At 40.0% G+C, this 144,179-nt stretch overlaps 1 protein-coding gene and 1 pseudogene across 3 annotated transcripts; one reads left to right on the top strand and one right to left on the bottom strand.

Annotated features, from left to right (window-relative positions):
• Positions 1–19,939: 19,939 nt before the first annotated feature.
• On the bottom strand, positions 19,940–25,645 carry LOC134296592 (uncharacterized; annotated as a pseudogene).
• An 11,074-nt stretch (positions 25,646–36,719) lies between these two features.
• On the top strand, positions 36,720–143,312 carry dennd4c (DENN domain containing 4C). Of its 3 annotated transcripts, XM_008103485.3 has the most exons (33): positions 36,720–36,897; positions 64,637–64,949; positions 66,981–67,233; positions 69,562–69,631; positions 71,180–71,349; positions 72,478–72,719; positions 82,500–82,566; positions 85,193–85,251; positions 87,154–87,298; positions 88,117–88,292; positions 99,354–99,454; positions 101,445–101,663; positions 105,414–105,559; positions 106,671–106,706; positions 107,165–107,295; positions 107,526–107,658; positions 108,026–108,232; positions 111,132–111,260; positions 115,138–115,282; positions 115,545–115,691; positions 117,716–117,841; positions 120,086–120,232; positions 121,777–122,942; positions 126,294–126,474; positions 128,125–128,234; positions 128,431–128,606; positions 129,629–129,808; positions 130,552–130,747; positions 131,386–131,631; positions 132,427–132,544; positions 136,196–136,349; positions 137,371–137,435; positions 139,317–143,312. In XM_008103485.3, exons 2-33 carry the CDS (start codon positions 64,645–64,647, stop codon positions 139,451–139,453), a joined length of 5,883 nt encoding a protein of 1,960 aa, XP_008101692.2. In that variant the 5' UTR covers positions 36,720–36,897; positions 64,637–64,644; the 3' UTR covers positions 139,454–143,312. The 3 variants fall into 3 exon arrangements, with proteins under 3 accessions (XP_008101692.2, XP_008101693.2, XP_062827952.1); XM_008103486.3 differs by lacking the exon at positions 115,545–115,691; XM_062971882.1 differs by lacking the exons at positions 36,720–36,897; positions 64,637–64,949; positions 66,981–67,233; ... (4 more) ...; positions 85,193–85,251; positions 88,117–88,292 and having other exon boundaries at positions 87,159–87,298.
• The last annotated feature ends 867 nt before the right edge of the window (positions 143,313–144,179 follow it).

Genomic DNA, 144,179 nt, shown 5'->3' with positions numbered 1-144,179 from the left:
ATATGCAGAATTGTTTGTTCTGCTCAACAGTCACACAAGGTGGAGGATTCCTCCAGGTAGTGCCACCATGCCAAGTTGTCTTTTGATCTGCCCACTCCACTTCTGAGTCTGTTTAAGGACTTCCAAGTTGCCCATTCTTGGTTTGTCCCTGAAGGCAGACCCTCATGGGGGTCCATCCAGTTGGAATTGCCCGGTTTAGCTGCCCAGAGGGACACCCTTGCTGTTGCTGGAGGAACATCAAGAGGAGTGGTGGTTCTCATGAAGCCCTTCCTTGATTTGAGTCTGGTGAGAGGAGCCTGATAGTCATGCAGTGGATGGCTTTCACAATGTTCGACCTTATTTCTCTCACAGTTAACAGCAACTTCCTGTTGCACATCAGGGGGAGCAAAGTAAGTTAACTTGTAGAGTTTATCAACAGGTGTAGGTTTAAGGTATCCTGTGATTATTCTGCAAAAAAAAAAAGATAGGAGAGATGTTCCCCTTAGACCAGGGATGATGAACCTTTTAGAGACTGAGTGCCCAAATCGAGGGTGAGGTGTGAGTGGGGCAGGTGAGCGAGGTCATGCCCCTTCTTGTACACATGCCATAGGCTTGCCACCACTGACTTAGACCCTTCTAAAGCTCTCAATACATTTCATAATTCTAGAGCTGAGGGTGCATTTACATTGTAGAGTTAACACAGTTTGACACTACTTTAACTGTTATGGCTCAATACTATGGAATTGGGGGAGCCATAATTTTACAAGGTTATTAACCTTTTCTGTTAAGTAATGGTGATGTCTCACCAAACTACAAAGTCGAGAAGTCTCCAGCATTGTGCCATAGCAATCAGAGCAATGTCTAAATGCATTAACTCTATAGTGTTGCTATGCTCTGAGGGCCCTTCCAGACAGGCTCTATATCTCAGGATCTGATCACAGGTTTTCTGCTTTTAACTGGATTATATGAATCCTCACTGCCAGATAATCTGGGATACACAGAAAACCTGGGATCAGATCTTGGGATAATAGGGCCTGTCTGAGTGTGTTTCCAGATGCTAAGCTTCCCATACTAGCAGTTGGAAGGCCTAAAGTAACTTACCTTTTCCATGGTAAGAAAAAGGTAAAACAACTGGTGGAAAACAAGAGGGGGTATATGGAGGAGGATGTCATCAAGACCTGAGACAGGCCTAATGTGGGCCAAAGGTTGACCTGGGGCTATTCGGCCTTGAAAAAATGGTTTTTCATTAGCTTCGCTCCAGCATTAATTGCTTATATCAGAAGGTTATGTTTGCCATGTTTCAATGCTCAAACATGAAAAGATACAGATGATGATGAGGTATCTCTTAAAGAGTAACTGTTCTCTGCAAATCCTTTCAAGCTAAAGGACAATGCTTTACCAGAACCTTTAGATTCAGAAGATTTGCTCCTACGCTATTCATGATATGCTGTAGTAACCAAAGACTGCAGAGCAAAATAGTGGCCAGTTAAGATAAGAGGAATCTGTGACCTCCCAGGTGTTGAATCTCAGTTTTCATCATGTAAGCTGATAGGTTTGGAGTCCAGCAACAGCTGGAGAGCCATAGTTCTCCTTCCTCTGCTTTAAGGGCACAGGCAGCAGCTCAAAGGGATCGATACAGTAATAGGTGTAGTCTAGCCAGATTTTAGGAGGCTATACTCAGAAAGCCTGCGCAACTCACTAAAGCAGCAGTTCTTCTTCTAAGGGTGAAAACGCTCCAACTAACTTTCCCATTATCTTTAGTCCAAGATCCCGACTGTCTTATCTAAACTAGACTCTGCTGTATCTGACTTGGCCTAATCCTAACAAGATATCCTTTTGCTTTATCTTCCCTTACGTTGCCCTACTGTTCGGTGACACCGTTGCAGTCTGCTTCCCCTTTGACCTCAATACTTGGCCAGAACAAAACTGCTGCTGAATGATTTCTTCTCTGTTCCTTGACCTTTTTTTATTTGGGATCTTTGGATTCTATTTTATCTCGTAAAGCAATTTAGCATCTAGATTCTAGATTAAACTTCTAAGTGGTGTTATCCAAATGTCTGGAGGAAAACCATCAATATGGAGATGACATCCAGTTTTACTTCTTTGCATCTAGTGGAAGGAGCAGGAGGACGAAATCAATTCATAACATGGGAATGATCTAGATGACAGCTAATAAACTGAAGACCAAAGCAAGTGAAACAGAAGAACAATGAAGGGTTGTATTGCTAGTGAAGGTTCATCTGGCTAGGTAAGTGGTGGACATGGAAGGGAGAAAGTGTTCAGAAATCTGTATTTGTAAGTAGGTCCACAAGTATTTTCTGCAGCCTAGAGTGACTTTTATCAGTTTTGGCAGATACTTTAATTATCATGCTACCTAAACAGCAATGCTCTTATCTCAAGTAAGGTCTGGAAACCTAACCATATGATAGTATATTTAGCTTGAAGAAGAGAAGACTGAAAGGTGATATGACACCCATCATTAAATCTCTGCAGGGATGTCATATAGAAAGTGGAATAAACACATCTTCTGCTGCTCCAAACACCAGAACACAAAGCAACAGATTCAAACTACAAGAAAAGAGTTTCTACCTAAATATTAGGATGTTCCATCTAAATATTTAAATCTATTTTTTCTGTAAGAGATGTTCAATAGTGGAATGTAGTGCCTAGCTCTATGACTCTTTGAACAGATGTTGGATAGGCATCTTTTGTAAGTGCTTTAGTGTGTATTCCTGTATGGCAGGGAGTGGGTTCAATGGACCAGCAATAAGATTCTACAATTCTTTGAGTCTGTGATCCATGCCATAGTCCATCCAGTACAACCCCTTTCTGCCAAGAAGTAGGAAAATCGTATTCAAAGTATCCCCGACAAATGGCCATCCAGCCTCTGTTTAAAAACCTCCAAAGAAGGAGCCTCCACCACACTCCAGGGCAGAGAGTGGCACTGCTGAACAGCTCTCACAGTTAGGAAGTTCTTCCTAATATTCAGGTGGAATCTCCTTTCCTGTAGTTTGAAGCCATTGTTTTGATCTGACCATGGTGGTCCATGCCTTAGTTACCTCTAGACTGGACTATTGCAATGCGCTCTACGTGGGGCTGCCTTTGAAGATGGTCCGGAAATTACAACTAGTACAGCGTTTGGCAGCCAGGCTTCTAACCGGAGCGAATTACAGGGCACATTCAACGCCTCTATTTAAGGAGCTTCACTGGCTGCCATTTACTTTCCGGGCCCAATTCAAGGTGCAGGTTATCACCTACAAAGCCCACCTACCTTAGAGACCGTATCTCCCCCTACGAACCCTTCGCTCGTCGTGGGAGGCCCTTCTCTCGCTCCCACCACCCTCGCAGTCGCGGTTGGTGGGGACGAGAGAGAGGGCCTTCTCCGTCGTGGCCCCCCGGCTTTGGAACTCACTCCCTAGAGAGATCAGGCAGGCCCCTACCCTCCTCTCCTTCCATAGGAGCTTAAAAACCTGGCTCTTTCAAAAGGCCTTTGATACTTAAATTGGTGTCGGACTGATCTATCTGCCCATTTTATAATAGCCCCATTCTCGAGGTGTTGCCAATGCTATATTGCACTTTGTCCATTTCAACTGTGAAATTACCTTCTCCATTTCGGCCCATTTCGGCACATGTTGCACTTTGCCTGGGTTCTATGAATTAGTCTCCAGTGTTAATATTGTATGTTTTATGTTGATTTTAATTATTGTTTTTACTGTAATTGATGATTTTATTGGATAACTGTTTTATTGCTGTGTTTTGATATTTGATTGTTTTATCGGGCAAGGCCCCATGTAAGCCGCCCTGAGTCCCTTCGGGGAGATGGGGCGGGGTATAAAAATAAAGTTATTATTATTATTATTATTATTATTATTATTATTATTATTATTGTTTTGTGTCTTAGTCTTCAGGATAGCAGAAATCAAGCTTGCTCCCTCCTCCCTATAACTTCCCCTACATATGTATACATGGCTATCATGTCTCCTCTCAGCCTTCTCTTCTGCAGGCTAAACATGCCCAGCTCTTTCAGCTGCTCCTCATAGGGCTTGTTCTCCAGACCCTTGATCATTTTAGTTGCCCTCCTCTGGACACATTTCAGCTTCTTAACATCTCCCTTCAATTGCAGTGCCCAGAATTGGACACAGTGTGATTCCAGGTATGGTTTGACCAAGTCAGAATAGAGGGGTAGCAAGACTTCTCTGGATCTAGACACTGTACTGCTATTTATGCAAGCCAAAATCCCATTGGCTTTTTTAGCCACTGCATGACATTTTGGCTCATGTTTAACTTGTTGTCCACAAGGACTCCAAGATCTTTTTCACACGTTATACTATCGAGCCAGGCATCCCCTATTCTGTATGTTTGCATTTCATTTTTTCTGCCTAAGTGGAACATCTTGCATATTGATACCAACTTACATCTGCTCTCCAGTCTTCACACATTCTTTCTACCTCTGCCTGATGAAGAGGTGTGGACCTGGGTCTCTGTAACTTGCTGAATGCCTTGTTACTCTACACTGTTATATTCTCCTTTAAGAACATCCTGTGGAATTCTGGAATTTATAGTTGAGTAAGACCCAAGAGCTCTCCAGCTGAGGATTGGCAAAATCGTTCCTTAACTGGCAAATCCCCAGGATTCCATTAAATTTTGCCAACATAGTTACATGCAAGTTGTTTGTCATTATAGCCCACTTCTGCCATCTATACCCATTTACCTAGGAGTAAACCCTACTGAATTTTACTGAATTGAGAAGATTATTCTTGAGAAGACACTTAAACTATTTTTAAAACTTTAATTCAGTTTTATTAATAAAACTCTTACAACCTTATTTTCAACAGGTCTTTTATCTAGAGGTTGACTCTCTACATTTAAAATGTTTTTTGTTGTGCATTTTGAAGTCACTTCCAGCCTATGACAACCCTAAGGCAGCCCTAAGGTAAAGGTTTCCCCCTTGACATTAAGTCTACTCGTGTCTGATTCTGGGGGTTGGTGCTCATCTCCATTTCTAAGTTAAAGAGCCAGCATTGTCCATAGACACCTCCAAGGTTATGTGGCCGGCATGACTGCATGGAGCACCGTTACCTTCCCACTAGAGCAGTACCTATTGATCTACTCACATTTGAATGTTTCGAACTGCTAGGTTGGCATAAACTGGGGCTAACAGCAGGAGCTCACCCACTCCCTGGATTTGAACCACCGACCTTTTAGTCATCAAGTTCAGCAGCTCAGCAGTTTAATCTGCTGCGTCACAGGGGGCTGCCCTATCTTGACAATATTTATTCGGAAGAGGTTTGCCATTTCCTTCTTTTGAAGGGTGTAGCTTGTCCAAGGTCTCCCAGTAGGTTTCATGGATACATGGGCACCTGAACCCTGATCTCCAGAATTGTTGTCCAATGCTCAAACCACTACATCATGCCAGCTCTTTACTCAAGCTATATTCCTAGCTTTTTTTCACTACTTAAACATGCTCTTTGAAACTAAAGTGAATGGATAAAGATGAAGATAGAATTATGTCTTGAAGTACTTTTGCCACCATTACTTCACATGTACATATTTATGTTTAAGTGTTTGAAAATGCCCCATTGACTGGTTTGTACGCAAAGAATTTTGCATTACTTTAAAAAAACCTACCGAGCCTTTCAGCAGTTATAAACAAACATGTGTTGTAAGATATCTCCCTTGTGGCTTTGTCTGAAAACTGTACGTGCCTGAAAAACTGTACTTCTGAAATCCCGAGTGACCATCTCAGATAATTCCTCTATCTCTGGATACTCTTCAGAACACTTTCAGTTTCTTCTGCCACATGAAGCAGGATGTGAGTCATCTGGGAAGAGAATCAACACCACAGCAGACTTTGAACCCTGCCTTTTCATGTCCATGGACTGTTGCACAATTAAATAATGTGTCAGAAAGTGAGTGAGCCTGGTTAAGGTCCATGAAGCTTTTAATTGCACAGACCACTTTATCAGCAGCGCCTCATTAGCTGTTAGCTGAATGCTGGGCAAAGTTCAGAGGCCTGTTGAGTCAAACAACCATTGTTTGCACAGACTGTCTGGTAAAACGCACCATATGCTGATGACCATAGTCCACCAAAAGTATACTGCATCTATGTGAAAGAGTACAGATCATGTGAGACCCTTGATAGAAAAGAGTTGCGTACCCAACAGATACTTTGGAACCAATTAAATGTTAAATTGTTTTATTTATTTATTGGAAGTGCTAAAGTTTTATTTCCATTTGATCAAACTGGCGAACCTTTTCTCTGCATTACAATATCCTGTTAGCAGCACTGTGGTGCCCAGTAATGTATTACCTGAAGGTACTCAAATATGTTTGTAGTCAGAAGGCTTGATATAGTGAGAAGCATATATTTTGCTATGATTAAACAAAGATTGTGAAGTTATTTGTCTCTGAGGAAGACAGAAATCCCACTTCATGCTCAGGATTTTAGGAATGGTACTTGAGTACCATGGCAATTTGAAAAAGAGTTGTATTAAATGGAATTGAAATTCTCCTATTGCTTTCCAGAGCATCAGAAGGCAATTGTATTAAGAGAGAAACATGAACTGGTGATTCATTATTCCCTACACCCTGAAACTGTTTAACTTGTAATCATTTATGATATGCATTTAAACACATGAATGCATTATAGTGACATGTGATTATACTGAATCACTAGAATAAACCTAAAAGCCTACTTTAAATTCACCAGAAGCCGGTAATAGGCAGCAGAAACCCAGAATGTGAGTAAACACTGGGTTTCCCAACCCATGTCAAAAACCTTGATGAAACAGGAGGAGGTAAGGAGGTTAGTGCCATTCTGCTTTATTGTACCACCTTCATTTTTTCTCTTTTTGCCCATCAGGTGAACATATATGCATTTTCCCCATCCATCCCATTTAACTCCACTTTCTTTCCTCCTCATGTTTCGTTAGGAATTTCAGTGGAGTTCTGAATTGCGGTTTGTAAAGAGCAATATTATTAGTCAATGGTTACAATACTCTGTGATGCTGTAGTGGTGAAGTGTGAAATGCAGGTACTTATCATGAAATTCAGCAAGGCAGACATCCAGGACAGTCCAAAAAATGCAGCCAGCTAGACTGATCCCTGTTGATGAACATGTATACATGCCCATATATGCTAGCCTTGTTCAGATATTCATCTCAATGGTTGTGCATCTGTAGCAACAAAGCTAGAAGGAATCTCAAGTTTCATTTAGTTCAAGCTCCGGTGATGCATGAAATTAAAGCACTCTCAAGAGATGGGTTAAACCCTTGTGCTGGTAGAACTGCTAACCAAAAGTTTAGCGGTTTGAATCCGAGGAGTGGGGTGAGCTCCCTTTTGTCAGCTCTATCTCCCCATGCAGGGACATGAGAGAAGCCTCCCACAGGATGGTAAAACATCAAGCATCTGGGTGTTCCATGGTCAACGTCCTTGCAGACAAGCAATTCCCTAACACCAGAAATGACTTGCAGTTTCTCAAGTCGCTCCTAACACAAGAAAAAAAAAAGAGATGGCCACCAACTTCTGTTCTGCAACCTATTCCACTGTTGAACAGCTCTTATTGTTAAGAAGTTCTTGCTAATGTTCAGTACAAATCTCCTTTCTTGTAATATAAATCAATTAGTTCACACCCTATTCTCTGGAATGGCAAAAAAAATCTTCTGGACATAGACAGCAAAACAAACACCACAGGGATGCTAATTCCTCCCGATGCTGTCCAAAGCTTGTGTATATATGTGGTTGTATGTATGTATATGTGTGTGTGTGTATTTAGCATGACTTGCACTTAAAAATGTACCTGTTCCAACTTATATACAAATTCAACTTAAGAACAAGCCTAAATAAACCATCTTATTGGTAACCTCAGGACTAACTGTATAGCCATTCTATTATTTTTCATTGCAAAATAACATAATATATTTTTGTTGGAAAATCCTCCCTCCCCAGCTACTATGAGGATTACAACTAAGCTTCGAATGAACAAGGGAGCTGGACAGGTCAAGAAGGAGGATGAAATTGTTTCTCCTAATCAAAAAGGCTTTGACCCTGCCCTCCCTGGCTACACAACAACATGGTGCTCCATCAGTACCTTTCTATCAGTGTTATGCTCCCGTCTAAGCTAAGTTGTATACATCTCTCAAATGGTCCCCCTAAGTACCATGAATGGTGAAGTTGGTCCTCACCCAGTGCCACTCACATGGCATTCCTTCTCTCAGAATGTTGTCCTAAGGATTCATTAAGGATGGTGAAACAATGTTCTTCACTTGAGCTCCTTGGGAGAAGAGTAGAAGAAAAATGTGATGAATCAATACATAAATATAAAACTGGTGGATTTCTGTGTTGCACATTACAGTGTTCCCTCACTTATTGCGGGGGTTAGGTTCCAAGACCACCCGCAATAAGTGAAAATCTGCGAAGTAGGGACGCTATATATTTATACATTATTTTAATAGTTATATACTATTTTAAGTCTTTATTAACCAATCGTGTGTTGATAAATCACCGCCTCCTCCTCCTGTTGCCGCTTGGGCTCTTTTTCTCTCCCTTCGGCTTCTCCTTACTCCCTTCTTTAGGCTGTAAATTGTATTTTTTTATGGTTTATAGTATTCTTTTAGAGTTTATTATAAACCGCGAAACAGCGAATCTATAAAAAGCGAACCGTGAAGTAGTGAGGGAACACTGTACTTGTAAATGGGCCTGTAGTGATGATAATAAGGAAACCAACAACAGTCAGTAACATGAACAAAACCCGGCAACACTGGAATAGATGTCAAAGTGCATTAAGCTAGCACATGAAGCTACTGTTGCTTTAATTAGACTGTTGAATCAGTCTTTAGACTTTAGTCCTTTTTGGGACTTCCGTTCCTCTTCTTTAGCGCTTGCCAAAGTCCTATGGTCTCCTTACCCTTCACAGCTGCTACTCATACAGCCCTGTGGAAGATGAGATAATATGTTGGATTCCAGGTCCTTCTCAGTTATTTTTTAAAATAAATGGCTAGCTTAAACAAATAGAAAGAATGTAAGTATTCAGCTAACACAATATAATCCTTGACCTCTCTTGCATTTGGTAAATAAAAGATAGCCAACATCTATGGTCAGGACTTAGTGAAATCCATCAATATGCCTCTACCAACAGTGCTGTCTTTTGTAACCATCTATGAGTTTATAGTTTGCTGCAGAACAAACACTGCACATAGGTTCATCTGCAAACCATTCCTTTTGAAAACACTCAAGAGCTTGTTAGTGGAAAGATGCAATGCATCGGGGGCAAAAAGCAAACTTCAAGACTGAATTCGGTTCTCACCTGTAGACTAGACATTTGCTGTGATTGGTGCAAATTATGATTTACAATCTTATTGGTTCAAAAATATATTAATTTAAACTATGTAATTGGTGCACAGTATGGAGGGAAACTTAATAAAGATTTCATTGAAAGATTCTTGAGTCTGTCTCCTGTATCTGCCTGCAAGGAGACCATCAGCCCAGGATGAGATTAAATTGGGTAAACAATGTCTGCTGATTGGTATTAGCTGGCAGAGAGGAAGGTTCTTTTGTGAACATTCCAAACTAATGGGTTTAAGCTTGCAAGGGAGAGGCCCATTGTGTTGTGCATGAGATCGGGGACATCCCAGAGTGTATTTTGCCAGAGACTTTTAACCACATCCTTCTTGAAATTCATCAATTGTTAGGAAAGAAATGAAGAGTTGTGGGTATGGCTCAGCAGGAGATCGTTCTTTTGGTTTTCATAGCTGGGTGGAATAACACAGGTAATTCTTCAATCTTAGTAACTTTTGGGGTCCCCGGTTCAGATTATGGGCTGTCTTTTTCAACTTGGAATTAGCTGTCCATACATTTCATTTTTGGACTAGTCATCTGTATATTCACATATTTGAAAGAGCAGGAGCAACACAGAAGCAGAATTTGAATGCCTTTAAAACTTGGTGCCCAATTGTACTCTTGAGTCATCCAGTTCCTTTTACTTGGAAGATGGCATGCATAGGTTGGATTATGTACTATGTTCACTCTTACTTCCAATTAGATATACAGTGGGATGGATTGTGGTACATAAGATTTTGTTCCATAGTCCAGACATGGATGAATGGGATGGTATATAGCAGACATGGAAAGGAGTGGATTTTGGATGTTCTCAAACATCTTGGGTCCAAATATTGCTTTCTTGAAAATGTGGCTCTGAGACTACTGTTGTTACCTCCTGCCTTTACATATTTAGCTATGTATACATACTCTCTTATATATATATATATTTGTAATAGATAAGCAATAGTAGCAATAGTAGAAATACTAGTTAAAGTAGTAATATTCATTGTACTGTAGTGGATGCTGTCTTCCTCCCAGTGAATCACACTCATAACACTGGCCAACACATCGTTTAGTGTTTCAAATGTTAGCCCTGTCTCTGGGTATATCTGACCTGCTGATTCTAAAAATGGCACCAGTTTCCCCCGATCAGCTCTAGTTTTTGAGATACAGAACACATGCCAACTATAAGTGCCATCTGCTTACACATAGAAAACCATGACAACCATTTCGAAGAAACTAGAGTTGATGCAAAATGCCCCCGATAACCCTAGGAACAGGTCTAAATACCAAAGAACCAAGAAAAACATTTTTGGGGATTGGATTGTGTAATACTTGGTTTTCTGTGTAATGACATATGTTGCTGTAACATTAAAAGGAAGTTCAAATGACTTCCCTTTATATTCAGTTCCCTTTCTGTGACACGGGTTGATTTAAAAAATAATTCTATTGACCCCTAAAATCGGCCTTTGAAACAGTGTCCAGAGTTAGTGTGGTTGAGTAATCCTTGAAGTCTAGAACCATATTTCCAAATAGACCCTTCCAAATTAAAATTCTAAACAGTTTCCCCTGAATATTACATGTTTCTTTAAACTTTGAAGTTCATTTTGAAAATCATGCTGTTGAGTGATTTCAGCTATCCACTAAAACCACAGGTTTGGAGCCTGGTGCACTTCACTACGCTAAAGGCCAGATTAAAACGCGAACTGGGTTTTGGAGGCAACAGAGACAGAGGTTTATTTCTTTCAAGCCTAAAAGGATGTCAGGATAGAGTCTGTGCTTTCAAATATCTGAAATAACCCAATGCAAAATCCAGAACATATTTATTTACTTTTAACAGCTATTGAGAACACCCACACCAGCCTCTGATTGGCTGAAAACCAGTACCGCTAGGATTTGGGCTCTTGTTAGCTGGGGCGGTGGCACAGTGGATTAAAGTGCTGAGCTGCTGAACTTGCTGACCAAAAGGTCAGCAGTTCGAATCTGGAGAGCAGGGTGAGCTCCCACTGTTAGCCCCAACTTCGGGCAACCTAGCAGTTCAAAACATGCAAATATTAGTAGATCAATAGGTACTACTCCAGCAGGAAGGTAACGGCCTCCATGCAATCATGCTGGCCACATGACCTTGGAAGTGTCGACAGACAATGCCAGCTCTTCGGCTTAGAAATGGAGATGAGCACCAACCCCCAGAGTTGGATACAACTAAACTTAATGTCGGAGAAACCATTACCTTTACTTAACTGGCTGGGGATTCCTGCTGAGGTCATCACTGGTTTGTTTCCTCCATGGTGGGAAAAATAAATAGCTGTCATTGGTTGGTTTGAAGTTTTGAGGCCTCTGGAATGCAGTGTGGCAATATGTAAAACAGTCCATGATGAGAATAATTGCTTAATCCAGTTTATACATTGGAAGAAGTCCGGTCAACACAATAGCTATGTTGATGAAATAGTTCAATGGAAAGTATACACTAGCAAGCTGTGTGCTTACCTTCAGGGACCAATACCTCTGGATCAAATAAATAAGCCAGAAAAATCTTACACGGTGGTATTAGCTTCACAATGGGTAGGAAGCCAGGAGCATCTCAGCTACACTAGCAGGCATGTTAAATTATTCAGCAGGCTTTCCAGAACTTCACATGCAACCTGCAAAAGCTTTTTGCTTGCACTTCAGGTTTACTACTGCCATTGTTTTCTTCTGCATTGCAGCCAGCTTCCCAAGCAAAAGGTCCTCATAGCATATCCATATGTAATGGTCCAAGGCAGGGGTCCTCAAACTTTTCAAGCAGAAGTCCGGACGATAGTTTGCAAAAAAAAAAAAAAGAACAAATTCCTATGCAGTTTGAAACTTCATTATATGTTCAGTGCAGGCACATATAATGCACCCTGACTGCATTGAACTGCATTGTACGAGTGTACATCGACTGTACAATGCATCTTCAAATTGCATGATAAGGTGCTGTAGATGAGGCCTATATGACAAGCCCACACCCCTGAATATTGGATTCCTGGCATTTGTTCAGTTTATAAAAAAGGAAGGGTTTTCTAACCTTCATACCCCTGTAAAAGGTGACACCTGTCAATCCAATACGGGGTATGCCTTCCAATCCTTAAAAAGGAACATCTCTTATAATAAAAGCATATATTTAAATATTAATCTTAGTCTGCCAATCTTCATCTGTGTAACTCTGCTCCGCTGCTCCAGAAATATCCTTCTTCCAATGAAAGCTTTACAAAGTTTGCATTGACAATTGAGTTTGAAGCTCCCCCTTGTGTTCAGAAGCAAAACAAATTCTACAAGGTTCTGTAGGATCATTGTTTAGTAAAAAACCTCACTGCTATAGTAAACTGATTTATTTAATACCGAGATGAAGATTTTTTAAAAAAATAAACTATAGCAGGAGAGAAGAGTGTTGGTAGAGATGTACAGTACTTTAAAGCAGCTTCCATTTTGGGAAATTACTTAAATTAATTTGTATATTGCATTTCTTACATCATAGGATTCAAGATGGCATGCTGCATCTAAAAAAATTCTTACACACATTATACTTTACAGAAACTCCAACGTAGCAAATGGGCTGACTACTCTCAAATTTTGTTTGGCCAATAGGAATTAGAGCAGCTGATGTTGCTGAATGATTAATATTTAAATATATATGCATTCTTTTGCAGCAATAAAACTGGAATTCCACTTGAAAAGAGAACAGCATCCAAATGTATCATAGCTGAATTATATGGCTGCCTCCTAATGAATGCAAAAACTGCAATATTTGGTTTCATAAAATACACTTTTTGCAGAGGGGTTAGAAGGATAAGTTGGTGTGCTCACATGATCTTTTCTCCAGCCTTTTATGCACAAATTAAAAAGAAATTGCTTTTAACTCCCTAGACTATGAACTTGGGTGTGTCGTATTCAAACACTCAGTACAATAAAGCTATTATATTTGTGCACATTTATCTGGCTTTAATCTCCAGGGTGCCATTTACACTGAATTATACAAGAGAAGCAGTTAAATTAATCTATATTTATCTTACTCTATTCTCTACTGTTATTTACTGTAGTACTGTATTGAAACAACCACCTTTTATAACAGAAACGATGTCCATGGATGACAGAGAGAGGAAATAGACTCAGGAGTGTAACACTAGTGTTGCTTGTGCTGTGCTTGAGAAGGAGGTTGAGAAATGATCTTGTGGCAGGTTTGCTTATTGTGTCACAACAATGGAAGCGGTTGGGCATAGATCCTGGATCTGGAGCCTCATCTACACTCCCATTAAACTGCATTGTATGAGTCTATACCAGTGGTTCTCAACCTGTGGGTCCCCAGATGTTTTGGTCTTCAACTCCCAGAAAATCTAAAAACTGGTAAACTGGCTGGGATTTCTGGGAATTGTAGACCAAAACACCTGAGGACCCACAGGTTGAGAACCACCGGTCTACACTGACCATACAACACCATTTTAAACTGCATGATATGGGCCAATGTATGGACAGTTCCAGACAAGCTGGAAAATCAGTGGGGTCCTGTTGGGCAGATTTGGAGAACCTGAAAGAGCCATGTATGGGCTTTGGATGAGTGAGGAGGTGGATGTCGGTCCCAGGGGGTTGTACAAGGTGGATGGCTATCCTTGTGGGTTCCCTGCCAAAATAATGATAATTTGGTACACTTCTAAATTTGAAAAAAAAAATCTGTTCCTGGTTTGAAAGTGTTATTTCCTGTTTGATTGTGTGGTGCTTACTTTGAAAGTAGTTGTTATACTTCAGAAACTTTATTTTTGTGGCTGCCTATTTTAGGGCCATTGATAATGGAAAGCTGGTTGTGCAGTGGTAATGCGCTACCTCCTATATGCAAGACACTCTGATGACCAGCTGAGCTATAGTGAATTGACACTATTACAATACTAACTCATTTTTCATCATGGTTATTGGGTGGATTCAAACAATCAAATAAAAGAGTGAATATGATAATAAATATTGTAATATTATTAAAATATACCAAATACAGAATAACCACAGGCAATTACAGCACAACCCCTGTATCTACAGGGAATACATCCCTGAATGTTCTGTGGAAATTGGAAGCTCTGGATAATAGCAAAGCCTATTGAAATAAACAACTTCCTCCAGAAGGTCCTATAGAGTCACCCTGGAAGATCTAGAAAATTCCAAAGGAGTACACATTTTATCAGATGCAAACAGATCAAATCATAGGTTGTTGTCTCATGGGGTTGTACTGTAAATATTCCTGATAACTAACCATGTGACACAATATAGAGTAATACAAACATTATTAAACTTCATCATAATAATACAGAACACAATGATACCAAACACTGTAATTAAGCACTAGAATTGTAACTCTGAGAAGGACCACTTAAGCCAGAAAATACAGACCAACTAGAGCCTATAGGCAATGAAATATACTTTATATCATATAACACACCAAGGATGGTTGCACAGTAAACAAATGTTTGAACCTCAATGTGGAAGTCCATAATAACAATGGAATTAAAAGCATATTACAGTCCATTCCATGTTTATACATTGAAAGGCCAACTATATGCAGTCCATAATACAAGCATCACTGATAAAATATGAGGAAAAGTTCTACGGTATTTCCTAATTGATATTTTTCTTGTTTTGATACCCTCCTGTGTTTTCAGTGTAATATCTGTTCACTGCCAAGGGCTCATGTCCCCATGTCTTCCGTTTCATGTTTCTAAAACAATATTACCCTAGGGAAAACCCAAGGGAAAACCACTTTTCATGTGTGTCGGATTTATCACAAACAGGGACAGACACCTAGCAGGCTATTCTCCTAAAAATAAATAGACATGAAAAGCTAAGGCAAGCTAGAAAATATTGTTTTAGAAACACATCATTGCCTTCACGGAAAAAGCCAAATGTTTATGGAGTATATCCCAGCAATATTTTCATTATTTCATACTTTTTCACCCAAAGAATGCATTTCCATGACTGGTTATATTAATATACAAGAACTAGAGAGGATAGCCTACCCAAGCTAGATAAACAATCAGATCCCTTTGATCATAATATTACTCTTGTATCCTTGCTCTTGTTTATGTACTCCCAAAAGAGTATTTATATTACTCGTTTCTTTGACAGTGTTATATACCATAGTGTTATCTGAACACTTTCAAACTATCCTAGAATTTCACTTTGGACAATATACATTAGGATATCATATTTCTACAGAAATTTACCCATTGAGAGATATTTTCAATGTTTTTGCTCACTACTGGCTCTAGAGGTCTGGATGGGCATGCCTTATTTTTTGACAGTACAATGTTTCAAAAATCTCACTGTTCTTATTATCCAAAAACCCAAATCCAAAAGTCCAAGATCCCCAAAAAGATGGATGATTTTCCAATGCTTCCGCTTGACATCAAAAGCAGGAAACCTGCGCTTGGAAACCTAGTCTCTCTCCCCCCCCCTCGCTTTTCAGAAACATTTCAGTGGGCACAGGTCACAAGTGGGACACAGTAGGGATTTCCTTATAAGCTAGTGGGTTACCACAATCATTCAGAATGTTGGCTAGAAACCAATTGTTCAGGAACATAATAATAATCTTATGTAAAGTAATTTAAAAAACCCATCACCACAACACAGCTCCACATTGTCCCATTCAGAAAGGAGCATGAAATCCTATCACCTATCATCCCATCACCTATCTGCGCTCATCTGGATAGCCCATCAGTGACCATTTCATAGTCTAACATCCTTTTTTTCTCATCCAGAAAACCCCAGTAGGTGGAAGGGGAATGGACACACCAGTCAGCTATGAATTCAGGTTTCCCCAATAAACTTTATTAAAGTTCTACCAGTATTTAAAAAACTCTAAAATCAGGACAGTAAAGAACAACACTCAGAAAATGGGAATTCCAGACATGAAACAATCAGGGCCAGCTAACACCTCCCAACAAAGAATTCACCCAGGCAGTAATCAGTCAGGCTTTGAAACTGCAAGGCTTTTCAATGCTAATCAAGGTGATTAATTGAAATATTCACACTTGCCTCCAATAGACAAGAGTTCTTTCTCCCACCCTGGACCTTCCACAGATATATAAACCTCACTTGCCTAGTCTCCAACAAACCTCAATAACCTCAGAGAAGGCCTGCCATAGATGTGGGTGAAATGTCAGGAGAGAATGCTTCTGGAACATGGCCATAAGCGCAGAAAACTCGCAGCATCCCAGTGATTCCGGCCATAAAAGCCTTAAACAACTTTATTAAATTTCCTGCCATACACAACACACCAATCACAGCTGTAAAATATGACAACAATGAATGTACATCAAGCCAGTGAAAAACAGATTGTCACTTTGAGCCAATCAGAATACAGACCATTATTTTGCAGATCATAAAATATTGTTAGCCACGAACAAAAGGGGATGTATCACTCTGTGATACAGTGGCTCTGTCCCATCCTCAGGGCTGAAAAAAGATGCACCTGCGAGCCCACTTGGTGTTTGTACAGGAAAAAGAGCAGACATGATCTTATTCCTTGTTTCAGAGGGCAACATGTCTGGGGCAAAATGTCTTCAGCACATTTTTTGTTTCTGTTTGGTCCTACTTTTGACCTAATTGTCTGGTCCAGTTACAACATTGCTGAGTGAGCTGTGTCCAAAACATGCCTTGGTACTGACACAAAAATCTCCTGTTTTCTTTCTTTCAAATTATAGCCCAAAGAAGAGACCTAAATGGCTTGTCCATTTTGAACAGCAGTCAGGTCTAAAGAAATTGTAGAATTTGTGGCAATTCTCTCTTTTATATGCTGCCCAACAAAAGGGCAACCAAGCTTTTGATTTGTAAACTAAGGAGCCGTCCAGCAGATAATTCCACAGCAAACAAACAATACTTTAGATCTTTCAAAGCTGTCCTTGAAAATCACAGCACAGTCAGTTAGCTCACTTTATGTACTTTAGTCGGAAGAGATGAAAGGCTGAGTTATCACCATGAGAATCTGAGATTATTCTGAGCTGTGTTTGTCATTGGGATGGGAGAACAGACTCAACTTTATAGAAGTCCTATTTGTTTTTTGTTTTTCTTTTTTGCTAAAACCATTTAGTTAAAATGGAAACTTCTTCTTGAGTGCCTGTTAAATGAAGACTCAAGTTCTTCTGAACAGATGCTTGCAGCTAAACTTTCATCACCTTTATTAGGATTTCCGTGAGGAGGGGGTGCAGGGGTGGAACTGTATATAACTATACAGTTATATGACTATACATGTTTATAATAATTGCTGGATCTCAAGGCCTGGCCCTAAGACCCCATGTTTATGGGCCACTTCAAGTGGGAAATAAGGATGCAAGCTATTAAGTTTTGATAGGCTCAGCTCCGAGCAACATGAAAGCTAGAATGATCTCATGCCTGCTTTCCTTCCCGGGAAGCCTTTTTATTCAGAAAGACTTATAAAGAAGACAGTTTTGAAGACTAAGTCAGAGAGTGTTGCGTGATTTCAAATAATTTTAATGGTTTTAATTATTCGTTTGTAGATAGCTCTGTATACTGTATAGTCTTTAGGTTTTAAATTGTATATTGTATTGTTTTTAGCACTGTTCACTGATTTGAGTTTCTATAAGAAAGAAAAAGCAGCATATACACAATAATAATATACTTCCTGTGTGTAAACCTCCAGCACAGTTGTTAAAACAGCAGCTTGCTATAGTTTGCAAAGCTTAACTGATTTGTTGCTGCCACTTGCAAACACTCTCCAAAGGGTTTATGTGTTTACTTACCTTTCACTTTCCTCCTAATCATTATGGCACCCTCCATTCTGCTCTGCATCCACATTCTGGCTGGAAGCAAGTAGGATGGGATCCATCTCCCTACATAAAAGATAAATAATAACGCCTTCATTTCACTTTGCTGTGATAATAGCCCCCATAGCTAAGATTTCTGGCTTAATTTCCAAATAGGAATACATATTATCTCTGTCTCTGTGTTTCAGTGACCAGTTGTGAGCAACTGTGATTGGTACACAATGCACAACACTTCATGATCTAACCAGGGTTTTTGTCTGGAAATCTGAGGCTGGAATGATCCTAAACTGGAATGTCTTAATGTCTACTAAGAAAGGTAATTTGTCTCTCAGGTAAATTTGCATAGGATGAAAGCCTGACACCTAAATTCACTTGTTGGACATATCTAGAATAGACACAGAATCAACCCAATTTAACATGTTGATTTACCAAGCTCCCATTGTTTTATAAGTGAAAAAAATGTACCCCTCTCATATTCAGATCAAACAATGTTCTTGATTATTTGAATCTTAGTCTGTAATGTTTTATTCTTGAGGGATTAAATCCAAGTTTTGAAGACTGACCTTTTATCCTACACTTTTCTGGAAAGTCCAGGTTATTTTACATGTCAAAGTCAATTTCAAATTGAACCAGGTGATGCTGGCCTGGTAGATGGGAGATTCCCCTTCCTGCGATGAAACGTTACACATTCTTCTTTTGCTGGCAAGCAATAGCCTTTATTTATTTGTTGAAGGTGCATGTATTGTATTGATACTTTCATATCAGCATTAGTACATCTCCATCTATTATTACCATTTAAATACCAGGCACTTCTGTTTGCTTAATAGGATGGCCAATGCCCTATTAAAAGGAGGACAGCATGTACGAGGGGGAGGGAAAGCCCCTGAAGTGGCCATGTTGTTGGAAATAATGTAAAAATATAGTGCATGTGATCATCACTGGACTATCTTTTAAAACCTAGGTGAACTTGCATAGGGGATATGTATGACTTATTTATTTATTTACATCACTTTTACCCCACCTTTCTCTCCGAGGAGACTCAAAGCGGCTAGTAGTTCAGCTCTCACTTCAATATCATTCATGCAATAACTCTGAACCAAGAAAATGCAAGTTAAAGCATAACTTTTTTGTCTGTGTCTATTCTAGTTGGGATTAACAATTACATTTTATAGGAACAACTGGACCCATAATTCCAGTATTCATGGTTAAAAGTGAAAATGGTTCACTGAATACAACTCCAAAACATGCACAAGTATCAACCTTCTCTTTAAATCAATGACCTTTAATTGAGACTTTGCCAGAAAGTCCTTTTCGGGGCTTTTAAATTTATTTTTAAGTTAAGGTTTCACATACAGAATAGTTTGCCTCTGTTCAAATCTGAAAAGCTCTAGGGAAGAATGTTGTAACTTCTGAGACAGTTCCCGCAAGGACAGTGGATGACAAAATATTTGGGACATCATTGAGTACAAAGGTGGTGGAGGCTATATCCACATTTCCTGTGTTTTTATGTGGATGTTTGTTAGTTCAGACAAACCAACAGGGGTATTCTGCAGACTTTCTAGAGTTTGGGTGTCCTCATGCTGGTGGTGAGCTCTGCCAGGGCCTCAGTATTTGCCCAAGTACTCCACGCACTGGTGCCAGATCAGGATGCCAGAGAGTGTAAATAGAACTTCAGACCTAAACCCAGTTACTAGTTCCAGCTAACATGCTCTGTATGGGACTATCTTTGAAGAGTGCTCAGAAGCTTCTGCTGATCCAAAGAGCTGCCACCAGATTATTAACTACAGGAAGAACACAATCTCTTATTGCAACAGTTCCAATAGTTGTCAGCCCATTGGAGGGATTGGAGACGGACAACTGGAGTCTTTCCAAGAAAACAGTTTATTGGCAAGCGGCCGCTGGGGTTCCCCCTAGCACAACACGGTGCTTTCCCAGGGAGAACCCCCAGCGGTGGGCTGAGTAAATATTTATACACATTACAGGGTTCGGGTTATGCCCGCCCACAAGCAAATTCATTGGCTTAGAGTTGTAACGCGGCTCGACTTGTATCCAATCAGCGCTGACAAGCGGCCCGGGCGCACTCTTTCTGTGTCGTGTTCACAATCACTCAGAGCGCCTGCGTGCGCACGCGCAGTTTGTTTATCTTTAGCTTTCATTTCTTCAGAAACACGTGATTTCCCAGAAATCACATGTTTCTGTGAGCTTATGCACCCGGGTCGCTAGCCGTCGCCATCTCTGCCCATATATGGCATTTCCTGGGGTTCTTTAACCTCCCGCCTCACTCCCCCATTTTCTTTTTGCGAAGCGCGTGTACAAAAGCTGAAGCAAAGCATTATGGTTCCATCCAATCCCGCTTGGCTTGGAGTATGGCTATCTTTTCTCCAGGTAAAGATTGTGTGACACACCTAGTACACATTTGCATCATTATTGGAGTGCAGCACATAACTATGAGAACAATGAACAATCCTAAAATCCCTACCAACAATATGTCCTTCAACCATTCTACTGAGGGTAACCAGCTAGTCACCCAGGAGAAGGGAGACCAACCTCCTACCTCCTGGACATTATTGTAAATTAACTTTTGCAATGATTCGATGTCATCTTCAATAGTACTATTCAAGTTATGAAATTTCACTACACAACGCCCTCTAACCATGGCGCATAAACCCCCCCTGGCCGCCAGTAGGTAGTCAAGGGCCAGCTTATGCTGTAGGGCCATCTGGCTGATTTCTTCTACTTCAGACTGGATTTCCCGGAAAATTTTACCAGTGGCATTTATGGACTTTTCAAGACGGCAAGTCAGGCCTAGAACACTTCTACGATTAGCCTGGGCTACAATCCCTGGGTAGGCACCCAGGGTCAATAAGCCAGTGACCAAGCCTCCTCCTACACGAGAAGCTTCTGAGCCTGACAAAGCCTTATTAATAATTACTTCATCTATACATTCTGGTCCCAAAGGATCAGTTTGGATTATGTCTTGCTTACGTCTAAGTCGTGTTTTATGATAAACTCTAACGGGGAAAGTTAAGTATCCTATTCCAACACATTGATAGCCTCCTGGGTGATAGTTTGTTGCCCACTTATCAAAAAAGAACCACAAGTTGGGGTCTCTGATTAACCATGAAGGCGGCATATCAGGCAGGGTCCTAACGGGCCGTCTTACCTGACCAGTCCCCCAACTAAGATAAGGAAGGCATCCCATCTCACCATCAGTAGAATTGTCAGTTTTGAACATGTCCTCGGGGGGAATAGGTTCGGGGGGAAGATATTCGGGGTACATAGATGTCCACTCGGTATCAGCTAGATTAGGGAAGGCATATGATCTGTTATACAGACCATGTAGATAGAAACGGTCCCGGCAATAGGAGTAGTTTCCTAACCGGGAAAAGAATGCCTGTCTGGGTCCCCAATGTTTCCACATGGAATTATCAACCTCCGCCCCCCCATGGCAGAAGCACAGGCCTCTTGTGGAGGCATGATATCTGAAACGCCGGAATCGGGTGGAGTTTAACTTCCGGGATATGCTTGAAAATAGAGTGGGTGGCCACGCATTCTGGACCTTTACTAGTCCCTCTAAAACAATCTGTGGTTCATCAATCAAATCGGGAAGAAATGAAAAATCTCCTACGGTGAGGGGGTGTTCATAAATCAATGTTGCCTCTTTCCCATGTTGTTCAAACATATAATTGGCATGTTCTTTTATCCAATTCCCATGTGCTCTTTTTCCAAAAGAAAGAATAAAACTCAGCACAAATAATATACCAAAAACAGTACGCTTTCCTCCCCTCCTCATAATTTGTCTCCCACTTTTTCCTCTCAAAATGTCTAGCCACCATCTCCCGGAGAGCGCCTTTGTTGGGCCATGCTGCGACATACTTGACCACCGACGCTCCGTTGCACCCGAAGGGATCAGCTTCATGGCCTTGTTGACCCCTCAGGGAGTTGCCGGATGATCCTGAGTCTCAGGTCCTCACCAGGAACTCGCTCCGTCCGCCACTCCTCAGGTGCTAGTTTTACACGGGTGTAATGTATCCACGGCTTAATCTCCTTCACCTTCACTGCAGTGGGGGTAGACAGGAGCACAACATAGGGTCCTCGCCACTTGGGTCCCAATGGCTCAATCTTCCAATCCTTGACCAAAACCTCGTCACCTGGTGAAAAATAATGTAGAGGTGTGGTAGGGAATGGTGGGTTCAATTCAGAAATGTATTTTTCTAACTGCTGCATTTGTCTGCCCAAAGCCTGAACCTGGGCCAATGTCTGTTTCTCTCCTATGAGGTGTTGCTCAGCTCCTGTCTCTAAGGCTCCCTTCAAGTTCAAAGGGGGTCATCCATAGAGTCTTTCAAAAGGGGAGAGTCCTGTCCGTTTGTGTGGTGTACATCTGATTCCTAATAATGCCATGGGCAAAACCACCGTCCACGGCAATCCTGTCTCCTGGCAAAGTTTCCCAAGCTGAGCCTTTAATGTCCTATTCATTCTTTCCACTTTTCCAGAAGATTGGGGTCTATATGCACAATATAACTTCCATTTTATGCCCAAAATTCTACATAATCCTTGCACGGCCTGTTGAATATATGCTGGGCCATTATCTGATCCAATTTCTAAGGGTATGCCAAATCTGGGAATAACATCTTTCATTAGAGCTCTTGAAACCTCCACAGCCTTCTCAGTCTTTGTAGGGTAAGCCTCCACCCATCCTGTGTATGTGTCCACGAACACCAGTAAATATTTGTATCCTTTGTATGGGGGCATTTCTGTAAAGTCAGTGACTAAAGCTTCAAAGGGTACCCCACCCACTTGTTGGACCCCTGGTGGCTTGAGGGGTCCTTCTCTGGGGTTATTTTTGATACATGTCCAGCATCTTCGGGCTGCTGCTGCCGTTAGGCTATGTAATCCATCGATATACAACTGTCGTCCTAGCAGATTTGCCAATGCCATTTTTCCTAAATGTGTGTTTTGGTGCATGTGTTGGACTAAGTGCCATGCCAAGTCCTTAGGGACGTAGACACGGGCGTCTGGCATCACTATGAGTTCTCCTGACCACTGACCCTTCTCCTTTAAGGCCCATTCTTCTTCCTCTGGTGTATATGTAACGTTATGTTCAGTTAATTCTACCTGTAGGGCCATTACCTGATGTTCAATATGGGGCAGCCTAGCTGCCTCTTTGGCTGCCAGATCAGCTTGCCTATTTCCTTGCACTACGGGATCGTCTCCACGTTGGTGCCCTTTACAATGCATCACAGCCACCTGCCTTGGCTTCCAAACCGCCTCCAGGAGATCCACAATCTCTCTGGCATGTTTCACGCACTTTCCTCCAGATGTGAGGAGCCCGCGCTCCTTGTACAGTGCTCCGTGTGCGTGGAGGGTAGTGAAGGCATATTTTGAGTCTGTGTAGATGTTAACCCGCTTTCCGCTTGACAATTCCAACGCTCGGGTCAGGGCAATCAATTCGGCCTTCTGGGCAGAAGTCCCCGGGGGCAGTGACCCTGCTTCCAGCGTCTCTCCCCCCCACCGGACAACCGCATAACCTGAGTGTCTTTGATTATTTTCCATAAAGGAGCTTCCATCTGTGAACAGAGTGTCGTCCACCTTCGTCAGTGGCACATCCTTCAAGTCCGGTCGACTGGAGAATACCTCGTCCATCACCTGGGCACACTGATGGATCGTGGTGTCTCCTGGAGTCGGGAGCAGGGTGGCCGGATTCAGAGTGGAGCAAGTCTCCAGGGTCACCAGTGGGTTGTCACACAGCAACCCCTTGTATTTCATTAACCTCTCACTTGTGAGCCAGCGCGGTCCCTTAGTGTCTAACAGCGCCTTAACGCTATGGGGCACCTTAACTGTCAGTGGCTGTCCTAGGGTCAATTTATTCGCTTCTTTGATTAAATCTACTGATGCTGCCACAGCCCTCAGGCAAGGTGGCAATCCACGAGCCACTGTGTCCAATAGCTTTGCAAGTAGGCAACCGGCCTTTGCCATGAACCTAGTGGTTGGGTCAATACTCCAACCGCTGTTCCTTCCCGCTCTGCAGCGAACAGAGTGAATGGTTTTTCCAAATCGGGCAGTCCTAATGCTGGAGATGACATCAATGCTTCTTTTAATGCCTTAAACGCCTGTTGACATTTTTCTGTCCACCTCTCGTAGCCTGGTACAGCGGCTTAGCCAACACGGCGTAGTTGGGGATCCACTGTCTGCAATATCCTGCTGATCCCAAAAATTCCCGCACCTGTCGCCGGGTACTGGGAGAGGGAATGGCGCAAACAACTTCCTTTCTTTCAGCTCCTAACATCTTCTTTCCTTCGGTCAGATGGAACCCCAAATATTTCACCGTGGGACAGCACAACTGGGCCTTTTTCCTTGACACTTTGTAACCCTTCTCTTCCAATTCCTTGAGTAATCTCAAAGTATGCTCTCTACAGCCCCCTAGTGTCCGGCAAGCGATAAGCAGATCATCTACATATTGCAGCAAAATTCCCTCTTCTTTAGGTATCACAAATTCTTGCAAGTCTTTGGCCAGGGCTTGACCAAAAATGGTCGGGCTGTTCCGGAACCCCTGAGGAAGGCGTGTCCAAACATACTGGGTCCTTTGCCCTGACTGCTGGGATTCCCATTGGAAAGCAAAGATCGGTTGGGATACAGGGGCCAATCGAATGCGAAAGAATGCATCCTTTAAATCCAATACAGTAAACCATTTGGCAAATGCTGGTACTAGACTCATCATGATGTATGGATTAGGCACTACTGGGGTTAGGGGAACGGTGGCGTGATTCACAGCCCGCAAATCTTGAACTGGGCGATATTCTCCTTGTCCTCCAGGTTTCTTGACTGGGAGCAGGGGCGTATTCCACGGGGAACTGCATGGTACCAATATCCCATGCTGCAGAAGTCGCTCTAGATGCTTTCTGATCCCCTGCACCGCCTCTCGACTGACGGGATACTGTGGCTTACATATGGGTCCCATTCCTCTTTTCACTTCCACCACCACCGGTGGAACATATTTAGCTAATCCTGGAGGATTATCTTCTGCCCATACTAAAGGAGTCTCATGCCATGGCCACTGTATTTCTTCAGTAAAAATCCTAACTTGAAACAGTCTCCATTCCTCTTCCATGGGAAATGATATTTCCATTTGTCCATTCTTCATGAACTGGAGTTGTGCTTGTAATTTTGATAAAATGTCCCTTCCCAACAAAGGGACTGGGCAGTCTGGAAGATATAACATCTTATGCTTGACCTGATGTCCGGCCAGATTGCAGGTGCGTTCCTTGAGGAAGGGGCACTTCTGGGTCTTCCCAGACACCCCTATTACTTTCGTAGTTTCCCGAGTTGGTGGACTAATTTTTGTATTTACTACTGATTTTTCGGCACCTGTGTCCACTAAAAAGTCCAATTGTTGGTCCCCGATTTCAAGTGTGACCATCGGCTCACCGGGGTCCAACAAAACAAGAGCCTGGCTTCCTCATTCCTCTCCTCCATCCATATCTTCCCATTCTTCTTCCATCACAGCTGCTGCAGCTATCACCTCTCTCGCAGGAAAAGGTACGTAGTTTCCACGTCCTCTTCCCCTTCCTGGGTTTCTTCCTCTCTCTCTTCCTCTCGGTCCTTCCTGACTTCCTTCTTTTCCTTCTGGGCATTCACCTTTCCAGTGTCCAAACTTCTTACATTTAGCACATTGGTCTCGACCTAACCTCCGAGGGGGCCCTCTTCTTCCTCCTTGTCCCCCTCTGGCATATCCTCCTCTTCCTCTCTGTCCACTTGCACTCTGTTCCATCATGGTAACTAATGCTTGGTATTCCTGCTTCTTCTTCCTGTCCTTCTTCTCCTCTTCTACCTGGTCCCTTGCCATATAAACCTGATCTGCGAGTGCCAACAATTCATTCATAGTCTTTCCTAGAAATCCTGGTTGCTTTTGAATCTTTCTCTGGATGTCAGGAGCCGCCTGACTGATAAAAGACTGTTGAATCGCCCTCCTACCGTTTTCATCCTCCAAATTATACGGGCTATACTTTCTATATACTGCCTCCAGCCTTTCCAAAAAGGCTGTTGGTGACTCAGATTTTTCCTGTACCACTCCCTGAATTTTTATAATGTTGACGGGTCGCGGCGGGCCCCTCTTTACCGCTTCTACCAATATACGCTGGAATCCTTTCAGTCTCTGCAAATGTCCTTCTTGCTCAGTGTCCCATTGGGGATCTATTTCCACAGGAAACCTCTGTGCTCCCCACTCGGCTGCATCACCATCTTGTGGGGCCCCAACCTGGGCTATGGCTACCCCATTATTCAACACTGCTCTTCTCTCTTCTGATGTGAACAACATATTCAACAATTGTCTGCAATCTTGCCAGGTGGGATTATGGGTTGCCATAATCCCTTCCAATAGCCTAGCCATAGCTTGGGGTTCTTCACTATAAGGTGGAGTATTATTCTTCCAATTCAGAATATCACTACTACTGAAAGGCACTACCTGGTATGCTTGGACTATCTCATTCCTGTTGTTCATCACAGGCACCGTCCTCAAAGGCATCTGGAGGGCCGGGCCGGTCGGTGAATCACTAGGCCACACCGGAGCTCCATGTCTCCGAGTTTGTGCCGGAGAAGCATCACTGGGCATCCGTTGTGACTTCTTCTTTTCCTTTGTTTCCTCCTGATATTTTTCTAGGCTAGGATAGTGTTTCTTGGCCGCTTCGGTTGACTCTGGAGAGTAGGGTGGGGGTCCCGTTCCTAGTGTAGGTGCACCGGGGACTGTTCCCTGGGGTGGGGGCGGTGGCGGTAATAATTCCTGTTGTCTGGCCTGTACACTCAACTGTAAATCTGGGTAGTCCTCCTCGTTGGATTGGAAAACTTCCTTCTTTTTCCCTTCCTTCTTCACCACCATACATTTGCCATTCTTGCACTGTCGAACCCAACCTGGATCTTCTCTAACTACCCGTTCCCAGGTAGCAATATAGACCCACTGGTTCGGATGATTCACAGCACAATATTCTTCCACTGTTCGGATCAGTTTCAGATCCCACGTCCCTTCTCCTCGCCAACCTAACCCAAACTCTGGCCATTCTCCCTGACACAAGTTCCTCAGTCTATAATCTCTCAGGTCCCTTGGATTGCCTGCTACGGCTCGGGTGGCAAAAGAGCCAAAATTATCTAAGATGCATTGTAAGGGAGTGGAACTCTTTGAATTTTTCCCTCCCATCCTGCCTAATAGAGGGGACTGCCTTGGCCTGGGCACCCGGACACTCAACGGTATGCGTCAGGAATCACAAGACAGAGCCCCTTTCTACCTCCCTGGGAACCTTTGTGTGTCCCTCCCGGCGCCGGTGTTCCCTTAGTGTCTCATTTAACCACTATACTTGCCAGATTTCTGTAGACGTCGGACCAACCTTCGCCCCTGGACTTTTCCCTGGATCCTTTTTCCTCCTGGCTGATTTCTATGGAACCTCGCTGGTGTTGCAGCTCCCTCTGTCGGTTGGCGTTGGCTGTAGAGACAAACACCGCAGCCGGTCTTAGGATGTTCAGGGGCCCCTTCCTCGTCTCACGGTGGTTGTCTCCGGCCCCCGCCGCCGAGTCGGGGCTGTCCCGTCAACGGGATCCGCCTCCACCTTCCTGGCCCGTCTTACAGGAAATCACGTCGGGGTCACCAGAAAATGTAGCGGAACCTTTGTGCTACGGTCCTTGCGAGCGCAGTGGGAGGGATTGGAGACGGACAACTGGAGTCTTTCCAAGAAAACAGTTTATTGGCAAGTGGCCGCTGGGGTTCCCCCTAGCACAACATGGTGCTTTCCCAGGGAGAACCCCCAGCGGTGGGCTGAGTAAATATTTATACACATTACAGGGTTCGGGTTATGCCTGCCCACAAGCAAATTCATTGGCTTAGAGTTGTGACGCGGCTCGACTTGTATCCAATCAGCGCTGACCAGCGGCCCGGGCACACTCTTTCTGTGTCGTGTTCACAATCACTCAGAGCGCCTGCGTGCGCACGCGCAGTTTGTTTATCTTTAGCTTTCATTTCTTCAGAAACACGTGATTTCCCAGAAATCACATGTTTCTGTGAGCTTATGCACCCGGGTCGCTAGCCGTCGCCATCTCTGCCCATATAAGGCATTTCCTGGGGTTCTTTAACCTCCCGCCTCACTAGGTCTCGGTTGTCATTTACCTGAACACCCATATTCTCCCATATGAACTTGCCCATGATTGAGATATTCTAAAGAAGTCCTTCTCTCTGTCCCACTACCTTTGCAGTTGGTGAAAATATAGGGGAGGGTTTTTTTTTTCCTATTTTTCTACAGGTAGATGAAGACCTTTTGATTTGAGCAGGTTTTTAAAGATCAATTGCTTAGGTCAAACTGACCATGCATATGTGCTGGATTGTCTGGTTGCTGTTTTCTTTCCAGTGCTTTATATTTTAACTGGCTTTAAACTTTGATAGTTTAATTACATTCTTAGTTTTATGTTGTGGTTTTTAGCTATTTTTAAACTGTTGTAAGCTATCTTGAGCCCTGAACAGGGGGAAATGTGGTACCTAAGTGTATATTATTACTATAATATCAACAACTTCTATAACTACAGTAGGCTAGTGTTAAGGGTAGAGGGCTTCCATGAAAGTGAAAAAACTGTGAATAAAATAATGCTATTTTAATAAGATAGACATTTGTATGTCCCCCAGCTATCTCCTGGCCTTCCAGAGTAGAAGTGAATCTCTAGATGCTAGAGGACATAGAAACTTTTAGAGATAACATACTAATAAAATCCTCACAAATGTGAAGGGCCAACTGTACAACTAGAGTAGAGCTACTGAATCAATGGAATTTATATAAGAGTGGATTTACAAATTTTGTTATTGATTTAGTGGGCCTGTTCTAGGTAGGACTAACAATTGAATTCAGGCCTCAGTTTAAAGCTATAAAGCCTGATACAGTTCGAGTCCACATTGCATTCATAAATTTTGAGATCTGTGAATGCTAAACTGGAACTGGTAAACCAGGGTTTGAATCCCTATTCAAAACAACAGTAACAAAGTAAAACAAATAATATAGCAGGTACTAATAAATATCTAACATTTCAATAATATAATGGATTTCAAGACAAAATACCAAAATTTCTATAATATTTCTATAACAATTGACAGGAAAACATTTAAGAGAAAACACTGAGAAGTAGACAAAACCTCTATGATGCCTCCCCCATGACCTTCATTCTTACATGTTTTGCTATTGAAGGAACCAAATCTTGGGTTTCACACATTAAGCATAAAATTTTGCTAATAATGTAATCTCCGTCTCGATTGAACCATGATATGCCTTATTGCCAGACAAAGAGGGGCACTAGAGGGCAGCTAAAGGTTTATCCCAAGAATCGTGGCATGGTAATAGAGTTGACTCTGAGTGGTGTATTTTTCTATATGATAGGTATTAACTGACATATGAGATGCACAACAATTAATATGTCTCTTGTTTTCTATTACAGCGCCTGTGGAGTCCATGACATCTCTGCCACAACTTAGCAACTAATGAATCAACAATGAAAAGAAAAACAAATCTGCTTGACATGATGTCCATACACAGCACTCTTTTCTTTCAGCACTCTGTCTCACCATGTGTTGGCTTGAGTTTTTCTATAAAACTTTGTGTTTCAGAAACTGAAATAAGTTGTCACTTATCACATCAGTGACAAATGGTCTTTAAACAATGAGTGGCAAAATTCCAGTGCAGATGAAGGAAACGCTTGAATGGATAGCATCATAGGTAGCAGCTTTACTAATTTTTCCAGACAGTAGTCACAGCATGATGCTTTTGTAGTACAGTTCCAACATTTAATGCCAAGACTTTTAAACAGCATTCCAAAAGAATTACCTTTTGGAAAGAGTATGTTACATTCTGCTTTAAAGAGATTCAAAAAGAATGAGCTTTCAAAATGGCCAAGTCCTCAAATTATGCTGGCTCAAAAAGGTTAGGATTACCACTGAATTCCTTTTTATTAAATGCATGCCCATTAGGAACTGAAAAACAAATACAGATTATAGGAAATGTCAGGATTTCTAATAAACCCCTGGACTGTTCAAGGCCCAGTCCTTGTGATATGCTTCCACAGTATGGTCTCCCCAAATTTAGGGGAGAAAACCTAGGGGTTGTTTAAAATCCCCCAAAAATCATACCTTGTTGCCACTGCTATCTGAATACATAATGTTCTTGACAATTCACTTGCAATGTGGTTCTTTGGGTTTCAAAGCGGAGAGGAATTACTGGTGCGTGGAACAAGGTTTTGGGGAGGTGCTCTGTGCCAGGTGGTAGCCTGATTTAATAATATTCAGGCTGATGATTCCTTACAAGAAGTGGTTCTTTCCTGATGTAAATTTTAATTTTTCTGGCAATTTGGTAATTTTTTTTAAAGAAGGTATGTGTGTATACAGGCACTCCCAAAGTTACAAACATGAAACTTAGAAACAATTCATAGTTAAGAATGGAGCTGAGACAACAGAAAGTGAGATAAATCTACTAGGAAGGGAATTTAACTCCTGGATGAGTCATCATGGGGAAAAGGTGTCTCAACTGAAGCTTTATCGCCAATCCTTGTTTCTACAAGAAGCCAATTTTTTCATAAGCTAATGATTATAGGGACAGAAATGCAGTGAAATCTTCTAAACAGGGGCACAGACAGCAAAACAAACACCACGGATCTGTTAAGCCTTCCCTATGCGATCCAAAAATGTACCTGTCCTAACTTACATACAAATTCAACTCAAGAACAAACGTACAGAATCTATCTCGTTTGTAACTTGGGAACTACATGAACTAGTATATCAATATTAGGACCCTCCTGCTTCAAAGGAAAAATGTATATTTACATGGATGATGGGGTAGAGAGAGAAGCAAAGCAGCCCAAAAGAATGTGAAGAATTGAAGGTGTGGACTTTTCCCTTACATCAAGGTGATTTTCCCAGATGTTTTCATGAATGTAGTCATTCATAACCTCAGCAATGTTTATATTCAAACAACCACAAGACATCTGATGCATTAACAATATGTCAGCAATCATGGGAACTGAATCATTAAGCATCTCATATGGCTCAGAAAGAATACTGTACCAGTAAGAAGACAACAATTGTGAGTTTCTCAAAGAAAGGCCTACATGTACTTTAGTGGGGAAACTGCTTGGGTGAATTATGTAATAGGGAATGGAAGTCAAGGATTCTTGATAACAAGCCAAGGACTTGCAAATTAGGTAGATACTTGTGTTGATTTATGTGCAAAGTAGTATATTATGCTTGAGTAAAGTGGACATTTCATTTCCCTTGCCTGTTCGGCACTCCAGTTACCTGTGTGTAACCTAATTACATCCACTGGAACAGAATTAAATTTGCAGACTGTTGTTGCTTTCCCTTTGACGCAGTTTAAATTATGTAGTATTAAAAACACAATTAAGGCCACATCTACACTGCCATATAATGCAGTTTGAAACTGCATTATATAGCCAGTGTAGGCTCATATAAGGCAGTTCAACTGCATTGTATGAATCCGAGTATCAAACTGAGTTATAAAGCAGTATAGATAGAGCCTTAATATTATTTTTAACAGCATTTACACATCACCGTGAGATTTTTCTGGAAAGTTTTAGGATTGTCTCTGCGCATTGTTATGACTTAATTTTGCTGTCTTCATTTGTTGGGAATGAATAAAACAGTATAGATTCATTGGAGGGTATGCAATTTACTGCGTATTTCTCATCTACTGTTTGACTGCTTGAGAAGTTATTGTAGCTTATTGAAACCCTCTATTTCTGTTAATTACACTATGTAACACAATTTTTGTTCCTGGATTATAAATGTCATTTCCTAATTGATTCTATTATTTAAAAAATGGAAAAGGTTTATTAAACTGCAAAAAATGTTTTTGCCAGACATCCTGCAGCATATTTTGTTCTAGATTTTCAGTGAATATCTTATAGAGTCTCAACCAATTCAACATAGTTTGTGGCAGCCACAAAAACAAAGTTTGTGGTGTATAACAACTACTGTACTTTCAAAGAAAGTACCACACTTATGGCACTTATTTCCCATGCCAGTAAGGTAATGCTCAAGATCCTGCAAGGCAGACTTCAGCAATACATGCAGCGAGAGTTGCCAGATGTCCAAGCTGGGTTCAGGAAAGGCAGAGGAACGAGAAACCAAATTGCCAGTATCCACTGGATAATGGAGGAAGCCAGGGAGTTTCAGAAAAACATCTACTTCTGCTTTATTGACTATTCTAAAGCCTTCGACTGTGTGGATCATAATAAACTGTGGCATGTTCTTGGTGGTATGGGGATACCAAGTCACCTTGTCTGTCTCCTGAGAAATCTGTATAAAGACCAAGTAGCCACAGTAAGAACAGATCACGGAAAAACAGACTGGTTCAAGATTGGAAAAGGAGTGCGGCAGGGCTGCATACTTTCACCCTACCTATTCAGTTTGTACACAGAACACATCATGCGACATACGGGGCTTGAGGAATCCAAGGCCGGAGTTAAAATTGCTGGAAGAAACATTAACAACCTTAGTATGCAGATGATACCACTCTGATGGCCGAAAGCGAGGAGGAGCTGAGGAGCCTTATCACCAAGTGCAAAAGATGGGTTGCAGTTAAACGTCAAGAAAACCAAGATCATGGCAACTACACCTATTGATAACTAGCAAATAGAGGGAGAAAACGTGGAGGCAGTGACAGACTTTATATTTCTAGGCGCGAAGATCACTGCAGATGCAGACTGCAGCCAGGAAATCAGAAGACGTTTACTTCTTGGGAGGAGAGCAATGGCCAACCTTGACAAAATAGTGAAGAGCAGAGACATCACACTGGCCACGAAGGTCCGCATAGTCAAAGCAATGGTATTCCCCATATTAACCTATGGATGCGAGAGCTGGACCATAAGGAAGGCTGAGCGAAGGAAGATAGACGCTTTTGAACTCTGGTGCTGGAGGAAAATCCTGAGAGTGCCTTGGACCGCAAGAAGATCCAACCAGTCCATGCTCCAGGAAATAATGCCCGACTGCTCACTGGAGGAAAGGATATTAGAGGCAAAGTATTTTGGCCACATCATGAGGAGACAGGAAAGCTTGGAAAAGATCACGATGCTGGGGAAAATGGAAGGAAAAAGGAAGAGAAGCCGACCAAGGGCAAGATGGATGGACAGTATCCTTGAAGTGACTGGGTTGACCTTGAAGGAACTGGGGGCGGTGATGGATGACAGGGAGCTCTGGCGTGGACTGGTCCATGAGGTCACGAAGAGTTGGAGACGACTAAACGACTGAGCAGCAGACTGAGCAGCAGCACCACACAATTAAACAGGAAATAACACTTTCAAACCAGGAACAGAAAAAAAATTCAAATTTTGTCACACAATATTATCCTCAAGATCTGAGGCTCACAGAATGGTCCCAACCGACTGTTTTTAAGACATGACTTTGATTGTTTTAATACTGGGAACAAAAATGCCTTTCTTTTGTAGTCACCAAACTGCCCTTTCTAAAATGTTGTCTTCCTGAGTTTAACACATCCATTGATTAATTGCTTAAACAAAGGTTTCATTTCTTGTGAAATGACATTTTAGTCACCAAACTGTCATTTCCAAAAGGTTGTTGTCCTGAGTCTATGACATCCATCATTTGATTGCTTAAGAGGAGATTTTGTTGTCTGTGAAATAAAATTTTAGTGCACTCACCAAACTATTATTTCAAAAATGCTGGGTGTAATACATCAATTGGCTGATTGCTCAAGCAAAAGGAATCTTGTGAAATAAAAACATAAGATTCAGCAAGTTATCATTTCTAAATGTTGACAGTAATACAGTCATTGATTGATTGCTTAGGGGATGATTTCATTGTTGGTGAAATAAAATGTAAGATTTGTCACCAAACCCCCATTTCTAAAATACTGAGAGTAATACATCCATGGATTAATTGCTGAGGTGGAATTTTTATTTCTTGCAAAATAAAATCTGAGTCTCCAAACTTAGCATTTCTAAAATGTTGGCAACATCCATAGACTGCCCAGGTGAATAATTTTTATTATGCATTTAAGGATTCTATTTTATGTAAATTTATTACCGCGATGGGATTCCTTCTTTTCAAATATCGTACATGAATCTGTATCCCATATCCCTTTTTCAGTTTTGTAGGATGCACTAGAGTTGAAAAGAGAAGAAACACAGAATAATGACTTCATTGTTCTTCTTTTTTCTGTTATGCCCCATCTGAGCCATGAATATTCACAAATGGAGAAAATGATTGTGACAAATTTACCTTCAATGACAAATTAGACATTAAGACAGTAAAACAATAATATCCTGCACTAGCTGTGCCCGCCATGCATTGCTGTGGCGTCAGCCTAAGTGGGTTTCTGTTTGTGGAGGCAAGTATGAATGTTTTAATTAGTCACCATGATTAGCATTGAATGGGCTAATTATAGTAATATATTATATTATTACAATATACAGTTTTATATTTATAATCATGTATTATGTGCTTAGGAATGGATTATATGGCAGTGAGGACTCAAGATAATCTAGTTCAAAGCAGATACTATGGATTATCTGCCTTGGCATTCTGGATTATATAGGTGTGGCCTTGAGTCTACACTGCCATATAATCCAGTTCAAATCAGATAATCTGTATTTTATAGGCAGTATGGAAGAGGCCTAAGTGAACCCTGCCTATCCCCTGGTTGCCATTGCAGCTGAGGACATGAAGTGGGAGGGGCCCAACGGGACGAGGACTACCCTTCTGACTGGCAGCAGGGGTGGAACAGCTCTTCCTCGTCCTCTCCCCTCCCCCCACATTTTAATTGGAGGTCTATGTGTTCCTGTGCGTGCGAGGAGGGAGGGAAGCCCCTCCAAGAACAGCTGGTTTGGGGGGTGGGGGGGGTTGAGTGGACATACTTTGGATGTGTTGGTGTATTATGGCCAAATTTGGGGGCATTTGGGGCAGTGGTTTTATCATTAACTCAGTCCTACAAGTGGACAGAACATGTTTATATTATACTGTATGTATGATCAGCTAATTCAGAACTGCAGAGATTACTTGCGGGCAGCTTAATAGAGGTAATATAGAAGTAACAGTAATTACAGGCATAAGATTAAGCATATTTGTTTAATATAGTTGATATTTGTTTAATTTCATATGAAAAATAAAGCTGCGAGGCAGAAAAATGTTTTAAAAGGATTTTTTGTGAAATTACATTTTTCACATATTTTATGAAAAAAAGATTTGTGAAATAAAATTTAAATCACCAATCACTTCTAAACCTTTGAGAGCAACCCATCAATTTCATTACTCATGGAAAGATTTATTTATTGCGAAATAAAAATGTGAGAATTGCTAAACGATTGCTTGTAACACATCTGTTGATGGGATTGCCAAGGTGAAAGCTTAAAATCTTGTGTCAGAAGTGACTTGAAAACATACTGAAAATCACTTATGGTGTGAGTGAATTGGCCATCTACAAAGATATTGCCCAGGGGACACCTGGATGTGTTACCATCCTGTTGGGAGGTTTCTCTCATGTCCCCACAAGCTAGAGCTGACAGACAGGAGCTCTCCCAGTTTCGCAGATTTGAACCGGCAGCCTTCAGGTCAGCAGTCCAGCCGGCACATGGGTTTAACCAATTGTGCCACCGCACCTCGAGAAATAAAATTTATGAGTCACCAAGTGTATTGCATCCCTTGATTCTACATCCACCCCTTTTAATATTTCTCCAGCAACAGCAAGAATATCCCTATGGGAGCAAGATCTGGTCATTCCAACAGGATGGCCCCCCATGAGGATCTTCTTTCAGGGACAAACCAAGAATGGGCAACGTGGAAGTCCCTGAACAGACTCTGAAGTGGAGTTGGTGGATAAAAAGACAACCTGGCAAAATGGCACTACTAGAAGAATCATCTACCTTGTGTAACTGTGGAACAGAACAAATAACACAGGGCCCTTCCACACAACCATATAATCCAGAATATCATGGCAGAAAATCCCACAATATCTGCTTTGAATTGGGTTATCTGAGTCCACACTGCCATATATTCCAGTTCAAAGCAGAAAATGTGGGCTTTTATTTAGCTCTGTGGAAGGGGCCTAAGCCACCCTTGCCTGCCAGGCTGGAAACACAAACAGAGGCCAAGTTTTTCCTTCTAAAATGGCGCCTGGGTGAGAAGGCAAAGGGGCGGCTGAAAGCCAGGATAGAGATACCGCCCCGTTTCGCTATTCGCCTTGAGATTTAGATTCCTGACTGTTGAAGCAGCCACACTGCGGGATGAATGCGCTTCGACACCACTTTAGCCTCCACGTCTCAATGGGTGCTGCAGCTCGGCGAGGCAGCGAAGGCGAAAGGCGGTGTGGCAAGCTTGGGCCCTCCAGGGGTTTTGGACTTCAACTCCCACAATTCCTAACAGCCGATACCGGCTGTTAGGAATTGTGGGAGTTGAAGTCCAAAACCCCTGGAGGGCCCAAGCTTGCCACACCGCCTTTCGCTTAGCATTGGCGTCGATATAGACCTTGCGCCTCCAACTCCCAGAATTCCTGCCCCTTGAACAAGCTGGCCGGGGCTTCTGGGAGATGGAGGCCCCAAGCGGGGGGCCAATCGCATTGCGCGCTTTTTCCACAGCGGAGCGACCCCTAGCGGGTATTACTCCTGGTGGCGTCCTCCTCCTCCCTCACAGCCTGCAACATGGTGGCCGCTTCCTCCCCTCAGGCGGCCAGCGAAGACGGCTCCGAGTGTTGCTGAGGGGGGCAGCCCTGGGTCTGAAGAGGCGAAGGAGGAAGGAAGGAGCCTCCCTGCGTTTCCAGTGCTGCTTCTGCTGCTTTAGGTAAGTCCTGACAGGCGCCCCGAATTGAGGGAGGCAAGGAAGGCTACTCAGGAAACAAACACAGCGTAGTGCAGGCACGGGCAAACTTGTGCCCTCCGGGTGTTTTGGACTTCAACTTCCACAATTCCTAACAGCCGCGAGGCTGTTAGGAATTGTGGGAGTTGAAGTCCAAAACACCCGGAGGGCCTAAGTTTGACCCTGCCTGTCGTAGGGTGACTGACTTCCCCCTCAGCAGTATGTGATTCTGGAAGTTTTATATATATTCTTGGCAGTGCTATTGCTTTCCCCTTCCCCCTTAAAATTGCATACACCCTTAACAGTTTATGTGTTGAAGTTTCAAGAGGAGGGCTGGTTGGTTGCTTCCTAAATAAAGTTAGTTATCCGCTTCCCGATGTCTGTATGCAATTTTAAGGGGGAAGGGGAAAGCAATAGCTTATATATATATAAGAATATATATAAAACTTCCAGAATCACATACTACTGAGGGGGAAGTCAGTCACCCTACGACAGGCAGGGTCAAACTTAGGCCCGCCGGGTGTTTTGGACTTCAACTCCCACAAATGCAATGAGCATTTAACATATGACATCTCAACAGTTTATGGAATTATTATATATTTTCTTTGGCGATATTTTCTCTCTCTCCAAAAACTGCATAGACCTTTAACAGTTTATGATTCTGGAATTATTATATATATATTTTCCTTGGCAATATTTTTTCTCCTCCAAAATAATGCATACACCTTTAATAGTTTATGATCCTGGAATTATTATATCAATTTTCTTCGGTGATATTTTTCTTTCTCCAAAAAATTGCATACACGTTTAACAGTGTATGAGTTTAAAACACAAGGGGAGGGCTAGTTGCTTCTTAAGTAAGGTTAGTTATCCTCCTTCCCATGTATACACTCTCAACAGTTTTATGATTTTGAAATTAAATAAGGTAAAAAGTAAAGGTTTTCCCCTGACATTAAGTCCAGTCGTGTCCGACTCTGGAGGGTTGGTGCTTCTCCATTTCTAAGCCGAAGAGCCGTAGACACCTCCAAGGTCATGTGGCCGGCATGACTACATGGAGCGCTGTTACCTTCCCGCTGGAGTGGTACCTATTGATCTACTCACATTTGCATGTTTTTGAACTGCTAGGTCGGCAGAAGCTTGGGCTAACAGCGGGTGCTCACTCCACTCCACAGATTAGAACCTGCGACCTTTCGGTCCACAAGTTTAGCAGCTCAGCACTTTAACACGCTGTGCCACAGGGGGCTGCTATATATATGTGTGTGTGTGTGTATTCTTTGGCAACATTTTTTCTCTCTCCAAAGTTGCATACACCTTTAACAATGTATGAGTTGAAAACATACCGTAGGAGGAGGGCTGGTTGCTTCCTAAGTAAAGGTAGTTATTGTCCTCCCCAGGTGTACACTGTCAACAGTTTATGAGTCTGGAATTATGATTGATATATATATATATATATTCTTTGGCAGTATTTTTTCTCTCTCCAAAAATTGCATACACCTTTAATAGTTTATTATTCTGGAATTATATTTTTTCCTTTGGCAATATTTATTTTTTCTCCAAAAAATGCATACACCTCTAACAGTTGTTATTCTGGAATTATTTTCTTTTCAAGACAAGTTGAAGACACAGAAAGCGGGATGGTTGCTTCCTAAGTATATGCGTCCTCCCATGTACACAATTTTTTTTTGTTACTGGGTTATAAATGTCATTTCCTAATTGGTTCTGTCATAAAAACATGGGGAACGTCTATTAAACTGCAAAAACCTTGTTTTTGTGGGACATCTTGCAGTACATTTAGCCATCATTTTTCAGTGAATATCTCACATATAGTCTCAAGTAATTTAACATAGTTTGTGTCAGCCACAAAAACAAAGTTTCTGGAGTAGAACAACATCTTTCAAAGTACCACACAATTAAAACGGGAAACAACGCTTTGAAACCAGGAACAGAATTTGTTTTCAAATTTTGTTTTATAGTGTTGTTTTTAAAGACAGGCTAATGAGAACTATGAGGCTGGTTATTTAGTAAATAAATATAGGGCAACCCCCCCCCCCTCCGAAATGTATAAATGCTTAACAATTTTTGATTCTGGAATTGCTTATTTTTCAAGACAACTTAAAGAGACGGGCAAAGGTGGTAGTTTCCTAAATAAATACAAGGTTCAATCCCCAGTATACACTCTTGACAGTTTTTCAAGACAGGGGAAAGGGAAGGGATAGGGCTGGTTACTTAGTAAGTAAATATAGGGTAACTCCCCCCCCCCCCCAATGTATACATACTTAACAGTTTATGGTTCTGGAATTATTACTACTTTTGTAACCCCACTCCCCCAAAGATGTATATGCTCTTGATTATTTAACATTCTGCAATTATTATTTTTTCAGCCAAATTGGAAAGATGGGATAAGGCGGGTTACTGTGTAAATAAATACAGGGTGTGACTCCCAACAATGCAGACACCTGTAACACCTTACAATTTTGGAAAAATTATCATTTTTCAAGCCAAGTGGAAAAGAGGGGCTGGGGCTAGTTACTTAGTACGTAAATAGAGGGTAATCCTCCAATGTATACACCCCTAAGGTCTTATAATTCTGGAATTAGGATTTTATTCAAATTGAAGACATGGTGACAGTAAATAAATGCAGGGTGTCCTCCCCATGTATGTACTGTTAACAGTTTATAATTCTGTGATTATTTTTTACAGTCCTCTCCCCAAATGTACATATCTTTAGCAGGATTAAACATTCAAATAGTAGAGAAATGTGGTAAAATGATCTTTAAATGAGGTTTGCAACTCTGGTACAGCAGTGCAAGCCGTGTGCATTGCAGTGCAGGGATGACAATTTGAACATCTAATATAAAATTGTAATTTAAGATTGAACTGGCCACTGTTTAAATCGCTATTATAGAGTTTTCAATATAAATGTATTTACATAGCCTGTTAAAAAGTTGATACATTTTGCGGGACACCCTGTACATGTTTGATTTCTCCTCCAGCTTCCCTCCCTTTCCCCCCCAGTCCACATTCTTCTGGCCTCCACATTGAGCTTGGAAGAGTAATGAAGCAAAAGAGAAATGTCTTGCGCCAAAGGAATTCAAGGTTGCCTCTTTCTCTCAGGGGTAGCCCAGGCTTTTTCCAGGAGGCAGAAGTGTTAGGAACTGGAGGATAGCCTTTTAAAAAAAGGAAAAGAAAAGAGGAGGGATCTGGAATAATGATATGAGAAAGCAGCAGAGGCGGGGAGGGTTTAATCTTCTGTTTCCTCCTCCATGTAGCTTTAATCTCCTCCCCATGCATGTCCTCACCTGCCCAAGTTTGCTGAACAGAGTTCACCTACGTGTTACAGCTGGGAAGACATGTGGCGCTGAGAAGGCCTACTGTGCATTTCTTCTTGCTTTCATTATTCATCAGATGTACTGGGGTTTTGCCAAACAATGACTCCTAGAATTGATTTGATGTAGGGTTTTATTCTAAACCCACTTAACTGAAAGTGAGCATTGTTGAAGTCCATGGGGTGGCTTTTGATCAGACCAGGTGTACATGGGTTGGGCTGTTAAGTAGCTTTGAACAGTCTGAAGCTGAGAGACTGTGTTTTGTCCAGGGAACACTTTCTGTGATAGTAACCACAGAGTACATTCTTGAATGGATTATATACAATGGGCTCTTGGTATTCATTCAGTTTGACTTCCAGGACCCTTTTGTGGTTGACATTCAAGTCACATTATATACAGTGGCATAGTAAAAAGACATTCCTTATGTAAAATTGTAAGATCAGGGTTTGCTTTTTATGTGTGTCCTTGTTTTTTTATATATATATATATATTTTCAAACTGTGGTTTAGTTGAATCCATGGATGCAGAATATGTTGATATGGGGGGCATCCATGTTAGCCTTCCTTATTAATAGCCTTTTGAGCAAAAGTTCTGCTTTTCATCTGACTGGAGAAAAGCCTTTTCAGCTGAATCTGTAGTAAAACTCTTGCTTATTATTATCTCAGTTGGTTTCCTCACAGTCCCCTTCTCTTCCTCCCCCTTGCTTTGCTAGCTATCCTCTGTGCCCAGCAGATGAAGGATTAGTTAGTTCAAAGAACCCCCCTTTGAATGCCAATACAAAGGAGACAGGCCAGGTGTTGAGGTAAGATTCTGGGCACCTTCTACTTCATCTGTTTTCTTTTTGCTTCCCAGACTCCTCCCTTTGAGTTCAGTGAGATTTGACTTAACTCTTGCAGGAAATTGTGCAAGAAATCCTAAACACGATTGCCCAGGAAACGGGGAAACAGACCATTTAATATTCTGAGTGTCACAGTATTTGTTGCTTTGTGATCAAAAACAGTATAGCATTTTTGCCAAATAAGGACTGAAATCACATTAAATAGAGTTGCTTTTTAATGTAGTCTTGAGTGACTGTTTACACATGTGTTACATGAGCTCATATTATCCAGTGTATTTACGGGTACCTTTCAGTCTCACTGTTGACATTGCGAAACAATTACATTTTCTGTTGAACATGCTGGGTGTTGTTTTTATGTTATATCTAGCTGATGAGAGGGTTGGCTATCCTCTCATGTATAATGTTCTGTTGCAATGATTTTTGATTGATTGTTTTGCTGTCTTTGTAGGTTGACAGTGAATCATTAATTGTGTATGATCTGTAACCCAGTTATACTGTTGTTGCTCAGCTAGTAAACCATGTCTGCATGGCACTGTTCATTGACAATTCCTGGATCTTGCGTAGTGTATTTTGACCTCCATAACTTTACCACTCTGAAATTCTTTTTGTACATCTGTGTGTGTTGGGATGGGTGGGGGAGAGGAATGAGCACAGCAGTTAATATTGATTTTTTTGTTTGTTTGTGGTTTGTAATACTTCAGTACACATTAAACTTATTGTGTGTGCCTTTGAGTCATTTCCGAAGTATGGCGACCCTGAAGTGATCCTATCAAGGAGGTTTTTTTTGGCAAGATATATTCAGGGGAGGGTTGCCATTGCCTTCCTCTGAGGCTGAGAGGGTGTGACTTGTCCAAGCGATTTCGGTGGCCAGATGGGGATTTGAACCTTGATTTGAAGAGGTGTAGTCTGACGCTACGCTGTGCAGGATGTCACACATTAAATTTGGTCTATATAGTTTGCAGGCTGAACCTTGTCCATTAATCGTCCTTTTAAATTTAATATTCTGTCTTTTTCACAGTCCTGGGACTCATGGTAGTTTGCACTAGTTAAAACATATACAACTAAAGAGAACACATCATAGAAAGATTAAAATATAATTAAATTATCAGCAGAATTAAACCAATTGTAAACATTTCCATTAACACTGAGCAGATAGACAATACAGCAAATTAAAGACCACTTCCTTATGGGCAGTTGTTCTTCAAAGGCTGTCCAAAACAAACAAAAAGTCTTCAGGTCTTCATGTGTCTATGCAAAGATAGCAAGGAATGCATCAGTCTAAGAACTCTAACCCCCCAGGAAACAAGTTCCAGAGCCTGGAAACATCTACCAAAAAAACTGTTTCCACGAGGTGCACTTGATATGCCTTCCGGGAAGATCCCAAAAACTCAGTCAGGCTCATAGGTCATATTGCTAGGATAGAAATGTCATTTAATCTTGGATTCACTTTTCAAATTTTAGCCGAGATATAGTTAACATCTGCTATGATTGTGTTACATTTGCACATTTGATACTTTGAAAAACAATTTGTTAATGTGTTTTTGACATTTACTGGTACTGGCATGGTGTTGGTTAATCCCAACTCAAGTAGACACATGGAATTCTTGAATAGTGAGTCACCTGTGAATTAATTCAGGGTAAATACCATTGGGTCAATAAGTTTATTCTAATCAAGACTAACAAAAATATATAGACCTGCAGTTTCACCTCCATGTGTACTTTGGTCAGGCAAAACATTATTATTGATTCTGACTCAGTTTGCTTTTCTTTTTTATCCTCTTGTCACAGTTTGAACACATGCTGTATGGATACACATGTTACACATCTGAAGCTCTCATTGTTCATCATCATCATCATTTAATTACTTATTAATCGCCCTCCATCCAAGATGCTCTAGGCGTTGTTGTGAGATGAAAACCTTGTGCTCTTATCCATCAGAGGTTGAAAGCTTCAGACTCCAGATTTGCATTTGAAAAATAATTTCCTAAATGAAGAAATTAACTATTGATGATTTAACCTATAGTGACTGGTGTTATGAAACTAATTTTCTTCAGTAGTCACACTATGATTTTAAGCAGAAATACAGCATCCACTATCTGGAGTAGACACATGGTAGAGAAACATAAATGGTGGTCTATTTGAGAATGTAACTTAAGTGGGCTGTTAACGACAAAGCACAAATGGTGGGTTAGAAGTGATCATATCTGTGATTTGAAACTATTCTGTGTTGAATCACAGTAAAATGACTGGTTTGTAGGGTCATTTTTAATAATAAAAATTTTGTAAGAGGTGGGAATTTTCTGTTGCTTGGGCTTCTTGAGGAGGGGATTGTAGGGTGAAAAGTGATAGGTGTATGTGGGTTCTTTTTTTCTCATCATGTATTTCCCTGTTAAAAACCATAACTTTAAGTTCCCTCTCATGGTTATTATTAGGGCAGAATGCATTTGCCATATTGCTTCATCCTAATTTTAGTCTTTTGGGGAATATTATTTATAGATATTGTGGTAAAGAGTCTGTTTATAAATATTGTAATAGATTTGTAAAAACACAAGGGCTCTAAGGTTTTATGTGATCCTAAAACCTTACAACTTGCAATGAAATGTGGGTTTTCATCTTGCAAATTTAACATTTTACAGCAAATAAAACACATGAAATAGTATTGATCCACATACCGATGTACGTCAGAGTAGTCAGCCAGTTATTTAGCCAAAAAAATGGAACAAGTCTGAATACTTTTGGCCAACTAACCATTGCTACGCCAAGAAAATGATGGCTTTGACTTCTTTTCTTAGGAAAAGTAAATGTATAATGGAACATTGCTGAAATGGAAACTAAAGAAATTTATGTATGATTCTATTGTCTTGCAAGCAGAATTATTTTTTTCCTTGCCTAATCCTGTGATCAACTTATGATTTAATTGCAGCAGGAAAATCTATCATGAACAAGTTAGCTTTGCCTTGAATGTCTTGAGAAAACTGGACACTCCTGCACCTACAGTTTTTTCAGGATTTCCTTGCAGTCAGATTTGTATGGACAACCTAATGTCATACCTTTTATTGTCTGTGTGGGAGAAACAAGTGTGATGGTCTGACATGCTGTACAAGTACTGCAGCTATGTAATGACAAAAAGAGATGGGAACATATCCACTGTTCCTCTCATTAGAACTTGTCTAACCCCACTCTTTAATTCTTTATGATGTCTGAAGAGTAGCTTCAGTGGGTTTTAGAATTGCATGGGAGCAGCAGTGAGGAGGACCCTGTCCATATTCTGTTCAGTACTATTTTCCTGCCAGTGGAATGCCACAATTAGATTCTGATATTAATACATTATCCATCATCCAAATTGCTTGGGACTAGAAGTGGAATTTGTTCAGATTTTGAAATTTTTACATATACAGTCCTCCACATTTGTGATTTTGACTTTTACGAATTTGATAATTCGTGGCTTTGATTAAAATGTTCTCTCTAGGAATTTCTAGCTCCTCCAGTGTGACACTATAGTCAACATCCTCTAGTCGTGCAGGAAGATCCAGAGATTTCTAGTGAGAACACGTAGCTAGGACTCTCTAGAATCCTCTAGTGCATTTCTGTAGTCATTTTTCAACAGATGTCAACCATATAGTTTTGGTGGAAGTCTTAGAAGTTCCTAAAGAGGTGTTTTTGAGTAAAAAAAATGAAATGTCTTTATTTGCACTTTTTCACTCTCATAAAGGGCCTGTGCCCCTAAACTTAGCAAATGTGGAGGGCTGACTGTACATAATGAAATGTCTTAGAACAAGTCTAAACAAGAAATTTATTTGTGTGTCACATGCACCTTATACACATACCACAGCCTGATTTTATACATAATATTAATGATTTTGTACGTTGAACTATCAGAAAGCAAAGGTTTCACTATTTCGTCCACCCATGTTTTTGGAGCATTTCAGATTGCTGAACAAGCGAAACTCAACCTGTATTGTAACTGATTGGTAGCTAACTAGCCTTTACTTGAAGTCTAGTGTGGTGGATCCCCTCTCCAACCTGGTCCCATGGTCCCAATCCTTCAGTTCCTGCCATTCACTTTGTCCCTTGCGTATCAGGATCCCTTCTTGGTCCAGGTACAAGGTAATTTATGTAGGCCAGTGGATGTGTTGTTCTGCAGGTTCACTGTGATAAATATGACTAGACTCTATCAAAACTTAACAGGAATGGCCAGACACAGTTATAAAAAGAATAAATAAGAAGCTCATTAATATACAGTTAGATCACACATTAATCCCTGAACTATTTAATCATCCACAGCTTCCCAAAACCCTTTTCAGTTCTCCTCCCTCCATCCTGACTCACTGCCCTATCTTTATTACACTCTGATTCCTTATCTGTATGCCATTTTCCCTACCTTTTTTTCGGAGACAGGCCTCAGTTTTGTATCCTTTTTCTTCTTTGAGACTCTTTTCACTGCTTTCTTTGAACTGAGGTTGGCTGGTTCTAACCAGGCTGGCCCAGCTCCTCCCTTCATAGCTTGTCATAGAATCATAAAATAATAGAGTTGGAAGACATGGGCCATCTAGTCCAACTCCCTGCCACGCAGGAAAAGCACAATCAAAGTACCCCTGACAGATGGCCATCCAGCCTCTGTTTAAAAGCTTTCAAGGAAGGAACTTCCACCATCATTATTGTCTGCTTCAAGTCATATCTGAGTTATGGCAACCTTCAGGAGTATCTGAAGGTTGCCATAGGGATATCTTAGCAAGATTAGTTCAGAAAGGATTTACCACTGCCTTCCTCTGAGGCTGAGAAAGTGTGAATTGCCGAAGTCTCCCCAGAAGGTTTGAGATTTAAACCCTGGTCTTGACTTGTAGTCATATATTCAAACCATGCTGGCTAATCTCCCCCTTCAAAACCAGTAATAGCTTTCATAGTGATTTCGCACTGATGAGTGATGCATAGAAAGCATAACATTGACAAATGGGAAATTTGTTTTTCATTTCTGGTCTTTGTAGACCAGCTTGGTGATATACTTTTACAGAAAATTAAGTGCTGTATTAAAAATGGCTTTAGCATTCAAGATTCATGGAGAACAGTGGAATCTCACTTATTAAAATCGCTTGATGAATTATGATTCATTTTTCTCTCTCATCTTTCCTTTTTAAAAATTAAGATCTGAATCGGTGTTCAGAATGAAGCAATACACTGTCATTAAGAGAGTCTGTTATGGTATATCTGGACATGTTTAGGGGAGCTTTGACTGACCTAATTGTCCTTGTCTTTTTTTTCAGTTCTGTCTAATGTTAGAAACATTTTTGTTGAATTTCTCAGTGGCCTTTCTTGCTTTAGAAAGCAGTTTCCAGTAATTTAATTCCTATGTCTGTTTTCCTTCCTACTAATTCTAGGGCCAATGTTGTCTGGGGAAAAGTAGAGTTGTTGTCAACTAGTCAGGAGGATATCTCACTAGGGTTGGATGATTTAAAGCACTATTTCTTAAGCTATCTCATGTGGAAAAATTACAGTCTTTTCCTTCAATGTGGTAGGGATTGGCACAATATTTGTGCCTATTGACAACAACTGTTTCTTTCTGGGAAACATACTGTGGATCAGCAGTCAATGGACCCACAGACCAACACCAGTTTGTAGACCACCATTTTGAGTAGCACTGCTCTCGTAAATAAACTTTTCATTACCACTTCTATCACAAAAAGGTTGTAGCAAGATATGCTCTAATACTTGATGGTTTTAGTGTAGTTGGTAATTTCAGCCCATTGAATCAATGTACCCTATCAAACTGATTTGGTAAGTCAGCATTTACCAAGTTTATTTGGGACTAATATCTGAGTTTAAATCTACAGCCCAAACTATCACTTTTGTGTTTTCTTATGGCCTCAAATTTATAACACAATAGATGTGCTAGGAACTGATCTTATATTTGGGAAGTTATATAATTGATATCTGATCTTCTGGCATGATTTTTTGCCTAAAATCTAGTGGCATGGTTTTTTTAAAGACTGGAACAGGAACTGACCAAAGAGGCCCTTTCACCCTTAGCACTATTTAGAAGCACTATTGCTTCTAATTATATTTTAATTAATATTAATTTTAATTAATATTTGGTTCTATGAAAGGTAGCCGCCATAATTACATGACTAAATATGTTTTGTATGCCACAAACTAGGGGTTTGTTGCTTATACACTACTTTGCATTCCTTGCAGAATTCCAGTAATTCCTTTATTTTTTATCATGTATGTGTATTTAAAGATTGCAGAATTTGCCAATCATTGTATGATGGGGTATATGATGAGAATAGGTATACTTGAAATTTGTTTGGGCTTCTGGGAGATTTTTAATACATTGCTTTGTTTTCTTGAGTGCCATTTGGTTACTTTCATCCAGTATTGGGACTAAATGGAATCTTGGAGAAGACTTAGTGTGTGGCCACATGTGTTACCGGAATGAATGTTGGGATACATGGTAACTTGAAGGAATCAGATGTAAGATACAAACTAATTTGTTGTCTTAAGTGTCACTTTAGATGGCGATAGTATTGAGGAACTACTGAATTCCCTGCTACTGAAAATTTACGTGTCTTTCTAACTCAAGCCAGTAAATCTTGTCTCCATTATCTAAAAACCAGATTACAGGCATTATTGCAGTGTGCTCTATTATGAGTTAGGGATTAATCAGTGATGAAAACTGTTTTGTATTCATCAAGTTATAGTGTCTGTACAATTATATTGAGAGTCAATTGCAATAATAAAATAGTCACTGAATAGACTTGCGTGATTTTTGTTGTGGTAATCTCTGAGCGATTAGACTCAATTTAACCCTCTCTGGGGGAGATTCCACCAAAAATCAGCAGAGTAGCAAAAGCAAAAGCTTTCAAATGCAACAGTTACTTACATGGGCGAGCAAGAGAAGCCTTTGTCTATTTAGGATTGCAATGGACCGCAGAGTCTCAATAAAAATTCAAAAAGTAATTATCCAGATAAAAAGAACTCCATTGTAGATAGAAAGGCTTGGGAGCTGTCTAGTCTACTCTAAACTGGTTTCTAAGGAAAAATAAGAAAGGAAAAATAACAAACATCTAAATAGTTACATCTTGCCAAGGAGGGATGGCGAGACGTGTTGTTAGCTAGAAGAACTAAGGGAGAAGAGACTGAACCAAAATGGTTCCAACCTCATGGTCCAGTTTATTGGGGCCATAAAAGACATTCTGACCAATGGGAAGTTAGTGTCCCTAAAGATTCACATTTCTGCTAACTTCAAAGTAAGGGATGTGACGTACATAGGATAGAGTGAAACACAGTAAAGCCTGTCTAGGCATACTTTGGAAATGGGGAAAGGATTCCCTCAATCTATCATCTATCTAACTACATTTAGACTTGAGTAGTCCAGGGTGATTCCCAACAATTTTGACAGCAGCATTGTTTTAATTGGCCACAAGTAACATTGATGGAGCCTTATCATGTTTTTAATAAATTGTTTAAATAGTCTTGTCTTGTTTGCTTCAATCTTTGAAAGATGGAAATAGTACAAAAACCAGAAACGGTTTTTCCCTCTCTTGCTTTTGTTTTTATCTCTTAGAGAAATGTTATCTTTTTCTACTGTTTCCTTTTAGACCAGGCAGGGAGATCATTTTAGCCCTTCAGATGCAACTTTCAGCATTCATCACCATTGCCTATCTGGCTGGGGCTTCTGGCATTTGCTGTCTAAAGAACATCTGGAGGGTCACATGTTTCTTTCCCCTGATTTTAAACATGATTATTGCTGACTGCTGTGTTCATTGTTTGGCCCCCACCCTTCCTACAGACAGCAAACCAGATGTTTTGTTTATGGTTAGTGAAGGCAAGCCCTTCTATAACATGTATATCATGACTTCTGAAAAATCTGCTCTTTCCTGTGTATATACACTATATGTATATCAGAAATATTGCAACAATTTCTTTTTTATGTCTAGTCCAAATCATCTGTCATAGCAGAAAGGCCATTGAGCAGCCAGAAACACATAAAATAAATGTTTGTTTTAATCTAAAGCACCACAAGATCTGCCTGCTCATTTTTTCTCCAGTTTGCTGTTTTGGCCATTTCTTCTACTTCTCACAGATTGCATCCCTTCATTGGATGCAATGGGCTTGGAATAGTAACTAAAACAAAAGTATAATTGGAGAAGGAAATGCCATTGTATGTGGAGAAGGTTGCAAAGTGGGACTTGAATCATTCTTAGTTATGTGTGACATGTAAATAAAATTTGCATTTAAACGAATTTTTAAAAATATCAGCTTTTTCAGTAGCTGTGCTGACCAACTTGCTTTCATAGAATCATAGAATCATAGAATCATAGAATAGTAGAGTTGGAAGAGACCACATGGGCCATCTAGTCCAACCCCCTGCTAAGAAGCAGGAAATCGCATTCAAAGCACCCCCGACAGATGGCCATCCAGCCTCTGCTTAAAAGCCTCCAAGGAAGGAGCCTCCACCACGGCCCCGGGGAGAGAGTTCCACTGTCGAACAGCTCTCACAGTGAGGAAGTTCTTCCTGATGTTCAGGTGGAATCTCCTTTCCTGTAGTTTGAAGCCATTGTTCCGTGTCCTAGTCTGCAGGGCAGCAGAAAACAAGCTTGCTCCCTCTTCCCTATGACTTCCCTTCACATATTTGTACATGGCTATCATGTCTCCTCTCAGCCTTCTCTTCTGCAGGCTAAACATGCCCAGCTCTTTAAGCCGCTCCTCATAGGGCTTGTTCTCCAGACCCTTAATCATTTTAGTCGCCCTCCTCTGGACGCTTTCCAGCTTGTCAACATCTCCCTTCAACTGTGGTGCCCAGAATTGGACACAGTATTCCAGGTGTGGTCTGACCAAGGCAGAATAGAGGGGGAGCATAACTTCCCTGGATCTAGACGCTATTCCCCTATTGATGCAGGCCAGAATCTCATTGGCTTTTTTAGCAGCCGCATCACATTGTTGGCTCATGTTTAACTTGTTGTCCACGAGGACTCCAAGGTCTTTTTCGCACACACTGCTGTCAAGCCAGGCGTCCCCCATTCTGTATCTTTGATTTCCATTTTTTCTGCCAAAGTGAAGTATCTTGCATTTGTCCCTGTTGAACTTCATTTTGTTAGTTTTGGCCCATCTCTCTAGTCTGTCAAGATCGTTTTGAATTCTGCTCCTGTCTTCTGGAGTGTTAGCTATCCCTCCCAGTTTTGTGTCGTCTGCAAACTTGATGATCGTGCCTTCTAACCCTTCGTCTAAGTCGTTAATAAAGATGTTGAACAGAACCGGGCCCAGGACGGAGCCCTGCGGCACTCCACTTGTCACTTCTTTCCATGATGAAGACGACGCATTGGTGAGCACCCTTTGGGTTCGTTCGCTTAGCCAATTACAGATCCACCTAACCGTAGTTTTGTCTAGCCCACATTTTACTAGTTTGTTTGCCAGAAGGTCGTGGGGGACTTTGTTGAAGGCCTTACTGAAATCCAGGTACGCTACATCCACAGCATTCCCTGTATCGACCCAACTCGTAACTCTATCGAAAAAAGAGATCAGATTAGTCTGGCATGCCTTGTTTTTGGTAAATCCGTGTTGACTATTAGCAATGACCCCATTTGTTTCTAAGTGTTCGCAGACCACTTCCTTAATGATCTTTTCCAGAATTTTGCCTGGTATTGATGTGAGGCTGACCGGACGGTAATTGTTTGGGTCGTTCTTTTTTCCCTTCTTGAAGATAGGGACCACATTCGCCCTCCTCCAATCTGCTGGGACTTCTCCCGTTCTCCAAGAACTCTCGAAGATAATTGCCAGTGGTTCTGAAATAACTTCCGCTAGTTCCTTCAGTACTCTTGGGTGTAGCTGATCTGGCCCTGGGGACTTGAATTCGTTTAGAGAGGCCAAGTGTTCCTGGACAACTTGTTTCCCTATTTGGGGTTGGATTTCCCCCAATCCTTCGTCCATTCCGTGTTGCTGAGGTTGAAGATGGCTTTCTTTTTCTGAGAAGACCGAGGCAAAGAAGGCATTAAGTAGTTCTGCCTTTTCCCTGTCCCCTGTCGCCATCACCCCATCTTCTCCTTGCAATGGCCCTATCGCCTCCTTTTTCTTCCTTTTTCTACCAACGTAAGCAAAAAAGCCTTTTTTGTTGTTTTTTATGTCCCTGGCAAGCCTGAGCTCATTTTGCGCTTTAGCCTTGCGAACCTTTTCCCTACAGGTGTTGGCTATACGTTTGAATTCTTCTTTGGTGATTTCTCCCCTTTTCCACTTCTTGTGCATGTCACTTTTGAGCTTTATCTCAGTTAGAAGTTCTTTGGACATCCATTCTGGCTTCTTTGCACTTGTCTTATTTTTCTTCTTTGTTGGCACTGTTTGCATTTGCGCCTTGAGTATTTCACTTTTGAAAAACTCCCATCCATCCTTAACTCCTTTGTTTTTTAATATCGGCGTCCATGGAATGCCGCTCAGTAATTCCTTCATTTTTTGGAAGTCAGCTCTCTTAAAGTCCAGAATGCGTGTTTGACTTGTCTTAGTTTCAGCATTCCTTTGTATTGCAAACTGCAGGAGCACATGGTCACTTGCCCCTAAGGATCCAACCACTTCAACTGTATTGATCAGGTCTTCCACATTTGTTAAGATTAGATCAAGAGTTGCTGATCCCCTTGTTGCCTCTTCTACCTTCTGGACCATAAAATTATCTGCAAGGCAAGTGAGGAATTTGTTGGACTTTGTACTCTTGGCTGAGTTTGTTTTCCAGCAGATATCGGGATAATTGAAATCGCCCATGACTACTATATCTCTTCTTTGTGCCTGTTTGGTCAGCTGTTGACAGAAGGCTTCATCAAGTCCTTCATCCTGACTCGGAGGTCTGTAGTAGACACCCACGACAAGATCTTTTTGAGTCCCAGTTCCCTTGATTCTTATCCAGATGCTTTCAAGCTGGTTTCCCGGATTACAGTCTCGCATTTCTTCTGCAACGTAACTGTTTTTGACATATAAAGCTACTCCCCCTCCTCTCCCCTTTGTTCTATTTCTGTGAAAGAGGTTATAGCCCTCAATGGTTAAATTCCAGTGATGGGAGTCATCCCACCAGGTTTCAGTGATGCCTATGACATCGTATGTGTGGTGCTGTGCTAGGAGTTGGAGTTCGTCTTGCTTATTTCCCATGCTCTGAGCATTAGTGTAAAGACATGTAAGCCCCTGTGACCTCCCCTCGAACTGTTTATTTGGGATTATTGTGCTCTCTGTACTTGGTCCTTGCTGTGTTTGTGCAGCCCTCCGTTTAGCCTTTCGGCGGTTCCCTGTGGTCGTGGGTAATATAGTGTTCGCCAGGCTGTTGTTCCCCTCCCCCAGTGGATCTAGTTTAAAGTGCGCCTGATGAGGTTTGTGAGTCTGTGTGCAAAAAGATGTTTTCCTACTTGTGTGAGATGCACCCCATCGCTTGCCAGTAGTCCATCCTCTTGGAAGAGTAGACCATGGTCAAGGAAGCCAAAATGCTCCTCTTGACACCATTTTCTGAGCCAGTTATTGACCTGTACTATTTTTCCGGCCCTTGTAGAGCCGTGTCCTACAACAGGGAGGAGGGATGAAAAGATCACATGTACATTATACAGTTTTAGCTTTGTTCCCAGAGCTCGAAAATCATTTGTGATCTTTTGAAAAGTATGCCTAGCGGTGTCATTGGTACCTACATGAATCAACATAAGGTGGGGAGGGTGATGGGGCTTTAGGAGCCTGCTGAGCCTCTGAGTGATATGGTGTATTTTTGCCCCCGGGAGGCAGCATGTTTCTCGAGCCATCCCATCCGGTCTGGAAATGATGGCTTCCGTTCCTCTAAGGAGGGAGTCACCTACTACCAAGACCTGTTTCCTTTGAGGATTGACAGGGTCCCTTTTGTGCAAGACAGTGTGTATGTCCCCTGAAGAGTGTTCCTGTTGAAGTGAATCATGTAGGTGTAAAGTGTTGTCCTCCTCCTCAACATCCCCAGTGCATTCATCAATGACAATCCATTGAGATACATCCGAGAGCCCATTACTCTCCCAAGGATGTTCCTGTTGCTCCTGGTCTATGATTGGGGATGGAGCATTTGCATGATTACATAAGTGTGACTGTGGTGATGCACTGTCCCCGTCAGGGCTATCCCCTGTGCATTGATCCAGGGTGGTCCACTGAGTGGTATCTAAGAAACTGTGGTCCTCCACAAGATGTGTTTCCTGATTGTATGTTAATGATGTAAGAATTTCAAATCTGTTGTGTAAATGCAGCTGAGCAGAGGAGTTCTGCGGAGGCTGCCTGGTCCTGCGTCTCCTTCTATGGGTGACCTCCTTCCAAGCCTGAGGGTTGTCTACCTTTGAGTTGATCTCCCCATAAGGTTCCTGATCATGGTCTTGGTGGTGTTGGTGTGATGCAGGCTGCTGATCTACAGCAGCTTGTTGTGCAGTGTCCAAGAAGAGCTCGAGTGCCTGAATGTCCTTAAGGGTCTTAATACGGTGCTCGAGCTTCAATTCATTTTGTTTCTGATTCATTTTAATGTGATGAGTTTTCTCTTAATAGGAGGCTGGAGAAGGAACAGGAAAGCAGGAAATTGGCGAAACAGGTTGTTCCATAGAAATCAAACAAATGGATCTGCTTGCTGAAAGGAAACTAGAGCAGCTTAAATCCAAACATAATAAGATAGTGAGGCAGGAGGTAGTCTTTTGTTTCCCTATGTTTTGCAGGTCTAATTTCCCAAAATTAGCTTTCTCTTTCCTAATAGTTCTTGATCTATAGTCTTGAGAATTTTGATCAATATGGAAGGTCTTTTGGACTACTGTAAAGGCTACATCTTAGGTTTTTATAGCCCCTATAGAAATCAGAAGCACAATGTAAGTTAACGTCTGAAATATAAAGGGTCTAGATAATTGAAATATCCCCAAAATATAAATTGTATTCACTTTTAGAGCAGCAGTCTTCGAAACCTTTTATTGATTTAATTGGTGAATTTGACAGAAGGAAAGTTATTTTTTTTTTACTGTGAAATAAAATATTTACTCAGAGTATTGAAGATTTCATTTGCATCTAAAAATGCTGTTACGTGAAATTTATTTTCTACTTCAGTATCTCAACAAATCAGTTTTATTGGAATTTATTTCAAGTGGATTCATTCTATAGCACAGATGCACACCAAGGTTTTCGTTTCCGTTGCCGAAGCTTTGATGTCCTAACACTTTTGTTTTTAAAGAAGGAAACCTAAGCAGGCAGCAACTGTCATGCGTAGCTTTTTTGGCCAAATTACAAAGTGCACACTTTTTACCGCTTCACATTACATTCAGCAGCAAATATTTATTTATTTATTATTTATTACATGCATTTATACCCCGCCCTTCTCCCCGAGGGGACTCAGAGCGGCTTTTTTAAGTTTCAGGGTTTTGAAAATTGTGTCTATTAGGTGCGATGGCGCATTAGACTCATGTAGATACGGTACTTGGTCACCAGAGAAAAGAGAAATGGAAGGAAATATGGAAAAAACATTGCTCTGTGGGCTAGAAACAGCTGTTGTACTTATATTATTCTGATGTGAGTGTATTAAAGATGAACATTTGCAAAACTGCTGAGGCAACTTGAGGGTTTCCATGTAATGATTCAGTGGAAATAAATGTGACTCACATTGTAAGCATCTTTTAAACGACAGCATATTAAAAGGAAAAATGAGACTAGATTCCACAGCTACCATTTATGGGTGGGAAAAAGTGAATTGGTAGATTGGATATAGAATTACTCTAAATTAACTTTGAAAGTACATCTGATGGGTCTCTCCATGTATAGTACAGTTTTTGTAGGTATCCCGGTTTGCTTTGGTCCCTAGAGTTTACATCTGAACTCTAGATGCCTAAATAATATGTTCCCCACTTTCATTTAATTTGAAAGGTTTTAATAGTGTCAATTTTGTGTGTGTGAATCAAGTTGATTGTGTTATAAACACTCAAAAGTTAGAGTAGACTGACTTGCTTCATCCAAACAATCTTATACATAGCTACTCAAAAGTAAGTTCTGCTGTATTCACCGTGTTTTATTACCAGGTAAGGAGGCTGTCAATAAGTATCAGATGCTGTAGGCTATATTTCAGAGGAAGGAACTGGTAAAACCACCTCTACATATTCCTTCCCTAAGAAAACTATGGAACTCATGGGATTGTCATAAGGTGACGGACAAATTGAAAGTGCACACCCACATGGAGGAACCTCTGGAGGACCTCCCCCCCTCCCCACACACACACCCTAGTCACACATATCCAGCACATAGTTCAACTTGTACCATTGTAACTCACTCAGAATAATATCTCTCAATTTTATCCTATTGAAACATGATTAACCACCAAATTAAAGCAATTTAAAAGCCATGTTGAAATTGTTTTTTATTTTATAGTTTCCCACCAGCAGATTCAAACAACCATTAGGTGGGATGGTAATATGAAAACCTGCTGGTTATATAGTTGGGTGCATATTTTCTGTTCCTGTCTACCTCCAGCATCATGTAAATGATTGTTTGGGTGACAGTGCACTAGACGTCATGCTGGAGATCCCTTGCCAGATGCAAGATCTCGGGAATTGTGCTTTTTGCTGCCTTCTTTTTCATTCACGTGGTGAGCAGTCTTGAAACCCAGTATTGAGAGAGATACATATGCATGTTAAATATTCATGTAGCTTTGCTAGTGGGAAAATGCAGTTCTCCCAGCTAGCACTGTCTCCAGTGTGCTTTGAGTTCTAGTTAAATTCCCAGCCCTTGTGGACAGAAGGGCTCTTTTCATTTGCAGAGGGCATTGTGATCAGGGGAATATCACTGTTGTAGGAAGATCAAGGGAGTCCTTCCAATGCCACTTCCCATGCTATTCAGGATGGACAGTGACATCCCAGAGCAACCTTTTAGGCTGCAAAGGAAAGAAGGAATTAGTCGAAACCATCTCTGTACACCAGCAGAATTTTGATGAGCACATCTTTGGATCTGATTGTTTGAGGGACTGGATGAATGTGATATTTCTCCAGAGAAAGTATAGTAATAGAATCATAGAATAATAAAGTTGGAAGAGACCACGTGGAACATTAGTCCAAACCCCTGCCATGCAGGAAAAGCACAATCAAAGTATCCCTGACAGATGGCCACCCAGCGTCTGTTTAAAAGCTTCCAAGGAAGGAGCTTCCACCACACTCAGAGGCAGAGAGTTCCACTGCTGAATAACTCTTACAGTCAGGAAGTTCTTCCTAATGTTCAGGTGGAATCTCCTTTCCTGTAATTTGAACCCATTGTTCAGAGTTCTAGTTTCCAGGACAGCAAAAAACAAACCTGCTCCCTCTTCCTTATGACATCCTTTCACATATTTATACATGATTATCATGTCTCCTTCTGCGGTGCCCAGAATTGAACACAGTATTCCAGGTGACGTGTAATCAAAGCAGAATAAAGGGGCACTACAACTTTTTTTGCCACTGCATCACACTGTTGGCTCATGTTCAACTTGTTGACCATGAACACCCCTAAGATCTTTTTCACATGTACTGTTATTGAGTCAGGCATCACCCATAATGTATCTTTGCATTTCAATTTTTCTGCCTAAGTATATTATCTTACATTTGTCCTTGTTGAAATTCATTTTGTTTATTTTGGCCCAGCTCTCTAATCTGTTAGTCATTTTGAATTCTCATCCTGGCCTCTGGAGTATTAACTATCTCTCCCAATTTAGTGTCATCTGCAAACTAGTTTGCCTGCAAGAAGGTCATGGGGGACTTTGTCACAGGCCTTACTGAAATCAAGATATGCTACATCCACAGCATACCCTGCATCTACCAAGCTTGTAATTCTATTGAAAAAAGAATATTAGTCTGGCATAACTTATTTTGAGAAATCCATATTGACTTTTAGTAATCACAGCATTCCTTTCTAAGTGAGTGCAGGTCCTTAATGATTTGTTCCAAAATCTCTCCTGGTATTGATGTCAGACTGACTAGATGGTAATTGTTTGGGTCCTCCTTTTTTCCCTTCTTGAAGATACTGTTTATATATATATATATTGTAAAACACCCACAATAAACATTACAAACATATGCACATACACATACATAGACAACCCACCACCCACAATACAATTACCACCCCAGTACATCCCACCACCTTGACTCCCGACACTGGACTACGTAGAGTTTATACATAATTTTGTTTAATCCTCTGTGCTTCTGGATCAATAAATTCCCCTTGTTTTTAGCACTTAGATTCTCCCGCCAGATAGGCTAAGGCCAGCTTCCAATTTCTTTCAAAAACTTCATGACTTTCATGTTTCAGATTGCTAGAAATCTTGGCCATCTGTGCATAATCCCTCAATTTATCCTTCCTATTTATAATACTTAATGTTTTTTCACCTTTCCAATCACTGGCAGTCGTTATGCGTGCATTCGCAAAATTGTACAGGCAGATTTCTCTTTCTGGCTGCACTAGTTCATCACTGAATAACCCTAAAAGGCACATCCCTGGATTTTTTTTTACTTTGTTGTGAATCATTTTATTTGTTTCTTTTATAATTTTTTTCCAGTAGATCTGCACCAATTCATAAGACCACCATACGTGAAAGAAGGTCCCTTTCTGTGTTTTACATGTCCAACAGCATCCTGATTGTGATTTGTCTATTTTGGCTAGGAGAGCTGGGGTTGTGTACTATCTGTAAAACATTTTATATAAATAGTCTCTTATTTAGGCTGCCACTGTAAATTTAAAGCCTTTCTTCCACAGGTTCTCCCAATTATCAAAGTTTATGTTTCTTCCTAGATCTTTTGCCCATGAAATCATGGAGTTTTTACTTGATTATCTTCCAGGTTGTAACCTAGAATATATTTATAAAGTCTGGCTATTAAACCTTTTCCCCCTTTGTCTAGTATAGTTTCCAGTTCTGATTTTTTGTTGATTGATTCTTCATTGAGTCTATCTGTAATCCTCATTTACTACTGCATTCTACATGATTTCTTTTTTTAGTGAATTGTGTCTTCTCACGACACAATGTCAGGACTGTAATGTCCAAATTATTACAGTCTTAGTTTATCCATCTTGGTTTCTAGGGAGAGCAAATAGCAGATGATAAATTGCTATTGGGGAGCTGAGTTTTTAAAGAAAATCCTAAAATCGTATCTTTATTGGCTTGGGGCCCCTGAAAGGTTGAAAGGTAATACATATATTGAATAAATAATACATAAAATCTGTTGCTGGTATTTGGGGCTACATCCTTAAAGAAATCTTTGAACAAAGGAAGAAAGAAACAAACATAAACATTTCCAAGTTAGCAACTGTTGTAATATCCTTTTGGATCTAAATGTTACTGTTATATTATTCTGTTTTGAGTAAAGGAAAGTGACTTCCCCAGTTGTGTTTTTGGGTATCAGTTTAACTTGAAAACATTTGGCATCATTTTCAAGAAAGCACTGGGGGTATACACCACCTTAAAAGTTCAGCTCTGGCATGTGTTAAGTAATCTTGAGGATGAAAGGATTGTTAAGAAATACAGTAGTACAGTAGAGTCTCACTTATCCAACACTCACTTATCCAACGTTCTGGATTATCCAACGCATCTTTGTAGTCAATGTTTTCAATACATCGTGATATTTTGATGCTAAATTCGTAAATACAGTAATTACTACATAGCATTACTGCGTATTGAACTACTTTTTCTGTCAAATTTGTTGTATTACATGATGTTTTGGTGCTTAATTTGTAAAACCATAACCTAATTTGATGTGTAATAGGCTTTTCCTTAATCCCTCCTTATTATCCAACATATTCGCTTATCCAACATTCTGCCGGCCTGTTTATGTTGGATAAGTGAGACTCTACTGTATTACCATTGGTAACATAAAGATTCAAACACGATCTCATTTTCCAAAATCTCCTCCTTCAGTTGTAGGTTGAGTGGGAAGGGGGCTATAAGGATTGTGTTAAAGGTTATATTGTTTATGTCATTCATAGATAAAATGCTATTGGAAAGTCAGATTATCTGTAGCATAGCATTTGCTACAGATAGATCTGCTACATAACAGATTGAGAGAAAAAGCTAACCCGAGTTCAAATATAATCAGCCCTCCGTATCCATGAGTTCTGCACTCACTGATTCAGCGGTCCACAACATAAAACAATCCTCCACCCTCAAATTTCAAATAATCAAACCTTGATTTTGCCATTTAATATAGGGTATATCATTTACTATGCCACTGTATGTAATGGGACTTGAGCATCCACAGGATATGGTATACATGAGGGTCCATGAACCAAACCTCAGCATCCATTCTGTCTTCTTCAAGACCAAATAAAACATATTCTCAGCCTGGCAGAAATCTATATTTTTCACAGATTGGACACTGTCTGTATGAGCATCACCTTCACCCTAAGTTGGAAAGATGCAGAAAACAGATTTTAACTGCAGTAAGAAGAAGGAATATAGTTCATATATTAATTAAATAGTAGAAGCAAAGTGAAAAAAATCCAATGATAATTTTCTAGTCCATAAATGAAAATGGAACCCACTGTTATTGGGACCAAACAAAAACCCCAAAAATATGCAGAAGTAGTTTAGTGACAACTCTTCCGGTGCGATCTTCACAACTTGAAACTTATAAGCAAGCAGAAAAGGGAAACACAGTTGTTTGTTGTTTGTTTGTTGTTATATATGGCTGTAATTATGTTTGTAACCTAATAAACAGTTAATTATATAGGTGAACCACTTCATGATTTACTGCAGATGTAGCTTTAGTTCTCAACAGTAAAAACCACAACCTATTCTTTCTGAAGCAAAGCAAGCTCCTTTTTAAAACACCTTAGCTCTTATTTTTTATTCCTTTTTGAAGTGAAGTCTGTTATTCTTGAATCCTTGCCAAACCAAAATCGGTCAGACAGGTGTACTGTAAATGTTATAATGATCCTGTGCTTGAATTGCTGGCTTATAGTTGAATGGCCCAAATTGTGGGTGGAATAAAGGCATGATCTTGGAATCTAAGCAGGGTCAGTCCTGGTTTGTACTTGGACAGGAGACAACCAGTGTATACAGGTGTTATAGGGTATATTTCAGAAGAAGAAACTGACAAAACCATTTCTGAGTATTCCTTGCCTAATAAAACCCTGTGAAATTCATTGGGTCACCATAAGTCAAGCGGAGGCTTGAACGCACATGCCTCATACACTCACATACATATGCATGCACATAATATTGATTTCCTGTGTGTTGGAGGGGCTGTTGTGTTCTGCAGTAGGAAGGCAGCTTGCTGCTGTTGGAAGTATCTGCAGATTGAAACCAATAGGTTTAATATCAGTCACATAAAAATTAATGAACAGTAAAATTATCTTTGTAAAATGTATTTTGTACACTTACAGGAATATAATTAATACCAATGTTGTTGTTGTTGTTGTTATGGACCATCAAGATGTTTCTGGCTTGACGAACCTAAGAGTGAAACTGTCAGGTTGTTTGTGTGTGTGTGTGTTTTTTTTTTGCAAGATTTGTTTGGGAGAAGGGTTGCCATTGTCATCTAATGAGGCTGAGAAAATGTGACTTGCCCAAGGCCACCTAGTAGGTTTCATTGTTGAGTAAGGATTTGAACCCTGATCTCCAATCATAGTCCATCATGCTGGATCTTTAGCTGAAAATATATTGGTCTTATAATATGGTAGTTGTTTTTTCTGTCAGTAGCTTCAGCAATATAGTTTTAATAAGATCAGGTGAAATAAATACCATACAAGTATTTTCTTATATGTATTTCATAGAAATATGTTTTAGTATGTTTTAATATGTGTATTTTATATAACATTTTATTGTAATATTTTAGCTATGTTGTGCCCTGCCTCGAGCCACAAGAAGAGGTGAAGAAGAAATAAAATTATTATTATTATTATTATTATTATTATTATTATTATTATTATTATTATAGTAGTAGTAGCAAAGTTTTATTTTATTGCTGAAGTGAATTTTGGCAGCTATACAGTATACATAAAAATAATTATTCATGTAGATGTCTCGATATTGTTGTTTGTACTATTTATTTCCTGCCTTCCTTGCAATAATTTGATTTAAGGTAGCTAAACGCCTATATTAAAACTTTGTGGATTAAAGCTATGCAAAACCTCAGTGAAGTATAAAAATCTATATATATAAAATGATAAAGTTGTTTGCGCAGTGACTATAACAACAAAACTAAACATCCCAGAAATACGAAATTTGGCAACACAATGCAAAAGGCTTGCCTCCAGGTTACAACAACACAACCACACCACAAAACCACAATCCGGACCCACAAAACTCACAACAACGCATCATGCGATAACAACACAACTAAACGCCCCAGAAATACAAAACTTGGCAACACAATGCAAAAGCCTTGCCTCCCAGTTGTAACAACACAACCACACCACAAAACCACACAGGACCCACAAAACTCACAACAACGCATCATGCGATAACAACACAACTAAACACCCCAGAAATACGAAACTTGGCAACACAATGCAAAAGCCTTCCCTCCAGGTTGTAACAACACAACCACACCACAAAACCACAATCCGGACCCATAAAACTCACAACAACGCATCGTGACTATAACAACACAACTAAACACCCCAGAAATACGAAACTTGGCACACAACTAAACGTCCCAGAAATACAAAACTTGACAACACAACACAAAAGCCTTTTCTCCCGGTTGTAACAACACAACTACACCACAAAACCACAATCCGGACCCACAAAACTCACAACAACGCATTGTGACTATAACAAATACATTGTGACAACACAACTCATCCACCTCCCCAATCACTACATTCACACTTGGCCTCCAAAAAAACAATTACAATAATAACAATGACAACAACAACAATAAGAATCAACACCATCACAGGCAAGAAACAGCCAGGCACTGAGGCTGAGAGGCCAGTCAGTGCTACACTGGGCCTCCAAAAAACAATACAGTAGCATCTAACTTATCCAACCTTCATAATCACTACAACAACAATAATAATAAACACCTACACAGGCAAAACAAAAAAAGACTATTGTACCACAATAAAAATATAAACCGCACTCAGCAGAATCAGACATTACAACTAACAACAAACCAAAGACAACAGGGATCTCAAGCAATTATCAATCAACACAAAAATTGAAGAAGGAAACAGACTTCAAATACTACTACTAATGTGAGTATAAAGAAGGTGGAGCTCACAGCATAAATACAACCTAATGTAGACTGACCAACCCCACCAGACTCAGACACAGCAACGCGTGGCCGGGCACAGCTAGTACAATTATATTTAACAATAAACTATTTATAAAGTTGAACACATTCGACATTAACACATTTAAATTCATTAAAAGACCACATGCAGACTTTAAAATCTGTAACACACAGCATTAAAAGCTCACTAACCATTTTCTAAAAGTCTGGTGTCATTAAAATGTTTAACCTTGCTAGTAGGAGGAATTTTCAAAGTTTGGGAGCAGCCACCAAGAAGGCCTTCTCCCTTGTTCCCATCAAACAAGATTGCAAAGATGCTGAGAGGATGAGAAGGGCCTATCTAGAAGATCTTGGATCATAAAGATACGGTCTTTCAAATAGCCTGGACCTAAGCTGTACATACCTCTTAATTCTCTGCCCCTACTGGTGTGTTGCAGTAGAAGTTAGATCATTTAATGAAAAAAAGTGGGAAGCCACTAGTTTAGCATTTTACTGACAGATAACATCTTGGTGCCAGGATTTTCCGTTGAACCTGCCTTATGACTCAGTAGTGTGTGCCTGCAGCACTGTTTAGTGGCAAAAATGTGAGTCTTCTGTGAAATTGAGAAACTGACTCTGCTGATGTGTTAAACAATCAAGATAATGAAAATTCTGCCTGTTGTCTTCATCAGCCACTTCACAGAACATTAGATTTAGCAATTTCCCTGATTTCCTAGGATACTCGTATATTGTCCTGTCACTTTCACTGTGACAGAATTGACACTGTGGAACCAGATAGATTCTATTTAACAGCCATGGAAGTAACTGTATAAACATTTGGCAACTATTGAAATTATATACCGTGTTGGGGATGCATAATGGGGATGAAATTTTAAATAAAGCATATATTGTATTACTGTGACCTTGCACGTCCATTTCTTCATAACTTAGGAGACAGCTTCCTATTTTCCCTGAGTGGGTTGTTATGGTACATTTTTACTGTAATAAATGTGTTTTGTCCCTTTCTGTCCCTGTGATAATTGGCTTGTTGTGGAAACAAGGATTGATGATAAAGCTTCAGTGGACACCCCTTTCCCCGTGATAACTCTTTCACGAGCTAATTTTCTTTCCAAGGGGTAGATTTCTCCCACTTATTGTTGTCTCACCCATGTTCTTAACTATGAGTTGTCTGTAAATCAAATGTTTGTAACTCAGAGATTATGTACTTTGCAGGGAACATTTTAATAACCACTTTTGTGTTAGAAACATATAGATTCTGTCAACAGGGATTCTGTAGATATAAAGTGATGATAAAACTGTATTGTAGCCTTTTTAATTGCATGCTAACATTGTGAGTTAATATGGCAAACTTTCTGAACACTTAAACATTTGAAGCCAATAGTTAATTAACAGAGTCAAAGAATGCCTCCAGGCAAACAACAGCCAGGCTACTTCTATGCATATGCCCCCACTGATTGAACTTGCAGCTGCAAGACTACTCAATGCTAATCAAGCTTGCTAATATCAACATTCAAACTTGCTTCAAACAAACAAGGGTTCCTTCTCCAACCCTGGACATTCCAGATATATATATATATATATACACTCCGCTGGCCTAATTTCCAACAGGCCTTAAAAATGCTCACCACAAATGCAGTCAAAAAGTCAGTAGAGAATGCTACTAGAACATGGCTATACAGATATAAAAGTAATAACTGCTCTTAGTGGATCTGTCTACTTGTTATGCTGAATGTTTGTGGGTGCATATGTGAATGTGTGTGTACATGGCCCACAACCAAATTACACAGAAATATTGTGGCTGTGTGTGAAAGGGATTGCTGTTTTGTCCATCAAGAATTTAGGAGTGGTAGCATCAAGGGAATTCTGTTGGAACTGAAGTGTTTCTCCTTAAGAAATGCTGTTATCTCCATTCAGGCAGCTTGGAGGAAGGAAACTTTATTTTGGCACAGTAATCTCCAACCATTTGTATGCTTGGGTGTGCTTGATTTTTTTCATTATAACTTGTGTTTAATTATGTTGGGTATTCTTTGGCTTTACTGATTTTTATGTGTGACAAAGCTAACCTATACCCTCAATGCATCCTTTGTGATCTTGGAAGCTAAGTGGGGTTTGCCCTGGTTAGTATGTGGATGGGAGACCACCAAGGATTACCAGGTGCTGTTAGGCTATATTTCGGAAGAAGGAATTGGTAAAGCCACCTCTTGAGTATTTCTTGCCAAGAAAACTATGAATTTCATGAAGTTGCCAAAGTTGCCATAATTCAGTGGGTGACTTGAAGGCACATACACACATAATAAACAACCAAAAGGCTGGGCTGAGTGAGCTATTAACATGATATTTATTCCTTTCTTTTGTTGCTGTTACCCCAGATACAACTATGATAGAAGATAAAGGCCCAAGAGTTGTGGACTATTTTGTAGTAGCAGGGCTCACTGATACATCAACACTTCTGGATCAAGAAATAAATCGCTCTGAAACAAAGTCCCTTGGTTCGAAGGCTCCAATCACAGATCTTGCTGTCATCATCAAGTCAGCAGGTGAAACTGTTCCTGAGGGATACACGTGTGTGGAATCAACCCCAACAGCGCTTCAGGCCAACTTGAACTATGGGAGTCTTAAAAGTCCAGAGCTTTTTCTTTGCTACAAGAGGAGTAGGGACAAGCCACCGCTTACTGACATTGGGTGAGTTGGCTTCTAATTGAGCATGGGCAGCAGTCTTGTGGTAAGATGAAAAAAGGTCTTGTTGGTGAGAGAGATTTTCAAAACATCTTAATAGTAGAATTGTCATAAGATGTAATATTGTAGGTATTTGAAAGAAATGCACATGGTGGCTTTATAAATAAAAAGAAATTGTTTCTCAGTGTTTGAGATCATGAGTACAATACTGTGTCAGTAAGTTCCAGTTATTCCTAAATAATTGCATAAGATTGCATTGAATGTGAAAGACGGTCAAAGAATAGAATTGAAGAGAATGCTCTTGTAGTTCTCCTAGTGGTTCGCATGTTCCAAATTTGCTCAGGGAGTCTTTTATGGAAAACTGTCTTAAAGAGATTGTATTATGCTTCTGATGTTGCCTGTGAGTGCTGAATTAAATATATTGATGCATGAAGTCCCATAGAATGTTCCAATAGACACACTGTGTTGCCTTAAGATAGTCTACAGCAGTGGTTCTCAACCCCAGGTGTTTTGGCCCATAACTCCCAGAAATCCCAGCCAGTTTACCAGCAGTTAGGATTTCTGGGAATTGAAGATCAAAACAGGTTGAGAACTGCTGGTCTACAGTAATTTTTCAAAAAAAATAGTATGCCTTGAGGAATAAAAACAGACTTGGCGCACTACAAGTGACATATGCAAGTACATATCCAATTTAGACTTGCATGTGTATCTTTACAGTCAGCGCTACTGGAAGAATCCGGCTCTACTGGTCACAATAATTTCTTGAGGCCTTTGCTTCGCTCTTTTTACACCAAGGCACATCCCTGATTATTTCATGGCAAGAGGATAATGAGTTGTGGCCAGGCAGTGGCTGGTTGTGCATAACATATCAGCCATTAGAAGATGATGTCACCCTAGAAGACCCCAGAGGAATCCAGAAAGCGTCTGTTGTTCTGTAGCTTGGTAAATGGTGGTCTTCCTTTTAGAATGTTGTGCATAAATGACTGTTTTTGGACCTCTGATCCTAACACAATGGTTCTGTAGCAACAGTATCAAAGCCATAGCTATCATAATAAAAATTTCACATCCATCACATTTTGTTTTAGTTTGGACTTGTTAGTCCAAATGTGATTTTTTTTTTAGCATAGTCCAGAACAGGCAAAACACCTCAAGGTGTTTTGGGCTACAACTGCTGTCAGTTCCGGTCAGAATGACTAGTGGACAGGGGGTTGTGGAAAGTGTTGTTCAAAACATTGGGAGGGTCCCAAGCTTCTAACCACAGTGTAGTAAGTAATTTGATCAGGAAAGATATTCTTGCTGTATATTGTTTTAAAAGTTTTTGAAATTGTTAATTTGTATGTTAAACTAAACTGTTAAGAGCAAAAAAGCAATATTCACATCCATTGATCTTTCATGTCTTTCACTTTTCTTATTTCTCATACATTGTTTAAAATATAATACTGAAGTGCACATGATATTTACTATAAGGTAACAGTAAATCTTTTTTAGAAAGTCTATAGATCATTTTTATGATGATTAAAATTACTGGTGTTAATTGCTCCTTCTATCTTAAACTATTGCTTTAGTTTGAGGCCCATTTACAAATGAGACCTTTTTATTATTGTTTTTATCACTTGGATATACCAATCATACCTTTTTCTTTACTTCCCCCTGTGTGGGTGTGTTTGTCGACATGAGAGAGATTGAGATAAGAGAGCAGAAGTATTATGTTGCATGCATGGAAATATTTCAAAAGTGGTCAGTGGTCTAAAGCACCTCAGACAAAAGTGGTCTCAAAAATGGGCAAAGGGACATTAGATATAAGTGTGCTTGTTTAACTGCTTTTTAAAAATCTCCTGTTTTAGATTTCCTCGAGCTTTGCAAAAATCAAACATGATTCATAGAGCAGTTAGCAGACACTTGGAATTGTTTTAACATTCCCCATTTCTAAAGTTATTGTTCTGCATTTACACAGGGAGTTATTATTGTACAGTGCATTGACCACTAACTCTGTTTATGTGTGTGTGAAATGTCCACATGTCCATTATTCCCTTCCAGAGTTTTATACGAAGGGAAGGAGCGTTTAATGCCAGGCTGTGAGGTGATCCAGGCTACTCCCTATGGACGGTGTGCTAATGTCAATAACAGTTCGGCCACATCCCAGCGGATCTTTATCACTTATCGGAGGGCTCTTCCAGTTCGATCCCAAAACTCCCTGGCTGTCACCGATATCTGTGTTATTGTAACCAGCAAAGGGGAAACCCCTCCCCATACTTTCTGCAAAGTTGATAAGAATCTAAATTGTGGCATGGTGAGAAGAATATCTTGTTGTCTGAAGCTTTCAAACAATTATGAAGTGTTGGGTTGGTCAGAAACTATTGGGGTTGGTTACTGCTCTTGAAGATCTAAATCCAATTTCAGTTGCTGAATGGAAAGTCAGTACTTTCTGTTGCTTCAGTGAGTCTTTCCAATTGGGAGTAGTACTTGGATTTAGATCTCTTTTTTAAAATGTCTACTGTGTTTCTACCCAGCATATTTAACTTTGCCTCACTTTAATTTCCACACCTCTGTATTTCTTCCTTTCTGCACTGTGGTTGCCAGAACCATATCTGTGAAATAGCCAGTTAATTAATTTTCTTTCAAAGAACAGGGTGGGAATAAAAATAAATGTTGGACTTTGGAAGGGTGAAAATGCTGCAGTGATAAACACGTCTGCCATGAAAAAAAGATGAAATTATTTAAATGAAAATGAAAATAGGTTTATTTTTTGTACTTTTTTCCTATACAATCTGGTTTTTTTTCCTTCAGCGTGGACAATAAGTCAACTGCAAAATCCACTAGTGACTTTTAAAATTCATAGAATTTGTATTACTAATCAAAGAAACCAAAATCACTCTTTTTCCAAATAAAACCATTGTGGTTGAGGTACAGAATTTGTGGTTATATAGTCATTGGCACATAGCTTGTAATAAAATACAGAATTGTAACTGTAAGGTATTTTGTGATAGTCTTGTTTTTATGCGGTTTTCTGTGGTTTCAAAAGAAGCATTAAATAATGACTTGAAAATTTAAGTGAGCCATGACAACAAAATAGACAACTACAGTAGAGTCTCACTTATCCAACATAAACGGGCTGGCAGAATGTTGGATAAGCGAATATGTTGGATAATAAGGAGGCATTAAGGAAAAGCCTATTAAACATCAAATTAGGTTATGATTTTACAAATGAAGCACCAAAACATCATGTTAGACAACAAATTTGGCAGAAAAAGTAGTTCTATGCTACATAATGCTATGTAGTAATTACTGTATTTATGAATTTAGCACCAAAATATCATGATATATTGAAAACATGGACTCCAAAAATGCGTTGGATAATCCAGAATGTTGGATAAGTGAGTGTTGGATAAGTGAGACTCTACTGTATTATGTTTTTCTGAATACATTATGGCAGTAGTCGCTCTATTTATTAGCTCCCCTTTTAAAGATCATCATCATTAGCAAATACTCATGTCCGAGTATGATTGTCTTTCAGGTGTTGTGTCCTGGTGGTGGGTCTGTAGTTGACTGTAGAGACCTATTCTTGATCCTCATGTTCTTCCACAGCGAGGACATTGATTTCCAGGTGGAATGTAGTCCCAGTCAGGGTTGGCTTGATGCACCTTCCTCTTGGCACGTTTCTTCTTTTCGCCCTCCATTTGTGCCTCTTCAAATTCCACAGCACTGTTGGTCACAGCTGACCTCCAAGTAGAACGTTCAAGGGCCATAGCTTCCCAGCCAGCATTCTGTTTTCTGTTCTTGAGCTGAGAGTAGAGCTTTGGGAGACAGTGTTCAGGCATTCAGACAATATGGCCAGTCCAGTGAAGTTGGTGGCATAGGCTCATAGCTTCAATGCTGATGGTTCTTGCTTCTTCCAGCACACTGACATTTGTCTGCTTGTCTTCCCAAGAGATTTGAAGGATTTTTCCAAGGCAGCGCTGATGTTGAGTTGAGTTGACGTCTGTAGATGGTCCATATTTCACAGGGTTGGGAGGACAATAGCTTTACAAACAAGCGTTTTGGACTCCCTACAAATGTCCTGATCAACACACTCTGCTTCATTCAGAAAATTCTGCGCTTGCAGAGCTCAAACGGTGTTGTATTTCAGTGTCAATGTTGACTCTTGTGGAGAGGCTGCCAAGGTAGCGGAAATGGTCAACGTTTTCTAACTTTCTAACTAATTTTAAAGATACTCTAAACCAGGCATGGGCAAACTTCAGCCCTCCAGGTTTTTGGACTTCAACTCCCAGGTGTTTTGTGGGAGTTGAAGTCCAAAACACCTAGAGGGCCGAAGTTTGCCCATGCCTGCTCTAAACACATCAGTGAATGAAAATAGATAAAAATGAAAAACAGAAACAATATATCTGTAAAGTTTTCACTGAGTACAACAAATCCAAAGGTTCTCCCAGTTAGTATTATTCTGATCTTATTAACCAGTTCTCCATTGAGTCAGCATTCAAATGTTGCCATTGTGTGATTATGCACATGTGAACCAAATTTTTTAGAGATACCAGTAGAACAAAATTGTAAGGCATTCTTGTATTGTGTGCAGTATTTTCTGTGTCTGACTTTAATCATGACCTAATATGTTGTCTTATAGTGGGGTTCCAGTGTATACCTGTGTTATAAGAAGTCTGTTCCAGCTTCTAACTCAATTGCATATAAAGCAGGTAAGTTATTTATTTTTATAAATTGCAGATATATGATAAGTTTCCGAGATTACAAAGCTTTTTACATTGTATTAAATGTGCTTGCTAACTTAATTGATTTTGACTTTGGAAGACTCTTACATTTCATTAAACCATGTCTTATTTGAATATACTTATTGCTTAATTCTTGTCCAAATAGTTTGGAGCAGCATACATGGTGTGTCCTCACCTTATCTTTAATTTTATACATTTTGTCTGTTGAATAGAGATTTGAGCCTGACCAGTAGACTGTTCTCGATATCACACTGATTTTCAATTCAGTCACAACAAACAGTACAGAATCTGGAAAATAATCCAACTAGAAATCCAGGCCCTATAATTCTTGAATGGACTGTGCCATCTAGAAATATTCACTCAGGTTAACCGAGTCAGATATTTAGGAATAATTGAGCAATCTATATTTGTTGACAAAAAGATACTGACTCTCTTTACTTCAGTGTCAGTTCCTCAGAAAATAGTCAATTAAACTGGATAATCAGAGTTCTTCAAAAAACAATAAACTATAGTGGGCAAATTCTGTGAGGCTGTCTGGCTTCACAGAATTTTGGTGGGATTAACAGTGAAAGCAAACTGAGTACATCTGGAGGGTAGACAGATGTATTGCAACAGAGAGTGATGTATTGTCTATCTTGACAAATGAATGAAGGGTACAGTTCTGAAATGATTGACATCAATACATAAAGTTGCTGAGTGGGTAAAGATTATGTTTTGTGGTTTATAAGTGTCAAAACAGATACTGGTGATAGCTTTGGTCGCAGAGACTGTCTCTGACCAATATCTAAATATCCACACATCTCTCTTATGGCACATGTATTCTGACCACTTAAGTCATTTTGAAACAGCAGAATGTGGCTTTGTTGTGCATATGATTAGATTGTAAACTCTGGAACCAGTTTAGGGTCCGAATGGTGATTACACACATGCAGAGAGTGGCATTGAACCTGTTCCAGGACTGTAATATTCGTCTCTTGACAGCAGAATGGAGGGGTTTTTTTTCCAACTCCCTTCTCAGGAATGCTTATGTGTGCATCAGTGGAGTGCTTTGGGTGTCTGCACAGTGATTCATGTTCTGCAGAGCCCATTTCTCTGTGTAGTTTACTGCTGGGTGTAGATTAAGGGCTTCATTTTGAACTTTCCTCCAACTTTGCTTATGTCAAATTGCTGGTGTTAAAGTGTGCTTTTACAATGTATGTAGTTAGCCGTCATGTTTTGGAGATAGCTTGAAGCTGCATTAAGTGGTCAGTGTAGATAAGATTTGAGTGTCCAGTCCTACAAACCCATGCTTTCAGATATGAAAGCCCCTGAATAGTTAGCTTCCATCAACCCTTATATGAATTCATTAATGTGAATCAAACTGAATGGATTATTTCAGATATTACTAATAAGGTTTTTTCTGAGACAATGAGGTTTTATTAATTTTCCTGTTAGTTGAACTATCCAAAAGCATATGTTGTAACTTTGATAAAGTAAGATGATAAGCATCTTCATATCTTTTACATTTTTTAAAAGGACTAATATTCAGATATCCAGAAGATGACTACGAGTCATTCCCCTTGTCAGAATCCGTACCTTTGTTTTGTCTTCCAATGGGAGCTACCATTGAATGTTGGGATTCTCAAACCAAATATCCACTACCTGTATTCTCAACATTTGTTTTGACTGGTTCATCTGCAGAAAAGGTATGTTTGAATAATGTAATAATCTATATTTACATTTAGTGTAAGAATAATTTATTGAAATGAAATGTGTCCTGAGTTTTGAAATCAAGATGTTGAATGCTGTTTAAAATACATTATATTTAATTTAGATTCAGCCATACAAAGGTAAATTTAGTGAAGTCAATGAACTGCACATGGTGATCATGGATATATTTTGTAACTGTATTTTTTTAAAAAAACATTTGAAAGTATTAGGGTTCAAAACATCTTAAAATGATTGTCCAAGAGGTTACGGGTGGTGTGAAGCGTAGCTCACAAAAGAAACATTTATCTCTTAATGAGTTTTAGTGCATTTCTATGTTTAATGCAGTTAGGTACCACTTTAATTGGCAAGGCTCAACACTATGGAATCCTGGGATTTGTAATTTTACAAGGCCTTTAGCTTTCTCTGCCAAACTCTCATGATTCCATAGCATTGAGCCATTGCAGTTAAAGTGTTGTCAAACTGCATTGATTCTACAGTGTAGAATTTGTTTGCATCCACTGTTGAATATTTTCTTGGAGTAGTAATAAAATCAAAATAAATACATTTAAGGTTAAATGCTTTGTAACTTTTTAACTAGAATGTTACATCACAAACTAAGTAAAAGATACTTCACTGCCTCTAAACGATCCTTATTTTGTTTCTGTGAACATCTTGATTAACAAAACACCAGAACTATGGAACAATTTACTGAACCTGTCTTTTTTCATGTGATTCAGGAAAGATTAATCAAATTGCACCCAAGCTGTTGAAATATCCATGAGACGTTTAACAGTACCTGTGTAATGCATTCAGACTGAGCAAAAACATTTGTTTCGGGCAGTCTTGGAAAAGGACAGAATAGAAGTTTATCCACTTTCTTCTGTTTTAACATAACAAAATAATCCTTACCTCTCTTTAAATCAAAGATGGGTGAAGTGCAGCCCTCCAAATGCTTTTGGACTGGAGCTCCAAGCTTTCCTTTCCCTTGGCTATGTTGCCTAGGACTGCTAGATTTTGCAGTCCAAATCACCCAGAAGGATGCATATTACTCACTCCTGCTCTAAATACTCGGTGTGATTATTTCTGTCTTTGCCTGTATTCTAACCCTTTCTTTGTCACTCTAGGTGTATGGGGCTGCTATCCAGTTTTACGAGCCTTACTTGCGAGAGCTACTAACGGAAAAGCAGCATATGCAGCTGGGCCTTTTGACACCAGTAGAGAGAAAAGTAGTTACTTCAAAATCCATAAATTCCAACAAATGTATATGCCTTCTATCACACTGGCCTTTCTTTGATGCCTTTAGAAAATTCCTCATGTTCATCTATAAATTGTCAGTGTCTGGACCGCATCCTCTTCCCATTGAAAAGTAAGTAAGACTCTGCCAAAGCAGCTCTCTATTTTCATGGTTGCATTTTGCAAAGTGAGAAACTCTGGTGTGGATATGTACATTCTGTATGCCTTTCTGGTAAACTGTGTTAGAAGTTATCCCTTATCCAAAATGCTGGAGACCAGAAGTGCTTTATATTTTGTATTTATTTTGGATTTTAAAATACCTACATTTGCATACATGAATGTGAGATATCTTGAAGATGGGACCCAATTTAAACACAAAATTCATTTATGTTTCATATACATCTCACGTGCATTTGCTTGAGTAATTTTATATAATACTAGCTTATATGCTTGCCATTGCCTGGGTTTGCATTTTGTAAGGGTATTCATTAACAAAAATAATTTAGTTTTATGATTGTAAGGATGGTTCCATCACCAGGCTGAATCACAAAGCAGTACTTTCTTTGTCCCTCAGGTAGTGACCCCTCCTGGCTGATATAGGTCTCCATGGCAACCTTCTGATGTTTTTGTGGTTTCAGCTGGATCTTTCCCACTCATTTCTAAGTTCTTGATCATGTTGCTCGGTTGTCTCACATTTTCACAGTAATTGTAATGTGCTTGTTTTTGGAGTGACATGTCCTTTATTTTATTTTTTTTAAAAAGGTATTCCACAGTCATCTGACTTGATTAAATAAGCAAACTTATTCACCATAATAAAACACAAGCAGTAGTTTCTCTATTCCTCAAGTACTGACCACCCCTTGTGATATAGGTATCCATGGCAATCCTCTTGTGCAGTGATTCTCAACCTGTAGGTCTCCAGGTGTTTTGGTCTACAACTCCCAGAAATCCCAGCCAGTTTACCAGCTGTTAGGATTTCTGGGAATTGAAAGCCAAAACACTTGGGAACCCACAGGTTGAGAACCACTGTTCTAGTGGCTCTACTGTCCTATTGCATTTGGTTCCGGCTGGCTGCAACTTCCGTCAGCCCCAGATTTCTCTGTTCTTCAATTCCCATCAGTCTTAGATCTGGCTGGCTATTACTCATTGCTATCCTAACTGGTTAGACGCCTCAACCTTCTTCTCGGGCTGCAACTCCCATCATCTCCAGCCTGTCTAGAAAATGGGTAAGGATGTTGGAAGATGCATTCTGAGAAATAGGCTGAACTGTCTTGAGTGGTTTCGGGGGAGAGCCACAACCTCAGTCGTGGGTGGGAATCATGCAGCTCTCTGGATGTAGGTGGACTCCAACTCCCATCATCTTCTATAATTTTCTCCCAAACCCTGCCAGTATTTTAAGTTGGTTGTGATTGATAAGTGAGCCAAGTTTGGTCCAGATCAATCATTGATAGTAATCATATGGCTCTCCAGAAATGAGTGGACTACAACTCCTATCATTTTTTCAAATCCCCCTTAACCATGCTCATATTTTGAATTGGACCATGAAGGGTATATATCCCAAGTTTAGTCTAGAGCCATCAAGCCATGTAGGAGCCTTTGTGGTTCAAATATACATACATATAAATAAACATAAATATTTTGACTTTTATGTTCCCCTATTTACTCAAGTCTAATGCACCATCGAATCTAATGTGCACCTCAATTTTCAAAACCCTGAAACCAAAAACGTATTTGCTGACGAATGTAATGCACAGCAACAAAAGGTGCATTCTTTGTAATATGGCCATTACAGTTGCTGCCTGCTTAGAATTCATTCTTTAAAAACAATTGTGTTGAAACACCAATGCTTTCAGCAATGGAAAAGAAACCTTGGGGTTCATCTATGCTGTGGAATGAATTCACTTTAACTGCCTTGGTTCAATGCTATGGAATCATGGGGGCTGTAGAGAAGGTCTTGCGCCTTCTCTGCCAAAGACTGCAGATGCCTTTCCAAACTACAAATCCCTCAATTACATAGCATTGAGCTATGGCAATTACATTAGAGGTGTTGTCCCTCAAATTTGAACTCCAAGGATTCCTGAAGCAGTTTCCTCTTTGGCTTTGGCTCAGCACTAAGATTACTGTATTATGCGAATCTAAGGCACACCCTAATTTTGGCAAGGTAATTTTGCCAAAAAAGGTGAGCATTAGATTCAAGTAAATACAGTATATGGATTTGAATAATTTTGTGCATGAAACAAGGTTTGTGTGCATTAAACCATCAGAAAACAAAGATGTCACAATCTCAGGCACCCATGTGGAGAGTTTGGGATTTTGGAGTATTTGGGTTTCAGAATTCCAGATATGGGATGCTCAATTTGCATGTGTTCGACATTGCCAAGCCATTACACATTAAAAATACACCTGAGATTTATTCTTATGAAGCACACAAGAATCATCTACACAGATGCTGTGTTGATTGGGGATGACACAATGGGATGGTTAAGATGTGGAATCATTCAGGATCTTAATTAAAGTTCAGAAGCAAAAGCTGTTCAGCTGAGTGATAGCTCTGGGCCCATTTTGCCCACTGTGCACTGGCAGTTGAATTATGGCTTCTTGCACTTTTGCATCTTTGCTGCTGTTTCCTGTTAGCTTTGTGTTTAAAGGACAGAAGAGTACTGTTGGTATCACAACACAGATAAGATGCTCATTACCATAGCAACGGCAGGATTATTGGTTCACTCTCCAGACTGCAAACTCGATCCTTTTAGCTTTTCTACTAACATTTCTACTCCCATGACAAACATACACTGCTCAAAAAAGGATGAGTAGTAGGATAATTGTAATATATTTGCTATTTCTATTCAATACCTTTGCAAGGTTAACTGGTCTTCTGATCGTAACTAGAGCAATGACTTGTAAACAACAGAAGAAAATTTATTAGGATTTTGTGTGACTCATATCATCCTTTTGCCTTAGGTATTTTAAGGCACTTTTGGCTATTCCACAATAATAAAATGCATTGTTAAGAAGTCTCATAACCCAATTAAATGGACCGATTTCTCAGTGCTTGCTTAAACACCCCGAAAGAGGAAGAACAGTAAAAAAACAGAGAAATGTTGCCTAATAAGTCCAAACTAAATGCAGTATTTATTAACTGTATTGACAATTCTAGTTTAAAACTAATGAATTGGATCCAGATGAAGTGAAACTCTTAAAAATTAAATACTCGTGGTAAACTCCTTCCATCAGAACCAGGAAGGCTTGAAGGCTTACAGTGCCATCTTATAGCATCTATCTGGAAGTTAATTTCCTTGTTTTTAATAGGATTTGCCCTTAGTTAATTTGTTGTTGGCTTATTCACGTTGGCTGTTTTCAGAAGTTTTTTGTTTCTTGCTTCTAGTTCACTTTTCCATTAATTCTTGACTAGGATTGCAGTCCCTAGAAGATGACAAAGCAAGACTCTGTTTTGAGTCTCACCCCTCAAAATGACTGAAATTACCTTATTTCAGTCATTTTGAGAGTCCATGATGTAGAAACAGGATAGAGGGAAACATTCGTGTCATTAGTTTCTTTCAGTTTTAGTTCATCAGGAGCTCAGTGATGCAGAATCCTAGCAGATGCTGGCTTGAAAACAGGGAGAGTCAAAAAAATTGGATGTGTGAATGGCAGTGCACTATTTTCTGTAAGTGACGGAGTTGTGTGTGTATGCTATGTGTCGGAAACCTTATTTTTGTGTGAATAGGCCTTTCATTTCATTTCATAGCTAAATAAAGTAAAGTGAAAATTCAAGGAGTTTTTTTTAAAGTTTGTTGACAAGTTTTTAAGGCACTTTCAGGTGCAATATTTTAAAAAATTATTATTTTGTGATGGAGGAAAAGCTGGAATAGACAAGTTGTCCCTTCTTCAAATGTATATATTCTACTCATTAGTGGCATGTTCCGGATTTCTCTTTATCCTCCATCAGCTTATCTCAGTCTCAAATGTTCACCAGTATTTTTCTGATGTGAGAAGACTGTTGAGAAAATAGTCTTCACAAAAAACTCTAAATATTTTGAAGCTTATATTATTTATAATTTTCTCTCGAAATAGTATATTATATCCATCTTCTAAATCATTCCTGGGTGTTATGGAGCTTTTTTGAGCATTTTAGAGAGTTTCATGAGGAGCTCACGGTGGCGCAGCGGATTAAGCCGGTGAGCTGCAGAACTTGCTGACTGAAAGGTCAGTGCTTTGAATCCAAGGAGCGGTGTGAGCTCATGCTGTTAGCCCCAGCTTTTGCCAACCTAGCAGTTTGAAAACATGCAAATGTGAGTAGATCAATGGGTACTGCTCCAGTGGGAAGGTAACGGCGCTCCATCCATCATGCCAGCCACATGACTTTGGAGATGTCTACGGACAACTCTGGCTCTTCAGCTTAGAAATGGAGATGAGCATCAACCCCCAGGGTCGGACACAACTAGTCTTAATGTCAGGAGAAAACCTTTACCTTTACCTAGAGAGTTTGAGGACTATAAGATATTCAAGGATGTGGTAGAACTTTCACTGCCTTACTAAAATACACTTTCCCTCTTTATATCATTTGCCCCACTCCACCCCCCCTTTCAACATGGCTGTATTCCTTATTTCTTCCCCTTCTTGTTCCCTGCTGCACCCCTCTTCTGCTCCCCTTCTCTTCCTTCTCCCTTTGTTGGAAGACAAAAGAAGGGAGAACAAGGAAAAACTCTATTGATTGGCAGAGACAGCTTGCTACAGAGTGGGCCTCTTCTTGCTTGTGGTTCTCTTTTGAGTGAAGGCTGGGCTGACTTGGAAAATCACCTGTGTTTCAGATTCACTTGTAAGCCGCCCTGAGTCCCCTCGGGTGAGAAGGACGGGGCATAAATGATTGAAATAAATAAATAATTCTATGGATGAATTTTGGCTGTGGGTCCAAAATAAAATAAATATATACATCTATTGTTAAATGGTTAACACTGCTTGAAAAACAAATGTTCCTGAATGTTTCAGAGAGTTAAGCCATCATTTTGAGAAGTGACTTCTCAACAGTCCCTTTACCAAGCAAGAATTAGATATGATTAAAAGTTTCTTTAAACCGAAAGATGTGTCTCAATCTCGTTTTAGTAACTGGAAGCTCTCACGTTTTTAAAGTTATATTGAAGCAACACATTAACAAATAGTGAAATTGCGCAAAATATATTTAACATGTATCCGAGAAAGCTCTCAAAATTATTGGGTTGGACAGCTTTATACATGGAATAGGAGGAAGGTGATATATTTTAGAAGCTTATATATATTGAGATAAAATAATATAGCAAACAAGGTTGTACTGTACTCCATATGCCCTTAGTAAATCTTATTAAACTGTATGGAACTTACTTTTGAATGGACACATATAATATTGTGTTGTGTGTACATCAACATCTGTCCCGAACAATCTTTACAGTGCCTCCATAAGTTTTCCCTCCTTGTCTAGCTTTCCCTAATTACAGAGTAAACATTATGGACACATATCTATCTGGTCTTCCCATTTTAGACCAGTGCTCACATACAGCAACCTGTTGAAAATAATCTTATTGGATTTTAAAGGCCATAGTGATACAAGGAGAAAGGTTTCTGAGTTCCAGTGTTCCTCTCCTTCCCCAGCCAAGAGAAAAACATCTAGGTTTCTATTGCTTCTCACCATTGATTAAAAAGTTAGTCTCCTTCCTCTACTGAGAGGGACATATAACTCAATGTAGCTGGGCTTCTCACAAGATTTGGCACCAGCTTTTGAGCAACCTGGTCCCCCACTTCCCTTGCCTTTGTCCATGAATAGGGTCTTCATGTTCTCATATAGCTGAACCCATGTACCATGAGCTTACATAATACAGCGACCAGCTATAGATGATGTTTAACATTTGTATTTTATACTTTGTCCATACAGAAATTCTTCAGTGTCACAAGAAATTTCTTGAGGACCTCTGACTCCCCCCCCCCCTTTTAAAATAATGTTAATCTGGGACTTTTTGCATGCAAAGTGGTTGTTCCATTCCTTGTAAAAGCCAGTTGAGGAGAAACATGTATTTTGAGATAAGAATGATTATCATGTCCTGTGCAAGTTTCTTGTGGTAACCAGATTACATATAGGACAGTTAGTAAGCACTTTTAATAGTACCATGAATGGGGTAAAACCTACACATGCAGGTTCACTCCTAGCCTTGCAGAGAAATACCTTCAAACTTTCTGGCAGCTATGCTACTAAAATTACAGAACCAAGTCATGTAGAATGCTTTCAATCAGGGCAAACCCTCCTCTTGTTCTTTGCCATGACCCGTAGACAAAATTGGAATAAGTTGTTACATAATTAAAACATTGGGTCAAAGGGAAACTTGGTTCAAGCTGGAAACATAAGCCAAAAATGGCAAAGTGACTGCTAGATAAGTCCTTTATTAAAGTGCATATATTCATAGAGGTTGTATTTGTTGTTGTCAGGAATGCTGTGGAATGCTGTGTAGCAACCTGTCAGGGACCAAATTAAAAATACGATGTTGACAGCTTTGTGTTGATAGTTCTTGTGCATTGGAATTATTTCCAAAATCCAAGTAATCACAAAGGGTTTGAGATCAAAGGAGGTTGTACCACAGTCTTCTAATTAAATCAGAGCGATTCTTTCTCTTTGTTCAATTTGGCTTGCTTGGAACTGGAGAATTCTCTAACTTATACTTTTTCAGGTTTAACCATGGCTTTTTCAAGATCCACAGTTGGCCTTGACATGAGTCTGAATCATGTGTGAAATGTAGTATGATGCAGGCTGGGATTCTGATGAAATGGGCAAGAGAGCTCTGATGAGACTAGTGCTATAATGTGTGTGCCAGGAAACCATTGACTCTTATTCAACCCACTTTCAATGGATTGGAGTTTGTAGATAAATGGTAACATATGTGTATATAACATATCTCATGGAATACTTTCATTTTGTGGCTTGAGCATTGCACTAAGGGTGCATCTGTGCTGTACAATTAATGCAGTTTGGCACAACTTTAACTGCCATGGCTTAGTGCAATGGAACCATGGTAGTTATAGTTTGGTGAGACACCAGCACTCTTTGGCAGAGAAGGTTAAACACATAAAACTACAACAACCATAATTCCATAGCACTGAGCCATGATAGTTATGGTGTCAAGCTGCATTAATTTTACAATGTTGATGCATCCTAAGACTCTGGTAGACTAGTGTTTAAATCCCCATTTGGCCATAGAAATCCATTGGGTAAGACGCTCAGCTTCACAAGAAGGCTGTGGCAATCCTCCACTGAATAAATCTTGCTCAAGTAACCCTGTCATAGGTTTGCCTTAAGGTCACCATAAGTCAGAAACAACTTGAAGGCACAAAGCAACACCTAGCTTTAAACGAAGCCTTTAAGTGCAGTAATTCCCAAGCTGGAAATGATGGTCAGTAATTCCCAAGATGGAAATGATGGTCACGAAGAGTCGGAAACGACTGAACAGCAGCAGGAAATGATGCTGTTAGAAATGGCAATGCCTGTGGTCCTCTTGGACGGGGCAGGAGGAGGGGGGAGAGACTCTAAGAGGAAGATTGCCATTTAAATGACACAAACACTTCTCATGTATATGAAAAGCAGGAAAAAGAAAGGCTGCAGCCTCCAATAAAAAGTGCTTTGTTATTGACAAACTGTTAGGAGCTCTTAGCATCTGTAACGCACCAGACTAATTGCATGCAAGTTGATATTTCTTATTTCACATAGACTCAGAGGTTTCTTGTTATGTTTGGGACACATGGCTACACACTGCAGATGACACACTAACTCTTGCACACACCAGATCCAAATCACAGATCTTGTGATGTCACTAACATGGCCCAGCACACAGTTTGGAAAGCTCTGCATTAGATGATCAGCAAGTGAAAATAACTCTAATGTGAGTGATTTCGTTAGGTCCTATGATGACATTTCCCAAGTAGATGTGTGGACAGATTTGCTGTCTGGGTTTGTAACAAGATCTTGTACCCAATGTCCCATTCATTTTGTCTCTCCTTCTGTACCTAAAAAACTATTTGAGATCGGACAAATTGTAGGGCAAGTAAAGGAGCTCAAGAGGCTAGCATTACTGTTCAAATTTGAGCATATATTGAGTTGTCTCAGTTGGGAATGCATATGATCACTAGCAAGATTCTGCCATTTCCTGTCTTTATTCTGTAATAGGTTAGTCTTAAAGACAAGTCTTGTCTTGTTGATTTGTTTTGAGGAATACTAGCTGTAATTCTATAGGTTCGGCATTTCTGTCTTGTGTATCTGAGGAAATGTGATTATATTTAAAAAAAACTTGGTTATAAAGTATGGATTTACCTTAACCTCCATGTCTTCTCTCTATGTATGTCTTCTTTTGGATGAAGCATAAGAGACTATCCTCTAGTTTTTTGTGCTCCTTGAAAGCTGTCAATCTCCAGGAGGTGCTGCCACCTCCGTCACCTATCAGTGTAGATGTGAAAAAGCAGGGAGAATTCAGATATCGATGAACCAGCTCTTTTTCAGCCAAATTGATGGTGTATTCTCCTATTCATTCTTCTTTTGTGTGTATTCTCCTGTCTTTTCTGCTCAGTTATCTTATCTGAACTGCTCACATACTTGCTCCTTTCCCCCTGTTCGAAGCAGGAGTAGCAGTGGTGTCTGCTTCTCTTAACATCTGGGCATGGGAGTTTTGGACATAAAACCTATGGAATAGTATTTTGCACTCTGTTCAAAAACAGACTTAAGCTGCATTTCCTCACATAAGCAAGTAACAGGATCCCAGCCAACATATTTTATTTTTCAGAGTAGAGTTGTCTAAATTCTTAACAGAATGTTACAGGTTCATACCAATTCACTCTTTCCTTGTTTCTCTTTTTATGAGATACTTTCAGAATTATTTGTGGTTTCCATTTTTCTCTTTTATGTGGTTGATTTGTTTATATTTCTTTCTGAAAAGATAATTCATTTCCTGTTACTGTCTTTGGATTCAAGGGTACTTTTTAGACTTTTCGAGCCTCCTAGAAAACTAGTTTTTTCTTATTTAGAAATAGTTCTAGATTGGTTTGTGTGCAAGGATTGTGCATACAAGAAAGCCAGATACAAACTGTATAAATTTGGGTAGATTGGCCATATTTGCAAAACATAATGAATAGTGCACAAGACTGTTATTCTTCCAACTGAAACATTATTGCTTTAATAAAATAACAAACAAGCACATTAATCCAAGTTCTTATAAACTGACAAGTGCCTCGCTGTCAAAATCGGCTGATCTCTCTGGGTATTTGTGTAAGTTCTTAAATTATTCACAGAAAAATGTTAGGTGTTTTTCATATCTTTTGATTGAAATACCCTTTATACTCACATATAACTATAAATTTAGTAAAAGAAAAAATCAACTGCCCAAAACTCTGGTTTGACTCATTCATGAGTCAATGTGAATACTATACCTCAATTATTATCAAAAAGGAAACCATCTGCTTCTCTGAGTAGAGTTGTGAAAGGCAAGAACTTAGTTAATCCCAGGAGAACTTAAAAAAAAAACATTAACCTGTGTCCTCTTTCTGCCCTGGTGGTGCTTCTGGCCTTTTTGAATGTTTGATGGGGAAATGGCAGCAGGTAAAACCAATGCCTTATCTTCTCTGCAAAAAAGCCTTTGACATATCCAAGGTCAATATCAAAATCCATTATTTTGGCCCTAAAACCTACTTTTGATCTATACATGCAGTCGAAGTGATTCTTCTTAAAACTTTTCAAAAGCCCAAGCAAATCAATTGTGTTAGGAGTTTGACTACTAAATTTATGCAGCATACTTACATGTTTTTTCATCCCCATTCTTTCTTTTTTAAGTCCAGTGTTTCAGAATGTTTACTTTAAATTGTTAAATTCTGATACTTACAACTAATATTTTTCAATATTTCTTAACAGGCACATATCCCACTTTATGCATAATATACCTTTCCCTTCTCCTCAAAGACCAAGAATCCTTGTGCAAGTAAGTGAAGTATCTAAAGAAGCTTAAGGCCAGTGACTTTCTCTATAAATAAAGCCTTTTGCTTGTTTTCATGTCTTATCCTGAGCCAAAGCATAGAAAGTCCTTTTAAAAATTAATTAGTCACAGTTGAACTGCCAGCATCCTACAATAGTATCAAATACCCATTGTTGTTACTATTAACTCTTTATTTTTCCATTTAACTGTTTAAAATATATTTTATTTTTAAAAAGCACAGAATAATTCACACAGACATTTTAGATATATAATTACCAGGGCTATATATACAACTAGACACCATACACTACATTTAAACTACAGCTTAGCAACTATAAATAACTGCTGATTTCCTATCTGATGGTTGTAATCCCTTATTACCTTATTTATTTATTTATTTATTTACAACATTTATTCCACGCCCTTCTTACTCGAGGAGACTCAGGGTGGCTTAAAGAGATTGGCAAAATTTAATGCCCAAAACACAGTTGTAAAATCAAAACAATATATACCTTACTCCCTTTAAACAAAAAGGTGCTCAAAATTATACTTAAAATGACACTAGATTAATTCATGAATTACAAAGTTGATAAATGCCCTCATTGTAGTTGTGAAAAGGTAATGAACAGGTCTCATTCTTTCTTAACATTACTTTTCTATTTCTCAGAATATTTTTTTTAATTTTTAAGAAAGAAAAAGCCATAAATTGTACAAAGCACAATTGTCTTTTGTACACCATGAGAAGCAGCAGAATGGAACACAGTGTGAACCAGCTCTTGAAGTCTGTTTTTCTTTCTTAATCATACTGTGTAACTGGAAAAGTAACTGGGCCAGGCTGTGGCGCAGCTGGTTAGTAGCCAGCTGTAATAAATCAATACTGACCAAGAGGTCATGGGATCGAAGCCCGGGTCGGATTGAGCTCCTGACTGTTAATAGCCTAGCTCGCTGCCCAACTAAGCAGCTCGAAAAACAGTTGCATCTGTTGAGTAGAAGCTTCTAGGTACCACTTATGCGGGGAGTCTAATTTAACTTAAATTTAAGACACCATAAAAACTGCCAGCAGCGTAAGGAAAGGAATGAGAAAGTACTACCATCAAAGGACTCAGTGTCACAATGGACGGTGAAGCGGCAGCTCCCCCTGTGGCTGGAATCAAGCATACCCTCATGAAGCCGGAAGCTGGAAAAATGTTAAATTGCTTCTGTGTCTGCCTATATGTTGTCTGTCTAATAATAGCATTGAATATTTGCCATGTATATGTGCATTGTAATCCGCCCGGAGTCCCCTTCAGGGTGAGAAGAGGCGATTATAGATACTATAAATAAATAAATAAATATTAGTTTCACTGCAAAAGTAATATGACCTTTTACTAAGTTACATTACAGTCAAACTATAATGTAGCTATACTTTTGTTATATGAAGAAGAAATAGTCACTGTCAAGAGTCAGACGCCAGTTACAAAACAGAGTTTATTCAGAAGATAAGCCAAAAACTAACATAAACACAGGAAATGTCCTTGAAACACTTCACTTATCAGTGTTTCGAGAGTAGATTGGACAATAGTAACTCAAAAACAAGCCACGCTAATTTCCCATGCTGGCATTCAATAAAAAACTAAATAACGCTTCAATTCAGCTTTGGAAAACAAATAGAGTTAATTGCTGGAAAATAAACAAACTAGAAAAGCAGTAAAACTGCTTCCACGGTGCAGCTAAGCCGAGAGCCTCAAAGGGATGATGAATAGCCGTCGTCAGAAGAATCCAAGGTCAGGTCAGGAGGCAGCAGAAATTCCGAAAGACAAACCAGTAGTCAGAAGCCGGGAGAAGTAGTCAGTTAGAGGGCGAAGACAGAAGCCAGGTCAAATACCAATCCAGAGTCCGAAGAGGGTGCAGTCATCCAAACCAGGTCCACGAAAAGGCACAAAGATGGTATCAGCAGATCCGAATCACAGTCCAAGTCCAGTTTTCACGAAAGCACAGAGATCCCAATGGCGCCTCAGCAACACCTTGCCACACGCAAAGTGCAGTGGCCAAACATTCCCATTTTATTCCCCTTCCTCCTGGGTGACCAAACACTCACACCCAAACACCAGGTGTCCCAAATCTACTCAGAGTCTGAACTCCACACAGCTAGAGCTCGTGGATCTGGAGTACCTAGCAATTCGTCGGAGTCCCAATCATCCTGCCCACACTTAGCCCCATGAACACTTAAAGAACCATCCTCCCTTCTCCAAGCATCCCAATTGGGATCAGCTCCTGCAGAAACCCCAGGTTCAGAAGTATCCATAGACCCCAAATCCCCAGACATCTCCGGTGGCTGTGCCCATTCAGTGCCCGCTTCCCCAGCCACCACCTGTTCCTCAGCATCCATCTCCCCATCTGAATCTTCCTCAGAAGATCCCCCATATAGCTCTCTAAGTCGCTTCCTGCGCAACTCCTCCAGTGAACCTTCATCACGAGGGTTTTTTCTTCCTCTTCGAATTCCATCACCATCAACCATAATCCCCGAAGGCGCAGTCACAACAGTCACAATGATTAGAGAACATGATGAATTAGAATGCTTAAGTGATTTAAGTTTTTATTTGTAAGGTGTCAACTAATATTTATGAGGGCATTTTTCTTTTCTGTTTTGCAGCTGTCTGCACATGATGCATTAATACTGTCTCAACCAGTTGCTACACCGTTGCCACTCAGGTAGTGATGGCTAATACCTCTAATACTTTTGAGTGTGGAAGCTGAGTAAAATATTATTGGATTTTAATTTACCCATATTTACTCAAATCTAATGCACACCTCAATTTTCAAAACAAAAAAAGGATTTCCTGGTGAATGTAATGCACAGCGGAAAGGGAATGGAAAGAAGGTGCAAGAAGGAAGGGGAGAAAGGAGCCTTGAAAGAATAGGCAGAGGGGAAGAGAATAGAAAGAAGGTACAAGAAAGATGGGGAGAAAAAAGCCAGAGAGAAGGTCAGAGAATAGAAAGAATGTACAAGAAGGAAGGGGAGAAAGAAAAGGCAGAGCGAATGAAAGAATAGAAAGAAGATGCAAGAAGAAAGGGGAGAAAGAAAAAGTGGAGACAAGGAAAGAAAATAGAAAGGTGCACAAAAGAAAAGGCAGAGAGAAGGAAATGTGGGAGGAAGAGAGAAAAAAGGAAAGGAGCTGGGCGGTGTCAGAGCTAGGGCCGGCTCTGCTGAGAGGGAGACCTTGGCAAGCCGGGGTGAAGGATCGTGCCTCCTCCTGGGGCCGTTTGCCATTTTGCTGGCTTGCTGTAGACCGCAGGAGCCAAGGAGGCTGCTGTTGCTACTGTTCCTCTTCCTCCTCCTCCACGGGCGTCTTCTGGGGCCTGCGACAAGCCAGCAAAGCGGCCATCAAAGCAACAGACGGCCCCAGGAGCCAAGGAGGCTACTCCTACCCCTCCATGAGTTCCTTTGCCTCTTCGTCCTTGTCTGCTGGGGCCTGCAGCAAAGTGGCAAGTGGCTCCAAGAATCTAGGACAAAGAGGCAAAGGCAGCTGGGGCCTGTGTCGTGCAGCTAGTGGTCAGTGAAGGCACACCGGTGTCCTTCACACCTCCTTTCTTCGCTTGCTAGTGCCGCAGCCTCACCAGGGCCAGCTCCCTCACCAGCCACAGGCCCTGAAGTGGAGAAGGAGGAGGTGGCAGTGGAGGTGGCCTCCTTCGCCCTGGCTTGCCCAGGGCCTCCCCCTAAAAGGGGGAGACAAGAAGGGAGGCTTTGGCAAGCAGGGAGGACCATTATGCGAATCTAACACCCCAATTTTGACTGGGCCTTTTAGCCAAAAAAAGGTGCGCATTAGAATTGTGTAAATACGGTATCTTAATGTATAAAAATACTGTTCACTAGATTAAAAGATGAGCATAGTAATCCTTATGTAACTGAGTCACAGCTAATGCCAGTAAAAGCAATCTCCTGTTCTTTTTGTGTGTGAAAGCCTGCTAAGGCTTTAGTGATTTGTTTGAGTAAGTGATAACTAGTTTCTATCAACACAGCAATGCTGATACTGCTCAGAGAGAAAAACCTGTGAGCACAGTTGAAAAACTCAGTATGTTCAGTAAATGACATCCTAAACTTAATGAATTATAGACCAGAAAGCATTTCTCTTGCTTAATGGATTTCCAATATGTTCAAGAGCTGAAGATCTGATAAGTGGTTATTAACGAACACATCCCTTGATCTGTTGTGTAGTAGCATATCATAAGACTGAGTTCAGTATTGCAAGAGCCAGCACAAGAGATCTCTTCCATTTTCTGTTTCATTAAGCACTGAATGTAAGACAGCAGGGAAGGCCAAATGCAGTGTAGCCATAGGATAATCTCTTTTTACATACAACAAAGATGAGCATAAATGACAAAATCTTCCCCAAAGTAGAAACAGATGGAATTGAGCTAGATATGCTTCCCTGCCTTATATAGGATACAGCGCTTATGTCCTTCAACTTAACTAGAGAATTGTAGTGCCTCTGCTGGAGACGGGGGTAGGATGTGGCTTTATGTGTCAAGGTTCAGCATGCTGTTCTTTATCGTTAACTGTTGTTATTATGAATAATACATGTTGCAGTCCTGAGCATTTTGATCTCATTCTAGTGGAGCAAACTTCAGCACTCTGCTAATGAATCTTGGGCCAGAAAACTCTGCCACTTTGCTCCTCTTCGTGTTGCTGGAGGGCAAGATACTGCTGCACTCTCTCCGTCCGGCTGTGCTGACTGGTGTAGCCGAAGCTGTGGCTGCTGTAAGTATACTGCATTCTTAGTTCTGTTTACACAGATTGTACCAGGCCTTTTTCATTTCAGTAGGCAGAACCATTCTATTTCTGACCCTGGTTTTGTGTAGGCTAGAACATTTTGAAGGGTAAAAAATGTGTAAGTCTTTGCAAGTATTTTTTTTAATTGGCAATGTGCTTTGTTTTGTTAAGCAACTTTGTGCCCTTCAGATGTTTGAGGCTACAGATCTCATCAGCTTCAGGTAGCATGATTGGGTTGGAAGTTATAGTCTAAAACATCCAGATGACACAGAGTCACGTCTCTCATATTAAGCTATTCTATGTTCCTTTACATTATGTAGGTGAAGCTTTTATTTTTTATTGTTTCCTTAAATCATACATGGGTAGAAATCCTATAGCACGCTATATTGATTGACTTCCTTACCATTGTATGACCTGGCTAAGGCAGCTGGGACTTGCAGTTCAGCGATGTTCAAAGGATCACCCAAATCTAAGAAAATTGAATGTTTATGAGGGAAATAAGTAAAGAGCCAGTTGGGATACTTTTTACTATTATTACTGGGCTAGTTAAATCACATTTGCTTCAGTTTGCTTCTCTAGAAGACAGAATAGCTTCCTTAATCAGTGGAGTTGTACTGGGCCAGCAAACAGCAATATACCTTTAAGACTTGGTTAAGCTCCTAAGGGAGCAATGTATCAGAGCAATTGCTGGTGTTTTCCTCTGTGTGGATTTTTGAGGTGGGATAACCCATTTTGAACATTTGATTGATGTTACATAATTGCTGTTGACTTTTTAATACATGCGTTTCATTTCATTTTTCCTTCAGATGATCTTTCCATTTCAATGGCAATGTCCCTACATCCCCCTCTGTCCTTTGTCTCTGGCAACGGTGCTCAGTGCTCCTGTCCCATTTATTGTTGGAGTTGATTCACGGTACTTTGATCTGTATGACCCACCACAGGATGTTGTTTGCATTGACTTAGACACAAATATGGTTTACATGTAAGTGTGTTTATTTTTAGTTTTTGTTTCTATTTTTTGTCTTTGTGTATATGTGTTTTCAAGATTTAATGTAAATTTTGAATGTATTTATTTTATTCATTTTATCCAGTCCTTGTAACTCAAAGTAGATCAAACATCAAATAGATTTGTTTAAATATTCCCATTTGTACATTGGACTGTTCTGTTCTGTGTGTGTTTTATTCTTGTTTCCATTCCTGTACTGTAATCAGTTCAGTCCCTTGCATCATCATGTCAGGAGTTTGGGAAGCAGCTTGTCATATGGCGTAGCATATTGTTTTCAAATGTTACAGCAGGAAAGAGGGACTTTCAGAAGTGTGTGTGTGTGTGTGTGTGTGTGTGTAGGGGAAAGCGTGTGAAAGCTCCTTTAGATCTTAGACCTATAAACGGGAACAATAGGCACCATAGAAGTTGCAATTCGAATCAAACGCTAATGAAAAGCTGACCCTTGGCCATATCAGGCATAATGGAAAGTTATTGTAGTATTTCCTAATGAAAGGAGGAAATGTAGGAGTGAAATTGTAAGGAAAAGAATACATTTTAGCATTCAGTCCCTTATCTCACTGATTACATAGTTCCTTAAACAACTGTAATCAGAGTACTCTTTCTACTCATTTTCTTCCTTTTTCTTTTGTTATTCTCAGGGTTGATAGAATGCGGTCTTTGTTTTCTGTGATGGGTGAAGATATGGTTATCTGGAAATAGAGGAATTGTCTGCAGTTCATATTGTTCAGAAATCTTGTTGGGGTAGATCACTGCTCAGTAGGTTTTAGACATCTCAGAATGCATGAGAAGATGGTGATTGATCCAGATGGCTTTACTGATGGCTCTTGGGGGAGTTTGTGGAATCTCTGGAATTGAGAATTGGCTTGAGAAGTGGACATAATCATCCTCTCTCACAGACCAACCAATCTCCTGGTTTTGCAGAGAGCGGGGACAACAATCCAATGGATGTAAGGCGGTGTCTTAAGTAGTAGGGATTTGTAACTGATATAATACAACATAGGCTACAGCCTCTCCAAAGACCTGGTCCGTGGCAATGTTGGCATTAAAAATGTTTCCACTGCTATTGCATCTTGGAAGAGCAAGCAATGAAGCAATTTCAATTTGTTAGAAGTCTTTTAGATATGTTGCTGTGAACGAATTGCTTGATGTTCTGCAGATAATCACTCTGATTTGCATACTACAATTCATCCAGTGGATGTACCTTTATCCTTCGCTTGGCCAGTGATCATTGATACTTTTCAGGTCATACATCCTGAGGAAATAAACAGGATTCTAGGAGATCTGAGAGTCACCACATGTGTATTTAAACCCTTGGTAGCCTTGACAAACAACTTACAATGGGAACTGGATGGAGAGTATGTCAGTTTGGTTTGGTTTGGTTGTACTTCTCAGTGACTCTCAACCCTGTCACTTCTCGGTTGCTGGGTCATCTTGCTGGGATCCTTTTACATTGGCTCAATTCCTTCCGGGAGGAGCCAACAGAAAATGTGGTGATGGGGGACTTCTGCTCAGGTTTTTGATCTTTTACATGTGGCCTCACTTATTTATTTATTTATTATTTACAGTATTTATATTCCGCCCTTCTCACCCTGAAGGGGACTCAGGGCGGATCACATTGCACATATAAGGCAAACATTCAATGCCTTAACATAGAACAAAGACAAGACAAACGCGGGGCTCCGAGCTGGCCTCGAACTCATGACCTCTTGGTCAGAGTGATTTGTTGCAGCTGGACGCAGCTGGTTGCTCAACAGCCTGCGCCACAACCCGGGATTTGGTTCTCCCTCCCTTTACTTTTAACATATATGTGAAAGCTCTGGGATAGCTCATTCTGAGTTTTGTGGTACCAGTATGTGGATGGCACTTAGATTTATTACTCCTTTACACCTAATTCAAGGAAACTGTCTTGATTCTAAACTGGTGCCTATAATTATTAATGGACTAGATGAGGATGGACAAAATGAAACTAAATCCAGATAAAACAGAGGCATTTCTTATGAGTCCAAAAGCAGATCAGAGAATAAGGATTCAGTCTGTGCTGGAGAATGTTACAATCCCCCTGAACATGCAAGTTTGATGCTTTGGTGTATTCCTAGATTCAAGCCTGAGCCCAGAACAGTCTTCTGTGCGACTTGCATTCAGTTAGTTAGGTGGGACTGGCTATATATGAGTATACAATCCCTTGTTGGAATAGGTCCATTGGCTCCTGGTGAGTTTTTGAGTAAAATTCAGAATGCTTGTTACGACTTATAAAGCCTTATATATTTCAGGTTCAGGTCATCCAAAGAGTTTTATTTCGCTATATGAGCCAGACCATGCTTTAAAATCTTCTGAGGGGAAGCCTATAGGGAACATGGGAAGAGGGCCTTCTCGGTAGCTCTTCACAGGCGCTGGAATTACCTTCCTAGAGAAGTTAAACTGGTTCCCTTGTTATTCTTGTATTGTTGCTCTTAACTGCCATCGATTTGACTTATGAAGACTCTGTGAGGGAAAGACTACCAGGTCACTCTATCAATAGCAGCTCTACTCAGATCTTGCAAACGCATGGACGTGACTTCCTATCCATTTGGATTATGGTCTTCCTCTTTTCTTACTGCCTTCTGTCTTACCAATCATTATTGCCTTTTCCAGTGAGTTAAGTCTTCTCATGCTATGGTCAAAGCATGACAGTCTCCGTTTAGACACCTTGGTTTCTACAGAGAGTTCAGTTTTGATTTGCTCTAAGATCCATATATTTCTCTCTTTAGTATTCTACGGTATATGTAGAATTCTTCTCCAGCACTGTATTTCAAATAGGTTTGTATTCTTCCTCTCGGCTTTGTTACTGTTCAACTTGTCTGCTCTTGGCTGCTTACTTCATAGCCATCATTCCAAGGCCTAGCCTTCTTCTGATTTCTTGTCTGTAATGTCCATTCTTATGAATGACTGAACCAAGGTGTAACAAATCTTGGAGCTATTACAGTGTCTTCATTGTCTACTTTAGAGTTAGGTAAATCACCTGTGGCCATTATATTTATTTTCTTAATGCCCAACTGAAATCTGTCTTTGCACTTTCTTCAGTAATCCTTCTGAGTTTTTTTTATATTTTCTACTAGTAATATTATCAAATTATTGAAGTCCATTCCTCCAATTTTTGCTTTACATATGATATATCCAATGTACAAGTTAAAGAGATAGGTTGATAAAATGCAGCCTTGCCTGATTCCCTTGCCAATTGGAAACCATCCGATTTCTCCATATTCTGCCCTAATATTAACCTCTTGTCCTGAATACAAATTATACATCCAGCCATTTCTTTAAAACAGCCCATAGTTTTTCCACAATCTATATAATCAATGACTTTGCTATAACAGATAAAGCACAAGCTGATTTTTAAAACTTCTTTGATTCGTTCCTTTATAGGGTTGTTGTATGTTTTCCGGGCTGTATGGCCATGTTCTAGAAGTATTCTCTCCTGACATTTCACCCACATCTATGGCATCCTCTGAGGATGCCTGCCATAAATGTGGGCGAAACGTCAGGAGAGAATACTTCTAGAACATGGCCATACAGCCCGGAAAACATACAACAACCCTGTGATCCTGGCCATGAAAGCCTTTGACAACACATCGTTTCATTATACATGGTATGTTGCAATACTTTTTCATTCTTTCAGTTTGACATCTAGTAAAAATCTTTCTAATAGAGTTTTGAGCATCACTTTGCTTACATGGTATATCAATACAGTGGTCCTATCTTTGCTGCAATCTCTGGTTCCCCTTTCTTGGGGATTGGAAGCTGTATTGAGTGTTTCCAATCTGTAGATCATTCCTTTGTTTTAGAACCAGAGTAGATTCTGCCTCTGTAAATTGAAGCAGCTAAATTGGTGTTTTATTTATCTCAAGTGCTCAGAGTGCAGCTTCCACTTCACATTCTAAAATTGTATCTTCCTCATCAAGTGATTGTTTTTTAAATGGTTCTTTTTTATAAACATTTCTTAGAGGGCTGATTGCTCATGAGGGAAATGACCTTTCAGGATGTGCTGTATTGTTTATTTTTCTGTTTATTTTTAACTATCTTGCTTTTAACTGCTTTTCATAAATTATATGTTTACAGTTTTCTATAATGTGATTTTTATACCTGTATCTGTTCGAACTTTCATGACCTACCTTGAGTTTCAAAGTGGGAAAAGGGGAGGCAGAGAAGGATGGAAATAATGACAAGGAGTCTCTCCAGTAAAGGTAAAACTAAGTATGGGCAAAGTGCAGTCCATGGACTGTGTGCTTCTTTTGAGAACCTTAAGTTCAGCACGCACGCGCGCGCGCACACACACACACATCTTCTTCAGCCACACCAAAAAAAACTATTTAAAATGGGAGGAGGGGTTTCAGGCATCTCTTCCCCCCACACACAAATGGTCCAATATGACACTTTTCATCCTCTAATCCTGGAAAGCCCCCTGAACCTCCCTAAATAAACATCAAATAAAAGAGAAAAATCATCCCAAAATCAGTGAAAATGGTGGCTGGAAGTGACACCATGTCACTTTAGGTGCAGTGAAACCTGGTTTTCCGGCTGCTGGATGGGTACAGAAAGGGATAATGCCCCCTGTGCAGTTGCTCACCCTGAGTTAATCTATGGGTGTGGAACATATGGCTGTCCATATGACGGTGGACTTCAGTTCCTATCATCCTTCACCATAAATGTCTGGTGTTGGTGTGATTACAGCAACATCAGAGTTTTAAGTTCCCCAAAGATGAAGGAATTCACTGGGTGACCCTGAGAAAGCAATCTTTCAACCTTCGAGAAAGGCAATGGCATGCTTCCTCTGAACAAATCTTGCCAAGAAAACCCTAGGATGGGTCACATAAGCAGGAGTTGTTTTGAAAACAAATGACAACAGTAATAAGCCAGCAGAATTTACTTTTCTGGAAACACTGCATAATTGCATAATTGTTGTTTGATAGCTTGATCTGATCAAGTGAAATTGAAAGGGAGATGGATGTAATAATAAACAGGAGCAAAAATGGGTCTATATTAAATAGAGTTAAAAAAATATCCCTCGAAATGTTTTTTTTAAAACCACCATTTCCCATTCCCTTCCCATTGCCTCCTTCCAACATTGAGAGGAGCAAGGGAGGGAGTTTGTGAAGCAAATGCTTGCTCTTGATCTCACTTGAAGTAATGCATGTACCAGAGCATTCTGAATTTGTCTGAACCTGTGTGATAGAGATGTAATTATTTCCAATAGGATGGGAGATACATGGTCAAATGATGCAAGAAACACTGGTAACCCTTTTCTGCATTTTTGAGAGTGGGGATTAATGAATGAATAGTCTAGATCTGTTCTCACTATCTCTCCAGCTATAGTTCAGTGATAACAATAAAAAAGTGTACATACTCTAACCCCCTCTTTAAGGGTTTTCCATAGTGGAATATGGAACAGAAAAATCATGAGAACTATTAGGGCCCTGCAGTATGGACAAAAAGCTTGGCTAGATTGCTTGATATAAACATGGAAAGCCTGCCAAAGTTATCAAGTGTGTTTTTAGTTTCATATGTTTAATTGTCCTTCCACAACATCATGAGGTTTTCCTCTCTTGTGTGTTTGGCTTACTTCATTTCTTTGTGTCAGGTTTTCCTATAATGACAGGAGAAAAGGGAGGAGGGTAAATATATCACTGTGGAACTAGAAATGGTAGCTACACCAAGCATGCAATACCAATAAATGGTTTTTGTTTTTCTTTTATACTTTGTCATCACTTAAAATACCAACAGTTTAAATTTGCATAAATAAATATGATGCATTTCAAATCTTTCCACTTAGCAATATTTGATTTGGTGTGAGCATTAATGCTTAATAGAAGCATGGATTTATGCTAACTTTCTTTTCAGTTGTTTTTTTTTTATCTTCTGACTAGAGGGGGCAACCTTTGTAGCAAGACTCTAGTATATTTCCTGAGGCCTGCTCTAAATAACTTACATGTTTGTCTATCCAGAGTTAAGTGACATCCATCCAGCGTTAAAAGAAGTCTTGAGGCAGCTTTGGGGCTGTTTTCTATTAAAGTCATAGGGAGGAGGGAGCAGGTTTGTTTTCTGCTGCTCTGGAGACTAGGACACAGAACAACAGCTTCAAACTACAGGAGATTCCACCTGAACATTAGGAAGAACTTCCTAATTATGAGAGCTGTTCAGCAGTGGAACTCTGCCCCAGAGTATGGTGGAGGCTCCTTCTTTGGAGGCTTTTAAACAGAGACCATCTGTCGGGGATGCTTTGAATGCGATTTTCCTGCTTCTTGGCAGGGGGTTGGACTGGATGGCCCACGAGGTCTCTTCCAACTCTATGATTCTGTAATTCTAAAGGCAAAAGGAATTTTTCTTGCCATGGATCTATCCTGTTTCCCCAAAAATACGGCATCCCCTGAAAATAAGACCTAGTAGAGGTTTTGCTGAATTGCTAAATATAAGGCCTCCCCCAAAAGTAAGACCTAGCAAAGTTTTTGTTTGGAAGCCTGCCCGCCAAACAGAAAACCAGAGCATGCAGGATTGGTAAATGTATGTACCATAGAGTGTTGTACATGGAAATAATGGTAGTAACAAGAAATTCTTGATAGGATTCACGGTTTGTTTGGTTATGCTGCTTTGTGATGACATCTACTGTACAGTATATAATAAATGTTCATTTTTTGTTCAACAAAAAATGTGAATTCTTCTTCATGGAAAAATAAGACATCCCCTGAAAATAAGACTTAGTGCATCTTTGGGAGTAAAAATTAATATAAGACACTGTCTTATTTTTGGGAAACACGGTAGTAAACCCAAATTTGAGATCTATATTTTGGAGAGGGGGTGGGATATAAATTATTATTATTATTATTATTATTATTAATATTAATATATCGATGGCAGAAATATTAATCAATGGATTGTGCTCTGAATACATGGCACACATGCAACATTGCTCTTGATATGATCTCTCTTATTACGCTGTTGTGGCATAATGTGGTTTGTGCAATTTTAATATGTTAGGGCTGCAAATGTATACAGTGTACATCTCCCTATGTAGTAAAGTAAAAAAAAGTAAAGTTTTCCCCTGACAATAAGTCTAGTTGTGTCTGACTCTGGGGGTTGGTGCTCATCTCCATTTCTAAGCTGAAGAGCCGGCATTGTCTGTAGATACCTCCAAGGTCATGTGGCCGACATGACTGGATGGAGTGCTGTTACTTTTCCGCTGGAGTGGTACCTATTGATCTACTCACATTTGTATGTTTTTGAACTGCTAGGTTGGCAGAAGCTGGGCCTAACAGCGGGAGCTCCCCCCGCTTCCCGGATTTGAACCGCTGACCTTTTGGTCAGCAAGTTAAGCAGCTCAGTGGTTTAACCCACTGTGCCATCAGGGGGCCCATGTAGTAAAATACAGTCACCTAAAAATTCACACATTTGTAATACATATTCTGGTGTAATGGAGACTCATCCCTTTGGGGAGTATCCTTTTTTCATAAAAAATTATTGCTAAGATGCAATTAGATTGAAGAAGACCTAATTTGCAGGAAAAAAGCACTGTCTCTGTCATGATACAGAGAGCCTTCTGTATTGAGTGCTAGTTGCTGCGTTATAACATAGTGGTGGAAGCATTACAGGCTGCCAAAACATTATTGAATAGCTTTCATTCATCAGTCATTCCATTCATTGTCTGTCTTCAGTTGCTTGCAGTCTATTAGAAGAATTGACAATGAAGAAAAACTCTTAGTTCATCGATCTGATTGGGCTGGAGAGTCAGAGTTTAGTATGTACGATTTTTGATATTACTAAGAAGGAGGTTGCTTATAAGTTCGTTGTACAGTTACCTTAAATAGGTTGTTCGGGAAAAGCAGCAATTTTCATACTTGCCTTGACATGTTTTTGTAATCTTCTTCTTCCCTACCCCTTCCAGTTCTTGTTTGACTCATGAATTTCCTGTTCTTTACCTGTTCAACAGGGAAGTGTGTGCTCTCTTGACTTGGAAGTTTTAGTTCTAGATTCTCAGAAAATTCTGAAAATTTGCAGATAGTAGTATAACAAATACATATTAGTAGATAACATTCAGTTGGAATAGTTACTGAAAACCAATTATATTCATTTTTAATTAACTATGCCAGTGCTTATTAACAATATTAAAATTATCATGTGATATCATGGAATAAGGCAAGATAGACAATGGCCAATACTGGCAGAAGAGGTAAATCCCTTGAATGCCGTGCTACATTCACTGTTGGGAAAGTGTTTCCCCTAATTATAGGGAAAGAAGCTTAACGTTATTAGGACTTCAACTTGCATCTGATTGTTTACTCCCATTTGAGAAAATAGGAACATATTTCAGCCTCTGCCCTTTCTAAACAGGACATGGTTTATTTTAGGTCCATTTAATCAGTGTGCCATGTCAGCTCTATAAGATTTGCACCATGTGGTAAATTTTTAGCTACTGTTGATTATAGGTAATATATATCTTTAAGAAACAGGAATGAAAATTTATTTAAGGTTTCAACCATTATCTGTTGAGCTACTTAACATCTTGTTGAAAGCAGGGTTCATATCTATATATGATGCCTAACTCAATACTGTTTCTTGATGGAGGAAACTGTACTCACGTTTGTAATCCCTTTTCTTACTATTAAAATGTGTATTTCCTCAAGTGCAAAATGGAACAGATCAGGCTCTGCAAGTGAATACTCTTTGTATATTTTGTGTTGTTCATTGTACCACAAAACTGTAAGTGGAAGTCTTGATCCACAGATTTCCTTTTTGCTGATCCATTTTCTCCTGTAATAGTCTCTGTACATCATACATGGGATCTGTGATTGTACAGAGCTTTCAGATGAAACCTTTTCATGAGCTTATAGTTTCTCCCCAGAAGCCTGTGGCCTCCTGGCCTCTTCTTTAAAAACACATGTTTTAAAATGGAAAGTCCCTCTTTTTGACAAACATGATAAATGCCTATTGAGCTGTTGGTGGGACTAACATCAAAATTTAATCTTCTAGAATGTTCTGGCAGACTGATCTGTACAAATGTATATCCCAAATGTGTGAATGCACCAAAAACCATAAAAATAACATCAGTTACACAGGTAGCAACTTGCATTTATGTACTGTGCTTCTAATTTGTGTTACAGTGCAGTTTCATTTCACTTAAGCACTGCAAACATATGCTCTGTGTGCCAAGGAAAAAGAATATGCTGACTATATTTTACCTGTCTGTTGATTACTCATAGATGAGCAACTCCAGCATGGATATAATTAATTAAATAAAACATGTAAATGAGTGAGGTGCAATGCTCATAGTTTGGCTACAGCAGCTACTTCAACAGAGGACATCACATTTCACTTTTTCACACTTTACATTATGACTGTGTTCTTGGCAGCTAGAGTCGCTTCAGATAAATTGGAATGCCATGTGCTATTGTTATGCATGCACATCTACCTCTCAAATGCAATCCCTTCTTTGGTTCTTGGCTATTTTCCCTCTAAACTATTCTCATATTTACCCATATACAGTAGAGTCTCACTTATCCAACATAAACGGGCCGGCAGAACGTTGGATAAGTGAATATGTTAGATAATAAGGAAAGATTAAGGAGAAGCCTATTAAACATCAAATTAGGTTATGATTTTACAAATTAAGCACCAAACCATCATGTTATACAACAAATCTGGCAGAAAAAGTAGTTCAATACGCAGTAATGCTACATAGTAATTACTGTATTTACGAATTTTGCACCAAAATATCATGATATATTGGAAACATTGACTACAAAAATGTGTTGGATAATCCAGAACGTTGGATAAGCGAGTGTTGGATAAGTGAGACTCTACTGTAGTGGTAAGGGATTTGTTTGAAATGGTAACATCTTGCTATGTTGAGGCCTGTTCATTCCTGTATTATTTATTTCCAAGCTAGGGATTGAAAAAGTTTTTTTTTAATTTGTGAATGGCAGTACATTTCTAGTATGAGCTGATCTATGGAAATGTGTACTTTCTAACTCTGCATTGGACACATTTTCAGCTTTCCAGTACATTTATTAGGGGTTCAAAGAATGGAAATAATTGGATGAAGAATTATAAAATTGAAACTGAAACTAAATGATGCTATATTTAAGACCAGGCCTGCACAACTTGTGTACAGTAAGGGGCCACATTTAGATAGCTAACCCGCGTGTGGTCGCAAATAAGTTTTTGGCACCTCACTTTCCAAATAAGGTGCAATTAATGATTAATCAGGACTATTGTCATGTGCCTTCAAGCCGTTTTTTGTCAAGATTTATTCAAAGGGGATTTGGCTTTGTCTTCTGAGGCTGAAAGAGTGTGACTTGCCTAAAGTCACCCAGTGGGTTCAGAACCATAGAGATTCAAGGCACTACATCATGCTTTCTGAATTCTCATTTCCTTCCCTCCCTTTTTTGCTACCTATCATTCTCCCTTTCTTACTGTTTTTCCTTCCCTCTGTTTCATTCCTTTCTCCCCTCCTTCCCTCTTTTTCTCCCTCCCTTTCTTTTCCCTCCCTCCCCTCCCTCCTTCTTTCTCCCTTTCCTTTTTCCCCTCCCTCTCTTCCTTCCCTTACTGTACTTCCTTTCCTCCTTCCTGAGAGCAGGCAGGAGAGGGAAAACAGTAAGGACAGCAGCAAGCCTCAAAAACAGTATGGACTATGTTTAATGCATCTAATTGCACCTGAGTATGTAGGGTTTTTCCTGGAACTGTCCTCTTAAGTAATAGGTTGAAAATGGCTTTTTAAAATGCAACATTAAAATATGTGCCAGGTACCTCACAATATTAGAATACTATCATAACTGAACTTACAGAAAAGTCAGTGTAATAAGATTAGATCAAATTTCAGTTGAAAGACTTCTGTTGCTTTGTATTGAAATGAACTAGCAGTTGTCAGACTTTAAAACAGAACGAAGATGTTCTTGAAGTGAGATGGGAGCTTTTGAATTTCCTTGCTTTCTGTATGAATGAAGCAATACCTTTGCTATCTTGAAACTTTTCCCAATTTTGATTTGGTGTGTTCTTGTCTCTGCCACTTAGCTCTGATGACAAGAAGACCATGAATTGGAAACAACTTCCTAAGAAACCATGCAAAAACCTTCTCAGCACCTTAAAGAAACTGCATCCACAACTGGCTTTAGGTAAGGCATGGGAGAGGGTAAAAAGATGAGCTAAGCAAAAGAAGAAAATTACAATGTTGAGAAGACTTTGAAACTAAATTGTTTGCTTTCTCATAACTTAGTTTGAAAGCCCTTCGTTTGTAAAAACGGTTTATTGTGAAACAATAGGTGATTTGAGCACTTAAAAGTGCTCTCCTTGTAATTCCTCTTTTTTGTGCTGTTGCCCTCCTTCTTCAGTATAGAGGGTAGTATCAAATTAACTCATCTGCTGGCAGAACAGCTTCCATCAACAGAACAAGTCAGGCTCGATTTCCACTCCACATGTACCACCAAAATTGGCCTCAGATGTTTGGAAAACCTTTAGGAACAGATGAGGGCTGGAGACAGGACTAGGGGAACATCTCACTCTACAAGAAAGGTCTGCTTGCCCAATACTTAATGTCATCCAAAGCTAATCTGGTTCTGTGGAATCTATTATGAGGATCATGGTGGAGCCATGAGGACAGTTCCATCTTGTCTTTTTACATCAGCTGAGGCCCCTCCCACCATCTCCAACTGATGCTCGGGTGCCAGAGCTAAGAGGGAGCCATGAAGACAGTTCCATCTTGTCTTTTTTACATCAGCTGAGGCCCCTCCCACCATCTCCAACTGACGCTCGGGTGCCAGAGCTAAGAGGGAGCCATGAGGACAGTTCCATCTTGTCTTTTTACATCAGCTGAGGCCCCTCCCACCATCTCCAACTGACGCTCGGGTGCCAGAGCTAAGAGGGAGCCATGAGGACAGTTCCATCTTGTCTTTTTACATCAGCTGAGGCCCCTCCCACCATCTCCAACTGACGCTCGGGTGCCAGAGCTAAGAGGGAGCCATGAGGACAGTTCCATCTTGTCTTTTTACATCAGCTAGAGGCCCCTATCCGCAATAACATGCTATGCTAGTTTTATATCTGGAGCAGAATGAAGAAGGCGGGGCCGGGAAGACATCTTTCCACCATGTCTCCTGTATCAATTTAATGATATAATGAAATATAATAATATTATACTATACTAATATTATAATACATTGTATATACATGTAATATTAATAATAATATTATGATGTAATACAATGTAATAATAATTATAATTGACTATTATAATTGTATATTTATATTACATGCAATATTACTAATAATATTGCGATATAGTTGTATAATATAATATATTGTATGTATATATACTTGTAAACCGCCCTGAGTCCCCTTCGGGGTGAGAAGGGCGGTATATAAATGTCGCAAATAAATAAATAAATAAATAAATAGTGAAAAATGGAGGAATGAAAACCCTTTGTAAAGAAATACGATGATTTTATGTATCATTATTCTTTTGTTCATTATTTCCTTTCTTCCAAGATTCTCTAAGTGGGTTATGTTTTCTTGTTCCTCTCTGCTCACTTGAAAATCATAACAACCCTGTGGGACAGTGACATATATAGGATGAACTTATGACTGCCTATCCATTTTGTTGCAAAATCAATGGAGCACTTTTTCTTCTGTGGATCATTACCTGTTATCAATTTAATTACAAAATAAACTGAAAAACAGAGTGGGGAAAAGATCATGATGTTTTCAGGTTGAATTTCTCTTATGCAGATGGTAAAAAATGGCTTTAAAAAGGAAATTCACTTGCTATGAAATGAGGAAAGGCAGACACTTATTTTTGCTTTTAGCTTTTGATACTTTTGCAAGCTGCAATATCAATACCCAGACTGGCATAACAAACTAATTTCTTTCAGTTTTGCTGGGTATGCTGTTAAAGGATATTACAAAATAACGAGATGGGTGACACCTAATACTTAATACAGTCCATAGTCATAGGAACAAGAAAAAAAATAGATTTCAGTCTGTGTAAACCATAGTGTTCAGATTTTTCAAATATTACTTGAGAATCAACTTTATCAAAACTTTTCCTTGGATAATTACATTTTTGTGTGGCGGAGGTGTATTCAGCTTGTCTCCTTGTCCCCTTTCCACCAGTTCACAGAAAGGCCCAAGAGGGCTCTGCAGTCGAGATGACTCCTATAGAAGCAGACTTCTCTTGGCAGAAAAAGATGACACAATTTGAAATGGAAATCCAGGAAGCTTTTCTACGTTTCATGGCATCTATTTTAAAGGGCTACAGAATATTCCTTAAACCAATCACACAAGCACCTTCAAATAAAGCCACTGCTGCAGATTCCTTGTTTGACCTTCAAGGTAAGTCTGAGAGATCATTACATGAAATCTAATTAGTATGATTATCTTGCGACCCTGGAGAAGGATAGGAGTGGTAGCCTCCATGACAGTCCCCTCCGTTTGAAGGTCCTGCTATTTAATGCCAGATCCGTCAATGGTAAATCAGCTATCATCCAGGATTTGATCCTGGATGAAGCGGCGGATCTGGCTTGCATCACCGAGACCTGGTTGGATGAGCCCGGCGGGGTAAATCTCGCCCAGCTGTGTCCTCCAGGTTTCGGGGTGCAACAGCAGGCCAGAGCCGGGGGGCGGGGAGGTGGGGTTGCGGTGGTCTTTCGGCAGACAATCTCCCTGGTCAGGTGCGCCATCCCGCAATCTGCAGGTTTTGAGTGACGACCATGGGACTGTCCCAAGTTATATCTGGTCCCACTCATCAAGCTGGACACACACTTGACCTGGTTTTTGTTGCGGCAGATGGTGAGGTCGGAGTGGAAGAGCAAAATATTCTTCCGTTGTCATGGTCCGGTCACCACCTGATCAGTTTAAGACTCACTGTGACCTCAAACCTCCGCAGGGGTGGTGGACCCATTAAGATGGTCCGCCCCAGGAGACTGATGGATCCAGATGGATTCTTGAGGTCTCTTGGGGATCTTCCTGTCATGGAGGCTGACGATCCTGTCGATGCCTTGGTAGATCGCTACAATAGCGAGATGTCCAGGGCAATTGACATGATCGCCCCCGAACGTCCCATCTCATTGCGAAGAGTCACTTCGGCTCCCTGGTTCACGGAGGAGCTGGCAGTGATGAAGCGCTCGAGGAGGGGACTAGAGTGCCACTGGCGGAAAACTTGTAGCGTTTCTGACCGAGCACGGGCTAGAGCCGCTATTAGGGCCTACTCTGCGGCTTTGCGGGCAGCCAGGAAGACCTTCACGACTGCCCGCATAGCGTCTGCAACTAACAGACCATCGGAGTTGTTTCGGGTCGTCGGGGAGCTCCTTCACCCTCCTGAGGGGGGAGAGGCACCCGAAGACTCGGCAACTCGGTGCAGCGAGTTCGCGCACCACTTTGCAGACAAAGTCGCTCAGACTCGCTTCGACTTGGATGCTAGTTTTGTTGCAATGCCAAAAGAGGTAACTGAGGCACCTGTCTGTTTGAACTTGTGGGATTCGTTTCAGCTTGTTCGCCCGGATGACGTGGACAGGATCCTTGGGGCGGTGAGAGCGACCACTTGCTCTGCAGACCCTTGCCCCTCGTGGCTAATTAAATCGGCCAGAGGAGGGTTGGTAGAGTGGTTTGTGATGATAATTAATGCCTCTTTGGATCAAGGCAAATTTCCATCTGTCCTCAAACAGGCCATAGTGAGGCCTATATTGAAGAAGGCCTCCCTTGATTCGGCCATTCTAAACAACTACAGACCAATCTCGAACCTCCCTTTCTTGGGCAAGGTCCTGGAGCGGGTGGTTGCCTCGCAGCTCCAGTGTTTCCTGGATGACACCGATTTTCTGGACCCATCGCAGTCTGGCTTTAGACCTGGGCACAGTACTGAGACGGCTTTGGTCGCCTTGGTGGATGACCTCCGCAGGGAGCTGGACAGGGGGAGTGTGACCGTGCTGGTTCTCTTGGACATCTCAGCGGCTTTCGATACCATCGACCATGGTATCCTTCTGGGACGGCTCTCCGGGATGGGCCTTGGGGGCATGGCTCTGTCATGGCTTCAGTCCTTCCTGGAGGGCCGTTCCCAGTTGGTGAAGCTGGGGGACACCTGCTCGGACCCCTAGCCTTTGACCTGTGGGGTCCCGCAAGGTTCCATTCTGTCCCCCATGCTTTTTAACATCTACATGAAACCGCTGGGAGAGGTCATCCGGAGTTTTGGAGTTCGGTGCCATCTCTACGCAGATGACACTCAACTCTACTACTCCTTTCCACCGAACTCCAAGGAAGCCCCCCAGATACTGAACCAGTGCTTGGCAGCTGTGATGGGCTGGATGAGGGCGAATAAACTGAAGCTTAATCCCGACAAGACAGAGGTCCTCCAAGTCAGTCGTATGTCCGATCGGGGTATTGGGTGGCTACCTGTGCTTGACGGGGTCGCACTCCCCCTGAAGGCGCAGGTCCGCAGTTTGGGGGTCCTCCTGGACTCAGCAGTGACGCTTGATGCTCAGGTGTCGGCGGTGGCCGGGAGGGCCTTTGCACAATTAAAACTTGTGCGCCAACTGCGACCTTACCTCGTGAAGTCTGATCTGGCCACGGTGGTCCATGCCTTAGTTACCTCTAGACTGGACTATTGCAATGCACTCTACGTGGGGCTGCCCTTGAAGACGGCCCGGAAACTCCAACTAGTTCAACGTTCGGCAGCCTTGCTTCTAACTGGAGCAAATTATAGGGAGCGGTCAACCCTCCTGCTTAAGGAGCTCCACTGGCTGCCGTTCACCTTCCGGACCCAATTCAAGGTGCAAGTGATCACCTACAAAGCCCTGAACGGTTTGGGACCCTCCTACCTTAGTGATCGCCTCTCCCCCTACGAACCTGCACGATCTCTTCGTTCGTCGGGGGAGGTCCTCCTCTCGCTCCCACCTCCGTCACAAGCACGGTTGGTGGGGACGAGAGAGAGGGCCTTCTCCGTGGTGGCCCCCCGGCTCTGGAACTCGCTCCCCAGGGAAATCAGGCAAGCCCCCACCCTGGTAGCATTCAGAAAGAGCTTGAAAACCTGGCTCTTTACTCAAGCCTTTAGATAAAGATTGCTAATCCAGAAGCAATCTGTATCTGTGACCATTCTTGTACCGGTTTGCACCTTTTACCTTTGTCAACTCGATATAGACACAGGGTCTATTCCCATCCCAATTTGCACTTCCAGAATTTGCAGCACTTTATCAGTCACCTTGTGTTTACAATATTTATATGGTGCACCTTACCCAGTCTACTTTTACAATCTCTCAGTTTTAATCCATGTTTTTATTAGTTCTTGTTTTTTATTGGCTAATGTTTTATTTTATTTTATTTTTTTTATTTATTTATTTATTTATTTATTTATTGTGCAAGTTGTTGTCTATTGCTGTGTTTTATACTGCTACTGTTTTTATTCGGGCTTGGCCCCATGTAAGCCGCCCTGAGTCCCCTCCGGGGAGATAGAGGCGGGGTATAAAAATAAAGTTATTATTATTATTATTATTATTATTATTATTATTATTATTATGTTGTGCTTTTTGAAATGCCATTTAGTATTACATAGGAGCCGGGCATTCATTCAGCACTATTGCTCATATCTCTGTTGCACCTTATTTACCTTGTGTACTATTATGCCAAATATCAGTAGTTCGATAACTGAAGAAAAGTTGGGTTCGGAGTTGTAGTTGTAGTTTTACAAGGTCTTTAACTTTCCCTGTTGTGATTCCATAGCATTGAGCCGTGGCAATCTACAGCATAAATTCACTCGAAGTCTGTTTCCTCAGATGCATGTAATAAAGTGCATAGGAAGAGACCTAAATAATGTAAAATGACTAAAATATTTATTTAATACACTAACAGAAGATAATTCTATAATATTTTTCTTTGCAAATCCAATATCCTTTTCTAAGTGCCAAGTACTATTATTTTTAGAGTTTATTTAAAATGTTATTTTCTATTTGTTGGCTTGTGTATGGGGTACAAAGCTTTTAAGTGTGAATAGGTCTGGAAATTAAGAACCACAATAAAAATGGAATACAGATAAAAATTACGAGTGTTTTATGTGCAGCAAATATTTTAGCAGTTTCCTTCTGTGTTTTTAACCAGGATTTTTAAAAAGTAGAGACCGTGCATACACAAAATTCTATACAGGCTTAACAAGAACACAAATATTTAGCCGCTTCATAGAAGAATGCAGCTTTGTGAGTGACAAAGATACTGGCTTGGCATTTTTTGATGACTGTGTTGAAAAGGTAATGATTCTTTCTCCTTTCTAAGTAAATTTGCTAGTGTAAGACTGTAACTCTTACTGATCTGCAGCTTTTGATTTGGTCAAGTAAATACTTCCTAGGTGTCTCCTTATTTGATGTTGTACACCAGGGATATTCAAACTTTTAAAGCAGAGGTTCACGGTCCCTCAGACTATTGGGCACCCGGACGAATTCCTATGCACATTGCAGAAATCTTATTTCTAGTGGAAAAAAACAAGCAAGAACAATACAATATTTAAAATGAAGAACAATTTTAACCAACATAAAATTACTAGTATTTTAATGGGAATTGTAGGTCTACTTTTGGTTGATGAGATAGTCAAGTTAATTAGGATTACTGTTGTGTGCCTTTAAATCGTTTCAGATGTATGTTGACCTTAAGTCGAAAGTTTAGAGCGAGGGCCAGATAAATGACCTTGGAGTGCCACATTGGTCCATGAGCCTTACTTTATGGACTGTTGTAGAAGAATTAAATTCCATCTCCTAAAGCTGATCAGGTTGATTTCTTCAGTGAATGAATACAATATGTTGTTAGACCTTTTCAACTTGCATATGGGTGTTGTTCATTATAAATATAATAGCCCACTTTTTCAAAGCATATGTTGTAGAATAAATTGGACCCGAGTAACGGTAACTTGTATGTGGAATTTTCACTACCTTATTTGATGGTGTATCTACTGCAGACATTGGCTATTTGGTGTGATAGGGAACAAAAATCCAACTGGGAACCAGAAGAGGGAAATTCTGCAAACAGAAAATCAAAAAAGTGTGAACATGACAGTAAATAGTTCTGTGCAAAACATACAAAATGACAGAAGACTATAAGCAATACAATATATAGACATACCTCCATTAACAAAGCCAATGACAAGGAAGCTGCTTTTTACAGAACCATTTAAATATGAGCTCAGTTCCCTTTTTTATTTTCTTCTGCCTACCTGGAAGTTTATCAACTTTCAAGTGCTTATGTAGAAATATTCCATCAGGACTTTTGTCAAAAAAGGAAGATGGGAACCATATTAATTATGTACTAGTAAGTTGATTTTTACTAATTTTAAAAATGATTCTTATTTTATTTTGATGCCTTTTCTAGCTTTTTCCCGAGAAAGGATCAGAAAAAGGAGATAAGGTATGTATTTATTTCTGCTTCAGATATCTAAAGTGCCTGGTAGTTCAATCTGATATGGTAATAAAATGTATGTGAAAACCATGGAATATTTGATACGTGGTTCCTTACATCTGACAGTTGCAATTTTTATGAATTGCATACTTGCCTTGTATTGATCTTCCAGTTGTCTTCATGACAGGCTCAACACATGGTTGGCAAGTTGGTTGGTTGGCAGATGTGGCCATATATTTCTTCTTCCTACTGCTTCATGTAGTTTTAAGTTGCATCTGTTGAATTAATGCAGTTTGACACCACTTTAACTGCCATGTCTCAGTTAAAGTGAAACTACAGCTCCCAAGATCCAGCAACATTGAGCTATAGTAGTTAAAGTGGTTTCAGACTGTATTAATTCTACTGTGTAGATATACCCATAGTTGTAGGCTAAGGGACTGAACTGTTGTTTTTATTTAAATTTTCAGGTTGATGTTGACTCTGCAGAGGACACCCGGTTGATTGAGCTTGATGAATCACAAAAGAGCGAACACACAGTGTTTATAATGCCACCAGAGCCACCTCCTGAAGACGAACAAGAGAGGTTGCCAAAATACAGGTATATTCTAATCCAGGAGTGGGGAACTGTGGCAGGGGTGAGGACCACTTTTCGAATCAATTTTATTCACCTACATTTATTCCTCTTAGAAATATGATTGACAGTTTCACAAAAAAAACAGGCCCTCTTTCATGCTGAGGGAGTGGGGTTAAGAGGTCTAAGGCTGAATGTATTGTGCTGTGACAAATGGAAACCTGTCTTACAGACTTTTGGTTTTGTCTCTTTTCCAGCTATAAAACCTTCCCTAGGCTTGAGCTAAAGCTCTTTGACAGACCACGGGAGCTCAGGCTTTCATTCAGGAGGCACCCGGTTGGAGGCAACATTTTGAATAGTCCAGCACTCATGGCCAAGAGAACAAAACAGGTTTTTAAAAATGCCTTCTGTTTAAATATACATATTCAGACACATTATCTCTTTTAACCAGTTAACCTAAGGTTGCGGATTGTTTTTTTTTTCTGTTGATTGCAAGCTGCTCTAGGAGCCTTTTTGACTAAAGATCAAAAAGACTCCTAGAAGATCAGAATTATTTACAAGCCTTAACAGCCTTATCAGTTAGCATAACAGGAAGCCTGTATTATTTATAGTAAGTTAAATATCCAAGGCTAAGAATTAGGTCTTGAAGACTGACATGCATGAAAGCTGTACATCTTCCATGTTGCATATTGTTAAAGGAATGTGACATGCCAAATGATCACTGTTCATATTTCATGACCTTTTTGTGTTTTTGCAGGAGATAAAAGCAGCTCACAAATTAGCCGAGAAATACTACACAAGCCCTCCGCAGTGGGCGAAATGTCTTTTCAGCCATTGTTACAGTTTATGGTTTATTTGTCTCCCAGCCTATGTTAGAGTATCCCATCCAAAGGTCAAAGCTTTACAGCAAGCCTATGATATTCTTATCAAAATGAAGAAAACTGATGTAGAACCACTGGATGAAGTAAGTTCAATAGATACGGGTATATATTTAATCTGCACATCATATTTATGCTACTGCCTTCTTCTGAAAAAAATTCAGGCTTCTTCAACTTTCAGCTGAATTCTCCATAGGTTAGTTTTTGATCTGAACAAGGCAGACAAATAATACAGGCAGTCTCTGAGTTACAAACATCCGACTTACAAACAACTCATAGTTAAGAATAGGGCTGAGACAACATGGAGAAAATGTGTCTCAACTGAAGCTTTCTCAGCAATCCTTGTTTCCACAAGTCAAATCTTTCCAAATCTAATTATCACAGGGACAGAAAGCAAGTCGAAATCTTCTGAACATGGGCAAACAAAACACCACATGGGTGTCAACCCTTCCCTATGCTTTCTAAAGCATATATATAGGCTGGAGTAACACTTTAAAACGCACCTGTTCTGATTTCCAAGCAAATTCAACTTAAGAACAAACCTACAGAACCTACCTTGTTTATAACTTGGGGACTGTCTGTAGTGTCCTAAATAACCAAGCCAGAAAGTACTTTTGCAACTTAAAATAATACTTGTCCTTCAACCATCTGGTTTCTGGGTTAGATCTAAAAGCAGAAAACCATTTTGAATTTTCTAGGCATAGTTCATTTTCCCCCTCATATCTAGGTATTTTCAGCAAACATTAGTTATCTACCCCCATAAACATAAAGTTTGCCTAATTTCATTGTCAGGCAGTGTATCCAGAAATTTACTAAACCATCATGTAAATTTGGGTTCTATCCATTGTGAAGAAGAAAATTGATTCTCCCATATTTTTCTTTGATATTCGTCCCAGAAAAAGGATGAATAACCAGACAATAACTAAACATTTCTTAGGTTGAAAAAAGAATCCATAAAAGTAGCACTAGGAGCTCGGTTCAAAAAAGAGGAACCATTTAGAGTGCTCATCTTATATATTATCAGTAAATTTTAAAAACTTGTTCTGAAACTGTTTGTCTTCTCTTCCACTTGGACTGTAATGAGGAATTCAATAATCTTGGCTGTAATACATCATCAGGGGTTGAACTGGCTCCCTTTCATGCTGAGAGTTTTCCTTTTTGAAATGTGGCCTCACCCTGTTTTAAACAGAAAAATCAAAGTGTGTGTATAGAGATACAGACTCAATGTCATATCACACACACACACACACACACACACACACTATATATGTGTATATATCAGTATGTGTGTAGTTCATATTGTCAAATATGATAAATTGAGAGGTAATTGAATAGGGCTGTTGCTACTGAATCGGGTCTATTGAAGTAATTCTGCTCAAACCCGAAGCAAGGCACTGCAAATTCTTTTATTTATACTGTGCTTTTGAAATTGTTGTTTCAGAGTGTTTAAAAATATAGTCTGAAGAGAAAGTTTTACTTTTCTCTTTCAAACAAATATATCATCTTTCTGTCATCGTATAGTACATACATACTTTTTCTAACCTTCAGTTACTTATGCTGATGGGAGCATATATTTATCCTTTCCCATCTAAGCTAATTATAATATAAATATTGATAATGTCAAGAAAATCTCATGATAGAATAGCTTTAGGATCACCATGAGGCAAAAATGGCTGAAAGATGTAATTGTGCTTCAGGGAGATATCTTCAGAAAGTATTATGGTTGTCAAATATAATGGTAAAATGATCTCATCTGTGGTAGATTTGCTCTAATTCAGTGTGCTGCTCATGGTGATTCTTCACCCATTTGTGTGAACATCTTTTTTGCAATATGAAGTATCAACAACATTTGCTCCTTTTAGCTTTGGATTGTCCGCATTCCTGTGTAACAGTTGTTATTTTTCTCACTTCATGCATTTACTGTGATGGGTCTTAAGAACTCTGCTTTATCTACTATGAGTACTATCAAATCATCTTTATGTTAGTACCAATTAGAGCTGGTTGCTGTGTTATCCTTTGCAAAATGACTCTTGCTGTGGCCTCACTTCACTCCATACTAGTAATTACCTGTGATTTAGGCTACATCCCATCTCTCATGGTTGACGTAGTGCTGAACTCTGGAAGTCAGTGTCAAGGAGTCGTGTATGTGCCATAATGTTATATATCATGTTAGTAACACCATCAATGCTGGAAATGCAGGAATATGTCCAGGTGCTCCACAGCCCAGAGAGCTCCCAGATTATATTTACAGATTCTTCTGCATGTAATAAAAGACAAAAAACTTTTTCAGGGGTAAGCACTCCTGTATAGTGAAGAGCTATTAGTAGTACTGACATCTTCATTGCTTAATCCCAGAACACTTCCCAGATTGTGTATAGGATTCTGTACCTTTGCCCTACATGTTGCCATACTAGAGAAAACCCCTGAAAAACCCTGGAACCAGCATGTCTATCAATCTATATGCAGAGTTCTGAATGAAAAACATAGAGGGGACATGTTTACCCTTTCTTTTGCCTGAGTCATATGTGTGTATGTATTAGGGAAGGGGTATTTTTTATTTCTTTGGTTAAAGCAAAGAAAACCACATCCATTTGTTTGCTTTTGCCTTTCCTCACAAAACTTTCTTTAGTTGTAAAGGATATGTAGACAGCCAGCAAGAGACTGGGTGGCTTGAGAAGAGGGTGAGGTCAGGAAGGCACCTTACCTAGAATCCCATTGATCTTATAGTATCATAGATGCCATAGTTCTTTCTTTTACCCTAGGTAGTACAATATTTTTATTGCAGGAGATCATTGATTCAAATCAGAGGCTGCTTACCAAGAGAGGATGTTAAAACCATATTGTGATTTGCTGGCTGAGCTTCTCCCTCTACTGGTTGCTGAGGCATACACACAGACTCTTTTTCCATCTTCTTCAGGCATCCTCACTTCTGATGCATAAGTCACTTCATATCTACTTAATACATCCTTATTTTATCTTTATTAGGTTTGCTATAGAGTTGTAATGCTGCTCTGTGGCCTTTGGGGCCATCCTGTTCTGGCTGTGCGGGTTCTTTTTGAAATGAAAATTGCTGGCATACAACCAAATGCAATCACTTACGGTTACTACAACAAGGTAAGCAGGCAATGGAAAACAAATCAAGTAAATAGTATTATATCATAATGATTATTTCATGATGACCTTGGCTGATTCTTCCTTAAACTTGTTGTTTTTGTATGATGCCTGAGGCTAGGCTAGTGGCATGAAACGCAAGTGTTGAAAAACATTCCCATGGCCTACTAGAAAGTTCCATAGATTGTAAGGAGTTCAGGGTTGGGAAGCTGTTTTTAGGAAGTGCAATAATAATAATAATAATAATAATAATAATAATAATAATAATAATGCTTTATTTATATTCCGCCCTATCTCCCCGTGGGGACTCGAGTGGTTTACAAGTTGCAGCAAACATTCAATGCCATACAATACTAAACAAAAAACTAACTAACCAAAACCACCCAAATCATACCCAACATTCACATCAAAATAATAATCAAGAGAGCACCAAACATTAAATAATGACATAGCTAAGTTACATTTTCACAATTAAACATTAGTAACAGACTGGAGGATAAACATCGACAGAGATAAAACTTTAGCCAACATGGCCAGAGTGAGAAGCCATTTCCGTTCTATTTTTACTGAAACATTGATCTTCTATGCCTCCGCCTCTCAATATGCTTCAGTGCATAAGAAAGTTTACAATTATTTTTTAAAGAGAGTAAGGAGGGGGACATTTTGGTCTCTTTTGGGAGGGAGTTCCAGAGCGAGGGCCAACTACGGAGAAGACTCCCTCTCTCGTTCCCACCAGCCGTGCTTGGGACAGGGGTGAGACTGAGAACAGGGCCTCATCTGTTGATCGAAACACCAAGCAGGCTTGTGTGTGGAGATCCGGTTAGTCACACAGTCTGGGCCCAACCCATTTAGGGTTTTATAGGTACTGACCAGCACTTTGAATTTTGCCCGGAAGCAAACTGGCAGCAAGTGGAGCTGCCGCAGCATGGGAGTGGTTCTCTCCTTGTGTGGAGCCCCAGTTAGTAATCTAGCTGCAGATCTCTGGACCAGCTGGAGCTTCCAAACTATCTTCAAAGGCAGTCCCACGTAGAGCCCGTTGCAGTAATGGTTTTGGGAAGCAGTTGCATTTCTTAGTAAGATATCAAAATGTGGCTCATTTGAAGAAGGGTGGCACAGGGTATTTCAATAGGTATAAAATGAGTAAAAATATAAGAAGCAAGAACAGTAGTAGGACTTCTAAAATGTCCTTGAAAAGAACGGGTGTGGCTCAAACTTGCTTAGAATGCTGTGCCTCTGGCTTTCAGTTTCCACTTTCTTAGCAAGATATATGGGGACTTGCCAGCATTCTTCTTCTCAATAATCATTTATTGACTTTCCTCACTGTACAAGAAAGCCTGGTGGCCAACTTAATTTAGGGCCTTCCCAGTGAAGAGTTCACATAGTTTATTATTGCAAGACAGACCCCTTAAAGCGCCAGACCAGACTTTAGTAAAAGTAGAGTTTATTAATTCACAACAAAAAGAGCCCAAAAACAAACTCAAAAAGGCTCAAAACACTTAATCTTCAGTGTGAAGCACAGTATTTCCCACAGTTAAAGCAAAACCCAAACCCTGCTTCTTAGCAGGGGGTTGGACTGGATGGCCCATGTGGTCTCTTCCAACTCTACTATTCTATGATTCTATGATTCTATAACCCTGGAAAATAACCCGGATTTAACCAGAGTATAATCCAGATCAAACTCCCAACTTTGCAAAACAACGGAAAAAGCAGTTCAATTAACAGCAGGACGCCAGCAGGCAGGAAGAGACGAACAGCGGGGGACCGAAGACGTCTGGCGAAGGCAGTCAAACACAGTATCGTCGTCGTTGAATCCAATCCAGGCCAAAGCAGGAGAAGGCAACAAACACAAGAATCCAGTCCAGGTCATACACAGAGCCAAGGCGTAGAATGCAGCACGGCAGCTAATGCACAAGATCAACACAAGGCAGTCCAGAGAAAACCCCCACAGTTCCAACCCCCGTAGCCAAGAATAATCTGAATTAAACTTACGTCCACAGCAGTCTTCCCAAACAGCTCTCAAGGACACACGAATACCCATCAACACCTTACCGACTGCAAAGGGACCCCATTTCCCAACCCCACTTATATTCACAATTTCTCCTCAGAACTGGAATCAGCCAACACCCTGCTAGCAGCTGAAGCCTCTTGCCTCAATTCCTCCTAAGAACTGGAATCAGCCAACACCCTGCTAGCAGCTGAAGCCTCTTGCCTCAATTCCTCCTCAGAACTGGAATCAGACAACGCCTCACCAGACCTCCTTTCAACTGAAGCCCCTTGCTGATCCCTCCAATCTGTCAATCTTTTATCCAAACCCATAACTCCCCAAGATTCAGCCAGATCCCCACTGTGCCAACCCTCGAACATGTCGCTACTTGTGGGTTCTCTAAAGATGTCCTGGATCTCCCGCACCTTAGTCCAGTCCATTACCTCATCCTCATCCCATCCTCCTGATTCTCAACCCCATCCTCCTCCTCAACTGAGTCATTGTCAGTAGGGTCCGTAACTCTCCCCCGGATCCGCTTCCTTTGTCGCTCCTCTTCGGAGTCTTGCTCACGAGTAGTCTTTCTTCCCCTTCTAGTACTCTAGTAGTATCACTATTATTTATTATTTATTTACAGTATTTATATTCCGCCCTTCTCACCCCTAAGGGGACTCAGGGCGGATCACATTATAACACACATAGGGCAAATATTCAATGCCCATAAACACATCAAACAGAGACTGAGAGACACACGCAGAGGCAAGTTAACCTTCTTCTGAGGGGATGTTCGATTCTGGCCACGGGGGGAGCAGCTGCTTCATCATCCACACTGACGGCACTTCCTCATTCCAGGTCGTAAATTAGTTAATCTTGCCTCCCCACTTTATAAGTGGTACCTTATCTCCTACTTGATAGATGCAACTATCTTTCGGGTTGCTAGGTCAGCAACGAGCAGGGGCTATTTTTTATTTTTAATTGACGGGTGCTCACCCCGCCACGGGCTGGCCTCGAACTCATGACCTCATGGTCAGAGTGATTTAAGGCAGCTGCTCAACAGCTGCGCCACAGCCCGGCCCTACTCAAAGACTCCATCACAACATTTAATGTATTGCTTTTCTTGCTATTGTTAACTTGGGTTTTGAAAGCTCAATGTCTGATTGGCAGGTACCGTATATACTCGAGTATAAGCCAAGTATTTCAGCCTTTTTTAGGGCTGAGAAAGCCCCCCTCAGCTTATACTTGATTGAGAGTCCAGGCCAGCTTATATTCATGTCGGTAATCAGAGTTGGACAGTCTTGTCTTTTAAAACTCCTATTATTATCTTAAATTACAGTTTTATGTAAATATTCAAAATTATTTCACCTTCTGATGCTTCAATTAATGTAATTTTATTGGTATCTATTTTTATTTTTATTTTTGAAGTTTACAAGTAGCTGCTGTATTTCCCACCTGCGTCTTCTACTCGAGTCAGTAAGTTTTCCCAGTTTTTGTGGTAAAATTAGGTGCCTCATCTTATATTCGGGTCAGCTTATACTCGAGTATATACGGTAATTTCGAAGGGGTAGCAACATACAAAGAGAATTAACTCTTTCCCCCTTAACTGTGTGTAGGAGAGAAACAGAATGAGTCAGGCCAAATCTAGTCCATGATTTGGAGATTCCTCATTACTTTTATGGAAGTCTATGCATATAATATTTCTTGACTCATCCAGTTCAAGTTACAGTTCCTGTATGTGCAACATATAAGCATTCATAGGCTCATTTCAAAGAGGAAACCCATGTGCACAGTATTGACAGATTTGTATTGGCACTGGGGTTCCAGGGAGTGCGTGTTTGCTTATAAAATAGATCATTTTTATGTTTTGGAAAAAAAATGTGCTTAATAATTTCACTTTTCCAGGCAGTTTTGGAGAGCCCATGGCCTAGTAGTAACCGGAGTGGTATATTTCTCTGGACAAAGTTGCGGAATGTAGTTCTCAGCATGGCACAATTTAAGCAGCGTCTCAGAAAGTCTGCAGGCAGTTCACATGTTGCTTCAGCACCAGGTAATTCAATCAGATCTAGCTGCTATAGACAAATTTTCTATTTTCAAATCACCAATAATTTGCTATTTAAGAGTTTTCAAGTAGCATGGGGAAAAATGGTCAGCAATCCAATTTTAATTTTTGAAAGTGTACTACTACTGGATATTGAGAAAATAGTGCACAGAATTATCTTTTTCACTGCATGATGGTATTGTAAGCTTTGAGGACTGTCTTTTCAGCATTCACATTTTTGTAACCAAGGCTCTGTTGTTCATATCTTCAGCTCCTCAGATGGTGACAGGTGGAAGTGATGGGGACACGGTGAGCCATGGTAGTGTGGATAGTTCTAACGATGCTAACAGTGGGGAGCACACACTCTTCGTCAGAGACTTAGTCAGGCTTGATTCCATTGGTAATCACTCTAGCACAGGTACTAGATATGTTGAGTTTCACTAACTTTCACCTTTTCTCTAATATGTTGCTGGCTTTGTTTTCCTGAATACTGTTCTCTCTCTTTCAAGACTGTATATACACAATGATATGTTGGAAACTGTTATGAAGGAAAAGACAGTCATGTGAATATTAGTTTTCAGGTTTCAATTAATAACATTGTCAGGAATTAAGTGTATTTTTTTTTAAAAAAAACTCTTACTGTATGTGCATGTATTTATGTGTATTCAACCATAAATCTTTCACTGGCATCTTGTATGTATTGTGGTGGGCTGCAAGGGAGGAATAATTAATTAATAACAATATAAGCAGGAAGGTACAGAGGGAGATGGCAGATGGTTTGTGTTATTGTTTCGTAATAAATGTAGTTTTGTGTTGGCTTAGATTTTGCATCCTCTCACAACACAACAAATTGGTCTTTCAGGGCCAGTGGGTGGACGTAATGAAAATTCTTGTGTGGACATGTAGTTTATCTGATAAGAGTACAACACGCTGTTCAAATTAGAAGTTGGCAAGCAGCCTGTTGTTAGGAAATACATTATGCTATAACCCTGAATTATAATTGCTTCTTTGAGCTTGGCTAAGGGATAAGGTTGAAAATGACCAAGAGATAAGTATATTCTGAATACGGAATACATTGTTTTAAATGATGCCAGTAATCTGTTTTAAATAGAATCATGTATTCTGACATATATTAAGTGGCTGGAGATGGCAGTGAGTTTCGCATACTTTTTGGAATATTTTAAAAACATTTTGCTGTCATCTCACTCAGCCTTTCAAATGATATTGGTTATCAGAATTTATTTTCTTAAGACTAACTGAAACGCTCATATGCACATCTCCCTTGTGGCCTTAAATGTTTTCCTTCTTCTCCTTCTTTCCCTTTCTCTACTAAACTTTCTGACATCTTTTCTTTTTTTAAAGGTTGTAGTCTCCTGTGTAGATGGCTTGCTGTATTTGTCTAGTAGATGACTAAACATTCCTTCTCTGATCTTTGTTGCTCTGCTTCTTGCTCTGTGCTGTCTCTTGGTGCTGCATTTGTCCTTGGCTGTCATGGTGTGGGGTACAGACTTAAATGGTGCGAGGCCTTGGAGGCACATGTGCGTTAATTCTGCCTTTGAATGTTAACTACTCCAGGTAATCTCCTCCTTTATCAATGGATTTATTTGTTAATTTGATACATAAGGAGTGGGAGTTGTTATTTCAGTATTAACGTATAAATAATGGGCAGATACTTTTGACACATATAGAGGGCGTCCTTTGATTGGTTGACGTTGGTATCTTACGTTGCACCTGTTCAGACAAGCAAAAAGACAGATCTAGTTTGATGTTTAGCAGCTTGAACTAGTAAAGAGCTATGGTTCTTGGGTCTGACTGTCATTTTATGTATGTAGTGGGTTGAACAAAGGAAACCATAGTGGAGAATCTTTGAGTTTTCTTAAGCTCTGAAAACATTTGGGGGCCGTTAGATTTGGCTACAAGTGATATTCCTCCTTGTGCTGATCTTACAGGAAAAGCAGCAGCTCTGTGAGGAACTGAAGATAGTATATAGACAGTAATAGAGGAAACATCTGGAGTGAAGATCCAGCAGAAGTCATTCAGAAGTAGTATGAGCTTGTATGTCACATACAGTCAAGTAACTAACAGTTAAACATCTAATGTCTTTGAGAGAAGAAAAGGGTGCATATTCTCATTTGGTATATAAAATGGAAGTTTTATTCTCTGCCTTTTTCAGAGTCTATGCCATCCTACTAAAAATATTGTCTGTAAATCAGAGCTCCAAGATGCATTTTCACTACATTTTGCTGCTGTTCCTTCCCTGTCAAACTTTAGATACTTTCTGTGTGTTACCTCTATGTACTAGGCACTGGCAGTTTTGCTTTTGCTTTAAAGAAAAATATAAACTTGCAACATAAAATACATTTCCTATTTATAATTTGAAATATTACTTGTTGACAGTATAGTTTTTGGAAAACTGGCTAAATTACGCATCGCTTTCTGCAGGTGGTCAGTCTGACCAAGGCTATGGTTCTAAAGATGAACTTATAAAGGATGATGGAGATAGTGTTCATTCAACAGATGTACTTGTAAAGAAAGAGCTTGTCACTAAAGATGAAGATTTAACTGGAGGTAGATTACTTTTGAAGATTCTGTATTTTTAAATGTGTTTTAGTAAATATCAGTGAAGAACGTTGTGCTTTTTCCTATTTGTTGAAGGAATGTTGGGATAGATATAGTATGTATTCTGCACAGCCACCTTGTTAACTTCAGTACATAATATTATATACTACCGTATTTACTGGAGTCTAATGCACCATCAATTCTAATGTACTCCTCAATTTTCAAAACTCTGAAACCAAAAGTATTTGTTGCTGAATGTAATGTGCAGTAGCATAAAGTGTACTCTTTGTAATTTAGAGCACCAGAACTTCCAGCAATGGAAAAGAAAACCTTGGGATGCATCCATGCTATAAAATGAATCCATTTGGTTAAATGCTGTGGAATCCTGGGGGGGGGGGGGGGGTAGTTTGACAAGGTCTTAAGACTTCTCTGCCAAAAAATGCTGATGCCTCACCAAACTACAAATTCCAGGATCGCATAGTATTGAGCCATGACAATAAAATGAGACATGATGTCCTTCGAAGTGCTCCTGAAGCAGTTTTCCATTTTGTTTTGGCTAGGCACTAAGATTGCCGTATCACACGAATCTAATGTGCACCTTAATCTTGGCGGGGCAATTTAGTATTAGAGTATTAGATTTGAGTAAAATGGGGGGGGGGGGGATACATTCAAGTAAAATATCGAATAGCAAGTATCTAATTGTGCAATATGGCAAAGTTTGAGTCTAGTAAGATACAGCCAGAGAAAGGTGGGTGATTTCCGAGTTCTAGTAAACTATATTGGGGCACATAGAATCCACCCCACAATAATATTTACTGAGGTGGTGCGGAGGTAGTTTACTCAAATAAGAAAACCACACTGGAAGTCTCTCGGAAATATGATTCACTGTAAAACAAGAGTGGAACCTTTGCACACTTTGTTGATATGCAAAAAAAGTCAAAATTATGCCTGTATACAGTATACCTTCTTTTGACGATTGTACTGGTCAGAATTCAGTTCCTATTTCTGTAATGATCATGGTGGATGGTGTTATCTTTCTGTGTCTGTCTATGCCAGGCATTCTCAAATTGTGGTCCTCCAGCTGTTTGGGACTCCCAACTCCCAGAAGCCCTAGGCAGCTTGTTCAATAGTTAAGAATTCTGGGAGTCAGAAGCCCAAACAGCTGGAAGGCCAGAGTTTGAGGATGCCTGATCTATGGAAACAGACAAATACTTCTCCAATCTTATCGCATTCTCCCACAGCTACTGCATGCCCATGGAAAGAGGGTTCTACTCATTCCAGGCTCTGAGTCCTGGAATGAGTAAGATGGGAGGTGTAGCATAGATTCACCTGCTGAACCTTTGTCCTGTGGTCCAGGATTCAGAATCTTGGCCAGTGAGTGCAGCTGTATTGCAGGCATTTTGCAGCTTCAGCACCTGGATTTTAGACCACATTCCTCACTTTTTTGTACATACAGTCAGTCCTCCCCTTTTGCAGGGGTTAGGAGTGCAAGGCCTTCATGAAACTGGGAACACAGTGAATATATTGAGCCTTTCTCCAATAATATTTAACACACTTGCTGGCTCTAAGAGCTTGAGCTCCTGCTTTGTGTTCCCATGCCCACTTGGGACCTGCCTTGACTCAAAACAGCCCTTTCTTGTGTTCTTTCACACAATGGTGCTGAACAAAAAGAACCAAACCATGTTGTCCTTGAGTATCTCCTTCTTCCCCTGCTAACTGGACCATGGAGGTCACCACTGCTACAGTTCTGTACCTCTGTAGCCTATTTAGCAGGTCAGGAAGGTGGAGAGAGACGGACAAGAATGGGTTCCAGTTCTGCTGCTGCCCCACATTTTTAATGGAGACGTGTAAGCCTCATTGCATGTGCACAGTCTTTCTCAGTCTCACCAAACTTTTAGTTTCTATGTAAGACAGCAATAGAAGTGACACCAAATAATCCTCAAATAAGCAATTTTGCAAAAAGTGAAAGGCCAACTGCAAGCAATGCACAAATATATTTGGACGTTTGCATCAATTCAAAGATACTGATATGAGTCCCCTATTCCCCATCATTTTTTTTACATTTTTAAGAATTTGTATTGTCTTTATGATTTCATGGAAAGGTCGCTTAATCTAAATTGCATTTACAGATCTGGCAATGCATTTGCTATTTGAAATCAGCTTCCATCTCACTTGCACAGAAGTTAACGAATCCCACCTTGCTTTTTCTTTTGTAAAATTGAGTAATCCCACCTTGTCTTTTTTCTTGTAAAGAATTTTGTGGTCCAAGTGAGTCCCTTGAAAAGCAGCATCCTAATGCAGAGACTCATGGCCCAGTGGAAGTGCCACTGCACCCTTCAAGCAGCATTGTGAAGATTCCCTCTGGTATTTTTGACAGCACAGGCAGGAGGAGTAGTAGTGGTAAGTGGAGAATACACTTGGCTTAAGGTGGCTATAACACTGTGTACCAATATTATACAAGACAAAGTCTGCCTGAGAACTACAGGCAGTCCCGGAATTGCAGACATCCACCTTACATACGACTCCTAGTTAAGAACGGGTCTGAGACAAAAGGAAATGAGAGGCAATCTATCCCCTAGGAGGGACATTTCCTGTAGGAATTATCATGGGTAAAAATGTCTCCACTGAAGCTTTATCATCAACCCTTGTTTTCACAGTAACCCCAAATTTTCAGAATTCAATTATCCTTGAGACAGAAAGTGAAGTGAAATCTTCTGAACAGGGGCACAGGAAGCAAAAGAAACATTACCTTACAGTACTTTCAGCTACAAGAAAATAGCTGCCAGTATCCCACTCAGTACCCAATTTCTGACAAAACTGAAGTGGCCATTGATGGTGGTGGTAGTGGTGTGTGGGGAGGAGGAAGGGAGGGGTTGGTCATTATATGGTGCAACAGAATTCAGAACTATTCAGTAAATGTGAGTTGCAGTGGCATGAGAAGTCCGAGTGACTCTCTAAGTATTCCAGCAAAAGTTCTACTCTCTGCATGAATTGGTTGATGAAATGTCATGTAGTATTTTTGATCTAATGTTTTATTGAGCTGCAATAAATTTACTATGTTTTTGCAACATCATCAGCCATTGTACATAGCACAGTTGCATGCCTGTTTTTATTCACAAACATGGGGCCAGAAGAATCCTCTATGACAGTGGATGTTAAGTAACTACATATTTTAGCTATGTGGCAGATGTCCTGAGAAACTATTAACGAACTCTGAGGATGCATAACATGATGCTGACAAATGTACATCGGCACTCCATAGTTGATTTTCCAATGTACAGGGAAACTGATATGCTTTGGTCTTGATGTGCATCACCCTCAATGTGCATAGGTTAGTTTGCTGTTTCCCCTATCTGGTAATATGACATCAGCCCTTTGCTGGATATAGATGATACTGAACTGTCCAGTTCTGCTTCTCCCAAATGAAAATATCTTACAGTAACATAAGTCCACAGAAGGATTCTGGCCATTTTTGGACCACAGGTTTGTGTTTCCCTTAATTTCTTTTTCATGTCAGCAGTGACTTGAGAAACTGCAAGTTACTTCTGATGTGACAGAATAGACAAGGACGTTGCCCGGGGATGCCCGGATGTTTGATGTTTTACCATCCTGTGGGATGCTTCTTTCATATCCTTGCATGGGGAGCTGGAGTTGACAGAGGGATCTCACCTGCTCTCCCTGGATTTGAACAGCCACCGGGGGCTCCTCCCTTAAAATAATAGTGGCTAGTTTAAACATGCTTTTTAAAAAACAGCTAACAGACATTTTGTGCAGTTTATTAAACTGTCCTTTTTCATTTTAAAAGTCATTTATGTTTTTGAGATACCACTTTTGGAAATGGGTTCGCCCCTGCATTCTTTCATTTGAGATTGTTTTATCAGAAGAAATTTCCTGTGCATAACATTCTGCTTTTGTCTTGTGTTTCCTTACTTTTCATGTGAAAGGAACTGTGTGCAGCCCAGTGTTGACAGCTCAAGATGCGGTTGAAGATACAGTGTTTGATTACAACACTTCTCCCAAGAGAACAAGCGAAAAAGGAAAGAAAAGGCAGAAGCTTTTTTCAGAAAGGAGTTGCAGCTTTAGCACTGAAAGCAGAGCAGGCATGTTACTGAAGAAAAACAGCTTGGATTTGAATTCCAGTGAAGCCGCGATCTTGATGGGTGCTGATGCAAAGATCCTCACAGCAGCTTTATCTGTGGCAAAAACATCTTCATCCGACATGAACAAATTGCACAGTTTTGATAATGCAGATGGCATACAGTTCTTCTGTGGAACAGATACTGCTAGGACTCGTGTGAATGAACACATTTGGGAAACAGATTCCAGGTCCTCGCCTGTTCCTGAGGAGCCCGAGGAAGGGCAAGAACAGGTCAGGAACAGTCACGACAACAGTGCAGTCAAAGCAGAGGGCATGGACTCAAATCATCTTGATGCTGCTAAGTCTAAGCCAGAGAGCCCTGAATCCAAAGAGGCAACAAATAAGAGAAACAGTTTCTATGGGGTGGCCAAGCCTGTTGAAAGGGAAGATGTTCAAGTGGGGTTGGACCCCTTATCATTGCTGGCAACTGAGGCAGTAGAGCCCGTGTCTCCCGAGCAAGAAGAAAAAACGATGTCGCCAGTTGTCGCCCGCAATCTGGCAGATGAAATTGAAAGCTACATGAACCTAAAAAGCCCTCTTGGCAGCAAATCATCAAGCATGGAGCTTCACAGGAAAGAGAGTGGCCAAGAGGCAGCCTCCCCTGGTTCATTGGGACATTCATTAGAGAGGAGGTCGAGCTTGCCTTCAGATTCCCCCCCACCATCTCAAGTTCAGCAGGCGGTTCGGAAAAGCCCAGCTGTTTCCAGGTCCAAAACCTTTACCGGAAGGCCAAAGCAGCTAGCTCTTTCACGTGCCCAGAAAGAACGGTCTATTTCCTTATCAGGGCTGAGTCGCTCTTCACCACAGGCTTCATTGGGTGCAGTAGTTACAACTTTGTCAGGCCTGAAGCTAGACCACATTTTATCTGGTCCTAAAATAGACGTCCTAAAGTCTGGCATGAAACAAGCAGCTAATGTAGCCAGCAAGGTGTGGGGAGCCGTGTCCTCAGCATACAGCTATTCAGATGAGGAGGTGAGTGGATGCTAGTTCTGCTTAAAAGAAGTTTCCCAAGAGGAAAGTGATGCCTTGCTTTCAGTCACTTTTTACGTTTGGTGTGGAAGAATGGACGAGAATGAATCAGAAATGTATCAATTTCACTATAGCAGCAAAAGTAATATCCAGATAGTAAGCTTTGTACATGGTTGAGGTTAACGAACTCTTGCTTAAATTGATTATTACCACAAATGAAAAAAGCATTTGAAGCACAAGATTTAATGGGCAACACCCAGTATTCTTGATGGTGTGGTTGTGGTCTTGTGGTATCTTTTCTGTTAAATGGGTGGACACTTTCAGATTTCACTCACATAGTACACATATTTATTATTTATATTGACAAAATCTGCATAAGCCCAATTGTTTAGGACCCATAGATCTTTAAAATAAGCCAATCATACAATAAAATAACAAAATATAAAAGCAATATAATAAAAAAGAAAAAAATGATGAAAATAAGTAAATCCATGAAATGCTTATGTTTTCACCCTTTTCCTGAAATTACAATTGGAAAGCAATGTTTGCAATACTTGTTGTGTTCAAACTTTCAATCTCGCCATTTCCAGCTTTCTTTTATGCCCAGTTCTATGTCATTTGTCATCTGCAGGATTCTTTATATTGGTTCTATTTTGTTTTCTTTTTCATTTGCTGTTTTGCATTGCATCATACTACTCCTTGTACTTTATCCAGTATCAAACTACTTATTTATTATTTATTTATTTATTTATTTATTTATTTTGTTTATTAATGAAACGTTACATAACAAAACAGCAAATTATCGCAAATATAGTCAGATAACAATCATTTTGAAATGTACATGCATATCTACATTAGTCAACCAGTCTGCCAATTCTAACACAGTACATATTATTATCTGTTACTCAAAACATATAGAACTGCTCTTTCCACATGTCATCCACCACTCTCAATCCAGGTTTCTATTCATTTTTTTTTTTTTTTAGAAATTAAATATAAGAGTTTACCCTAATATTCAAACAAAACAAAAACATACAACGTATTACACACAACAAACCCTGCACGCACCCAAAACCCCTATCCCACATAAAATAAAACCCCTTCCCCACACCCGTGCACCCTTCACCATGACTTCCAACCCTGAAGCACTATGAAGCCTTTAAGCCAATTTATATATCCTTGTTAATAGTAACCCTAAATTCCTAATGGAACTCCTCTATGTTACTGACTCCTTATTCAGATATGCTATGGCCAGCTTCCATGTTTCTAAAAAGTCCTCATTACTTTTGTTCTTCCTATTGTTGGTAAGTTTGTCCATTAGCATATATTCCCGCATGGTTTCTCTTCAGATCGTATAAATCTTTCGCCTTATTTATTATTTATTGAAAGCATCCTTTCCTGCTTGTGAGTTAAATCTAGGTTGAACTACTTACAAATATAAATAATAAGGCAGTCCTTGGAAGGAGAAAATGCATTTCAGAAAAAGAAGCAATATTGGAAAGTTGAAAGAGGGAGAATAAACTTCAGTGTTAGAACTTACTTATAATTTGTGTAAGGTGTTCTTTCGGACAAAGAGAAAAGGAGCTCCCTGCAGCTGTTTTTTATGTTGCTGATTACTTGGGCCAGGTGAACTCCCCGTTTGGAGATAGCAACTGCATCCTTCTGGTTGCCTTTTGTGTATCCTGGTTGATGGATAATTCTGATGTCCTGTGTCTTTGTGATTATGGGGCTGATTTCAGTTGAAACTGAACATATTTTCTTGTGGAGGGACAAATCTCTCTCTCTCTCTCTGGCTGTTTCTCATCTGATGGATGTGTATGACTTATCCTTTTGTTTCCTCTGGAATATTTCCTTTAAAATGAAATTTCTGTAAATATGCTGGACAGTGTTCCATGTTTTATTTTTCATTTTCCATTGGAAACACTTTCCGACTCTGCTCACAAATTCTGCAATATTAAATGAGGAATAATTTCAATATTTGTCTTCCTAACCTGTTGTCTCTAGATGTTAATCTACAGTACTTCCAATATGCCAATTTAGGGAAGACTGGCTTATGTTTAACATGAAAAACCAATTTAGTACAGTCGGTCTTCCATGTCCACAGACTGAACTATCCACAGTTTAAAAATATCTCTCTCTCACACACACCCATTAAAAAACCCAGACTTTGGGGGTTTTTTTTCCACTACATCCATGGAGTAAATGTTCTAGCAGAATAATAATCTGTGTGGCATCATCATCATCATCATTGCTCCTAAATGTCCATGGTAAACTTTTTAAAAAAAAATTGGAGAAAGGAAATTCAAAAAGTACTTTGTTTTGTATCAAGGACCAGCTATCCAAAGATTGTAAACCTAAAAAGATGCCTAAAGTAGATTTCTAGTTCCTGGTCATAAATTTTATTTGATGTATCATGTATCTTTCCAAATCCCTTCTAGAAATTCTGCCTGATAAACTAGCAGAACATTAATAATTACTAGAATACTATTTTTTTTTTCCTTTTTCCTTCTTTTTTCATTAAACTCAGGATTGGGTTGTCAGTGCCCTAATGTGTTTTAGTTATATGTCTACTCTTTATTCTCCCTTATTTCTCTCAGTTCCTTTCCTTTTTCTTTGTTTTGTACATTACTTTGATAGTAAATTAAATTTATTTATTATTTATTTATTTACAGTATTTATATTCCGCCCTTCTCACCCCGAAGGGGACTCAGGGTGGATTACAATGAACACATATATGGCAAACATTCAATGCCAACAGACAAACAACATTCAGTTTTAGACAGACACAGAGGCATTTTTAACATCTTTCCAGCTTCACGATTTCCGGCCACAGGGGGAGCTGTTGCTTCACCGTCCATTGGTGGCTGTTCTTCCTCTTCTTTTCCTCGTGAGCAGTTTTTATGGTGTTGTAGATTAGTTAAATTAGCCTCCCGCATAAAGCGTACCTAAATTTTCCCTACTTGACAGATGCAACTGTCTTTCGGGGCTGCTAGGTCAACAGCAAGCCGGGGCTATTTTTTTTTTTTTTTTATGGTCGGAGGCTTAACCCGACCCGGGCTTCGAACTCATGACCTCTCGGTCAGTAGTGATTTATAGCAGCTGGTTACTAGCCAGCTGCGCCACAGCCCGGCCCCTAAATTGTTAGTGTTAACAATCAAATATATAAATAAAAATATTTCCACACCCCTCCAGGGCAAGGGCTCAATTTCACACTTAAGATGGGTTTGGAAACCTGCTCCAGATCTCTCAGCTGCACTGCTTTTTATAGCAGAAACTAAATGTCAAGGAAACAACATGACTTGGAGTTACTAAGAGATGCCAAATTAGTTTTCCCTTTCTTTTTTCTAACTGAAGGAAGAAAACAATCCACCTGATTTTACCTTTCCTGCTGGGTTTGAAGACCAGATTTTAGGTGTCTGCCAATCACCCAAAGCAGGAATCACAGGGCTTGCAGCCAGTGAACTTGCCCAAAGTACCACTAGTCTGGGAAGCAGCAGTAGCAGTGGAGACACAGGAAAGCCACACTATCAAACAGGTATGAGGTAGGGGGAGAAATGGTTGAGTATTTGAAATAAAAGGTATTGAAAATTGCCTGGGAAATGCATGCTGATCATTACGGGGTCTTTTGGTCAAGTGTTTTCCATTCAGGAGATAGGCAATGCCATAGAGAAATGAACGTGAAGTCTGCTTTTGATTCAGCCCTGTGGAGGAAGCAAACAGATCCACAAGGGTCCTTAGTGCATCACACTTGCTTATCCAAACACTCAGTTATGTGAAAATTGTGAATGATATAAATTCTGCTGACATGTGCTAATTACACAGCCCAACAAAAAAAAATCTTGGTGTCTTGGTTTTTAGGCCTGTTCCTGGGTTACTTGGGGTACTGATTCAGAAAATGGCATTGTTTAGACCTCATCAGCTCTAGTTTCTTAGATATTGGTGAATTTACAGTGAATAGTTTGTATCATAAATCTATTCTCTTTGAAGGTTTAACATGTTTCCTTCATGTTTAAAAGATACTAATTTAAACACTACATTAAAATATCCTTATTTTTAATGGACAAGAAATGTGGTAGATGGCATATGTTCTGTATCTCACAAACTAGAGCTGAGAGGGCTGGTTTCATTTTTTGGAATCAGCAGGTCAAATATATCCAGAAATAGGCCTTACCTTTGAGGCACCAAAATGTGTGTTGGCCAGAGGTATAAAGTCCAATATTCATGTTATATTGGGTCTGCTTTCTTCTGACATTTGAGTAAGCAGCCTGTGTAAATTACCGTAATAAGCACTGATGGAATAAATTAATCATTACACTATGTAACACGGTTTTGTTCCTGGATTATAAATGCCATTTCCTGAAGGGTTCTATCATAAAAACATGGAAAAGGTTTATTAAACTGCAAAAACTTTGTTTTTGTGGGACATCCTGCAGCACATTTTGTTATAGATTTTCAGTGAATATCTCGAGTCTCAACCAATTCAACATAGTTTGTGGCAGCCACAAAAATGAAATTTCTGGAGTATAGCAATTACTTTCAAAATAAGTACCATACAATTAAACAGGAAATAACACTTTAAAACCAGGAACACCTTTTTTCCAATTTTTTTACATAGTGTTATAGGAATACCCATGTCCCAAGGCTCAAAAATCTGCCTCACAGCAACATCTGCATATGAAAAGCATTTATGCAAATATTGTTATTCTGTGCCTTCAAGTTGTGTACAGTTATGGCAACCCTAAGGTGAACCTATCACAAGGTTCTTTTGGCAAGGTTGATTCAGAAAAGTTTTGTCATTGCCTTCCACTGAGTGTGATTTGCCCAAGGTCTCCCAGAGGATTTTATGGCCAAGTGGAGATTTCAATCCTGGTTTCCAGAGTTATAGCCCAGTACTCAAACCACTACACCATATGCTGCCTCTCTTTCATAACATGACATTAAATGGAAAAAAAATTGTTTCCTGAGTCAGCAGTTGTAAGAACATCTGAAGATGCAGCTGTGATTAGCAGTAATGTATTCATAGTTTCCCCAATAAAAGGATTATGAGGCTTTCACAAGGATGCCAACTTTAGTTGTTTCAATGTTTTAGCATTTTAATCATCTTAGCCTCATAGTAGTCTCTGTATTTAGAGAAAAGTAAGGTAAAAATAAAATGAAACAAAAAAATGTATTTCTCTTTATGCAGGGGAAGTCCCATTCCCGAGAAGTATGAAGGCTCCAGATTCTGATAAGTCTGATCATGGCTCTTCACATAATACAAGTTTGTCCAGCATCTTCCAGAACTGTGCAATGGAGGTAAAATAGGGTGACCATTTTCTGAAAATGAGATTTATTTAAATGTATTTAGCAGAAAATTACAGAAAATAGAGGGTTAAAAAAGTCAAGGTTTTAGGATGCTTTTAAAGGTTTCTCTCGAAAACATTTTGCAAGGTATGGATATTTAAAGTGGGTGCATACATTTATTTTTTCCATTTGTTTTTTATTTGGACAGGTTTTAATGTCAAGTTGTTCCCAGTGCCGAGCCTGTGGAGCACTGGTTTATGATGAAGAAATAATGGCAGGATGGACTGCAAATGACTCCAATCTGAATACTACATGCCCATTTTGCAAAAAGACTTTCTTACCTCTTCTTAATGTGGAGTTTAAAGACTTGCGTGGTCTTGCAAGGTTGGTATATTTCCCATATGATGCACCTTTATTCTCACATGCTTATTAGACAGTCTAAAGCAGGAGTCCCCAAACTAAGGCCCGGGGGCCGGATACGGCCCATCGAAGCCATTTATCCGGCCCCCATGGCCTAAGGGCAGAAGGGGGTTGGGCTAAATGACCCAAGGGGTCTTCTTCTCTTACAACCCTTATTATTATTATTATTATTATTATTATTATTATTATTATTATTATTATTATTACTATTATTATTAACATTGAGACTGGGTGGCCATCTGTCAGGGGTGCTTTGCTTGTGCTTTTGGTGCACAAAGGCAGAAGGGGATTGGACTAAATGGCCCAAGGGGTCTCTTCCAACCCTCTTTATTATTATTATTATTATTATTATTATTATTATTATTATTATTAACATTGAGACTGGGTGGCCATCTGTCAGGGGTGCTTTGCTTGTGCTTTGATGCACAAAGGCAGAAGGGGATTGGACTCAATGGCCCAAAGGATCTCTTCCAACCCTCATCATCATCATCATCATCATCATTATCATTATTATTATTATTATTATTATTATTATTATTATTATTATTATTATTGCTCGGTGGTCAACTATAGTCCGGCCCTTCAACAGTTCGAAGGATCGTGAACTGTCCCCCTGTTTAAAAGATTTGGGGATCCCTGGTCTAAAGACCTGATGGCAAATTGAATTTGATGGTAACTAGAAGAAAGAATGAGACCTTTGAATGACAATTAAATTGTCCTTTGATTGCTTTCTAAATATAGTTTTTATTTTCATGATAAAGGTAAGTAAGCAGCTTTATTTTAAAGTCAGTTTTTACCTGAACATCTTTTCTGTCAGTTGGAGTGTAAATCATATTGGCTGAGATGCCTTTTGAATCCTAGAGTTCAATGCATTCATTTCTGAAGTTCTCTGTGAATTTGGTGAAAGAGTTCAAAGTTGCAAAGGACAGTATTGTGCAGTTCAACATTTCCTTTTTGTTTTGTTTTTATTCCTGTCTCTTACCTAGCATGCTTTTGAAACCAAGTACCTCTGGTGACAGTTTACACAGCAGTAACATTCCATTAACCACTGATTCCTTGGAGCAGAAGCCTGTTTCTAGCCCTGATGCAGACTTGATAAGTTTTTCAGAAACCTCCAATGCCAAACAGACCATCACAGAAGAAAACAGCGCCACAGCAGTGCAGAGGTACAACAGGGAGAGGGGCGAGCATTAGAAAACGTTCATTGAGATCAATGTCACTGACTGCTATGTAAAAAACAAAATAGTTGGCCCTCTGTATCCACGGATTCTCCATCCATGGATTCAACTTCTCTTTGAAGGCAAACGTAAGACCCATGTAAATAGTTTGACACCCTTGCTGTAACCATGGATTTTTAAAGTAACCATATTTTGTGTCCTCATCATAAGCAGAAGAACCCCACATTTACCTATTAGGTGCAAGAGAAATTAGAATAGGTTGAGGTAGTTTTTTGTGACATTTCCTGAATAATGGATATTGAAATAAAAGAATTATTGTGACCAGATAGATTTCAAAGCACTTTGTGCTTTGAAAGTACTGATTAAAATCTCTCCAAGGAAATGTTGATAAGATTGTGACCAAAGTGGAACTACTAAGAAATAAGGAAATTATTGGTCTACTTGGGAAATTCCTGTAGAATTCAGAGGTACAAAAATCTTTAGGTGGAAAGTACCTAAATGTTTCTCTCTTTCCCAAAAAAACCCCTTGACTAATGAAGACCGAGCTTATTAGTGGGCCAAAGAAGGATTTGTCTGTCTGTGGGAAGAGGCCCAGAAGAGAGAGGCAAAAATAATGAAATGTTAGGAGAACCAACATGGTGGCCTGGAAGAAAAAACAGGAGCACACCACAACATTTTGTTGCAGGTCTTTTTATGCTCAGGGTAAATGACTATTTTTATTGTGTTTTAAGCACTAGTATAAAGGAAAAAGAAGATAGAGACCTAAAGGGCTTGGGGCCGTCGGTTACAAGCAACACATCAAAACGAGGGACTTCTCTGACTCGGAGCCACAGTGTTGGTGGCCCTTTGCAAAATATTGATCTCCTTCAGAGGCCATTTCATGGCATTTCAACAGTCAGCCTCCCAAACAGCTTGCAAGAGGCTGTGGTAAGTTCTTTGCTCATTAAACTAGTTTACTGTTGATAGTAGAGTTCATATATGTGTTACAGAGCATTTTGAGCCCCTCTTTCTTGTTATGTATAAGAAATAAAAGTGTATGTAAATAATTTATTTTTCTCCCTCAATATGTTTCATCTCAGTTGTATTAGTTTCCAACCCTGCTATTGGAGGTTCCTTGTAGCAAATACATGATACAGGAAATGATAGAAAAATATCAAAGTATTACACTATGTAATAAAACTTGAAAAAATATTCCTGGTTTGAAAGTGTTATTTTCCTGTTTAATTGTACTATAGAAATTTTGTTTTTGTGACTGCCACAAACTATGTTGAATTGGTTGAAAAACTATAGCAAAATGTGCTGCAGGATGTCCCACAAAAACAAAGTTTTTGCAGTTTAATAATTTTTTCCATGTTTTTATGATAGAACCAATTAGGAAATGACATTTATAACCCAGAAACAAAAATCATGTTACACAATGTTATTTGGGAGTAAATTTGCATATTTGTATCAACACGATTCCCATAATAAGAAACCATGAGAACCTCTGGCAGCTTTTCTTTCTGACAGAAGCTACATAAACTGACCCATGGCTGCCTGAAAATTAACCATCACTTATTTTTCAGGATCCCATACCAAAAAGGACAAACCCTTTGCCCCTGTCTGTACCCTATTTGAGCCCATTGGTCCTTCGGAAAGAGTTAGAATCCTTGTTGGAGAATGAGGGCGAACAAGTGATCCATACCTCAACATTCATCAATCAGCACCCTATTATTTTCTGGAATCTAGTGTGGTACTTCAGACGTTTGGACCTCCCCAGTAACTTGCCAGGACTCATTCTCACATCAGAACACTGTAATGAGGGTGTACAAGTAAGTCCTGGAACAGCGTTTGATATATTTTGCAATTTTTTATTTTATTTTAAAGGGGAGAACAAGGTAATACATTGGCTGATTTTGCACCAGTATCTTCTTTTATTCATTCTAAGGCTAGAAACAAATACTGACAACATTGACTGGAATAATTCTCGCTACTTAAAGTCTGTTCAAAATAAGTTGATAGGGTTAATTCTAGTGGATGTTGCTGTTAGTGATAACCATTTGAAAGTTAATTATTTTTCCTTCAGCTTGTTGATGGAAAAATAATTAGGAATCCAAGCTAGGGACACACCCCATGAGTTCACTGAAAACAAGCTAAACACTGCTAGTTATTCCAGTAAAATAACAAATTTAAAACTGTTTATTTTTGTGTTATAGCTGTAAGCCTTTAAATCGTTTTAGAAGATGACATTTTTTAAATAAGTTGCTTGGGAATTGGCTTCAAAAATGCAAGTCAGCTTGTAGATGTAATCACATGAGATGTCCCTTGCTGCTGTGAGGATCCTATCCTCCATGTAAATATTACTAAGTAAATGCTTTTTCTGTTATGCCTTATAAACAAGCTTTTGCATGTGTTGCGGATATGATGCAAATCCTTTGCTGTGTTTGAATTGTGCTTGATTTAAATCAGAAGACACAGGCTGTTTTAATGGGCCACTCCCTGTTTATTAGATAATTCAATCAGTCTACGGAGCAAGATTAGCATGGTGTACTTGGTGTTGTAGAACTTTTGGCAGAGATCTCTGTCTGTGGGGAAATGATAAGCAAGTATGTTTCCTTCATTCTTAGCTTCCTCTGTCAAACCTGTCTCAGGATAGCAAGTTAGTGTATATCCAGCTACTCTGGGACAACATCAATCTTCATCAAGATCCTGGGGAGCCTCTGTACATCTCCTGGAGGAATCTCAGTGAGTAAAGTGGACTTTTTAAAATTGAGTCTAGAAACTATTGAATGTGTTTGCTTTTTTTTGAAAAATTCTGCCTGGAATGCATATTTTCCCAAATGACCACCTGTTGCCAGTATATTGTTTATTCAGTTGCTGTAGGCCAAAAGTGCCTTTAGTCAGGCACTTGGCAACTTGGATTTGTTGCCTCATTTTTAGTCTTCCAGGAAAGGTTCTCGTTAGATGCATAATACAGTGGTGGAAAAAAGTATTTAGTAGATACCAATTGTATATGTTCTTCCACTTTAAAAGATGAGAGAGGCCTATAATTGACATCATAGGTAGACCTCAACTATGAGAGACAACATGAGAAAACACATCCAGAAAATCACATTTCATGAATTTATTTGCAAATTATAGTGGAAAATAAGTATTTGGTCATCTACAAATAAGCAAGATTTCTGGGTCTCACAGATCTGTAACTACTTCAAGAGGCTCCTCTGTCCTCCACTCATTACCTGTAGTAATGGCACCTATTTGAACTTGTTATCAGTATAAAAGACACCTGTCCACAACCTCAAGCAGTCATGCTCCAAACTCCACTATGGTGAAGACCAAAGAGCTGTCCAAGGACACCAGAAACAAAATGGTAACCCTGCACCAGATTGGGAAGACTGAATCTGTGATAGGTAAGCAGCTTGCTGTGAAGAAATCAACTGTGGGAGCAATAATTAGAAAATGGAAGAGATAAAAGACCGCTAATAATCTCCCTCGATCTGGGGCTCCATGCAAGATCTCACCCCGTGGAAAAGATAACAATGCTGGGGGAAATGGAAGGAAAAAGGAAGAGAGGCTGACCAAGGGCGAGATGGATGGACAGTATCCTTGAAGTGACTGGCTTGACCTTGAAGGAACTGGGGGTGGTGACGGTCGACAGGAAGCTCTGGCGTGACCATGAGGTCACGAAGAGTCAGATACGACTATGCGACTGAGCAGCAGCATCAGGGGTCAAAATGATCACAAGTACAGTGAGCAAAAATCCCAGAACCACACGGGGGAACCTAGTGAATGACCTGCAGAGAGCTGGGACCAATGTAACAAAGGCTACCATCAATAACACACTATGCCACCAGGGACTCAGATCCTGCAGTGGCAGACGTGTCCCCCTGCTTAAGCCAGGACATGTCCGGGCCCGACTGAAGTTTGCTAGAGAGCATTTGGATGATCCAGAAAAGTATTGGGAGAATGTCATATGGTCAGATGAAACCAAAGTAGAACTGTTTGGCAGAAACACAACTTAATGTTGTGTTTGGAGGAGAAAGAATGCTGAGTTGTATCCAAAGAACACCATACCTACTGTGAAGCATGCTTTGGGGCTGTTTCTCTGCAAAGGAACCAGGGCGACTGATCCATATACATGAAAGAATGAATGGGGCCATGTATCGAGAGATTTTAAGTGGAAACCTTCTATTAGTAAGGGCACTGAAGATGAAACGTGGCTGGGTCTTTCAGCATGGCAATGATCCCAAGCACCCCGCCAGGGCAATGAAAGAGTGGCTTCATAAGAAGCATTTCAAGGTCCTGGAGTGGCCTAGCCCAGTGATTCCCAAAGTGGGCGCTACTGCCCCCTGGTGGGCGTTGGAGCGATCCAGGGGGGCGGTGATGGCACCTATTAGGACACGGGGCGGGGTGAGAGGAGGGGCGGGGCCTCTTTTCAAGTGCCGGAGACAGGGCTGAGCACCTGAGGCGCCTGTTAGGACACACAGGGGGCGGAGCTAGAGGAGTAGGCATGGCTTCTTCCCAAGAGCCCGAGACAGGGCTGAGCCTCTTTACCTCTCCTGAGATGCATTTTAGGACTAAAGGGCGGGGCTAGGGGTGGGGGCGGGGCCTCTTCCCAAGAGCGCGAGACAGGGCTGAGCCTCTGTATACCTCCTCTGAGGCGCTTGTTAGAACACGGGGACTGGGTATAGAGGTTCAGCCCCGTCAGGCACTTGGGAAGAGGCCCTTCCCTCTCCTCTAGCCTTGCCTCCTGTGCCCTGGCAGGCCCCGCAGGACAGGGATAGAAGCTCAACCCTGCCTCAGAGCTCGTAACTCTGCCCATCCCAGGCCTCGCCCACCTCCCCTCGCAGCCCTGCATCTTGGACTAGGGGAGAGGCTCAGCCCCGCCCTCTTGAGCAGGAGCCACGCCCACCCCTCTAAGCCACGCCCCCTTCCAGGGGGCGCTGAGTCATATTTTTTCTGGAAAGGGGGCGGCAGGCCAAATATGTTTGAGAACCACTGGCCTAGCCAGTCTCCAGATCTCAACCCTATAGAAAACCTTTGGAGGGAGTTGAAAGTCCGTGTTGCCCTGCGACAGCCCAAAACATCACTGCTCTTGAGGAGATAGATTTGCATGGAGGAATTGGCCAACATACCAGCAACAGTGTGTGCCAACCTTGTGAGGACTTAATCATTTGACCTCTGTCATTGCCAATAAAGGATATATAACAAAGTATTGAGATGAAGTGTTGTCGAAGGCTTTCATGGTCGGGATCACAGGGTTGTTGTATGTCTTTCGGGCTGTGTGGCCATGTTCCAGAAGTATTCTCTCCTGACGTTTCGCCCACATCTATGGCAGGCATCCTCAGAGGTTGCCTGCCATAGATGTGGGCGAAACGTCAGGAGAGAATACTTCTCGAACATGGCCACACAGCCCGAAAGACATACAACAACCCTATTGAGATGAACTTCTGTTATGGACTAAATACTTATTTTCCACCATAATTCGCAAATAAATTCATGAAAAATCAGTCAGTGTGATTTTCTGGATGTGTTTTCTCATGTTGTCTCTCATAGTTGAGGTTTACCTATGATGTCAATTACAGGCCTCTCTCATCTTTTTAAGTGGGAGAACTTCTACAATTGGTATCTGACTAAATACTTTTTCCCCCACTATGTATTGAAAAACAATATTGTTAGTGATATATATTTTTTATCTTTAAACATTCAGATTAGAAGAGTTGTTAGTTTCCCCCCCTCTATTTGATAGTTGAAAAGATTTACCATTAATATTTATGGAAGTAAAATATAGGACTTAATGCTTGTAAGACATTGAATTGTCACAGAATTCACATCTTCAACTGACAAGTGTAAAACATTAGGAAACATTTTTTTCTGATCTTACTTCATATAATTGAACCCAACTAAGTGCTTCAGCCTCTGCTGGACTGAATAAAGGAATATGAATCACATTGTGCATATCATCACTTGTTTACTATGGCAAGAACACATATTTAGACGCAATTGTCATTTTTTAAAATGGCCTAATTGTAATGTTGCATTCAGCAAAATACATAAAAAAAAATTGGCCATCATACATTATCTCAATTCAGTACCTCAAAATAATCCTAGAAGTATGGCAATATAGTGTTAATTCTTTTCATTCCTTCCTTCCTGCCAAGTTTGCACTCCTTTCTTCTTCTTTCCTCTTCTTTCCATGCTGTTTCTGTTTCCTCCTTCCATGATTTTTCTCCTTTGTTGCTCTTTTTATCTCTTATCTCACCCCTTCTTGATCTCTCCTCCTTTCCCTCACTTCTGTTTCTCCTCTTCTTGTTATCCTCCTTACCCGGCAGGTCGATTCAGCAATTCACATTTCATTTGATGTTTTCAATTGTTTGTTTGTTTGTTTTGGTGTAGATCCTACCGAGAAGAAACCCTCCGTGAATTCAGAAGAGCAGCAAGCAATCAGCACTTTAGTTGATAATATCAAACTGAGTATCCAACACAATGATGTCATCAAACCAATAAACCTCCTTGTGCAGAAATTTAAACAGGATGAAAAACGACAAAGGTAAATGGTAGATCCAGCTAATGGCTCTGAATATGAGACTTTGTAAATCTGTGTGCGTAGGAGCATTCCTCTATCTGGAGAAGACCTTTTGCTGAATTTAGAAGCACATAGATGTTTATTTAGGAAGCTTGTTTTATGTGTACTGATTATTTTCATCTGAAGGTGTTAGCTTTAGAAATGGGCAATTTGCTCTTTGACTATAGCAAGTGCAGTTACTAAAAAGCAGTGCAAACGCAAGGAAACTCCACAACTTGGAGCCCTTAGACAACTCTTCTTTGTTACTCATAAATCACCTGAGGAGTTTTGCTTGACAGCACAGTTCCCGTTGGTCTGTATTCAAGCTACACTGTAAATTGTATTTCAGAAAGACCTGAAACTTCTTAACAGCGAGACTTGCCAATAGAGATATACAGTGTTCCTCACTTATTGCGGGGGTTACGTTCCAGGACCTCCTGTAATAAATGAAAGTCCGCGAAGTAGGGGCACTATATTTATTTTAATTAATATAGCGTCCATTCCTCCCTCCCTCCCTCTCTCCCTCTTTTAATGTATTGTACTGTATTCCATCTTGTTCGCTGAAGCGATGAGGCTCAGACAGGGCCTACTGGCGCTGCCTGCAGTCAGCTGAGGAGGACAGCGTGGGCCAAGATGTGCGCCTCAGCCTGGGCCTTTTTGTGCCTGCGAGGGAGATCGGGCCGTATGAAAAAATCAGCAAAACAGCGAATCCGCAATAAGCGAACCGCAAAGTAATGAGGGAACACTGTAATTCACATCCATTGAGTGTAAGGTTGTATAACTTATTGGCAGCCAGATCGTTGTTTATTATTATTATTATTGTTGTTGTTGTTGTTGTTGTTATTGTTAATTTTAATGTTCTGTTACATTAATTTTAATCCCACTCTATCTTTCTAAAAAAAGGCCCAAAGCTGCTGGTTATAAGATGTGAAATTGCCTTAATGCTGAAGTATATTTTTATAAAACTGAACTTTGCCCTAATATCTAACTTTATTATTTCAAATAGGAGTTTTTACAGAGAAATCCTTTTCCTGTCTTTGGTGTCCCTTGGGAGAGAGAACATTGACATTGGTAAGAAATCACTGGGTGTAATTTTTTCTATATCTTATGAAATAAATGCTTACTGTTCTAGGATTGATTGAGGTACAAGTCCAACATAGATTCCCAGAAGTTACTAGGTTCAGTGTAGTAGGGCTGACATCCTGCATAGATATGCAATAGGTGGCACCCTTACAATCAAGATGTTTCAGAATAGCTCTGAATTTCATGTTTTTAAAAATGGGCAACAATTGCTGTTTTATCTTCTCCACCCCAGAAGCACATGGGAAAGTCCAAGACCGGAAGTTCTCTTAGCATCCTGTACAACCTCATATGAATGGAGGAATAGATGTTTAAAATCTAACTAGATGCAGGCTGCTTGGCTTGAATATGTTATATCTGTTCTTCTTTTTGACCCATAATAAATATGTCACAATAGACAGAACATCTTACTAGTCATTTTAAGAAAATATTAAGAAGCTCAAAGAGGTCCTAATGTTCCGTCATTTTGACCTGTAATAAATATGTCACCATGGATAAGACATCATAATAGCCATTTTAAGAAAATATTGAGGAGCTCAGAGAGGACTTAACTTTTTGTCTTTTTGGTCTGTAATAAATATGCCACCATGGACTGAACTAGCCATTTTAAGAAAATATTCAGAAGGTCCTAACACACAAAATGTCAAGCTGGGTTTCTCAAAAACGAGTCCTGCCAGATGAACTTTATCTCTTTCTTTGATAGAGTTACAAGCTTGGTAGATGAATAGAATGCTGTGGATATAGGTTCAGTAAGGCCTTGGACAAGGTTCCTCATGACATTTTCACGAAGAGACTAGTGAAATGTGGGATAGACAGTGCTACTGTTAGGACGATTGGGAGTTAGTAACTGGCCAAACCCCAAGGATACTCACCAAAGGCTATTCCTCATCCTGGAGAGAAGTGACCAGTGAGGTACCACAGAGGTCTGTCCTGGGCCCAGTTCTGTTCAATATCTTGATCAATGACTTGGATGACAGAATGGAAAGGTTGCTTATCAGACTTGCAGATGATGTCAAATTTGGAGGGATTGTAGCTAGTACCACAGAGGACATGATCAGAATTCAAAATGACCTTAACAAATTAGAGAGCTGGGCCCAAACTAACAGAATAGATTTCAACAGGGAGAAATGTAAGATGCTCCACTTTGGCAATAAAAATGAAATGCACAGCCATAGGATGGGGAACACCTGGCTTGAAAACAGTCCACGTGAAAGAGATTTATGAGTGTCAAGACCACAAGCTGAACATGAGGCAACAGTGTGATGGCAGCAGCTAAAAAAACCAATGCGATTCTAGGCTGCATCAGTAGGAGTATAATGTCGAGATTGAGGGAAATGCTAGTCCCACTATTCTGCTTTGGTCAGACCTCATATGGAATACTGACTAGTTCTAGACACCGCCATTCTAGAACATGTCCAGAGAAGGGCAACCAAAATGATCAAAGTTTGGAAGCCAAGCCCTATGAGGAATAGCTGAGGAAGTTGAGTATGTTTAGCTTGGAGAAAAGGAGGCTGAGGGGGGACATGCTATCCATGTTATATATTTGAAATGACATCACATTGAGATGGGGCCAAACTTGTTTTCTGCTGCTCTGTAGACTAGAACATGGAGCAATGAATTCAAATTGCAGATGGGGGGATTCCACCTAAACACTAGAAAGAACTTTCTGATTATAAGAGCTATTCTGCAATGGAATATGCTACCTTGGAGCATGGTGGAGTCTCCTTCTCAAGAGGTTTTTAAGCAGAGGCTGGATGGCCATCTGTCGGGAGTGCTTTGAATCTGTGTTCCTGCATGCGGAGGGTGGAGGGTGGACTGGAAAAACAGCTGCAGCTTCTGTGTCCACTCAAATGGTGCTGATCTTCTTTGCAGAGGCCTTTGATAATGAATACAGGTCTACATATAAAGACCTTCCAACAGAAGTGCTTGAAAAGATGCAGAAGATAGATGCTCCACCCAGCAGCAGCGTTGAGTGGTGCAGGAAATGCTTTGGAGCACCGGTCATTTAAACTCCACTGATATGCCATTGAGTGTGATGCAAAACAAAGCATGAAATAAAACAGAATGTATAGACATAGATCCAAGCTCCATGACCCAAGATAAAGAGGTTGTGCACAGTCCATTTCAGGAGTAAATATAGCACTCTCAGATGGTTATACCAGCCCATGACTTAAAAGTAAATGTGCTAGTACAAAAAATACCTGGCTTTTGAATTGACTATTTTTATATATATATTCTGTCTATTCTATCCTTTCCTGTCTAGTGTCTAGGAGAGAAGAATGATAGTGGAGACTGACATTTATTTGTTGTCTTCCTTTTAAAGACTTGAAATGTTAGAATTTTTCATTTTATCTGCCCACTCACCCAAGAGGACATAAAATGAATTTCTCTATAAAATGAACAGCCCCTGTTTAAAGAGGTGTTCATTTGCTCCACAAATATGTACATACATACCGTATGTTTGAATTATGAATTGCAGTTGTTTCCCCTTGGGTTAGAATATTGAACTGTCAGGTTAATCGACCCCCAGTATCTTGAAATCAGTCATAATTAAAATGCAGCTTGATATTTACTCTTTTCTATATTCCTATACTATACTATACACCTTTAGATTATTTTTAAACTGTATATACAATTATTATTTTCTCCCAAACAATGATGGGTTTCTACCCTGAGTGATTCTAAGGCAGTTGCCTTTATGTAAGAGTGGAGAGCAAATGAATCTAGGGTACATAAAAGGGGATGAAATATTGACCATATGCATTTTTAGGATTCATGTAAAAGAAAATATAAATATGTATGTGTGTGGGTATGGGTTAGGGGCAAAGCTTCGGGTGCACTAATGCCTCATCCATGCTCATCTTTTTAACCTGTGGGACAATATATATTTTTGCACTGTCCAAGTTAAATTCTTTTATCATAAATGTATTTATACTCACACACTTGAAGATGTGTTTACTGAGAATGATAAAAAATATTTGTAACTGTTCTTAGAAGTTTTAATATCCCTGGTTAACTGCCAGTTGGTCTTGGAGGGGGGATTGTGGGGATTTGCACCTCACATTTGACAGTCCTTGGATGTTTGTTGCTTAACATCTGATGGCATTTGTGTGTAGTTATCCTGCTTCTGTTCAGATCAGAGGGTGCAACCACCCTCAGGGATGTCCATGGATTGCTTTATGGAGCAAATCCACGTGGAGAAATTATGTGGATAATGATTAAAGCACAAACTGATTGTGGTTGTGAGTGCATCCTGCCCATAGTAATAGTTTTTTATCTTTCACATGTCTGTAGCACTCGCACAAAAATACAGGGCAAAGCTGGGCAAGATTGTGAACTTTCTAATGATAGTAGTCATCCAATAAAGCAGTGAGAATTTTGCACTTGTCAGAACAGTTTTGCACTTTAGGTTCAAATATATCTTTTGTTTATGCTAAGCAACATTTCAGAATATATTTGCCAAGAATATGCTTTTAATGTGCCCTTCAAAAAGCGTAGTATAATGGCAATGCCTCCATTGTGTTCCTGCTGTACTTTTCTCAAAAAAGCGGGGTCACTAGTGTCTTAAACGTGCTGTAGAATTGGTTTTTATCTTTTATGCCCCTTTCCCCCAAAATATTATGAAGACACACATATGATTCATTTTTAAAAACTATCACGAAACACATTTCTGTATGTTCCCATTTCTCTTATGAGAATAGTATGCCAGGTTTAAACTTTTTCTTGTTTTGTTTCTGAAGTCAGTTTTCCACTTCGCTTTAGGTATTTCTAAATCATAACTGACCTGGAGCAAATTGCCCCATTGATAGCATGCGGAAGTAGTTGGGGGGTTGATTCTTCAGTAACAAATTACAGAAACTTAAAACCATTGCCTTTGAACTGTTGATACATTGGTTGTGCTTGAATGCAGAACAGTTGATGTTGTATCAAAGGCAGTTTCTGAACTGCTGTGACAGCATGGAAAACCAAGTTTCCCAAATTGAGATTGGCATGTTTTGGAGCAGAGCTGAAGAAACCCGCATAATAAGCATAGCTCTTAGTAGATTTAAAGCTGTGTTTTGCACCAATACCAAACCACTATTTTCTAATCACTTTTTACATCCTTAAGATACCTGAAAGTAATATTCAATTACTTTTTAGCCCATCCTGAGGGATAGAAAATGTCAGATTCATCTTAAGACCTTCTTACTGGAAGCGTATGTGCTGGTATTCAGCTATGCTACCCATCAGACAATGAGGGAAACGTTTTGCTCCTATAGTGTGTTGCCTTTTACGGTTTTGAACATAAAAAGTCAGATGTCATAATCACGCATATGCAAGTTATGTAACCACATGCTATAGTTTACAAATATAGTACCCACTATCATTAAACCCATGAGAGTAAGTGTCAAATGAAAGCTAAAGGCAAATCCCACATGTATGTTCAAGCAGGATTCATTATAGGTAGAAAATTACAGTGGCCCCTCCCAATCCAGTTGTTTGGTTCTTGGACCCCCTGTGGATACAAAAAATAAGGCAGGTGTTCACATCCCATATTATTAAATGGTGATAATATATGCATGTCTCCTTCAGCACATATGTGTTCACCCCACTATCAATGTAGGAGTAGGACGTGATGATGTGCAGTCGGTGGAATCATGGATCTGGAGGGTCCACTGTAGTACCATAAAATCTTCAGGAATGTAAATATTGGTGAAATTCGTACAACCTAGGCATAATTATTAGGAAGTAAGCAGCGCTACGCTTTTGTGATATTAATTCTAAAGTTTGCCTGGGAAAAAATAGCTTTAAAGCAAAACTCTAAGAAGCCCCAGGGTGACTGAATACCAGGAAACTAATGGAACCATATAAATGTTGATGTATTTTTTAGCAATATACCTCATTTAAAGGGCTTTAGTTTGCACCTACATTTACAGTTTTTTGAAAGTGTTTATTTCTCAGTAACTTCAATTTTACTGTAAATCATCTGAGAAACAGTAGCAGCACCATAAACTAAAAAAAATAAAGGATAATCAAATCGCTTTTCATTGTCATCCAGTTGATTTTACAAACATTAAGAGAATAACTATGATGTGCAGCTATTTGATATTTTTTCAATTTCATTTTTTCAAGTGTGTGCATTTATGGGACAGATTGTTAAACCGGTCTCGTAAAACAAACGTGTCTTTCAATTTACTTCTGTGTTAATCTAACTATTTATGAAGAGGGTCAAAAATACTTATACTTGGTTTGGCTTATTCATTAATTAAAGATCATTGGAATTCTTAGCCACTGAGCTCTTACATTTCTTCAGTGCAGTAACTAGCAAGCGTTCAACCTGTGCCAACACAGAAATGAAGACTTCTTAGCACATCTTAAAGCCTTAACATTCCTCTTATCTCATGGAGCACATTGTGTCAACAAAGCATACTCAGTGGAAAGAGGGCTGTCCAAGTTTGTGCAGTTTTGATCCAGTTCTGCTATAGTCATTGTACTCTGTTAGAAAAGGATAGACTGGAAAATAGAATCATGTATCATTAGTGCAAATATGAAAGGGATTTTGTCTTTTTACAATTTAAAGCAACAAGAATTCCTTTGTGGACCTTAAACTGTTTATTTCAGGTGGGAGATGAAAGACTGAATAAAAGAAAATGATTTAAGACGGGAAACTTTCTATTACTAATAAACATTGTACAGGACTCAGTTAATTGATTTGTTCAAATGTGGCATCAACTCAATTTTGCTCACTGTGATTTAACCTGTATCTAATCATTTTGTAGATAAGATTTAAAAGAGCATTCATATTTCCTGTTGACTTTTGTATAGGTACCCTAGGTGATTAGAAACCACTTGCAAATGTTATCTTGAAAATTAAAGTGTATATGTCCACTTTTCTTGTGGTGCTTGTTTTTTAACAATTGCAGCTGTATCTCCAAAATGTAAAACCTTGCTGAAGAAATTGCAAGTTATACCAAGTTAACCAATTGGACATTTCAGGTTATGTCAACATAAAGGTGATATGGTTAATGGTCTAAAACTGCTTTGGAAAAATCTCTAAGGAAGAAATGGACAACTGTAACACATCAGTGCTCTGATCCTGGAAATCCTGGGCATACCGAGTGCCAGAAATTGACATAAAACTCTCAAAAGTGGTTTTAAAAAACTCACGGAGTTCACACCTGGCCCAAGGCAAGGCTTGACAAGTTGATCTAACACTAATGCCATACAAGCCTTTCTCCAAATTAGCAACTATGTAACAGGAAACAGCCATGACTTTTTTCAAAGAGCAAAGTAATCTGGACTCTGCTGTTTAAACATTACCAGTATACAGAAAATATAATAGTAGTATGAGGCACATGGGGTATAATTCTGGTTTAATTCCAACTGAAGGATTCTTATTTCAACTGCAGCAAGAAAAATTTGAGTGTTGTAGCAAACAAATCCATAAAAATCCAGCATGAAGTTATGGAAGTCAAACTGCTAAAGTCAGTATATTTCCATAACATACAACACAGCTCCATTTTGTACAGTAAAACAGGCAAGCACACTTGGATCCCATGCTGGCTTGTGCCTCATGCCACCAGCCATGCCACAAGATGGAATTGAGTGGAGTTGCAATCCAAAACACACTCAGCTAAACGACAACTGAGAGTGAACGGTGTAGAACACCCTTTTCAAACAAATATTTATGTAATAAAGCACTGGTAAAAAAGTGATTCAGCTGTCCCAAATCTGTTAGAACAGGTGTTTCACAGC

Source organism: Anolis carolinensis, chromosome 2 (genome assembly GCF_035594765.1).
Source record: "Anolis carolinensis isolate JA03-04 chromosome 2, rAnoCar3.1.pri, whole genome shotgun sequence".
Lineage (NCBI taxonomy): Eukaryota > Metazoa > Chordata > Lepidosauria > Squamata > Dactyloidae > Anolis > Anolis carolinensis.
The sequence above is the reverse complement of the archived record's forward strand: the minus strand, read 5'-3'. Positions and strand labels throughout refer to the sequence as shown.

Bases quoted from the DNA above. Each gene is read 5' to 3' on its own strand.
- dennd4c (XM_008103485.3), top strand. From the start codon at position 64,645: ATGATAGAAGATAAAGGCCCAAGAGTTGTGGACTATTTTGTAGTAGCA. The intron at 108,233-111,131 runs GTAAGTTCAATA...TATCTTTATTAG, and splicing joins ATGTAGAACCACTGGATGAA to GTTTGCTATAGAGTTGTAAT. The intron at 117,842-120,085 runs GTAGATTACTTT...TTTCTTGTAAAG, and splicing joins AGATGAAGATTTAACTGGAG to AATTTTGTGGTCCAAGTGAG.